Here is a 144,179-nt window from a genome sequence, read left to right on the forward strand (position 1 = left end):
AATGAAGCCAGATCGGGATCGCGGGTAAGGACCTAAAAAGTCGATATATATTTTCTGGAAAAATCTATTAGTTTCGGATGTTTTACCCATTGGTGGCCGCAATGTCTGGTTAGGATGTTTTGTAGTTTTACACATCTCACAATTATTCACGTAGTCCTTGACATCAACTGCTAAACTCGGCCAGAAATAATATTTCCTTATTTTGAACAACGTCTTGTTTATACCGCCATGGGATGACAATGGATCATCATGAGCTCGCCTTAACACTTCAGGAACCATCTCTCGAGGAATCCATAATTTCCATGATAAGTCATCATGAAGTTGTTCACCAGAAGCATGCTCTGTCCGTCTGTATAGGTATCCGTCTATTATTTTTAAGTCGGGCATTTTATCTAAATTTTTCCCGATTTTGTCAAGTCGTTGTCGGTACTCGTCCGATTGAAAATGTGTAGATTTGAGATCTACGAAAATCCCACAGTCTCCTTCCAATGCGGACAGACAATTCGGACCTAGAGCGGACATGTCGTCAGTATTGGCCCTAGAAAGTGTGTCAGGAACCACATTAAGACTACCACGCCGATGTTCAATTTTAAATTTAAATCCTTGCAACTTTAAGGCCCATCTAGCTAAGCGAGTGCTTAAATCTGTTTGGGACATGAGCCACTTCAAAGACGCATGGTCGGTGATAACTGTGAACTCATGTCCTTCCACATAAGCCCTAAATTTTTTAATACTCAGCATTGCTGCCAAGCATTCCTGTTCGGTAACCGAATAGTTACGTTGGGCTTGATTGAGCTTCTTCGACATAAAGGCGATAGGAACCTCTTCACCCTCCGCATCTTTCTGAACCAAAACTCCTCCTATACCAGTCTTACTAGCGTCACAATGAATAAAAAATGGTTTTGTGAAATCTGGGCTATGTAAAACTGGAGCAGTGCATAGATGGGTCTTAAGAGCATCAAAAGCTATTTGAGCTTCATTAGTCCAGACAAATTTTTGCTTTGTTTTAGTTAAATCTGTTAAAGGCGTGGCAATAGAAGCGTAGTCCCTGATAAATTTTCGGTACCACCCTGTCATTCCGAGAAATCTTCGAACTTGTTTAACGGATCGCGGTTCTGGAAAGTCGGTAATTGCAGACACTTTATCGGGATCCGTTCGAATAACCCCGTCACCAACCAAATGACCAAGATATTTTACCTCAGAGACACAAAAATTGCTTTTTCCAACGTTAATCGTCAAACCAGATTCTTTCAATTTCCGCGCTACCAGCTTAAGAACTTCAAGATGCTTTTCAAAAGTGTCAGATATAATTAGCAAATCATCAAGATATATAAAAACTTCTGTCCTGAGAGACGGCGGAATGACCTTATCCATTAACCTGGACATGGTCTGGGGAGCATTACAAAGCCCAAAGGGCATCACAGTGTAATGATAAAGTGGTCTCCCAGGAACAGTAAAAGCTGTCTTTTCTCTAGATTGCAGATCTAAAGGGATCTGCCAAAAAGCATCTTTAAGATCTAAAGCTGTTATGAATTCGGCTTTCGGTAACCTGCTGAGGATACCATCTATATGCGGTAGCGGATACGCATCTCCAACTGTGACCGAATTTAGCTTGCGGCTGTCCAAGCAAAGTCTGTTCTTTCCAGGCTTCCGATGAAGAACTACTGGCGAAGACCACGCGCTATTGGATTCCTCAATAACTCCTAACTCGAGCATCCTGTCTAGCTCGTCATAAATCAATTTTTCCACTGCTGGAGAGACAGGGAAATGACGCTGTTTAATGGGTTTCGCAGTGCCTGTATCAATAACGTGTTCTAAGACATTAGTTCGCCCTAATCCCTCCTTGGCAAATGAAGGAAACAAGCTGATTACTTGATCCAACTTCATTCTCTGCACGTCCGATAGTGAAATTTGAGGTGCAATTTCCGAAATCCAAGACTGAGTATCAGAGGAACAATCAACGTTTACTAGACCCGGTGGCATAAGATCAAATAATTCCCAAAAATCAACCCCTAGGAACAAATCTTTATCGAGGCTTGGAACTATAAAAATCGTAATCGGTTTTTCTACACCCTTGAAAATAATGGAACTATCCACAAATCCTACAACCTGTTGACCACTTCCATCAGCAGTTTTGACTGATGACTTCAATTTCTTAAATGGTTGGCCAGAAGCTAAATACTCCTCTGCTGCCTTAGCTCCAATGCAGCTCAATGATGCACCAGTATCCAAAAGACCTAAAATTTTTTTCCCAAAAAGTAAAACCTCAGCATACGGCCTGACGTCACACGGTTTATTTAACACTGAGCAAATAAATTTCTTCTTAAAACCTCGTACTTTCTTCCAAAAAGAGCGCATTCGGGCTGTTGATCTACTAGTCTTAGGGGATTCCCCGAAGATTCTCTCTCTAGCTTCCTCATATTCCTGGAGTCGTACATGGAATGGCTTAAAAGGATCTAATCCTCGAGGCATATTATCCTGTCTTAAAACATCATGTCCTGGCAAAGCATTGTCACATTCGGTTAAATTACTGTCACATTCGGTTAAGGAATCGTCACTTCCTGTTACAATTTTGTCACTTCCTGTTACAATTTTGTCACTTCCTGTTAGTGAATAATCGCTTTTAGTTTCATTTGTTCTTTTAAGTACATCTAGTCGAGTTCGGTTTGTCTCTGTGCACTCTTCAGTGCACTCGGTCGACCGTTTTTTGAATTGCACTTCTTGCAACTTGGCTTGTATGTGTCAGGGGTTCCGCAACCATAACAAAAGATTGTCCTGTCCGCTAAACAATCCTGATATCTGTGTCCTGGTTTCTGACAATTCCAACAGCATAGACTTATTGCAGAAACTGCCTCCCCTTCTTCCTCAAATTGTGTGCTAAAATTATCCTCAACACAGTCATTACCTAGCTCCGATATCCTTCTCGGCATAGTGGTCGGCTTGGAAAAGGACGAACCGTGCTTTCGTCGAATGTCCTGCATAAAAAATTCCCGCCTTCGACAGATATCCCTAAGTTCCTGAATCGAATGAATTCTCACATTTAGAATTTCGTGTTGAATCTCCGGAAGTAGATTCCGTCTTAAAATCTCAACTAATGTGTCATCACTCAGAGGCTGTTTCAGACGATCAGTTAGCTCAACTACTGACTCAAAGAAGCTGTCAAAATTCTCGCCATTCTTCTGTTTCCGATCTCTAATTAATTCCCTGATGTCCACATCAGTCCGGGAATCGCCGTACTGCTGTCTGAGGGCCCTACAAAGATCACGCCAAGAGACACTGGAAACGGATCTATGGTACCGCCAAAACCAATCTGCTGCTTTACCCTCAAAAAGAGAGCTGGCATTTCGGCACAGTAAATCGTAATCGCCCTGAAGAGTTTGAATGGTGAGGGCTTCAACCCTGTATATAAAACTCTCAACGGACAGACTGTTAAAATTTCCGGAAAATTTCAATCGCCAATTCGCTATTATGTGCAACACCTTATCTGGACGAGACGCCAGGTCTGATAGCGATGAGTGGGTAAAGGCAGCACCGGTTGCAGCTGAATTCATGGGGCCTGAATTAATAGGATTCTGAACGTTATTAGGATCACTGCTACCCAAAGAAAGACCGAAGATTTGTTGGAACGTCTGATTCTCAACAGCTGGCAAAGTTTGCATCCGTGGTGGTGGAACGATTCGACCTTGAGAGGGAGGTGTATACTGGGGATGCACATGACTAGTAGAAGGTGTATTTGGCCTTGCATTTAAATTTAAACGAGAAAGACTGACTTCTATATTGGTTTGAATCAATTTGGACATTTGGTCGCTAAGAGAGGAAAACAGTTGAGACTGCTGTGCTGAAACAACCGATGTTACCATTTCCTTAAGTGCATCAGGATTTACAGCGGTGGAACTATCTGTAGCAGCACCACCGTTTCCAACAGCCGCGCTAGTAGAAGCCTGTTCATTGCCTTGTTCGTTCGAAGCCTGATTACCCGTATTCTTCTTCTGCGATCGAGTCTTAACCCCTGCTGAACCTACACCCTGACCATCACCGTGTAATCTAGCATTACAGACCGGACAATATGGCCTCATTTTTGCACAACTGGCGAGACAAGTTTTGTGAAATGTATGACCGCAAGAAGCAAGTTGGAATTGCAACTCAGACGTTATTAAACTGGCACATGCATTGCAAACAGGACGAGCTTCGCCTTCAGCATCTGTGACGATATTTTCCCTACTTAAGTTGAGCGACATTTTCTTTTTTTTTCCTTTTTTTTTTTTTTACTGTATGGGGGACGATATCCTCTTATAAAAAATAAGTCAAGAACCGTTTGGAAAGAATTATTAAAATCTAATAACAACAGATAAATTCCCAAAACGGAAAAAAAAATTGTTATGTTGGACAAAAGCTAATGAAAAATAAAAATTTACATAAGGGCTTAAGGTCAATTAAATTATTATTATTTAAAAAAAAAATTAATAAATAGACAAATGAATAAAAATAAAATAAAATACAAAAATAATTTCAAAAAAAGAAATTCAACGAAATTGAAAAGGAAGTTTTAGGATTTAGTTGTGAATAAAAAAAAAAAATAATAAAGAGAATTTTAATTGTAGAAAATAAATATATTTTATTTTGAATAAATTTAGATTAGAGATAAAGTTAAAAAAAAAACAAAAATAAAAAAAAAATTCCGGACTACCAAAAATTCAATTTATCATTTATTTCTGTTTGATTTCTTACTGCAGAGGCTTGCAAGTGGTTACCATTTGATATCACGAAAAGGAAACATAAAGGACAGTATGGAAGGAGGAAAAAAAAAATATTTGGTGGTTTAGAGACTTAAACTCCAAACATTCACACAAATAAATGTTAGGCTGAGAATGTTAACCCGCTCTGGGCCGTGGTCAGGTCTAGCTTAAAGAATTATCCAGACACTGCAATCCAATCGACAATGAACCGAACTTTAACACAAACAGAGAGTATGGTTTAGTATAGCATTCTTTATAAGTAGTCGAGAATGGATTAAAGTTCTTGACCATCAGCGAAATCTGACTTATAAAGGGGTACTATAGGAAGTAAAAGTTATAGAGAAAAGTAAAAGCAAAAGAAAGGAAAAAATGAAGATTTTGAAAGGAGCCGAAGGAGTTATATCAGTTTTTCATAAAGGATAAAAAAAAGGTGGAATTAAGGATATATTAACCCATTCGGGCCCCACGTTGGGCGCCATTTATATTTATAATGTAACATATAACATTTAAAGAAGTCGGAAGATGGTGGTAGCTAACTTGTGGAGGCAATGCACGCTTTCCACCGGCCTTATTGCTCGTCGGAATGGGGGGGTTAGAAACTCCACTATAGTTATTTCCGCTCATTGTTACTCACAAATACATTCAGTATTGCGTGCATCAGACTATTTTGTGTGCTGTGCGTATCTCTTGGCTGGACAGCAAAAGAAAGAAACCAACAGATACAAAAGTAGCGGACAGATACAGCGAAGAAAGAGGAAGATAGTTTAGACAGCAAATGGTTTATAGCAACATGATGTTCTGTTGCCAGAGATGCCCACCCAACCATGATCATAATGCGAAAATACGTCCATAAGAGAAGGGTTGTCATTATGATCCCAAGCCCACACCAGCAAGCCCTACTGCTAAATGTTTGAAATCAACCAGAAATATTTAAAATTTAAGCACAATTCATATTGATTTTATTTACAAAAAAAATCGTAAAAATACGAACTTTTTAGGACAATTTAGAAATTCAAAATATATAATTGAAAAACAAAAGAAATAAAGAAAAAGATATAAAACAAACTTAAAGCAAATTAAGAAAAAAAAATTAATATTAATGTAGTAAAGAAATAAAAATAATAATGAAAATCAACCTGTTCATGCAAGGTATGGTACTGATCCTTATTTGCATACATGAGAAAAAAAAAGTAAATACGCAAGTGTAGAGAAAAAAACTAAATAAAAGTACACTCGTATTTTTAGTTTTATCCCCGGACTGGTGTGCGGTAATTTTTAGCAAAATTGTTATATAAAAAAAATTGTTTTATTTTCTGTATTAATAATCTTATTTTCCTTTTTAGTTATTTTTAAATTTTTGCCTTGTGTTTTTCTTTTCGTTTTTTTTTGAAAATGAATAAAAAAATTCAAAACTTGAACAAACCGGCAGTAAAAAAAAAAAAAAAAATAAATGTAATGCAAAATTGATCACCCTTTTACTAGATCAGCAGCATTTGTTTTTATCCCAAAAAAAAAAAAAATAATGATATCAAAGCAACATAGAAAAGATCAATGACTTACTTTGTTCTCTTCTTTATAATCGGGTCCATCGTTGAAAGGCCTTTCTCAGAACTGGATCTAGGAGAGTATCAATGTTGACGACAGCTTGAGAAATGTTGCTGGGATGGCTGAAATGGTGCTGTGTACAAAAGGTGATTGAATGCCTAAAGTTGCGAGAGAGAAATGTTGCTTTCGTGTTTGTCCGCTCTTTTTGTTTTATGTTGATCGAAGATCTTGCATGTAATTAAACATTGTGTTGCGAGAGAAATTGTTGCGTTGTAATGGTTTAAAATGATCAGTACTCATAGCGACATGTTGCGAGAGAAATATATCGCAACATGGTTTGTTTCCAACGATGTTTATAAACACCACGCATACTTATAAACGCAAAGCACAAGAACACATTGTTTCTGCAACATTATGAACTTTAGTCAACATGGTCTGTAAATAACAGTCTTGACAAAAAGTATAGCTATACAAATGTAATGTTGATTGTGTATCAACCTGTGCTCTTTGGCAACAAACAAACGGGATCACTGTAATCATGCCAAAAAAAAAATGTTTTCGCAAATCTTTGCTATGCTTTTAGAATTTTGCGCAACAATAAATTGCAGGTAAAATAACACTTTATGGAAGGGAATGAAATGAACAAAATTTCGGCAAAAACTAATGAAAAAAAAAACCTTATGAAATAAAAAAAATAGGAGAAAAAAAAAAAAAAAAGGACAAGAATTGCCAACAAAATTTTTCTCTCACAACTCTAATTATTTAAATTCTATGTTTTCAGATTTTTTCCCTTTCTTTTTTTTTTTTTTGCAAATTTTGCAATATTTCTTGTTCACTTTTTTCCCGTTTTAAAACCTATTAGAAAAATCACACCAACTCCGAGCAAAATTAGCACATACTAAAGAAAAACTATTTTATAATTTTGTCTCACAAAATGAAAAGTAATATAAAAATTTAAAAAGAAATATATAATACTATGTGTTGGATGGGCAGAAAAATAATTCCAGGCAGTTATTAGATGTTAAGTTTTGTTCACAGTAATTATCACGAAACAATCGTACGTTTTTCTGTTGTTCGATTACGGACAGGGGGTTAATTGGCAGGCTTTCTATGTCGAAACTATACCACTTTTCATTGATTCTCGGGCTTCCAGGCCATAAAACTACACACTTTCATCGAATCTCACATATTATCCGGTCTAATTTCTTCGTCGGGCAACGAACCCCTGTGTTTAGAGACGATATGTAGGATGCAGCGACAATAGAAGACTGAATTCTCCAGTGTTTCCAGTGTAAGCAAACCACAATAAAATTTTGCTGAGAAGCAAGAAAAAGGGAACTGAGCCGAGGACAGGTTTCAATCGGTGGTTTTCTTTTCTGCGGTGCTCGACAGTGCCGTGAATATACAATATGTAGAAACCTATGTAAAAATTGAATTTTTTTTTTTTTTTGCTATCAAAAGGGAGCCTTTTATTTGATTATGTTAGGGAAAGTATTACCTCATAAAGGTGGCAAGAAAAAGGCAAAAAATCCTGTGGGCTTAGGCAGCCCTGAGGAAAGCCTCCAAAGCTCTTCTATGGGACCCAATGGTCCAAAAATGGTAGGAATTTTTAAGAGGAGGCACTGATCGGAAAAAAAAAGAAAGAAACGAAAAAAATTGTTCTCATAACGAGAGAGTGAAACGAGAACAAAAAAAAAACTCACCAAGTGTCTTGTTCGTAAGCAACACAAAAAAAATAAAAACCAATGTGGATAAAAAAAAAAACGTCAATTCACTTTAAAAAAAAACTTTCACCAAGTTACTAAATTGAACTTTTACACTCGCGATTTACCACGATAGCTTTAGAAAACCAAATGAAGGAGTCCAAAGTTTGCTACCAGTATTAAACCTCGGTAACGTTCTTGGATAACGTTTTCCTTCCAATTTCTGGTAAAATCCAAAAAAACAAATGAGGGGAAAAATGTCAACTATATGATAAATACTATTAGCCAATCCTACTCATATCCACATGAAGATGGCGTTGAATCAGAAAATCATATTCAAATTCAAAATAACGACCTATTTCAAAAAGAAAAATTTCAACCTGCAAGCGCCATTACACACACTACAGACTTTAATGATTAATGGGTCGATTATCGATTGCAACGCAACTTCAGCTGAGTTGCCTACGGCCAAATATGTTATAGAAATTTGCATTTCTGTATTTAATTGCATATGACTTTTACAATTTGGATGAAACTGAGAAAAATGTCAAAATTTGTACTAATTTTTTTATGGTTTTATTTTCTGGCAACGCAACTTAGATGCTCGACCATCCATAATCGACTCATAAGACATTGGGCTGAAACTTCGATTTAAAAATTTTTTTCCTAGGCGGGCCAAGTTGTTACTTGGGATATATGGGCCATTATCTTGATATACGCATATATAGACCGATCTCCCGATTTAAGGTCCATGGTCAATAGAAGCCGCGTTTATTGCCCTATTTTGCTGATTTTGACACAGCGAGTTACGTTGGCCCTATCTTCAAATTTAATTATTGTTTCTTAAGTAACAACATATTGTTTTTAAAATATATGTTCGTTTCCTTCATTCTTTATGAACAGTGGTAGAACATTATATATCCATAGGCCTTTGTAGTACAGTGATTTTTGTAACGATGACGTATGCACTCTTTGAATTCTGAAGTCTCCTCTATTTCTAAGGTTAAAAGGTTGCACTTCGCCTGCACATTCTAGATTTTCTCGTAAATAGTCTGGTGCTTCGCCTATTTTTATATTCACCACCATAGGATGGGGTTATACTAATCTAGTCTATCCGTTTGTAGCACCTCGAAATATTTATCTACGACCACATAAAGTATATATATTCTGGATGATCTTTTTTCAAAAACGTTGAGGGCTAGATGTCTATTATTTTTTTCGTGGCTGAAGCAGTTCCAAATAAAAAATAATAATCGTATCAATTAATTTCGTGATTGAAACCGATTTTTATTTTTCTTTTCTGTATGCTGAAGGGTACATATGATTCGTTCCGGCCAAACTTGTTGGCAAAATACATTTTCACATTAATCGGTCTTCTTTCTGTTTGTTTTGCTCTCCAACATAGAACCACATTACGGTTCTCTGCGAAACTACACACTACTACAAAAGTATTTGAATCCAAGATGTGATGTGGATGGAGATATAAGGATAATACATATAACCAATCAAAAGCAAGAAAATGAATTTCACCCTCTACTGGACGTACATAGGTTTTAATTTTTTTTTTAATTTTAATAAACAATAAATTGACATTTTTTAGTGTAAATTTTATTGACAAAACTTATAGAACTATCGAAGGTTTATTCGATAGTTCTATAACGAAAATCTGTCAACAAAACCCATTGCAAATCAAGTCTCATTGATTCCGTATCACGTTCTGTCTCCATCAGCGATCCGGCCCATAAAAATGCCCTTGTCTCTTTTCAATTCCTTTAAAAAAAACTAAAAATTTGTTGAGCACTTAGTTGTTCATGATACGTCTTTATTTTTTATTTTTCCCCGTTTTCGGTGAAATTGATGTACAATGAGTTCTAAAGGGCGAGTTTTTTGCTATTACTTATTGGCAACACTGGTTTAAACAGCTCACGCACGTTTCGTGTTTTGTTTCACTGTCAAACATCTTCAATTTAGTCTATAATTTAACCATTGAGGTCTCCATACCAAAACGGTATCTGATGATGGCCTCCTTTACCAAGAGTCCAACCTGGAACAGCAGTACTTTTTTGCTATAATAATAAACTTTTTCTGCTATTTTCATGTGGTAAAAAGATAAAAAAATTGAAAAAAAATTTGAGAAATTTATATATTCAATATTATCTTCAAATTTTACTAGCACAGAAAGTCAAATTTTTCCAATTTACTAATTTTTGGACGAATTTTAACAACAGCAGAAATGCGGGAAGTTGAGACGTCTTTCCAACTGAAGGAGTACGCAATGGCGGCCCTCTCGAATATTGAGAGGGCATTTAACAACGAGGATATGAGTCGACAGTCACCGCCCTGAGCTGTATGGGGGACAGAATACGGCCAAGATTCCCTTCTGGAAACTATGGATGCGGTGGGCAGACTGAGGAGGGTTTCAGGAGACAGGGACTGGGTTGGGGCTATTCCAAGACAAATTTAACAACAACAACAAATTGAGTGCACATCTGTTAAAATCAGTGCTAAGTGCAACTCTGATTTTAAGTATGTTACTAGTTCCCGCCATTTTTCTTTGCTTGTGTGTGCTATGTTTCTTAACTATAAAGCACACACACCACCGAACGTTATGAAATCTCGTTGACAGATAGTGTACTCCGCGAGAAAAAATTGTACTCAGCTGTTTGCTGAGTCGAATTTATCCAGTCTACCTGAATAAATTTGTCTTGGGCTATACTACGGCACATACAACCTTTCAGGCAGAGCTACATATGTGCCATAACGATAGACGCAAAAGAAATTCTGGGAAGGGATTCACAGTTTTCGAAATCAGTGGTTGTTGCTGATGTTATTAAAAGGCGCCAATAGTTAGCCTTGTCACACCGAGTATCACAGGCACTCAGTATTTAAGCAAAAGCCGTTGCCGCCCGGCTTCTCACGGAGACTCTCCCTTCGATACCGCTGATTGTCCGCGACTTCAATTGCAGCTACTCCGTATACGAAGCCTTTCACTAACCGCAACCTGTGGACTCGCCCGGTAGCTATCGGCTGAGTTTCTCGAAATGCCAAAGTAATTGGAATTCAGAGTTTCAGTTGATGTGGTGCTTATAATCATCCCGTGCCCGGTCTAAATCAGTATGTGTGTATATGGCAGCCCTCAAGGCCCCGGGCTCTAGTATAGTGAGGTCGAAGTGCCTAACGAAATGTGTGGAATCCCTGAATAGACCTCAGTTTCACGACATAATGCTAACATGGATCAAACCAAAATCAAAAGTGGACCGATAAGTTCAGTATGGGTATCCAAAGGTAATTCTCGGCCCACTACCACCATGTCGGCAATATATGTACATATACATTGCATTTAGCCTTATGGTGCTGGCTTTACACGATATAACTTCTGTCCGTATATGGCAAAATATATTGAAATCCCTACAACTAGAATCAGGAAAAGAGGCAATATTTGCATGTCATGGAAATGTTCAATCGGAATTAATATATCACTTGAAAGAAATGAACAACGAAGTCGCAAAGGCTACAAAAACTTCCATGGTCACAAGAAAAATCAAGTTTAGAAAACAACCTGGGGAATTTGTTGAAGACTTAGAGGAGGTGTAGATTGTCCTTATCACATACCTTACAACTTTTTAAATTATAATAGAACCGCAAGCACCTGTTTCTCGAAAAAAAATTAAATAAAAATGTTTAAAAATCAATAGAAATTGAAAACACATCAACAAACCACTTTTGTTTTTCCCTTCAAAATCTTTCTAATTTCTTAAACAATCATGTCTGGTCTTATTTCAAAATTATCTGTCATCAACTCGGCCTTAAAAAGATTGACTTTCAAGTTGTGGACCAACTCTGCTGTCAATATGAGAACCAAATTCTCCACCACCCAAGCATTGGTCAGCAAATCTTTCGCATCCAAATGTAGGCCATGTTCGGAAAAGCCACAACATTCATGCGATACTTCCATTGTGGAAAAATGTGGTCATATTGACATCCCACATGGCAATAGCAAACCATATCGCATATTATCCTTTTGCATGTTTCCTCTCATCATGGCCTTGGCCTACCATGTTTTAACTTCTCCGCACGAGGAACTTCATCCACAGTACGTGCCTTATGAATATATGTATAGACGCTCAAAACGCTTTCCATGGGCAGATGGCCGCCATTCATATTTTCATGGCCCTTACAATTTAATACCGGGGGAGGAGACACATCATCCTGATATGGTATCAAATGCTGAGGATGGAGATTTAAAACGTCGAAAGGCATTGCGGGATCAACATGCCAAAGAAGAGCTAGAAAAGAGGCGAAAGAGACGAGAGCGTAACCTCTAAAAGAATGCGATTTTATAGAACAACATATTGAACTTTCATTTAAGTCCCAAATTGTCCCGGTGTACCTGCGTGTCAGTTTTGGGGCTTTTTTTATGAAAGACTTGGTGTTTAAAATTTATATCAGATTCGTACTCTACTACCAATGACCTTTTATTTGAGCCCCATATTTGCTGTTTTATTTTAGTCCTATCCAGTGCAATTCAAATGTTCAAAGTTGTTTGGTAAGTTATCGATAACGTGCAATAAGTGATAAGAGGAACCGATTAATCGTGATTTGCACTATATAGAGTGAAGGGTGAAAATTCAGAAAAATGCATGAAATCTTTATTTGAATCGATGGTTTGCCTTCCAAAGACTTCTTTGCTGGAGCATCTTAATCCATTTTGAAAACATGACCTAGCCAACGCAGCCGTTGCATTTTGAGGCGGTAACTTTGCTGTCGCCGTCATACAGCTCATACAGGTCACGGTTCAAATGACGCCTATATTCTCCATTAACGCAAACTGGTCCTTATATTTTTACGAAGAATCTTTCTCTCAAATTGAAATCTGGTGCTACTAAGTACGATGTTTTTTGCCGCGGCGAAATCTATCAGCCTCAACCCATTACTGGACTTTATCTCGTGGAGGCTAAACTTTTCGACTATTGGACCAAAAATGTCTTCCTTCCCTATCTTCGCATTTAAATCTCCCAGAACGATTTTAATATCACGGGCGGGGCAGTGGTCAAATTCTCTCTCTAGGCAAATGCAAACTTTTGCCCATGAACATTCCACTAAGGAACAGGGCAAACTTCTCACATATCAATGAGCGCAGTCCGATTCAAGTTTAAGCTCAATGTTTCTGATGGTTTCGCCAGGATTTGAACCCATGCGTTCAGCGTCATAGACGGACTCGTAGAAAATATCCTTCGTCTGCTCGTCGTTGTCTTCCGTCAGGGCATGAGCACAAATAAGGCTAATGTTGAAGAATTTGGCTTTTATGCGGATTGTGTCTCTAGCCTCTTATCCACCGGAGTAAAGCTGGAGACAAGGTGTTTCAGTCTCCGTCTAACCACAAATCCACAGCCAAATTCATGCCTCGTTCGTCACCGTTTGGTGCTGTTGTGACGCCATTCCCAGTCCATCGCACTTACTGTATGGTCGGCCTTGTACTTCTCTAATACATCTGCCAGTATAATGCACCTTGTCTATAGAGAGTGCAGACATTCCAGGTGCAGATCTACAAATCATGGTCCTTTTTTCGTTTGAATGGGTCGTCAACGTTGGGGGATCCGTTGTTACTATTCCTTTGTGTCCCATAGTAGTTCTCATACATTTCCTAGGGCGGGTTACTGGCGCAGCGCCCCAACCGCATGGGTTTTGTGGTATTGCACATGTATCCCTCTTTGTGGCGAGCAGCTTGGAGCTTTCCACCATCCGCAACCTGTGGACGCGCCCGGTAACTTTCAGCTAAGTTTCCCGTGGTAACAATGGACATCACACAAGTCGGAGCTCAAAGTTCCAGCCTGTGTGGTGGTCATAGTTACCCCGTGTCGGCCGGGCATGTACAACTCTACGTGCGCTAAATTTGACATACCGTTTAATAGAGCCTTAAGAGCTACATCAGGTTATGAACCGATGGTTTTTCTTCCCCGAACCCCCGTCCTTTGGCGATATGATACTCGTCTTCCAAACGCCTTTCCTTGAACTCAGCTTCAAAGTGTAACTACGATTTTATGTCAGCCACCCTTTGGCAAAAATTTACTTAAAACTAACTCCGCGATATTGGAAATTTTGCCATGAACATTCCATTAAGGAACACGAGTAAACTTCTTTCATATCACTGAGTGCTGTCCGATTCAAGATAAAGCTCAATAAATAGGGACCTCCTTTTTATAGCCGAGTCTGAACGGCGTGCCGCAGAGCGACACCCCTTTGGGGAGAAGTTTTTACATGACAAAATACCTCACAAATGTTGCTAGCATTAGGAGGGGATTAACCACCGCTGAAAAATTGTTTCTGATGTTCGTGCCAGAATTCGAACCCAGGTGTTCAGCGTCATACGCGGACATGCAAAACCTCTGCTGTCCGATTCAAGATTACGGTGGACACTATCTCCGCGATACAGCCTTTTAGAAAATTTATTGAAAGAGAAGGACAAAATGGCAAAATCTTTATTTATTATCCGATTTCGGTTTTTTAAATAACCGACAGTCGTTTATTTAAATCTTCCCGAAATCTGACCTAAATATGGTTCAGATCGAACTATATTTAGATATAGCTGTCATATAGACCGATCTCCCGATTAAAAGTCTGAAGCCCATAAAAGCTTTATTTTTTAGCCGATTTTAGTTTTAGGCCACCCGCCATCCCAACTAAATATGATAGAGATCGGACTGTATTTAGAAATAGCTGTCATATAGACCGATCTGCCGATAAAGGGTCTGAAGCCCATAAAAGCTTTATTTATTACCCAATTTCGCTGAAATTTAAAATACAAAATTCAAAAGTGACTTATATTTATTAGACCTCTCAATGTCCCTGCCGAATTTGGGTGCATACGTTATCAAATTTTCACCGGATTGTGACGAAAGGGGGTTTACCCGAGGTGGTGGGTATCCAAAGTTCGGCCCGGCCGAATTTAATTTCTTTTTACTTGTTTTAATTGGCTAAAATAATTTTGAAACAATACCTTAAAATTGTTTTTAAAATAAAGCATATTTTATATCTTTTACACAATTGCAGAGCTTGGTGCTAGAAATTTTCAAATCCCACGTTTCGATTTATTTGTCAAAAAAAACCCACAAAAATTCAAAATGTTAAATTTCAAATTCTTAATAGCAAATGCCCAGTGCTACATTTTAAGATGTTGTTCAAACGCCGCAATAACTTCAGAGCCAATAAAGATCGCCCAAAGGAAACTGGAGAATCAAACTAAATTAACGGATGCATTTTTCAATAAAATTAATCTGCAATTAGTGAATAAAACGTCCACCAACAACGCTGGATCTACTGGGGCTCCTGGTAATAAAAAGAGTGATCACAGCTTCAAAAAGCCTATCTCCGAATGCAACTCAACGTTTATAGTGAACAAATGTGACATCTACAAAAAGCCAAAGGCTAATAGTGAACCTTTTCGCATACTATCATATTTACATTATCCTGGTCTATTCCAATTATATCTTGACGCAGCATGAGGAGGAAGAAAAAGAACAATTCTTTGTGCCCTATGAATATATGTACAAACGTCTGAAGCGTTTTGCTTGGGGAGAAGGACGCAAAAGCTTCTTCCATGGCCCCAATAATTTCATACCCGAGGAAGAACAGCATGTAAAACGGCTTAATAAATGGGATATTGAAAAAGAAATGCGAAAAGCCTTAAGGGATCAACATGCCAAAGAAGAGTTGCTCAAACGACAATTAAGACATAGAAGTGAAGCAAATAAGTTACAGCTTATAAGAAATGAAGAATGAAAAGAGGAAGTTAGGCCATTGTGAAAAAATCTTCTCACTCGTCTAAAAAAATTTACAAAATTGTTGTAATACTGAGTCGTGATATATTTTTCAATAATATATGCCATTTTTTGTAAATGTATGTTGGTTTTATAAAATAAATGCGCTGCCAACTTTTTAACACTTCTTGACATCCATCTTTGCACTTGCCGCTAATTCGGGTTTCTTTTGTAAATCTACCGGAGGGCACTCTATGACATTGACATTATTTTTCGGTGTATTTGCCACAAGTCCATCAATATTTTCTCTACGTTGACTATGATTACTGCGGGCGCTGGCTCTTTCCTCCATATTAGCGGATTTGGATTTAGGCGAGGATATTTTTAAATCATTGATGTCCGGTAGGGCACTGAATGCTCCCGATGAAATATCCTGGAATTAAGAAAGACAAATTTAGCATAGCTCTCTTAGAAAGATACTTTTGACATACGCCTGGGATATCCCAAATAATGATACAGCCATCGGAACAACCTGTTACGAAGAATCTGCCACAAGGACTGAAGGCCACACTTTTGACGGCTGCTGCATGTTCGTTACCCTGAGCCACAACTACGCCACGATTATATTCCCAAAGCTGAGGAAGAAACAATGAAAAAAAAAAAAACATTTTAATGGATACATCATCTCATTTCAAAGAAAACGAGGCATTGCAAACAATATTATAAAAATCGAGTTTTCTTTGAATTTCGATGAAAACTGGGTTTTCATAGATAATTCCATAAAAATGCAGTTCATGGTTAATTTCAAAAAATACATTTTCAGTGACTTGGCCTCTAAAGTATATACCATATTCGTGTTTTACTCTAAAGTACCTCTTATTTGAGCCCCATATTGCCTTAAGGGATCAACATGTCAGCAAATACTTCCTATATGGGGGTTGGGTGGCTCCATATACACTTTGTCCCGAATTTTGATATCAAATTTGTGCTATACTCCCAAAGACCTTTGATTTGAGCCCCATATTGCTATGGTAGTAAATTTGCCCTCTTTGGGCGATGTTTTTGGGGATATCAGATTCGTATTTTACACTCAAATTGCTTTTATTTAAGCCCCATATTGCCATGGTCTGTAAATAAGTCATGTTTGGGGAGAAGGGGTAGACCCCCAGAAACTTGAGCCCACATTTGGATATCAAATTAGTATTCTACTCGTAAATACCTTTCATTAAAGATAAGTTTCCTAATCTTAAATACCTTTCATTTGAATCCCATATTGCCGTGATTGCTCTATATATATATATATATATATATATACGAGATCTGGGGTTTCTGAAAATTAGGGTAAGGGGGAGGGACCGCTCACACACAAACAAACACAAATTGATTTTTATATATAAGATTCAATGAAATCATAGAAAACTCCATGAAAATCACGTTTTCATTAAAAATTCAATAAAATAAATCTTCATCAAATTTTCTATTAAGACTCGATTTTCTTCGACATTTCTGTGAAAACTCGGTTTTCACCAAATTTTCTATGAAAACTCGATTTTCATCGAATTTACCATGAAAAATCGATTTTTATCGAGTTTTCTATGAAAACTCGATTTTCATCGAATTTTCTATGAAAGCTCGGTTTTTATCGACTATTCTGTGAAAACTCGATTTTTTTCGATATTCTATGAAAACTCGATATAAACCAAGATATATTCATTTACAGGTAGTAGCAGTTGCCCAACAACAAAATATTGAGTGCACTATCTGTTACTAGTTCGCCCCATTTTTCGATGTTTGTGTATGTTATCGTTCTTAACTATAATAAACACACACAACCAAAACTCATTGACAGACAGTGTACTTCGCGAGAAAAAATTTTACTCAGCTATTAACGGTACACTACCTGGTAATAATGTCATGATGTAAACCGAGATTTCATAGAATATCGAAAAAATAGAGTTTTCACAGAAAAGTCGATAAAAATCGAGCTTTCATAGAAAAGTCGATGAAAATCGTGTTTTCAAAAAAATTCGATGAAAATGGAGTTTTCATAGAAAATTCGATGAAAATCGATTTTTCTTAAAAAATTCAACGCAAATCGAGTTTTCATACAAAATTCGATGAAAATCGAGGGAAAATAATATTCGGCTCTGCCGAACCTATCCTGTTATTACTTGTCTCTTTTATCCTTACCTTCACCAATTGATCACTGCCTACCGATACAAAATAATCACCAGATCCATTTATATCTATGTGATTGACCGATGACTTTAAAGAACCTTGAATTTCACGTATTAAACTTCCATTATAGACAGCCCAATAGCTAATGCGACCATCAGTGCCGCAGGTAAGAATTTGAACACCAGTGGGAAAATATTTAGCAGTCATAAATTGAGTGTTAGCAGTTATAACATTTTTTCGGGTTAAACGCCTGAAATAAAAAGAAACTTTTAAGAAAATTATATATAAATTTGAGACAAATGTTCTCACTTGACATCCCATATGACACATGAACCATCACTGCTGGCCGAAATAACCTCCGTATCCATATTGTTAAAGTCCAAAGATGTTATGGGACCCGAATGATCCTTTAAAATTCCTAGCAAACTTTGCCGATAGGGTTCGATCTTCCATACTCTGACTTGACCCTCAATGCCACCGGTGACAATTATACGGCCGCTAGATGAAACAGCCAAAGCACTACAACCTTAGTAAAGGGATGGATGAAAAAACCAAAATAAAGGTTTAAAATTCTTTGGAAGAATTTTGATCCATGTCCTACCTTTGTTGTGAGCGTTCGGTATGGCATACATCAATCTACCAGTTATTGGTGTAAATGTCCTTATAACACCATCATTCCAGACGGATACCAAACTGCTGCCATCGCTGGTAAATTTTAAATCGGCACATTGGAAATTATAGATCATAATGCGCAATAGCTCCTGCAAACGTTTAGTGGACCAAATGCGTATGGTTTCATAGCCAGCAGTGGCAAAAACTGATGAAAGATTTCTGAAAGGCAACTCAAATATAACGTTAACTTAATTTCCTATATCTATACCCCTTAAACTGCCAGAAACTTACTTAGGGAAAACAATATTATTGACTGTCTCCTTGTGGGAAGTCTTCAATAGCTTCAGGGTAAACAATTTAATGTTCAATAAATAAACCTCATTGGCCTCGGTGGCTATATAATATTCAATAGCTGATATCTGAACCATAGAAGTTACAGCCCCATTGACTTTGGTTTTTTTCAACTGCAGCATTATAAAATCAAAATTCCAATTATCAATCAGAAAAAAAGTCAATATTTTTTATTACCGTCTGCAGCATGGGCCACGTGGGACTGGGATACGTTTTAAAGGCCACCTCCTTAACATCCCTACGCTCTTCTACCAGCTCAATTGTGCCATCACCAGCCCCCACCAACAGCAGTCCATCATCGACAATGTAAACAACTCGAACACCATTCACATAACGTTTACAATCTTTACCATATGGTTTACGCGGATTGTAAGTTCCAAAGGCACCAACCATTGATGAAAAATGCCCCGATTTTGTAACATTCACCGTATCACAACAGTTGAGCACAATTTTGACCACATCTCCACTATAGGTTCCCAAATAAACGTATTCATCACGCCGATCTATGCTAATGCTGGAGTAACGCCTTTGATGTTTTCCAACATAGACATCCTGCACATGGGCTTTATTCATTTCTCGTTCTATACTCCATATACGAAGATGACCTGCAATTAAAAAAACAAGAACAAGTGAAATCGCGGAAAGTTCGGCAGAACATAGTTAACCCCGCATCGCGTTCTCCTAGTTCTCCAGATGAGACTCATTAACAGCATACATAATATATAGCGGTGAAAATCAGAGCAGAAGTCTCTTACAAATGCCCAACAATTTTGATTACGAACTGCGCTCTTTGCTTGCTTCGGAACTCAAATTGGTAGATCCGAAACTCAATGGGAGCCACACCAGATTGTCCAACGATTTGAAGCATGTAGTGGTTGTGAGGGACTTCACCATGGTTCTAGCTAAATCGAATAAAAAATATGTGCTCTAGATGCTAGTGCAACTTGGTGCACCTTATGGCCTTACCTCAAATTTCAAAAAAAAAACTCAGAGAAGTCGAAAATTGGTGCAAGAGCTTAAGCAACTCCTTTTTCGGGCCGAATATAAGTCCAAAATCACTACTCTGTGAACCATATTTGCGGAAAGTTTCTGGGGGGAACGATCTCTAAGAAGACATACAAAGCAGATGCCACAACATGAGACTGGGAATTGAAATGCACATTTTGAGGACATATATTCAGGGACCATCCTGTCCCCAAAACCACACCCAGGCAGACATTTATTTAGTCAGATAGAACAAGTAAAAAGGCGTTAAGTTCGGCCGGGGCGAACTTGGAATACCCACCACCTCAGGTACATATGTAAACCACCTTTCGTCAGAATCCGGTGAAAAATGCAGACCGTATGTCCCGTAGCAGCTATATCGAAGTATGTTCCGATTTGGACCAAATACTAATAAGTACAATTGTGTATAACAAAATATTGGTCTTTTAAGTAGCTATATCTAAAAAAACCGACCTGAACCATATGCGACAGGGATGTCGAAAAGCCGAACATAAGTCACTGTGTCAAATTTCAGTGAAATCGGATTATAAATGCGCCTTTTATGGGATCAAGACTTTAAATCAAGATATCGCTCTATATGGCGGCTATCCAACTCTGGACCGATTTGGGCCAAGTTGCAGAAAAATGAAAAATCGGACAAGAATTGCGCCCTCTAGAGGCTCAAGAAGTCAAGACCCAAGATCGGTTTATATGGCAGCTATATCAAAACATGGACCAATTTGGTCCATTTACAATCCCAACCAAAATTTCAAGCGGCTAGCTTTACTCCTTCGAAAGTTACCGTCCTTTCGACAGACAGACGGACAGACATGGCTAGATCGACTTAAAATGGCATGACGATCAAGAATATATATACTTTATAGGGTCTTAGACGCCTATTTCGAGGTGGTACAAATAGAATGACGAAATTAGTATAACTTCATTCTATGGTGGAGGGTATAAAAAAATTTCGGCGGTGGTTATCCTCTCCTGATGCTGGGGCATTTGTGAAGTACTATGCCATGTAAAAACTTCCCCATAAAGAGGTGTCACACCGCGGCACCCTGTTTGGGTTTGGCTATAAAAAGCACTATCGGACAACACTGATTGATATATGAGAAGTTTGCCCCTGTTCCATAATGGAATAGTCATGGCGAAAATTGCAATATCTAGGCCCGTTCGCAAACGGCAGATTTGTTATTAGTTTTTATCGATTCCATCCCACTGTGTGACACAGGTTTGTTGGAGGTTTTTTGCCAACAGATATTTGCAGTTTCTTCCAAAAATTTCCAAAAAAGTGAGTAAATTATGTGTTTACTCTCCTGTAAATTTGAATGGTACTGGCTACTCCAATTTCCAAAAAAATGAAGAGACACGGGCCCTCTTTGAAAAATTTGTTTTTGCTCCCTTACACAATTGAATCTATTCAAATTTGGAGACAAATAACCTTGAGGAATGTCCCAGTTAATGGAATCTTACATCAACACAAACACCCCAAGCGGATTTGTGTACCGATAAGAACTATTGCATTTTTAATAAAACTTAGAATGAACTTGAAAAATCCGCAATTACTTTTTGGGCAACCCAATATAAAAGACATTCGAGACTAAATTATGAGTTTACAACAACTATAGGTGTAACTGCGGAGAGGGCCTACATCTGGTCAAAATATAATATTTAGTAACTTACGATCTCCAGCCGATAAAAAGAATGAAGGGTTGTTGCGTAAAGCTCGAACTACAGTGGCATTTCCATTTATAGACCTGGCAGCCACTGATCTACATATTGGAGCACTATATAAAAAAGAAAAATTTATATTAAAACAAGGTCAGCTATTATTTCTAGGTTCTTTCACTTACAATGTTTGCAAATCAAAAACAATCACCGAACCATCGTCTCGTCCCCCCACAGAGACCAAATACTTGTCATGGGCTGTAAAACAGACAGATTGCACACGGACCTATAAAAAAATTGGTTTTCAAATGTTGGCTGTTTATTTCATTTTAAATGCGCTTCTAGTCGCCGTAATACAAACCTTATGCAAATTATGTCTGGTCAGTTCCTTGCGCTTATCAAAATCCCATAAAATTACAAAGCCTGGAAATCCCATGTGATTTATTTGACCCGAGGCCATATAGCGTCCACTAATAAAATGAATTTTCTTTTCAAATCGAACTTACAATCATAGCCTACAATGACCTACCTTCGACTTAGATCCAAACAGGATACATTGCTTGTATGCCCAGCCAAAAATTCTTGTTTGCTTGTTGTGGTATCATCGATGGCAATTTTGGTTCCCAATGGATATACTATGTGCCGTTTATCGGGGTGCAAATGCAATCCAAATTCCACCTTGCCATTTATGCCAAATATGGCTCGTGGTTGCAAACGTTTTGTCTCCATCAGTTCTTCAGATGACAATAATTATTTAATTTTTTTCTTCAACTTATTTTTTATGTGGTTAGAGTTATTGTTTTTGTTTCACAAAAATATGATGTGTAACCGCCGGTCTTGAAGTTTTCTTTACAAGTTGTTGTTTAATTCAAATTTAAACAAACGGTTACCCTTGGAAACCGGATGTACAATTAAATGGAACCGGTGTTTTTTGCTGATGTGTAAGTGACGCTGACAAAACAATCGGTTACTATGGTTTAGAATATGCACCTGGATCAAGTTGACAACGAAGCACATGTGAACTGTTGAAATTCCCTATAAAAGAACCAAGGCGGATTGCACCACATGATTTGTGGTTGTTGTACAAATGAGACCACCTGTAATTGTTTCGAATTGCGCCCTCTAGAGGCTCAAGAAATCAAATTGAGAGGTTGTTTTATGTGGGAGCTATATCAGGTTTTGGGCCGATTTGAACCATACATAAGTTCGCTAAATCGGATAGGAATTGTGACCCCTAGAAGCTTAAGAAGTAAAATCTGGAGATCGTGGTACATGGAAGCTATATCTTAATATGGACCGATATGGCCCTTTAAGAATCCCAACCGACCTACACTAATAGGAATATTTGTGCAAAATTTCAACCGCCTAGCTTTACTCCTTCGAAAGTTAGAGTGCTTTCCACAGACAGACTGACGGACATTGCTAGATCGATTTAAAATGTTATGACGACCAAGAATATGTATACTTTTGGGATCTTGGATCAATATTTCAAAGTGTTACAACAGGAATAGCGAAGTTAGTATACCCCCGTCCTATGGTGTAGGATATAACAAAATCAGTGTAAATGAGCCTGAAAGTAAATAAAGGTAAGGCAAAGTAGATGGTATAAATTCTCGAAGTATCCTTTTAATTGCAACTTTGCCCATTCACATTCTATTGGGTTGTCCAAAAAGTAATTGCGGATTTTTTAAAAGAAAGTAAATGCATTTTTAATAAAGCTTAGAATGAACTTTAATCAAATATACTTTTTTTACACTTTTTTTCTAAAGCAAGCTAAAAGTAACAGGTGATAACTGACAGAAGAAAGAATGAAATTACAGAGTCACAAGCTGTAAAAAAATTTGTCAACGCCGACTATATGAAAAATCCGCAATTACTTTTTGGGCAACCCAATATTAAGGAACATATCAACGCCTGTCCGATTCAATTTAAGCTCAATGATAAGGGACCTTCTTTTTATAGCCGAGTCCGAACGTCGTGCTGCAGTTCGACACCTCTTAGGAGAGAAGTTTATACATGGGAAATGTCGCCCAGCGTTAGGAGGAGATAACCGCCGCAGAAAAAATTTATATTCTTGCAAAATTTCTAACGCAATAAAATAAATAAATAAAAAGAGTCTCTGTTCAATGTTAAGTGGGAGCTATATTCAAATATGGTCCGATCTGGACGATATTCAACAAAAAGGTTTAAAATGGAACCGGAACTCGCGGTGTCAAATTTTATCGAAATAGGAAGAAAAATACTCCTTTTATAGGCTCATTACGCAATATTGGGAGATCGGTATACATGGCAGCCACATCCAAATATGGTCCGATCTGTACCACATTTGACAGGAATGGGTAGGGGTCTACCAGAACACACTGCGCCAAATTTCATCGACATCGGATAAAAATTACCAATTTATTGCCTCAAGACTTTTAGTCTGGAGATCGGTCTGTATAGCGGCTATATACATATAACTAAAATCCTATTTTATGAGATCAGGAAGTCAGGTATAAATACAACGAATACGAAATCATCTAAAATTGTTTGGAAAATGTTTTTATCCAAGATATCTGCAAAAGTATAAATAACAAAAAAAGGTATTTAATGGGTAAATGCCCATGGCGAAGCAATTAAAGGTGGTCTCATTTGTACAATAACCAAAAATCATATGCAGAATATGGGAGAAAGAAGACAACAATAAAGAGAATGCAAACAAAAATCTTACATCTTAATACCGTCAAACCTGGCCGGCTGTTTACAGCTGTTCGCGTAAGACCACCTTGCTAAATCCGCCTTGATAAATACCAAAGCGTTGGAAATTTACCCGGTAGAAACCAATCCCTAAAAATCAGTGATTAGTACAACTCTGAATTTCGTTAGTTGTGTGTGTGGTTCATAACTATAATGCACACACACAACAAAAAATCGTTGACAGATAGTGCACTTAGCGAGAAAACAATTGTAGTCAATTGTTTGCGCACATAGATCAGTTCGCGTACCTTTCCATTAAAAATTTGCGGGGTAGTAAGAACTATTTTACCGTCTTTAAAAAATTTGCAGAACAAGAGTTTATTTTTGTTTTGATTGTTTTTTTTTTATTTGCTTGCTTAGGAAAACAATAGCAAATTTCTGCTGACAAAAAAACCCAGTAGAAATTTTCAGGTTCTCTATTTTCGAACTCTCAAAATTGGCTCTCTCTCGCGCTCTCTTCTGCTGGCAAATATAGTACGCGAACGAGTTTGAGTAAAAATTTGTGCAAATTTGCACAAATTTTTAAGTACCCGAACGCAGCTAGAACCAGCCTGAGGATGCATAAGGTGAGGTCATGCGAACAGCTGAGTACAATTTTTAATTTTTGTTTTTATTTAGCAATAAATCTAAATGTCAAATGTTTGTAAACAATGATGTTGTGATTTTTTTCGTTCCGATATTCCACACATAAACAACCGTGTTATTATAATGAAAATTCAATTTTAAAGCATATTTGAAGGAAATAAATTGTAAAACAATTAAAAATTTAATATGATCAATGGATTTTGAAATAAATATGCAACTTTTACGATTGAATCGAGCTTTTATTTCATCGAACACACATGTAAGTAGATACATGTTTATAATAAAAAGTACAATACATATGAGAACACATGCCGATTACAGCGCGTTCTATTCGTATTCGACGTACATAAGGCAGAAAGAAAGTGACAGTTCATATGACAGAAAGTGACAGCTCATGTAACATGTCTTATCGTCCAACAGCATCTTAATAGAGCTGGCAAAATATCGATTGCACTATCGATATTTTATTTTTTTGTCTGAATATCGATTTATATTGTTCTTTTCGATACTATTGGTAAAGTTAAATTTTTGGCAATTTTTAAAATAAAAAGCGATCCGACACTGAATGTATCGTATAAGATACATTGCACCCATAGAGGGCGCAATTTTTATCCGATTAGGCTAAAATTTGTTCAATTATTTTGTACAATATTTCTCTCATGACTTCCAACTGACTTTATAGAATTTAGTTTTATTATGTCTGTGCATTCATATTGCTTCTATAAAAATCGATCTCCTAAGTGCCACTTCTCATTTTCGTTTGAAATATAGGTGACGAGAAATAACCGATAGTATCGATATTTATTATTAGAAATATCGCATGTTGCGGCTATCAATAGTTTGCCAACTCCACAGCTTAAGTGTCATACGTCAAATTGAAGACAATGACCTGCTCTTGTTTGTATGATATCTATTCCCGGCCTCCAGGCAAAAAATTGTGTTTTTACAAGCAATGCCAAAACTGAATCTGAAAGCATTTGTTCGGTACTTGGTGTGTCCCGGACTCAAGTCATACACCAAATTATTGGTATAATATTCCTTTATCAAATTACGTTACGTAGCTACCATTGTGTACGAAGTCTCGTTCTGACCTCCAGGGTGGAAGTCGTTGGCAGTCCTTTACAGACTCATTTAAGACAATTTTAAGTCCATTGTGATACCACAGTAGCGACAGACCAAGGCTTCTGGCAGGAATCGAACCCCCGACCCATGCACTGGTAATCCAAGCACGCTACCAACTCGCCTACCGGGGCGCCCAAATCATTGTACAATTGCTAGAATTCTAATTTTCTGCCATTGCTAGCGCCGCTGATAATATTCGAACTTTTCGATCTTTTTTTGTTACTTTGTGTCACCCTGTGATTTATGAAAATCTATGTTATCGAAAGTTAGCTACGTCGCCAACTTTACGCAGGTTGACTAATCGATTAGTTGACAATTGACTTTTAGATCACTAGTTTCCATCGTTCATTTTGTATTGTTAATTTGCTTCTTAAAACGGTCAACGGTAGAACTCAGTTCACCGGCAAACTCACTCACTTCATACACAATTGTTATTTGGAGTTTCATACATAATTCAAATTCGTATATATTAGAAATTCGGTTTATTGCAGTATTTTGCTTTATCGCATACTAAAGACCCCCTACCCTTTTCACACAACCATATACAACAACGAAGAGGCAGCCAATGCAAAAGAACTACGATAGCCTATTTCCTGCTTTTAAAGAATTAAAATTTAAAAAGATAACAAAAGTGTTTCAATTAGAGAAAAGAGTCTAAGATACCACATAGTGATATAACAAAGAAACAAACAAAAACACGGGGAATTCCGAATACCAACACATTGTCTGTAAAATTAAAGTACAATAATACAACTCCACCATGAGTGCTATGAAAGTTTGTTGTATTGGTGCGGGCTATGTTGGTGGACCCACTTGCTCGGTAATGGCTTTGAAATGTCCCGACATAACAGTGACGGTTGTGGATAAGAGCTCTGAGCGTATAGCTCAATGGAACTCTGATAAATTGCCCATATATGAGGTAAGTGTTTAAGTGTACTTCCAGTCATCATAGTGTCTGTTTGTCGTATTATCTATCTGCCCATGGGCCGCCTTGGGGCATAAATCATCATTGTGGTTGTGATAACAGATAGCAAGTAATGTAGTAATGGGAATTTTTGTTAGTCCAATTCAAAGAGCGGGAGGTGTATGGGGCGGCTATCGACACCTGTAGTAAACAGGTTTTTTTTTGCCAAAAAATAACTTTTGGTATGGCATGCTGGGAGGGAGCAAGTGGGACCAAGAAATAACAAACATGCCGAAATTCCTATCTTCATTGCTGGTTTGTTATTATTTTGCGTTCGTTGACATTGTATGTATGGTAGATGTAAATGATGTGTTTTTATCCTCGAATCATCTTCCACAGCCATTACTTCTTTCTAATATCGTTTGGTGTAGTAGGAATTTTCAATGCCTGAATTGTTTGAAGTGCCAAACCTTCATAACTTTTTTTTAAGCTTAAAATTTAAGCGAATTTTCTGCTGTGTGTGAAGTGTCCAGCGTCAATGTGGATGCACATGGCTTCCGCAAAAACGTTGTTTGTTTGGTTTTCACATACATTTGTACATGCTAAGTGTATTGTGCTGTGCAAGGTCAATGTAATCTAAGAGTGCTTTTGTGGCCTCAAATGACACGTTAACAATAAAAAATACATATTTTGTTGAATTACTTGAACAGAATTGTTATATTTATGGTTGTTTAATAAATTGAAATAAAGACATCTATCGAGGTAGTCGGTGTCAAACCTATTGGAAAATGAGGAGGTGATATGGAATATGGAAAAAAAAATTCGCAATGAACTAGAAAAACCAGAGACACCTAGAAACCAAGGCAGCGGTTTTTAAATTAAAGAATTTACCCAGAGAAGTCGGGTTTTAGTTAACTTTCTCAGGCTATGAGTTAAGACACGGCAGTCCAGTTTAATACAACCTAGATTAGGGTAGAGTCAGAGTATATTTTCATATTCAACACAACTTTTTCTAAACAGACACACTCAACTATATAAGCCATATCGGCCCATCCCTTCTTGGATATTGACATCTTGAGTTTTTTCACCGATTTGGCTGAAGCTTTGCATGAAGCGTTTTGTTTTGACTTCTTACAACTGTGTCAAGTGTAGTTTAAATCGGTTCATAACCTGATATAGTTGCCATATAAACCGATCTTCAGATTTGACTTCTTGAACCTCTACAAGGCACAATTACCACTCAACTTGGTTGAAATTTCGCACGTAAAGTTTTTTTCCTTGCCAAGTGTGGTCCAAAACGGTTCATAACTTAATATAGCTATCATATAAACCATATAATTATCCTACACTGCTACATCAAATCATTGACTTTCTGGCGCACTGGGGATACGTGTGATTAGTGCAGACTATGCGAGGTTGAGAAGGAAGTAAAGAACATTGAGTATATTCTGTCCGGTACTGGCTTGACGCAAACACAGATTGCTGGGGCTTTTTCAATTCGGTTTCAAGGATCTTAGAGTACACTTAGAAATGACAAAGGTGCTAAGGCAGAGAATAAAGTGGCTAGAGCATACCCTAGGATGGGAAATGATGGATGGAATAAAGAAATATAATATAGACCCGGGCTGAATAACACTCACACAACTTGGATCATATCGTTTCCGTTACCTATTCTAACATAAATTACTGTAAAATGTATAATTTTTTTGTTACCCTAAAATCTTGATTTTCGGATTACTATTGGGTTGCCCAAAAAGTAATTGCGGATTTTTTAAAAGAAAGTAAATGCATTTTTAATAAAACTTAGAATGAACTTTAATCAAATATACTTTTTTTACACCTTTTTTTCTAAAGCAAGCTAAAAGTAACAGCTGATAACTGACAGAAGAAAGAATGCAATTACAGAGTCACAAGCTGTGAAAAAATTTGTCAACGCCGACTATATGAAAAATCCGCAATTACTTTTTGGGCAACCCAATATATAATAGAATCCTTTCGGACTTTCATAAGTTTTGGTTGAAGCTCAATCATAAAGTCCTTTCTCCGAGAGAGGAAAGATTCGACATAAATTGACCTTTACAATGAATATCACCAGAATGAAGGAATTTTTCTGATTCTAGATCGTTCAGGGACAACACGCAATTCGCAACACTTTTTACAGCTTGCAGTCGATTTTCAGTACAATAGTGTTTTTGCTGAACCCCTGTCTATTTGGTCTACAATTCATAGCCTATGGCTGGTACTATGTTCACTATGAGACAAAGATCCTACCAGTGCGAAGACATGACTACATGCTGTCTAAGCAATACTTTTTAGGCTGTTATCGCAGAGACCATCCAAATCATCATCTTGTGGATAGATATCCACCACCCAGAAGCCTAAAGATAGATCTACATGATCTAGAGCGTGAGATTCAGCACAACAAGAGATAACCTCTAGATCAAGCGGCACATCAAGCAGGTCTAGACAACATTCATGCAGATGCGGTAAATAAATAATGAGGATGGGAAAGAAATCAGCAAGTTTTTTTCTTGAAAATATATTGTCTCAAAAAAGTAATCGGCGAAAAATATCACAAACAAGTAAAAAGGCATTAAGTACGGTCGGGTCGAACTTTGGATAGCCACCACCTCGGGTATATATGTAAACGCCATTTCGTCACAATCCGGTGAAAATTGGATAGCAAAAGCACCCCAATTCGGCATTGGAGTGGTCTAGTCTATATAAGTCACTGTTCAATTTTGTAGAACAAAATATTGATCCTTTTGGCAGCTATATCCAAATATAAACCGATCTAACCATATTAAGGTTGAATATCGTGAGACTCAGAAAAATTCAGTTTCAAATTTCAGCCAAATCGGGTAATAAATAAATCTTTATGAACTTCAGTCCCCTTATCGCCAGATCGGTCTATATGGCAGCTATATCTAAATAAAGTCCGATCAGAAACATATATAGGTCGCATGTGGGGAGGCTTAAAACTGCGCACTATTCCCAATCGGCGAAATCGGATAAAAAATAAAGCTTTTATGGCTTTAGGCCCTTTATCGGGAGATCGGACTATATGGTAGCTATATCTAAATATAGTCCGATCTGAACCATATTTATGTCAGGTGTTGGGAGGCTTAAAATAACCCACTATTGCAAATTTCAGTGAAATCGGGTATTATATAAAACTTTTATGGTCTTTAGACGCTTTATCGGGAATTCGGTCTATATGGCAGCTATATCTAAATATGGACCGATCTAATCCATATTTATGTCAGATGTCGAGAGGCTTAAAATAACCCACTGTTGCAAATTTCAGTGAAATCGGGTTATATATAAAGCTTTTATGGTCTTTAGACCCTTTATCGGAAAATCGGTCTATATGGTAGCTATATCTAAATATAGTACGATCTGAACCATATTTAGGTCAGTTGTCGGAAAACCTTAAACTACTCACTATTTTAAATTTCAGCAGAATCGGATGAAAAATAAAATTTTTATGGACATTATACCCTTTATCGGAAAATCGGTCTATATAGCAGCTATATCTGTGCCAAATTTCAGCTCGTTATCTAAATTTTTGAAGGTTCTAGAGCGATTACAACAGACGGAAGGACAGACACACGGACATGGTAAAATCGTCTTAGAATTTTACGACGATATATATACTTTGTAGGGTCGGAAATTAATATTTCGATGTGTTGCAAATGGAATGACTAAATGAATATACCCCCTATCCTACGATGGTGGGTTTAAAAACGAATATAGTACCAGCCTTTATGAATTCATTTCCCGGCAACCAAGAGTAGTTCTGGCTAGATGCAGCCTTCTCTACTCCTACAGAGTTTGGATTGAAGCCAACGTGCTAAATGTGTGTCCCGATTACGACGTCAACTGTTTAACTGCCCAGCCAAAGCTACTCGACTCAGATCCAGATCTCCCTGGATGCTGCCCGCCTTAGTCGCAGAGTTGCTGAATCTGGATATTCTGCAGAACGAAGCAGACGAAAGATAGAACCCAACACACTGCTACAGCAACAACGACAAGTAGTTGTTCTAAATAGTTTCACAAAACAAACTGCGACCTATTTTATTAGTCAGAATTGTAATATGTAGCCTTAAGCATAACATATTGCATATGTGACATTAGAATGTTAAAAATAACATTAAGACAAAACATGTATTGAACTATTTCCAAGAATTTCTGTAAATACGTGATTTGCCTGCAAATTGTCAGTAAGACGACACATTCTTTAACCAAAATCTACACTACGTTTATTAGAATAGACGACATTTATATATTACTACCACATACAGACAACACCTGGATATTAAATCAAAAGTAAGAAAATCAGTAAGGCCCTTATCTTCAACTACTGCTTGGTCAATTTCAGGGTGTTTCCGTTTCATAAATTTATAGAAAAAAATCCAATCTCACAAATAAAATTAAAAGTATGTTCACTCATCTACCACCCTTTTATTTCGATCTACTAAATAATCATGAGCTTCATAGGCGTTCAAACATTTTTCTATGAACGAAAATTAGTTCAGTTCCCTTAGTTTTCTACAAAAGTATGTATGTATGTACGTACGTCTGTATCCATACAATATGTGCGTATTGAAATGGACATACATACATATCTTGACAACGATAACAATTGCAGCACTTTGCTATTGCTCCTGCATACCAACTTGCACGCACGTACGTACATACACATAATGTCTGAGAAATTGTTTTAAATTTTTTTTTTATAAATTCTAAAGAAAGCAAGAAACACATGTGCCACCAAAGCACCAAATGTAGCGTCATAGGAAATTGATTTTGTTTTTTTTTGTTCTCTTTTTTATCAAAGTCTTGTTTAAACAAAAAAGTCTTGTGTTCTAGGCAATTGTGTGTTTGGTTTTTGCAGAACTTGAAGGTGTCAAGTGACATAAGGCTAAACATATACAGTGGCACAGAAAAGTCTACATACCTCACTCATAATACTCTTTTTTATAAAACGATATTTATAGTTGTTGTTGTTATATATTTAAAGTTTTTCCACCAAACATCAAATATTACAAAAATTGTTCTCCATGGCCACCACTGTTATTATTAACAAAAATTTATGGTGTTATTTCATATCCTCAATACTTGGCTGTCAGTTTACGAAGCTTCCAATGAAAATGTATGTAGACTTATCGATGCCACTGTAGGTATTACTATGTATGAAGTATTATAGCTTTGAACATTTCATCATAACACTAACATGGAGAGAAGGCAGTTTCCTAATTCAGTGTTCCGAAAATCTTCATAGAAATTAAATTTTCATAGAAGTGGCACAGAAAAGTCTACATACCCCACTCATAATACTCTTTTTTTATAAAACGATATTTATAGTTGTTGTTGTTAAATATTTAAAGTTTTTCCACCAAATATCAAATATTACGAAAATTGTTCTCCATGGCCACCACTGTTATTATTAACAAAAATGTATGGTGTTATATCATATCCTCAATATATGGCTGTCAGTTTATTATTGATGCCACTGTAGGTATTACTATGATATGTATGAAGTATTATATTGGGTTGCCCAAAAAGTAATTGCGGATTTTTAAAAAGAAAGTAAATGCTTTTTTAATAAAACTTAGAATGAACTTTAATCAAATATACTTTTTTTACACTATTTTTCTAAAGCAAGCTAAAAGTAACAGCTGATAACTGACAGAAGAAAGAATGCAATTACAGAGTCACAAGCTGTAAAAAAATTTTTGGGCAACCCAATAGCTTTGAACATTTCATCATAACACTAACATGGAGAGAAGACAGTGTCCTAATTCAGTGTTCCGAAAATCTTCATCGAAAATCAATTTTCATAGGCTAAATGACACCGGTACTTAGGTGGGGACACAATACCAGACATGAACCAACTTAGGAAGTGCTATGGAAAACAATTAAGGATTTTGTAAAACAATGGAAAACAATTAAGGATTTTGTAAAAATGTAAAAATTTTCTTTTCCGAGATTACTTTTTAAACTGATTACTTGTATATGTCCATAGTGGTATTAATTGTCCGCACCATATTTTTAACCTAACCTAGACCATAGATTTTCGGCCATCCTTATACTGACACATAGTTGAGGTTGGTTTGGATCTTTATGATCATAAAAATCGAACGAATGAGACCTTCGAGACGGCTTAACGACCCAGCACGAGGCAGCTGTGAGCAGCACTTAGACTGTGACATTGGGGTTCGATCCGATCTGTGTGGTGTCCATTGCTGTTACGTAAAGCTTAGCTACGAGCTACAGGGCACGTCCACAAGTTGCGGATAGTGGAATTATTCATACGGAGAGGCTGCAACGGCAGTCACAGACAATGAGAGATATTTAGCGGAGAGTCTCAGTGAGAGGCCTGAGTGCCTATGATGCTCGATAAGACAAGACAATGTTGAGTGTGCCTGTTGTAATCACTCTACAGCCTTCAAAAATTGAGATATTGAGCTGAAATTTGGCACAGATACGTCTTTTTGATGCACGCTGATCCGAACGGCGTGCCGCAGTGCGACACCTCTTTGGAGAGAAATTTTACATGGCATAGTACCTTACAAATGTTGCCAGCATTAGGAGGGGAAAACCTCCGCTGAAATTTTTTTCTGATAGTCTCGCCAGGAACCCAGGCGTTCAGCGTCATAGGCGGACATGCTAACCTCTGCGCTACGGTGGTAGTATTTGGTCCAAATCGGAAAATATTTCGATATAGCTGCTATGGGGCGTAAGGTATGCATATTTCACCGGATTTTGACGAAAGGTGGTTTTCGTATATACCCGAGGTGGTGGATATCCAAAGTTCAACCCGACCGAACTTAACGCCTTTTTACTTGTTGTATTACGAAAACTTGAAAATTTTTAAATCTATCAATGTAAAGCCCGGGTGCGCGATGTTAATAAAAAAATTAATGAAGAAGCATTTAATCTAATAATCCAAAAATACAAATAAATCGCAGACAACAGATTTATCAAAGATGAATTTTCCTTCTCTCAAAAATATGGCAACCACAAACAACAATTAGAAATCTGACGTTTTCTATTGTTTCAATCTTAAGAGTCAACTAAGAGAGAAGAAAAAGGAATTTGGAGAAACTAAAAAGTGCAAAAAAACACAAAAACACATGCAAATTAACAAAAAGAAGCTAACAAGAAAGTAAAAAGTGTTTTGTAAAACTAATTTAAAGTTTAAAAGCAAATAAAGAGTCCACAATCGACTGAAAACAAGCTAAATCATATTCGTTGATCATTCACAGTTTCTCTTCAAATTTTCTTTTCTCTTAATTTTTTTCGTTTATTTCTAATCTTTGTACTAGGTGCCTCTTAAAAGGCTGGTTTAAAAAAGTTTTATCTAGTATTCATTTTCTGTCTGTAAAATAAATGTACATAGTCATAGACATGGGGAAAATATCCCCTGTATTCTTTTAAGGAATCTTTGGTGGCCAATGTACACTTACGTTATATACGAGCAGTCTGACCTGCACTCAGTTCTTTTTAGATGTAAATTATCCCCATGGTTATCACTTTGAATGACATTAGTTTAAGTCATGTGAGGAAGTTATGACCGCATAGAGTTGGTTCGGTTAGGTTGAAAAGAGGGTGTAAATAGTAATCTGCCTTATGCCACTATAGACATACACCTAAGCCGGCAATCGGCTTGTTGTGCGCTCTAAAAACTAAAAAGTAACTTCGAAAAAGATAAGCCGCGAAAGCCGGGAAATGACATAGAAAATGCTCCAACGTGTCGTCATCTTCCCCATATGCCATCACTTGCCGAACCGATTTTGCATAAGTGAGCTCATAGTCCTATGTGTACGGGACACATATGACACCGCATAAAAAAAAAATTATTTCCATTGGTTACAAAATGTACCTTTTAGTTTATTTTTAATATCAATTTACCAACCTCATTTATCATCCCTGTTTAAAGGGCTGTAGCTTGACTACAACGGAGGACAGACAGACACGCGGACATTGCTCAACAGACATAGACTTGACCTCGGATTTGCATATGGAGCGATACATATACACACACCATAGCGCAGAGGGGCGTTGAACGCCCGGGTTCGAATCCTGGCGAGACCATCAGAAAAAATTTCAGCGGTGGTTTCCCCTTCCAATGCTGGCAACATTTGTGAGGTACTATGCCATGTAAAAACTACTCTTCAAAGAGGTGTCGCACTGCAGCACGCCGTTCGTAAAAAGGAGGTCCCTTATCATTGAGTTTTAATTTGAATCGGACTGCACTCATTGATATGTGAGAAATTTGCCCCTGTTGCTTAGTGGAATGTTAATGAGCAAATTTTGCACAGCATTCCCTTGCAAATTAGTCAGTCCATGCTATGATTTTCCAGCATCAAAACAACTTGTATGCATTGTACAAACTTTTCGCCGTCGGATTTCCAATGTGGATCACTGTGCACGAGCTTAAATGAAATGTTGTAATTATTGCTGTTATTGTCAACGCTTCATTTCGCTGTCAACAAATCAATAAAAAGTCTTATTAATTTGCTGTTCTTAAGAACCAGTTGGTTTGACTAACAGCTTAGGGCAGCTGATATATGACCGATAAAGAGGTTTCATGGAATGACTGTTGTAATTTTCCAAAACAAATTGCTCCTTCAAATTGGCAGACTTAATTAATTAAAAGCTAACGAGTTTTTGTTGCCATTGAAAACATTGCGTACTCGATTATCATACCTTAGTTGATAATGATAACTAGAGAGCGGATATATATGTACTTTTTGTTTATGGACCGATTTTGACCAAAATTTGTATTTAGGCATTATTTGGTGTAAGAAAACGAATTTTGACGTCATATCTGATATATGCAGAAATATGCAAAATGCACGAGCCAAAATAGATACGTTCAGAGCCTTAAATGATTTAATGGTTTGGGTTCTAAGTACTTTTGTGTGTATAAATGTCCTCTTTAAATCCATTTTCCTCTAATTGTATCCTAAGAACCTACTAAGTCCAAATTAGATCCGGTCTACCGATTTAGGGTCTTAAGCCACATTTATTATCCGATTTGGCTGAAATTTGGCACAACGAATTGTGTTAAATTCTTAAATATCTGTGCCGAATATGGTCCAGATCGGTCTTTATCTTAGCATAGCTCCCATAAAGGCCGATTTCCCTATTTAAGGTTTTAAGCCCATAAAAGCCGTATTTATTACCCGAATTGGCTGAAATTTGGCACAACGAGTTGTGTTTAGATCTTTGATATCTGTGCCGAATATGGTTCAGATCGGTCTATATCTTAGCATAGCATATAGACCGATCTCACGATTTAAGGTTTTAAGCCCATAAAAGCCGTTTTTATTACCCGATTTGGCTGATTTGGCACAACGTGTTGTGTTTAAATCTTTGATATCTGTGCCGAATATGGTTCAGATCGTTCTATATGTTAGTATAGTTCCCATATAGACTGATCTTATTATTTAAGTTGATTAGATTTTAAAAAAATTGCCTTCCGCATTTTCAATATATTGGGGTTTTGCAAAAAAAAAGAAGCCGTTTCTTTAATACACCTTGGTGTTTAACGCTAGAAAGACCATGATTTTTTATATATGTACCTACTTGGACCAAACCGGTTTAAATAGTTTTTTGACAAAATTTACAAACAGTGGTACTATTCTATACCGGTAAGTCTATTTAGGTATACCGTATAAGCATTTCCGTTAAAGAAAGTTTTACAAATAAAATAATGTGTTTAACTTAAAGTTTACATCGATTTAATAAAAAGCTACATACATTTTTGAACAAAAAACAAATTATTTATATGACCTGTTGGTCTATCTAGTGCTAAGTAATATCTTAGTATTCTATAGACCCCTAATTTTATATACCCATCGGTCGAGTCTAGATGACATGTGTCCAAATATCTTACATTTGAATCAGATATTGTCCTAATCTACCAAAGTCCTTTTGGGTCAGGCGGTTCACCGAATAGCTTGACCCCAAACTTAACACCAGATTCGTATTTTTGAGTTATTATAAGGGTGCATACAAAAATAAGCTTACATCGGATAAGCCAGGTAACTGGTATTTTTTAGTCAACAAATATGTAAAAGAAAAAAACAAGTAAGAGCGTGCTAAGTTCGGCCGGGCCGAATCTTATATACCCTCCACCATGGATCGCATTTGTCGAGTTCTTTTCCCGGCATCTCTTTTTAGGCAAAACAGGATATAAGAAGAGATTTGCTCTGCTATTAGAGCGATATCAAGATGTAGTCCGATTTGGACCACAATTAAATTATATGTTGGAGACCTGTGTAAAATGCCAATTCGAATAAGAATTGTGCCCTTTGGGGGCTCAAGAAATAAAATAGAGAGATCGATTTATATGGGAGCTGTATCGGGCTATACACCGATTCAGACCATATTAAACACGTATGTTGATGATCATGGGAGGATCCGTCGTACAAAATTTCAGGCAAATCGGATAATAATTGCGACCTCTAGATGATCAAGAAGTCAAGATCCCAGATCTATTTATATGACAGCTATATCAGGTTATGAACCGATTTGAACCGTACTTGGCACAGTTGTTGGATATCATAACAAAACACGTGGTGCAAAATTTCATTCTAATCGGATAAGAATTGCGCACTCTAGAGGCTCAAGAAGTCAAGACCCAAGATCGGTTTATATGGCAGCTATATCAGGTTATGGACCGATTTAAACTATACTTGGCACAGTTGTTGGATATCATAACAAAACACTTCGTGTAAAATTTCATTCCAATCGGATAAGAATTGCGCACTCTAGAGGCTCAAGAAGTCAAGACCCAAGATCGGTTTATATGGCAGCTATATCAGGTTATGGACCGATTTGAACCATACTTGGCACAGTTGTTGAATATCATAACAAAACACGTCGTGCAAAATTTCATCCCAATCGGATAAGAATTGCGCACTCTAGAAGCTCAAGAAGTCAAGACCCAAGATCGGTTTATATGGCAGCTATATCAAAACATGGACCGATATGGCCCATTTACAATACCAACCGACCTACACTAATAAGAAGTGTTTGTGCAAAATTTCAAGCGGCTATCTTTACTCCTTCGGAAGTTAGCGTGCTTTCGACAGACAGACGGACGGACTGACATGGCTAGATCGACATAAAATTTCGCGACTATCAAGAATATATATACTTTATGGGGTCTCAGACGAATATTTCGAGTAGTCACAAACAGAATGACGAAATTAGTATACCCCCCATCCTATGGTGGAGGGTATAAAAATATATCCAAAATATATGCAAAAAATATGCAAAAAATATGCAAAATATGCAAATATAAGCAAACATATGCAGTTTGCATGAAATATGCAAAAATTTCTTATCGTTTTCTAAACCTAGTTTCAATGAAACGAATTTCTGTGTTTTCAATTTTTTTTTTTTCGATGCTCCTAAAAATATATGCATTTGCATATATATCCGATCTCTAATGACAACAAGTTTCATCGAACTTCCTTCAAGTGGTATCAATATAATAAATAAATAAAAGATTTTTAGTTCGAAAATATTAGTTCTTAGTGCTTATAGTGGAGGCCACCGTAGCTCAGAGATTAGTACGTCCGACTCTGACGCTGAACGCTTGGTTTCATCAGCGGTGGTTTCTTCTCCTAGTGCTGGTGACACTTGTGAGCCGTTTACCTTTGGTAATCAGCCGTGTAAACTTCTCTACTAAGGGGTGTCTCTCTGCGGCAAGCCGTTCGGACTCAGCAATAACAAGAAATTTGAAATTTCCATCGAACCCAAAAATGAGCGAGGAAAAAGGATAACCATTATCCGCGTCCTGGGTCTTTAAGCCGACGATCGGGAAATTTTCACCTAACTTATCTTGACATTTACAAAGATGCTGCCGTATTGTTGAAAAATCTTTTTTGCAAGACAATAGGCGGGCCAGTGGTAAACTATGTAACTCCAATGAAGCTATTATTTTTTTAATAATCAATTTAAAATCTTTACTTAAACTGCCTTCAACGATTTCATAGAGATGACGCCTCAACTTCAACCTTGATTTAGCATAATTTTTCAAGTTTTTCGTTCGTTTGAGTACTTAGACACTTACGTAGTTTATATCTTTTTCTTCGTTTTCTTCCTTCCATTTTGTAACATCAATCACCATAAATCTTTATTTTGAGTTTATTAATAGAATTCGTTAAAGTAAAGAATACGTGATGTCTAAAAATGATTGAAAAAACATTAGCATTGAAAATAATTAGCAATTGAACATGGCTGCTGGCTGGTTGCTTGGCTATACGTTTTAGCGTTAAAGATTTCTTGATTGCCTATAGGGGAAGAAAATTAGTTTTCAAATAAACATGGAATTTATGCGAAGAAGATATCGCATCTACAATTAATTTATATGACACATACTCGTTTATCTAATGAATGAGTTAGTGAGTGATGTACGAATATGTAGGTATGTTTGTTTTATCTTAAACAAACTCACCTTTAGATTGTAGGTACAGTTGGTAAAAGTTATTACCTTGAGTTGAGAATTAAGAATCACTTTGGGTTTTGAAAAGCACATATTTTTATTCTCTTTCATAATGCTTTATTGGGTGATAAGATTTTTATAAGTCTAAAGACATACCAAGGATTTAGAGGTTTTCAAGGTTCGAGATATTTAATGTTGCTTACAAACAGCGGGACTCGTAAACTAGCATAATGATATTTATTGGAATAACCTTAAGAACCTAGAATCAGTGAAATCGATTAAATGGTTAGAGTTTCTGAAGCATTCTATCCCTACACCTTATTCACTTTTACGCATAAAGGATAATAAGTTGCCACTCCAGTGAGCTTGCCAAGAGTGACCTTTGATAATTTTATCAAAGACTGACCATTCGATTTCTAGCAGCGGGACTCGCAACCTAGCATGACGATTTGGCGATTAGTTTAGCTGGACCAACCTAATGAACCTAGAACTTGAGAAGTCGTAAAACAACGTTGAATTAATGACCAGAACTCCTGAACATTGGACCTTGCTCCCGTTTTATTGACATACTGCAACTGATTAAAAGATATGTGCAAAGGATTTCAAATGCAATTTTATTGAGCATCCCAAGACTGAGGGAGCTTGACGTTTTATCCTAGATCTAAACCTGGCCTGAAATTTCTGCTTTGATGTTGGATGTACGGAGATATTCCAGTAGCCAATCAAGGCTTAGAATGAAGGGAATTCGTGTAGACATATTTCTCTACCTTCGCCAGTAACCAAAACACTTAAAAAACCATTCCTACCAAAAAAAGCTTAGCTGCGAGCTAGCGGGCGCGTCCACAGGTTGCGGATAGTGGAATGCTCCACATGGAGTATCTGCAACGGTAGTCGCAGACAATCAGGGAGGAGAGTCTCAGTGAGAGGCCGAGTGGCATCGACTCCTACTCAAATACGAAGTGCCTATGATGCTCCATTGACAAGGCGAGTAATTGGCGCCTTTAAATAACCAATGACCATAATGTTCCTGAGGCGACCAGTCCCTATGGACCGCAACGAGCTTGCTTGCCTTCAGGAGTCTGGCGAGCATTGCCACCTCTACATGCAAATGTGACTACAATAACAACCACACACAACCGTCGCAGTCTGAATGCGAAACGACCTCATAAACGTACTGTTCTTGTGGCCCTCGTCTTGTCGAACCCTCGACAACTGCCTCTCAATGTCGGCCCACCCTACTACAACCTGCAAAAAGGCGAAGAACACGAGAAGAGTCCTCAAATCTTTGGCCGGCAGCACCTGGGGTGTGGATAAGGAAAACTTGTATACGACTTATAAAGCAATCGGGTGACCGGTGATAAACTATGCGGCCCCGGTATGGACCGCGAGTTGTGCGAAACACACTAGCTAAACCTACAAACCGGTCATAATGCGGCACTAAGGACCATCACAAACTCTCACCTTCTCCTTGGAGAACGATTGCCTCCCATTGCACCTGAAAAAATTGACCTACCACGGCAAACTAGAGTAGTTCTGACTCAATTACGTTCCGACAAATGCAGCCGCCTCAACTCCTACAGAGCAAGGAATGATGCAGACGTGCAAGATGTATGTCCCGATTGTAACCAGGGACCACACGATACACGTCACCTGTTTAACTGCCCAGCCAGACCCAGATCCCTGTGAACGCACCCCATCTTAGTCGCAGAGTTCCTGGGCATCTTGACACTTAACAGAATCAAGCAGAAATACAGCACACAACAAACTGCTACAACAACAACAAACTCTCACCAAATGGCGAGCACCGTCCATTTACACAAGGAGACTAAAATTCAGTTTCTCTGTAGCTCCCATCGAGAGAACCACCCGAACTTCAGACTAAAAATTGTTTTCTTTACCCTCCACCATAGGATGAGGGTATACTAATTTCGTCATTTTGTTTGTAACACCGTCATCTATGACCCCATAAAGTATATATATTCTTGATCGTCATGACATTTTAAGTTGACCTAGCCATGTCCGTCTTGGGATTGTAAACGGGCTAAATCGCTCCATGTTTTGTTATAGCTATCATATTAACCGATCTTGGCTCTTGACTTCTTGAGCTTCTAGAGGGCGCATTTCTTATCCGATTTGCATGAAATTTTGCACGTGGTAATTTGGTATGACTTCCAACAATTGTGCCAGAAATGGTTCAAATCAATTAATAACCTGATATAGCTCCCATATAAACCGTTCTTCCGATTGGACTTCTTGAGCCTCTAGAGGGCTCAATTCTTATCCGATTTGCCCAAAAATTTTCACACATTATTTTGATATGACTTCCAATAACTGTGACAAGTATCAGTTCATAACCTGGTATAGCTCGCATATAAACCGATCATCCGATTAGACTTCTTGAGCTTCTAGGGGCGCATTTCTTATCCGATTTACCTGAAATGTTGCACACATTGTCCAATAACTGTGCAAAGTATGGTCTACATCATCCATAACATTATATAGCTCCCATATAAAGCAATCTCCCGATTAGGCTTCTTGAGCATCTGAAATTTTGCATGTATTTTGCATAAATCGGTTCATAACCTGATATAGCCCATATCAAACGATCTTCCAATTTTATTTTCTGAGCCTCTGAAGAGTGCAATTATCCAATTTAGCTGAAATTTAGCATATGTCGTTTTGATATGAATTCCAACAACTGTCAACTGGTCTAAATCGGTTCATTATATAATATAGCTGCCATATGAACCGATCTCCAAATTTGACTATCTGAGCCTCTGGAGGGCGCAATTATTACTCAATTTGCCTGATATTTTGGAGGTGGTATTTTTCTATGACTTTTAACAGCCATGACAAGAACGGCCCATATCGGTCTTGACACAGCTCATACATATTTAAAAAGGCATTCAAACAACTTCACAAATGCGATCCATGGTGGAAGGTATGTAAGATCGGCCCGCAGAACTTAGCAGGCTATTACTTGTTTTAATTTCTCTCATGTGTCGACTTTTCTAAAAAAAATTTTTCTAAAAAATTGAGCGATATTTTCCTGTATGTACATTTTACAAAAGGGGGTTACTATATCCCGGGATAACTTTGAGCATTACACAGGCTGGAACTTTGAGGTGCAATCGGTGTGGTGTTCTTCGTTAACACGAGAAACTTAGCTGGGAACTAACGGGCGTTTCCACAGGTTGCGGATAGTGGATTACTCCATGCGGAGTAGCTGCAACTGCAGTCGCGGAAAATCAGCGGTATCGAGTGGGGAGTCTCAATGGCGCCGGCTCTTTCCTAAATACTGAGTGCCTATGATATTTGATATGACAAGGCGAGTAATTGGCGTCTTTAAATAACCAATGGCCATCATGTTCTAGCGGCGATCGGTCATATAGACCGGAACGAGCTTGACGGGGATCGCCACCTCCTCATGCAAATGTGGCTACAACACCAACTATATCGAGTTCTACGCAAAATGTTCTTTAATTTGAATAACGCATTACCTATATTCCGCACATTTTTATTTGGGTGGGGAAAAAGGCCCGTTTTGGGGCCCATTTATTCGGTGTACCAAAAATTAAATTTTTTGACATTTTCCCTGTATACTGCCCTTTTGTCACAACATCAACCCTAGTACTATTTTTGAGACAATTTGTGTTCAAATGATTCCCAAGCTTTATCCTGAAATTTAAAGTTGGAGTTATATGACATATGGAATGGAATTCCCTCCCGTGCAATGCCTACTTCATGAAGCATTATCATTATTTCATCTCTGTTCCTTGTCCAATATCCCATGAGTTCAAAGTAATCGTAACCGAGTCATGATATACGATGTTTTCTAAGCATTTCATTCCTTCTTTAGACTTTTTTTAAGTAGTTAAACGTAGTTTTCTTAAAAATTAAGAATTTCTAGAATTTTTAATCAAAAACTAAATCATTTAAGACTAAATTTACCTATTCTCTTCTTAACTTTTAGCCCGGTTTAGACGATGTCGTCAAAAAATGTCGCAACGTGAACTTGTACTTTTCAACGGACATAGAGACGGCCATAAAAGAAGCCGACTTAATATTCATATCCGTCAACACTCCCACAAAAACTTTTGGAAATGGCAAAGGTAGGAGTATCTTATTCACAATTTTTGACCATAGTTATCTGACTGAAGATTTTCTCTTGAAACAGGTCGTGCTGCCGATTTGAAATATGTGGAGAGTGCTGCTCGTATGATAGCCGAAATTGCTCAATCCAATAAAATTGTAGTGGAGAAAAGTACAGTTCCTGTACGTGCTGCCGAAAGTATTATGCACATCTTACATGCAAATCAAAAACCAGGCATACGTTATGATATTCTCTCGAATCCGGAATTTTTGGCCGAAGGCACTGCCATTGAAGATCTGTTACATGCCGATCGTGTGCTAATTGGGGGTGAGGAAACTCCCGAAGGTCATAAAGCAATAGAAAAGTTATCATGGATTTATGAACATTGGATTCCCAAAGACAATATATTGACCACAAATACTTGGAGTTCAGAATTATCCAAATTGGCGGCAAATGCATTTTTGGCTCAAAGAATTTCCAGCATTAACTCTCTCTCAGCTGTGTGTGAGGCTACCGGGGGCGATGTTTCAGAAGTGGCTCGTGCCATTGGTCTGGATTCTCGCATTGGTTCGAAATTTCTGCAGGCTTCCGTTGGTTTTGGTGGTAGCTGTTTCCAAAAAGACATTTTGAATTTGGTCTATATTTGCGAAGGACTCAATTTACCTGAAGTGGCTGCCTATTGGCAACAAGTTATCGATATGAACGAATACCAAAAATCAAGATTTTCACAAAAAATTATCGAATGCCTATTTAATACGGTCTCGAATAAGCACATTTCGATACTGGGCTTTGCCTTCAAGAAGAACACTGGTGATACCAGAGAAACTCCGGCAATTACCGTTTGCAAGACACTGCTGGAAGAGGGAGCCAAATTGGATATTTACGATCCCAAGGTAGAGCCTGAACAAATCATTGACGATTTAACGCATCCTAGTGTAACAGAATCACCTGAAACGGTCAAGCGGGCGGTTCAAATTCATAGTGATCCCTACAGTGCGGTGAGGGGAACACATGCCATTGTTTTGTGCACCGAATGGGATGAATTTGTGGTATGTTGGAATGCTAGTATTGTGATGGTTTCACCAGAGTTATATTTTTTTGTTGTTATTTTCTCCCTTCAGACACTCGACTACCAACGCATTTATCAATCCATGATGAAGCCAGCCTACATTTTTGATGGCCGCAAGATTTTAGATCACGAACGTTTGCAACAGATCGGTTTTCATGTCCAGACAATCGGCAAGAAGTACTCACGTTCCGGCCTTATGCGTTCTTGGGGTAGTGTTCAACAATTGTAGGCCTATCAACCGAAGAAAGTAAAACTTGCCAACGGTTTTACGCCACTAGATTAAGTCCAAACTTTTCCAACGGTTTTATATGCTCTTGTGTCGTGTCAGTTTTTTACAATGCACCCATTTATTATTGTTCTCTAACTTTTGAAAAGACTTTAATGCACACAGTATTTTTTTCGTCTTCTTAAGAAATCCACATAAGTCAATCCTATTTACATGTAAATAATTACGTACCATTTATTAACAACCAAAATCAATATTCAATTAGGCAAATTGAATTTATCAACCAGCAAAGCAAGCAAACAATAAATATATATATTACGAAAGCGGCAATATACATATATAATATTTTTGTAAGTGAAATGTTTTAAATGTTTTACTTTGTATTATTATAGATTATTCCATACAGACATACATACATACTGTCGATTTATCTATATATTTACCTAATAGATATATATAAAGTTATTATTATTATTCTCTTTTTTGGAAATGCCTCACAGCAAGCAGTCCTTCCAACCTTTCTCAATGCAAAAACGAAATTTTGTATTCAATTTTATGCATAATTTATAATTTGAATTTTATTTAGCATATCATACATGAATACATACTTCTCGTATGTAATTGAAACAATAATAATGATTTGAAAAAAAAACAAAAAACAAACATACAATTAGTTTAACTAAACGAAAAAAAATATATAAGCAAACGAATGATAATACGCTTTGTGGGTTTTTCTATTTCATTTAAAATTTCAAAAAGGTTTCCTTTTCAAAATCGTACGATACCATAGAAAAGCGGTGGCTAACGATAAACTGTACCAGGTAATTAGATATGAAAGGTGATCATTGCGTAGAGTAATACGCGTCTGCCCTCCTATGGGCCCACCAGGCACCGAGGACTGATAGGAAGCATCAAGAAATACGGGCTGGGCTCCGGTCATAGCACACATTTTGGGCAAATCTCTGTAAACAAAAAGGGTTTTTATTTTAATATTTGGTCTGTAGAGTTTTAGCCTGTCGAGATTCTAAGAAAGTGTTGAGATTGCACTGCAGGATATTGTCCTGTCCTATACTATTCTTTGAATAGACCATAGAACGGACAATATTCTGCAATGGAATCTCAATGGGATTTTAAGACCGAAAAAAGAAAGCGCAAACAGACATTTTAAGAAAGCTTCAATATACTTGGCCAAACTGCAAACCTTGGAAAAATCCAACTTAACCGGGTAAACAAATAAAAAAGCGGTGTTTAGGGCCGATTATTGGAACCCATCCCAATGGAGAGATACCTCTCTTGACAATAAATGCAGTCTAGCGCAAGTTTTTAACTTAGGGAACCTATTACTAACAGCTAAAGCAGAACTGCGAACTGCCCGCAGGTTGAAGCCACTAGTACATAGAAAAAAAAATTAATGATAATTTTTCCAATTAAAAATTTAATTGAAAATAGAAATGTTTTGAATTAAAACATTTTTGATACAATCATTTCGCAATTGAATCTTATATTGTTTTCAATTGAAAATGCGATTGAAAGTTTTACCTTTTTGAAACAAAAATAAATTGATTAAACAATTTTTTTTTCAAAATATATAAATTTTCTATAATTTTTCAACTGGATCAAATAAAACAAGTAAAAATGCATTAAATTCGGCTTGATTAAAAAATTTTTTTTTCAAAATTTATAAATTTTCTATAATTTTTCAACTGGATCAAATAAAACAAGTAAAAAGGCATTAAATTCCGCAAGGCCGAACTTTGGAGCCCCGCCACAATCCCCTTTCGTCACAATCCGGTGAAAATTGGATAACCTACGCACCCAAATTCGGCACGGACATTGAGTGATCTAATAAATATAAGTCACTGTTGAATTTTGTATTTCAAATTTCAACAAAATTGGGTAATAAATAAATCTTTTTTGAGCTTCAGAGTCCTAGTCGGCATATCGGTCTATATGGCAACTATATCTAAATACCATCCGATCTTTACCATATTTGGGTCAGATGGCGGATGGAATAAAAATACTTACTGTTTGAATTTTCAGCGAAATCGGATAAAAAATAAAGCTTTTATGGGCTTCATACTCTTTATCAGGAGATCGTTCTGTATGGCAGCTATATCTAAATATAGTCCGATGCGAACCATATTTGGGACGAAGACCTAAAAATACTCACTGTTTCACATTTCAGCGAAATCGGATAAAAAATAAAGCTTTTATGGGCTTCATACTCTTTATCAGGAGATCGTTCTGTATGGCAGCTATATCTAAATATAGTCCGATGCGAACCATATTTGGGACGAAGACCTAAAAATACCCACTGTTTCACATTTCAGCGAAATCGGATAAAAAATAAAGCTTTTTTGGGCTTCAGACCCTTTACCGGCAGATCGGCTTATATCCCAGCCATATCTAAATATAGTCCGACTTCAACCATTATTAAGCTTGGATATCGGGAGGCTCAAAACAACTCATTGTTTCAAATTTCAGCAAAATCGGATACTAAATACATTTTTTGTGGGCTTCAGATCCTTTATCGGCAGATCGGTCTATATGGCAACTATATCTGAATATAGTCCGATCTTGACCATATTTTGGTGAGATGTCGGGAGGCCTTAAACTACTCACTGATTCAAATTTAAGCGAAATCAGGTAAACAATAAATCATTTATGGGCATTAGACCCTTTATCGTCAGATCGGTCTATATAGCAGTCATATCCAAATATGGTCCGATTTGGCCAGTGCGAGAACTTAACCAGCGTGCATCAAAAAGACGTACCTGTGCCAAATTTCAGCTCAATATCTCAAATTTTGAAGTCTGTAGAGTGATTACAACAGACGGACGGACAGACACACGGACATCGTTAAATCGTCTTATTGTTTTACGACGATCCAAAATATATATACTTTGCAGGTTCGGAAATTGATATTTCGATGTGTTGCAAACGGAATGACTAAATGAATCTACCCCATATACTACGGTGGTGGGTATAAAAATTTATTGACATTTTCAAAAATTTCAGACGTTTTAATCCCCTATACAATAGGATGGGGGTTTACTAATTTAGTCATTCCGCTTGCAACACCTCGAAATATTCGTCGTATGACCCCATACAGCATATATATTCTTGATCGTCATGACATTTTATGTCGATCTAGTCATGTCCGTCTGTTTGTCAAAAACTCGCTGACTTTCGAAGAAGTAAAATAAGGCGCTTGAAATTTTGCACAAAAACTTCACTAATACGTGAAGGTCGGTTGGGATTGTAAATGGTTCATGTCGGTCCACGTTTGATATAGCTGCCATTGGATAATAATTGAGCCTCTAGAGGGCCCAATTATTATCCGATTAAGCTGAAATTTTGCATGAAGTGTTTTATTTTGAATCCTAATAACAATGCCCACTATTGTCTAAATCGGTTCATAACCTAATATAGCTCCCATATAAACCGATCTCCTGATTGAATTGCTTAAGCCACTAGAGGGCACAATTCTTATCCGATTTGAAATTGTGTACAATGACTTCTGCTATTGCCTCCAACAGTCAATTCAATCGGACCATAACTTGATATAGCTCCAATAGTATGGGGATTCTTATATTCAGATTTTTAGATTCAAATGCTATCCATGGTGGAGAGTATGTAAGATTTGACGCGTCCGAATTTAGCACGTTTTTACTTGTTTAATTGAATCTCCAATTTCTTCAATTGCAATTTTTTCAATCAAATAAATTTGCAAATTTTGCCCATGAACATTCCACTAAGGAACAGGGGCAAATTTCTCACATATCAATGAGTGCAGTCTGACTCAAGTTTAAGCTCAATGATAAAGATCTTCCTTTTTATGACCGCTTCCGAACGACGTGCTGCAGTGCGTCTCCTCTTTGGAGAGAAGTTTTACATGGCATACTTCCTCACAAATGTTGCATTAGGAGCTGAAAACCACCGCTGAAAATTTTTTTCTGATGGTCTCGCCAGGATTCGAACCCAGACGTTCAACGTCATAGGCGGACATGCTAACCTCTGCGCTACGGTGGCCTCCAATCACCTATACCAATAACTTTGATATTCTGGTGTGTTCAGGATTCACCTTCACTTTCCCCCTCAAATCCATTTATTATCACGCAAAAAAAAGCCCAAATTAACTATTTCTTGCAAGATCCTTTTTTGGTTTTATCTAAGAAATTTCATGAAATTTGAGAAATTTTTAAACTTTATTAACATGATAATAAGCAGTTCATTTTAGGGAAAAGTGAAACCCAGAATACACACGATTGCGTTGTTGTTTTTGTAGGTACATTTGCATGTTGAGGTGGCGATCCTCGTCAAGCTTGTTCCAGTACAAAGGACCAATCGCTGCGGTGACTATTTTTATTAAATATGCGGTGACTATTTTTATTGAAATATCGAGCATCATAGGCACTCAGTATTTATGCAAGAGCCGGTGCTGCCCGGCCTCTGATTGCCCGCAGCTGCCGTTGCAGCTGCTGCGAATGAAGCATTTCACCATCCGAAACCTTTGGACGCGCCCGATAGCTTGCAGCTAAGCTTCTCGTGGCAGCGATGAACACCACACAGATCGGATCTCAAAGTGATATTAAAAAATGGGTCACCTTTTGGTCTGGGGGCCGTCCCAGACCAAAAGGTACCGCCAAAAATCAAAAGTGGACCGATCGGGATAATATGGAAAATATAAGTAATATATTCGAGAGAAGAGTAGGAAAATGTCAAAAAATTGGTCCAAATAGCTAGGGCCCGTCCCAAACCCAAAAACGTCCCAAATGGACATATTAGACGATCACGCCAATATGGGACGCAAATGAAAGGTATTCGGAAGTGGATAAGCAATATGGTATTAAAAATGATAGGGTGTCGTCCACCCTTCAAAACATAGGTTCAATAAAAGGTATTTGCTATTAGATAAACAAATTGTACTCGGGAGATACATATATATGGAAGTAAGTAAGAAACATATTTTTGGCGTGGTGCTAATAATAAAAAAAATAAATACTCATTAATACAGCATCCGATTTTATTAGTTTTATCGTATATGGATCGAGCCTGTTTCAACCAATCATCTTAAAATCATCTGAATTCACATAGCCGAACTATGAAACGAATCTACACATCAATGTAATATAATAGTAAATGGAATAGGATAATCAATAAGTCAAATGGTCACTTATGGCTAGAACACCTGAAGAAATGTACCATAAATGCCGGTATTGGTAAGTTGTAGTCCATTGTCAAGTCATTCTTGAATCCCTAACAATGAATTGAAAGGAAGTCAACACCTTCTGGTGGCATAGCAGTGGCAGACGTAAAGATATGCGCAAGGTGGTTTAATAAAGTTGGTCTCACGCGAGCAGCTGTAAACAGCCGGCTAGTTTGGTTGTGCTGAGAACAATTACAATTTCGAAATAACATCTTGATGACGAGATGGCAGATATGATTTGTGGTTTTTGTACAAATGCGACCACCTTTAATTGTTTCGTTATGAGAAATGCGCTTTGTTTTAGAATGGCACTTCAAGAGTGGCCGAGTGCAATGCATTCGTTGTATCGATGGTTACCAAGCCGATGGATTTAAGTCTTCCAAGGCGTTTGGACCCAACGAAATCTACGGATTTAAGTGGAATCGATGTCTTCACAAACTCCATAATTTTTATTTCTAAGTTTTTAAAATGCGATTTTCTCTCGCCAATATCCATGAAACTTTATACGGTTACCGTTCTTGAAGGAAGGACTTGCCTACAGGAGCTAGACAAGGATCGCCATATCCACATGCATATGTGGCTACAAAAACAACAACCACACTTCACCAATTTATCTGTCTAGCCAATTCTTCTAAATTTGCAGGAATTTTAACAGACACTTATGTAACAATTTTTAAACAGAGACTCAACACATTGCTATAGCAACCTAGAATTAACACCAAGAATTTGCAGTTCATTTGTCGACTCTTATTTATAGTCTTAAGCGATTTTGTAAAACAAATACATACCTATAAAGAAACATATCACCCTTATGATCTGGAGTAAACTGTGGCCGTTGCTCTCCCTTACGCACCACACAAGTCAATTCAATTTCTTTAGTAATTTGTCCAGCTTGACGTGTTTCGGGATTTAAATTTTTTCTTGGTATCCAACCACGATTTATAAGGATAGTATCACTAAAATTAGGCAATAACAATAAATAGATTTACCAAGAAAACAAAAAATTTTACTTACTCCCTGTCATTTAGCTTAAATGGAGTTATTATCCAATAACCATTTCCCCCATCACGTTGTGAAAACAATCCACCTTGTGTTTCAGCTCCATCGGGACGTATAAAACCTCTAGGGCCCATTACCAACTCCTTCTCGTGTATGAAATGGCCTTTAACTTTTACGGCACGATATTCCATGTTCTTTAAAGTATCTAAACTGAATATCAAATCTTACTGTTAGGGCCAGCGAAAAGCAACTTTAGTAAATTTTATAAAATCTTACTCATCTGGTAAATCCACTGGTGGCATTTTGGTTAATGTTTCAATGTCTTTAATAAGTTGCTCTTTCCATACCTTGCGTTTTGTTTGCCAGACTCCTAAACCGAATGTTGTTATTGGAATAAGCTGAAAATGTTTGAACAAAATTACAATTCAAATGATTAGCGAAGCAAAAAAGTAAGCTTTAGGAGAGATCTTGAGTTTAGCTGAGTCCGTAGCGAGCTCGGAATACCAATGCTCGGTCATGGGTTTGGTTGTTGTTGTAGCAGTGTTATACACCGAGGCGGCAGCCCTTGCCGACGAAGAACTTCATCGGGTCAATCCGGTACGTACAACCGGCTGCCATGGGATTGATGGGTTTGGTTTTCACCACAGGCTTCAATCTTTTGCTACTGTTTTGGGTTAGGTAAGAGTGGCAGTCCTTTACAGACTCACTTAGACAATTTTTAGTCCATTGTAAAACCACAGTGGCAATAGACCAAGGCTTCTGGTGGGATCAAACCCACTATCCCCGCACGCTACCAACTCGGCTGCCGGGGCGCCTTGCTACTGTGTTATCACAATCAATAATTGTCTAAGTCCTATTGCAGACTGCCACTATAACCTAGCCCAACTTAGGAGAGATCTCCTGTTCAACATTATATTAAATTAAAATTGTATCATTGATGAATATAGATAAGCCTTTTTATATATCAAGTGCCGTACGATATCCTCGCCACGACGCGAGCCCAGAAGGTTAGCCTTGTAGCCGAGCTTGCACATTATATCAACGCCAAATATTATTTGAATGACCCCATATCGCTATTGGACCTTCCACATTCCATTTATTGACATATTTTCAATCTGCTCACCAATAAATTACCATCCATACTGCATAGCCAAAGGATAAAGTCTATTCGACTATCCCATGGCAGCCGGTTGTACGTACCGGATTGATCCGATGGATTCCTTCATCGGCAAAGGCTGCCGCGTCAGTATACAAAACACTGCTACAACAACAACATCTAGTCTATTGCCACTACAGACTAACATCAAGGGCAACAGGCACTTTACCCATATCGACATTGGCCATATGACAGTTTTTAATTTGTTTTTTTTTTAACTTCTTTGGTGTATTTATGTTTCTACAAACTTACCAATAGAAACCATCCCAATGGTGTAACTTTTTCCTCTTTTCCCGCAATTGAAACGCCAAGTCCACCGGTATTATAATTTGGACGCTGAGAAAAATAGCGCTTCTGTGGGGATTTGTGTATTATTTGAAGATAATTCACGTGAGTTTTAAATGCAACAGTAGCCAAAGGTTTCGCATGTCGTGTTAATAGTTGGCCACATAATCGTAACATTTTTTATTTTATTCAGTTGAAATAAAAGTTGGTAAGTTTTTAAGTTTTCCCGATTGTTATGAAGGACCACAACAAAAAACATATGTTCTAACCTTAAAAAAGGCAGAACAACATAGCTAGGGTTGCCAATGCTAGAAATACGAAACACCGGCATTACCTAAACCAAAACGTTAAATACCATAAACTCACATCACAACTAAAAATCTAGATTTTTGAGGAAAATATTTGTTCTATGGGGTTGGACAATGCGAAACTAATAAAGGAGGTCTCATTTGTACAACAACCACATATCATATGGTGCATTCCGCCATCTTGTCATCGAGCTGATTGGCATTTTGCCAATTTTGAAGTGTTGCAAATGGAATCGTAAAATGGCCAACTCTTTGGTGGTGGGTATAAAAACATATACCGCATTCTTGGCTTGCATGTCATTTGGTAGGTTTTAATCGGATTTGGTAGGATTTTTCTCAAATTTTGGTAGGAAATAATTTTCTTGAGTGGCAACACTGATGGTTGCATGTGACCACTGTTGGAAAAAAGGAAAATACGCACTTCACACTATGGAATGACCCATACGTCAACTGATTCAATGCAAAAGACCAAACCAAAAGGCATTAAACTGAATCTGATTCCGAATTAAAATGCGTTTATTAATATTATACGGAAGTCAAACGGGTACAGCTCAAGATGTTGCAGAACAGCTTTGGCGCAGCTCCAAGTCATATGGTTTTGAGGGACCAGTTCTACCCATGGATGACTATCCCGTACATAAATTAGTCGAGGAATCCTTAGTGCTATTTGTTGTAGCCACCACAGGCGATGGAGATGAGCCCGAAAATATGCGTAATTTTTGGAAATTCCTACTAAGGCGCAGTTTACCTACAAATTCTTTGGAAAATCTACAATATGCCTGTCTGGGACTTGGAGATTCGACTTATGCCAAATTCAATTATGCCGCAAAGAAGCTTAACAAACGACTGCAACAGTTGGGTGGTAAACAAATCATCCCCTTGGGTTTATGTGATGATCAGCATGATCATGGATTTGGAGCAGTATCATTGCCCTGGATGGATCAACTATGGCAGGAGATGGAAAAACGTTTGGGAATTCGTGCTGACTGCAGGGAAGCAAGTGGAAAAGTGTTTAAATGGCAATGCAAAGTTTTAAACAATACCACCATCGACTACAAGGATAATGATCACATTCAGTGGCCTCATAAAGACGAAGCACAAAAGTTCACTCTCCTTGCGAATGAGCGTACCACAGATCCTAAACATTTCCAAGATGTTCGCCTGTTGCAGTTCGAGTCGAATAATGAAAGATGGTTTCCAGGGGACATTTTCCAAGTTCAACCCCACAATTCTGAGCAACAAGTAGATGAATTCTTTTCTTGGGTCCAGGAACATCAATTGGATTTTGGTCCCGACACTGTGGTAGAAGTTACCAGCAATTTCGTTGATATGCCTTTGCCAAAATGTTTTAGTAAACCTTTATCGTTAAGACAAATGGCGACCTACTTATGGGACCTGAGCCATAGGCCCAGGCAAAGGGCTTTTGAACTTTTGGCGCTGCAGTGTGAAGATGAATTGGAAAAAGAAAAGCTTATGGAATTCACTACCACCGAGGGTTTGGATAGCCTTATTAGTTATATAAATCGACCACGACGTACTATTCTAGAGGTGCTGCAGGACTTTCGGCAAGCCTCTTCTAAACTAACGCTAAATGTTTTAATAGAATTATTTAGTTTTATTCAACCTCGAAGTTTTTCTATAGCAAGTTGTATGGACTCCAGCAAGTTGGATCTTTTGGTAGCTGTAGTAGAGTATAAAACGAAGCTTTCAAAACCCCGTTTGGGTTTGTGCTCAAATTGGTTAAAATCCTTGGTTGTGGGTAAACAAATATTTGGTTGCATAAAAATGGGTACAATGAAACTACCCAAAGATGCCGAAACTCCCATTATAATGGTAGGGCCCGGAACTGGGGTGGCACCCTTTCGTAGCGTTATACAAAGCCGACACTATCAACTCAAGGAGCTCCCAAATAAAAGAGACCCCTTATTGGTTTTGTACTTTGGTTGTCGCAATAAAAACAAAGATTATCACTTTCAGCATGATCTGGAGTTTTGGTCTAAAGAAGGAATTCTATCTCTACATTGCGCCTTTTCCCGCGATCAAGAAAGTAAGATATATGTGCAGCATTTAATAGAGAAAAATGCTGAGCAATTGCAACATTTCATACTAGAGCAGCGGGCTGTTATACTGGTAGCTGGTTCTTCCAAAAACATGCCTAAATCGGTGAAGGAAGCCTTTATCAAAGTGCTTAATGGCCAAGAGGACTTAATCGAGCAGATGATAAAACAAAAAAGGTATCAAGAAGAAACATGGTCCTAGAAGTAGTAAAACATTCTTTATTTTTTTTTATAAAAAAACGACACATTTAGAAAAATAAATAAATAAATAATTTACACTATTAATTTTAGTTTTGTTAATACTCTTCGAATAGTTTGTCAGATACCGTGCGACAAAAAGGGCAAAATCCTTTTTGCAAAACTTGCAATTCGAAGTCTTCGGCATAGAAAACCTGTAAAAAGGAAAAGATTGCCATGATTGGATATATTTTTTTAAGCATTGCATAAAAAAACCTACCAACAGACATTCGGGGCAATAGGTAATCTGGAGATCAGGCAATATATTGCGGTAGAATATAAATTTACTATTAGGTTGTGCACGGCGTTTTAAAATCAGCACATGATTGGGATCTATAGCTCGTAAGGCACTACGATCTAAACTTAGAGGTAAGGCACTTGCAGTATCCTTAAATTATTTGAAAAACAAAAAAATTTATATAATAATGCTTTAAAGGTTTAAAATTTATAAATTTATATGACAAACCTCATTAAAAGGATCTTGGTCCTCGTTTGATTTGGGTGGCGCCAACAACAATCGTTCGGCTTCACTATCCGTTATATCCATTTCAGGATAAAATTGAACTAGGGGTAAAATTTCTGTAAAACAAAAAATTCTTAAGCTCATAACACAAAGGGAAGAACTATGTGCAGACAATTAGACACAGAAATCAGACGCAGGGGTTTATAGGGTTTGAGCTCCAATCTGTGTGGCGTCCTTCGTTATCGAGAAGCTTAGCTGAAAGCTACCGGGCGTCCACAGGTTGCGAATAGTGGAACTCTTCAAACGGAGAAGCTTCAACTACAGTCGTGGACAATCTGCGGCAGCCGGTTGTATGCACCGGATTGAACCGATTGAATCCTTCATCGGCAAAGGCTTCCGCCTCAGTGTGCGTGGTCGTCCTTTTTGTCATCATGGTAGAGGCACATCCCGTAGTGCCTTCTCCACACGATTCTGGTTCGTGACGGGATTGAAAAGATCCCTGGACCCTTGTTCTGTTAGGTTTGCCAGTGAGGTGTAACCGGTGCATGGAATGTGTGCATTTGTGGTCTACTGTTAAGCCACTCTCGAACCGCGGTAGACGGGATGACAGAACCCCAGTCACTTTTGGCGACGTGACTGATCCGAAGAGATGCGCCAGGTTATTCGACCGCCAATTTATTGTGCATCCCAAGAGTGACAGGACTAGAAGGAGAGCCAATCGTCGTATCCTAGGTCTACGAGCCGAAGGACAACCATCACAATTTATCGTGGAGAAAGTTAAGAATGTAATCCGTTAATCCCAAGGCAGCCAGTTGTACGTACCGAATTGACCCGATGAAGTCCTTCATCGGCAAGGCCGCCCCAGTGTGTAATACACTGTTACAGCAACAACAATGTCATCCGTGGTGCCAAGTCATCCAACGCGTTGGGCCCCGACGGAATCTCTATACTGATGCGAAAGAATCTGGATCTACCTGTAGTCGAGTACTTTACAACTATCCTGATCCTGTATGTCTGGAAGGTGGACAGAGTGATCCCACTACTGAAGTGTGTAAAGGACCCTAGTAAGGGGAGTCGTACTGACCGACCTCTCTTCTCTCATCATTAGCAAAGACGCTTGAGGCACTCCTCCCGAGTCTCGTAGGAGAATTTCTATTCGCCGAGCATCAACATGGATTTCGAAGACTGCATAGCACAACAACTGCTTTGCATGCCAGCACCGCACACATTTGCCGTGGCTTCAATCAGACCAGGTCATGTGATGGGAAGGTCTTCGTGGCACTGATTGTATTCAAGGCGTTCGACACTGTCAGCCATGGCAAACTATTTGATGATACGTCTCTCCAGCCAGGCCTGAAATGCTGGGTCGCGAATTGTCTGTGTGGTCGACAGTCATTTGTGGAATTTAGGGATAAGAAGTCGAAGCACTGTAGTGTGAAACAGGGAGCTTCCCAAGGTGGGGTGATATCCCCGGCAATATGTAATCTCTATCTATCTTCGGCATAGAGATCGTATCATATGCGGATGATTGCACGATCATGGCATCAGGACTCCCACCCATAGATGACATCTGCGATAGGTCGAACTTGCCTCTTATTTAGCTACAAGAAATCTGAAGATATCTGCCATCAAATCTTCAGCCACATTGTTCACTACAAATACGCGGGAGGTGAATAAAGAGCTGGATGTGATGGTAAATGGAAAAATCATTCCGACCATTAAGTGTCCCAAAATACTGGGCGTCAAATTTGACAGCACGTACACATTTTCCCCACTTGCCACAGCAACATGCGATAAAATCAAAAGTAGAAACAAGGTTCTCAAGTCACTTGCCGGCAGCAAGTGTTTTGACAAAGAAACCTTCAATCCCATGGCAGCCAGTTGTACATACCGGATTGACCCGATGGAGTTCTTCATCGGCAAGGGTTGCCGCCTCAGTATGTAACACACTACTACAACAGCAACAACAAAGAAAACTTATTGACCATGTACAAAGCAATTGGCCGGTCTGTGGTAAGTTATGCAGCGCCAGTGTGGTCTCGTCAGCTCTGTAACACGCAGTGGAATAATATTCAGATCTATCAGAATGCCACCCTAAAAACTGCGACGGGCTGTCTCCTCAGTTCTCATGTGGACATCAGGAGACAAAGATCCTACCAGTTTACCTTTTGGGCTGTTATCGCAGAGACCAGCCAAATCATCATCTTGTGGTTAGATATCCACCGCCCAGAAGCCTTAAGGTAGATCTACATGATCTAGAGCGTGAGGTTCAGTTCTACAAGGACAAGTTCAAGCGGCATACCAAGCGGGTCTAGACAACATTCATGCAGACACGGTAGCAGAGGCGACAGCCCTTGCCCATAAAGGGCATCATGGGATCTACCCAGTACGTACATATTTAGGAAAAACACAATGGACCTACGGTATACGAGTGAAACAATTGTTTGACACGCGTCCTCCAATCTAATCTATGTCAAAAATACCCCAAACATTTTATCCCCGACTATAATGAGATTCCAATAGAGTGGGTTGTGACTGTGGCTTAAAGTTTTATCGCAAATCATGGCATTAGTAAAGGCATAACTACAGTTTTTTATGGTCACAAGCACAGAACAAACTAGCGGTTGTAGTGGGTGAACTTAAATAAAATTTTTTAATCAAGATCTTGCGATTATCTTACCGAATGATATAAAAGAGAAAATATAATCCTGTCTACAGGTGGGGCAAGCATTTGCATTCAAATGTTGACTGTAATTTGAGCATTTATAGCACAAGGGTAAGGTCTCTTCGGGGTCATTGAAGCCACTTTTACATGCTTTGCTGTTTAAATAGTTGATCTGAAAGAAAAACCCAAGAGTTTTGTATAACAATATTTTTCTAAACGTATCCATAAAAATACTTGCATCAATTTGTTCTTGAACTCCAGCTGGTGGTTTAAGGGATTGCAGCCTCTTATTGACCACCAGACACAATTTGTTCGCCTGCAAAAATTTCGATTGCTTGGCCAAAGTAAAGAGAACAGCACTATGAATGATAAGTAAAAACAAATTAAATTTCTTCTCTCTGGATTTTTTGATTAACTACAAATAAAAATACTTACAACATACTAACGCCTTTTGGGGCTCCTTTGTACTCCACCTCATTGAGTATAAATCTGGATACATTAAATAAACTCACAGGCGAATATGTTGTAAAAGGTTCTTTCATATAATTATAAACCACACTGTAAGCGTAGTAAATTTTAGCTATTCGTAAATGTGCATGATATTCCTTCAAATGAAAATCGATGGGATTTTGAGATCTGAGTACAAAAAAGGGAATGGTAAGCAACATAAAACAACAATGAACTAAGACTTACTCCTTCTCATAATATATATCCAAATACTGCTTGGAGAGTAACCAGTAAAAGTAACTGGCATCCGAAAAACGTTCCTCTTCTATTGCTGAATTGCTCAAATGCTTTAGCAGTCTATTGGCATCCTTAATACGACCCGCTTTTAAATAGGCTAAAAAAAAAACAAAAAGGAGATATGGTTGTGTACATCAAAAAAAGTCAAAAATGTTTACCCTCGTGGGCTTCTATAAATTTATCGTTTTCTGCTAACCACTGGGCATGCTGGTAGTGAACAATCGGCAAGAGCTCTGGCATATCCGCAGCCAATAAAAAAGCCTCTGACCAATCATGAGCCTCTACGTGCAACTGAACGACTTCTGCTTCGTTGCCTAGTTTTTTGAATACTTCAGCGGCAAGTGGCAATGCTTTCAGCCGTTTTAAGTTATAAGCAACCAATTCCAATGATTCCTTATCACTTTGACTTAAGCGTCGTCCAATATCGTACAAGCTGGAAAAACAATATTAATATCGATGGTTATTTGTTTTTGTTTTTTTTTCTCAAAGTGCTGCATATATGTATTTTGTATATTGCTTTTCAATAACTATAGTTTCTTTCTCTGGGAAGGATTTGTGATATAACTGGCACGCTTTTTATAGTCCTACTTACACATCTGCCCATCCCTGCTCTGAGACAATTTCAATGGCCTTTTGATGTTCTCCCACGCTTAGCAATAACTCGGCTGCTGCTCTGGGTTCTTTAACAGAATATGCCCATTCTGCACGCTTGCGTACCAGGGCTTTCTTCTCTTCGGCACTGCCATCTCGTATAAAATCTTGGGCCAAATCAAACATTCTCAAGTCGGTGTACATTTCCAAAGCCTTTTGGCCCATATTGCATTTTTCAAAAAATCTAGCAGCCTCTTTGTGTTTACCCGAAAATGCACATATCTCTGCTTGCAATACCTCTTTGGGTAATTGACCACGTTTTTGCTTCTCCATTAGATCGGCTATAACCTGCAGCCAAGGCAAATTACGTATTTTAACATATGCATCTCGAGCAATATTCAAATGTAAGGCTTCCAATGCCGATTTGGCTAAGCCTTCCCAATCGGCAGCAGTAATACCCAGACAGGCTACTTGGTAGGCTTCGCTGAAAAAAGAAAAAAAAAAACAAAATATAAGCAAAAATGGGACATAGGAGATTCAAGGCAGCTTTGAGACTTACTCAAACAGACCAGCTTCTATGAATTGCCACATAGTGGCTCCTAAGGCTAATGGCACATTATGCATAACATTGCCGCGCAAACAAAATGCAGTTGCGCCACAAAGGCCCACCACTACACCAAGCATTTGTTGTGGTGCTCTTGGTGGTAAATTTCCAACTCGTACCTATTGCATAAAAATCCATTGTTATTTTAACGAAATTTGTGGTAAACCTCAGATTTAACATACCGATAACCCGCCTGTGGTGTGAGTATAACACAACATTGAATCCAAATGGGTATTCCAAGTTACCGAATTAACACCGCTGTCTTGATACAGCAGAACATCGTTATTGATGTCGCGTACCACCAAACGCCCACCGTCATCAACTACAGCTATTTTGGAACGATTTGCATTAACATCCAGACAGCGGACTGCTGAAACTGCTGATGTAATTAACAATGGCAGGGAGTTATCCAAAAAAATACGAAAGACCTACAGCAAATAGTAATGTAAACTTTTCTCCGTCCTATTTTTTCATATTTTCTCTACAATTACCTTTCCATTTTTTAGTCCAACCATTAAACCTTCTCTACCAGCTGGACCTCCAATAACTTTAATGTAACGTATAAATGAATCCATTAGCCATTCTCTTTGCAAAGTACCATTGAAATCCAAACATTGTAGTCTTCGATCTTGACACAAAACAATATGACGTGCACACACAACTAAGAGGCTGCAATCGAATTTCTTTTGTATCTTCTCTTTCACCTTATAATGCATGGGCTGTTCAGAGGATGAACTCAATTCATAAAGGACAACTCTTTCTGGTAACTGCACTGCCAGCTTTTCACGATATATTGCAATTTTTTGAACCAAATCACGACATTTTATTCGTACCTTTTGACCCGATATTAAATGCTGTATTATAACATCGCACATATGCTCCCGAAAAGCATAGCGTTCGCGATACAAAGCGTGCACAGTTGAGTATGTTATGGTGTAGGTAGCCAAGGTACCATTTTGACAACCTATGGTATAAGTTTGACCATTTGGATGTACATCCACCGACCAAATCCACGAAATGTCCAAGTTATCACCAAGAGTACCCAGTCGAACTCCTTCTCGTGTAAAACAATGTACGCTTGCAGTACAGCCTGACAACAGGCAGTACTCTCCATTGGGTAGGTAGGTTAGACATAAAGCATCGAATCCTATGGATCTCTCCTTGCCCACCATTTGCCCACTCAGAGTGTGGAATGATAAAGTTTGACTCCAATCTGCTACAGCTATGATATCGGAATTTGGTTCCGCGGTTGCAGGACAACATTTTACCCCATATACTGCACTTGAGTTACCACCAGGACGATCAATACGTCCTTTTTCTTCACCAGATTTATTGCGTATCGTAATGGAGCCATTAGCAAGACCCATAATAAGATATTGTCCATCATTGGTCCAACAACAAGCATTTACGCGGGAATGTATCTTGTACTTTTGAACAGCTTTTTGATCCGACGACCAAAAGGCAAAATCCGAGATGGAACAAGAGGCTAAATGGTGGGATATGGGGTTGAAGCTCATGCACTGAACGGAATCGCCATGACTGCATCAATCAATAGGCAAAGATTTATAGATTAAAAAGATTTTAAAAGAAGGTACATATGTAACTTACGAATATTTAAGTAAACCCTCCAGTTCGGGCGACCAAACGATAACCTGTAAAATTTGAATTACAGCAGATTATAAAGGACATTTATAACAACATTACCGTCTTATCAGCCGCTCCGCTAGCAAATTTTTTCCCATCTCTGGCATATGATAAACAATTTACTACATCCTTATGAGCTTTTAAGGTATTTAGCAGCGTTCCATCTTGAGGATCATAAACCAGAACTCTCTCTCTTGCTGCAACTATTAGCTGAGAACCATCTGGACTATAGCACACACTATGTACACTAAAAATGTAAAGATATATGTAAGTAGTACATAAAAAATTGGATTACTAAACTGGGTCAATGTGTCATTGAGCAGTAGGCCTAATTAAATCCTGTTTGAGAGAAGACTTTAAGGCCACGACCAGTTGATTATACGTTTTTATTTCCATTTATATTTTCAAGGAAAGATATATTGTTATATTACGACCGATAAGAAGATTTTTTATATGCGTCGTTAGACCACCAAATATCCTTTCTTGTTTCGTTTTCCTTTTACCTGATGTCTTCATTCTTCACATTGGGGAATTCAACTTTATCTATCCACTTTAATATGCCGCGCATAGTTCTTGTTGGTTTTCTCAACTAAAATTCACTTAATTTTACATTTTTTCTTGGAAAATATAAATATTTTCCGGTTTTCTGGATTTTATTAGTAATCAATGGATAAAGGATCAGGTTTCTTGTATGTTTACATATTCGTTGTTGTTATAGTGATTAGAGATGCCAACTTCGAATTTGACCGGTAATCTTTTGGTAGTGTGCTAGGCAAATTTAACTAGGCAAACAGGCACGAGATGACTGTGGGCAACCCACAGGCTGCATTTTTGAGCTCAGATCTGGAATGTGTTTATTGTTACTACGAGAAGCTTAGCTGCGAGCAATGGCGAAAGATTTAAAGGTGGTCTCATTTGTACAACAACCACAAATTATTTGGCACAATCCGCCGAAACGAAATGTAAAAAACTTTTGAAATCCAAGGAAAGTATTTTACGTTGTAGTGCAATTTGCTTACAACTGTGAAATAGGAGTATTCCATAATAAAGCCTAAAGCTTCCAAAGTTAATAAAAAATTAACTTTGGAAGGCTTCATTTTGTTTGAAAATTATTTGTTAATTTTGATTCAAATTTATCTGTCAACGAGTTTATATTGTGTGTGTATTATAGTTGAGAACTATACACACACAAACAACGAAAAATGGCGCGAACTATTAGATATATTCATTTACAGGTAGTGGCAGCTGCCCAACAACAAAATGTTGTGTGCACTATCTGTCAAAATCAGTGATTAGTACAACTCTGATTTTGAGTATGTTACTCGTTATCGTTCTTAATTATAATACACACACAGAACAGAAACTTCGTGACAGATAGTGCACTTCGCGAGGAAAAATTGTACTCAGCTGTTTACGATACACTACCTGGTAATGGTTGTACTAATCACTAATTTTGACAGATAATGCACTCAATATTTTGTTGTTGGGTAATTGTCACTACCTGTAAATGAATATATTTTGCATTCAGTGTCCGATTGCTTATTTTTGTTTAGTTTTGCAAAATGTTTAACTTTCGGGATAGTATTCATCGGAAAAATACCAATCAATATTCAGTCAAAAAATTAAATATCGATATTGTCATCGATATTTTGCCACCTCTATTAAACTGCCCTGGTAGCACCCTAACTGGTACTAGATTCGTTTTTCACAGTTGAAAACACTTTTTTTGCGATTACTTTATTGAAATACTACGAAAATCTCAATGATAACGTGATACTTTTTTTAAAATTATTTCATATGTTATGCGTTGAAATCTCTTCTCTAAAAAATACCATATTTCGCGAAAATCGTACAGAGTACTAGCCTTAAACGGGTTTTAATAAACTTAAAGGGACGGGCACTAAGCGACAATTGATATTTCGTAATAGCAAGGGGTAAATGTGACGCAACATGTAAAACACTTCAATAGAATAACAACATAGCGAAAGACAGAGGTAGCGCTATGTTCTGTTTGAAAGATTAGAGAGAGTTAGTTAGTAGTATGCCGCTCAACAACAAGATAACAAGTACCATATAAAACGTATTTGAATATTTGAATGTAAATACAAATAATTAATAAAGGTTACAATACAATTGTTGTGGGAATTATGAAATCTATTGTTATATGCCATAGTAAAAATGTGTTATAAGTCTTAAAATAAAAAAATAATACCAAATTCAAAAACAATAATAAAAATTATAAGAAAATTTTTGTGGCAAATAACTAAAGGTTCATCCGTGCCCAAGGACATAACCGTGTAATATAGTTTTTCTACATATGTATAATGCCTTGTCAAATCATGGGTATGAACGAGTACAATCCTTAAAAAAGTGCATGCGGGTCCCTTTTGTGGTCCACTTAAATATAAAGAATATTTGTCATTGAAAAAGCCAATGATGACTAACTTAATAAGCCATAGTGCAAAAAGTAACTGCTAGACGGACTGAAGTTGTCTCAAAATAAGATTTTGGAAACTATTTATTGAAAAGAATGTTGGAATATCCTGAATTGCAAAATCGATTGATAATTTTGTTGAAAATATCACTAACCAATTTGTACCATACATATACATAGTTGAAATATTGATTTGTGGTTTTCCATGGACTCGACAAAATGCCACAATATTAAAAAAAGTTTCCTAAAATAGTTTCTGTTGTGTTTTTTGTCTTCCACCTTTTTCTCAAATATTTCTTTCAATACCTACCTCAACTTCCTAAAAGTGATATGATTGGGTTTTCACATGTGCTGCAATATCCAATAACAAAAGAATTTTTCGGCTCTTGGCATCCCTCAACACGACCGGCAAATGCTACCTACACTGGGGCATGGTATAATGACAGTGCCAGAGAGAGATGGCTATATAAACGATGTTTCGTCAATTTAATCAAAATGGCGACAACATTTTCACGACAAATTTTGGCATTCGTACAGTTAGCGGGCTGACTGACTAGTAGTGTGCGTTGAACATATTTTTCCGCTGCTAAACGCTGTGAATCTGTGAATCGTGGTAGGTGGCTAAACAAAAAGAAAAAACGAAGAAAAGAAAAAAGCATTAGAAATAAAACAAAGTTGCAGTTGTGAAACACCAATAATTTTTTGTCGAAATGACCATATCGAGATTGAATACAAGTTAAATTTAGTATTCATACATGCCATAATATATCATATCATTTGTGTGAACTGACAATTTGGAAATTTGGAGGTAAATTTCTTTTTCATGCAAATCATTTTAAGACCGACGTTTCGTTAAGTTGGGTCTAGCACTGTACTTCGAAAAACAATTGAGAAATAAAACAAAATAATTTACCAAGAACAAGCTCCTCGTAATGTGTGCTTAATTAATAGAAGAATTCAGTGTTGGCATGTCATACAAAATTTGTGAATTAACATTTATTGGGAAATAATTTTTTTCTTCCCATCGAATTGCTGCATTGTTTACATTTTTGGTGTGTTGACGATTATAAAAAGGTTCAAAGTGTGATTAAATTTCATCTTTTTTTTGGCGCGTTATTAAATAACTTGCATTCCTGAAATAAAGTCTGAATTGTTTTAATAAATGTTATGCTTGCATTCTTTGCAATTATCAGACAAAAATGTGTTTGTGTGTGTGTGTGTACGCTGAACGCGCTTGCATGTTTGTGATCTGTGAATAAACTCCTGTGACTCTTATTGCCAAGAATCTAGTTTCATTCCTTTTCGAGAAAACGTCTAGTTATGGTCGCACGCAACAACATGTAATGTAATTGTTTAAAACTAGTGGCCTGTTCCCGCTCCCTGCTGAGCTGGTGTAAGAAGCAGCATCATTTAAGTGATAAAACTGGGGACAATTAACTACATTGAGTTTCTTTGTTTTGGCCATACAGTAAATTTGTGGGAATCCTAAAACAAATTATTGTTTTTTTTAAATTAAGTTACAACGGTTTAATGCCCCATCAAAAGTGCTTAACATTTTTTATTGGTGATTCCAAAGTATACGGGCCAGCGCCATATCTCAGCGAGGCAAGAACAACGTCACTCTTTTTTTTGTGCAGTGTTGTTGTCCTCTCTCATTTGTTCATCATCCATTGTTCTTCGTGTTGTATTTTCCTAGTTTTGCAAATTCTTTTTTTATTTTATTTTTCATTTGACGATGAAGCTCATGCAAAACCCATACATATGCATACAATAACAGCCAATTGTCATTACTTAAACCTAACGAAATGAACCATTGGATTTATCGAAGAACGAAAAAGAACACCCGGTCACTTTTTTCTGAACACAAGCAACCACATGAACGCACATATAGCTATGCTTGTCAAGCTGTTCAAATAAGGGTTGCCAATACTTTTTTTGAGATAATTTGTAGTGTTATTCCGTAGCTAAATGAAATCTTGGTAGGTTTAATATTTTGTAAACAAACCCAAAATGTGACAAATTAAGGGTAGTGTAGGAAGAAGGATGTATTTCATCAAGTTGTGAAAAGCACTTCATCATCGAGTGTCTAGACTTCAAATTGGAAAATAGAGAATAAATAAACCAACCACACATTTTCAACAAACATTTGTCAGAATCATTATAAAAAAGTGAATCCAGGTGATACAAACTGTTCTATCTACAGTCCAAGCGCCACTACAACTGAGTTGGCAGCTAGCCCGGACGTAGTGGGTTCGATCCCCAACAGACAGTTTGTTGGTCGGCAACCAGAGTCTGTAACGAATTGCCACTTTAGCCTAACCCAGGGCATACGCAAAGCAAGGAAAGTATACGACGTATTCATCTTAGGCAGGATTATAGATTTCGCCAAAACTTCTGACGTCAAGTAGATGTTTTTCCTTATGCCTCTAATAACAAATAGTTGACTCTCTTTTATCACCCCCCATATACATTGCTCATTAAATCCGGAGTTAAGGCTCTCGTCAACAGATTTTATAAAGGGGAAAACAGGATCGAGCCATTAAATCCGGATTTTAATAGCGGTGTAAACGGGGTTTTATCATGCCTGGTGTTTAAACCTTCTTACCACGACTGTATGTTTTCAACCAGGACCTACGTAATCGGCATCTTCATAGAACTCTAATGGTCTGTTATAACCCAAAACTGCCTCGCGAAAACCATGCTTCAAACTTTCAACAGACTATCTGCTTTGCATCACTACATATATTATTTGGACTTACTTGTAAGGATCATTTAAACCAATTTTTAAAAGCATTGTTAGGCCGTACTTTGTAATTTGTAATTTGGGGCGTAGCTTTGATAATTTCAATACGTTCTATTGGCACATATTAATTTTTTATTAAATTTCATAATTCGAAGCCACCACCAAATTAAAAAATTACAATATAACTACACGTTTATATTAGACTACTACTAACTTTCCCATTTTAGTAGGAACGGGATACTTCGCTCGTATCAATGAGTGCAGTCCGATTTAAGTTTAAAGCTCAATGATAAGGGGCCTCCTTTTTTATGCCTAGTCCGAACGGCATGCCGCATAGCGACACCACTTGGTAGTAGAGAAGTTTTAACATGGCAGGATACCTTACAAATGTTGCCAGCATTAGTAAGGCCATAACCATCGCTGAACATTTTGTTGATGTTCACGTCAGAATTTGAACCCAACCGTTCGGCGTCATAGGCGGGCATGCCAACCTCTGCACAACGGTGGCCTCCCTACATGAGACTACTCTCTACATTTATCCATCAAAGAGCTTAAGTTTCTTAACCAGCTGAAATATGCGGTCAATTTTTATAAGAAGACTAGTGGTCATTTTCCAAACTAATGTCTTCGTGGCATATCATTATGCCATTATAATTTTAAGAACAGTACTAATTGCACTTATAGGCAACGAGCAGATCTCGTTGGGCATACTTAAATCCAATAGAAGTATACCTAGAATGGAACGTACAAGAGAAAAACTTGAACAAATGGTCTGTAAGAAATGAACTGGAATCAGGCAGTAAGATCAGGAATGAACAATCTCAAGACAGCCGGCTAAATGCAAAGCATTGACACTCTGGTAACTACTTGACTAGGGTCTGCCGTCTCAGTGTTACGTTTCTTCCAAAAATTTTTTTTTCCCACATTGCCTGTTTATCCGTGACGAATTAGACACGCTACGTTTGAATCAGACACGCAGTGCAGGAGGTTGGTTGACTTTCGTCCCCCACCATTTCTTATGCGTTAATATGTGATGATAGCAGTGAAACCTCGAATTGTTGGGGTCGATCTTTACAACAAGGAGTATTTACCGTCATTGTCCCTGAGTCGTTGACCAATCATCGCAATTTTCTGTGAGCAAAACTTTAAAATTCCTTTACAGCGTAAAATCGCCCAATGAATGTTGAATATTTTGGATGTATTGCGATGCTGATCATCAACCTGTCTGGATTCTTATATATCCGGATGTGTGAAAATTGGCTTTAGTTAACTCGCTACTAAAGCCTGGAAAGGATTTCGGCACTATCAACTATGCCACGCTTCTAGGAAATCCCCAACACGGCCCTTTAGTCAGTGTGGCATATATCCTCCTGTGTTTTAACATCTTATCTTCTTTGCCATTTTTGGGTAAAAGATGGAATCTCAAATAAGTTTTAACAAAAAAAAAAAATCGGCAGAACCCAGCCGGTATTCGAACCTGGGCCTACGTAGCAACGGCGAGAGACGTTGCCGTTGTCTGGCGTTCGAAGCCATCAATATAACATCCAACAGATGCACAGAATCATGTGTACCATGGAAGTAGTGTAATTGTCGCAGAAAAAAAAATCTGTCATTACACAAAAAACATATGCATTGGGAAAAGTACAGCTCATAGAGGAGTTTTCGCAATAAACACGATACAAATGAAGGTATCATCCCCTTGAAGCCATTACACCTAATATGGTGTTCTAACCAAAGACGAAATACGTCCCATAGTGGTTGGTGTTTTGCGATCTCTGGCTTTCCTTTTCCATTTGCAAAGAAAAATCTCTGATCATTGAGCTCGCCTTCATCGGCAAGGGCTGCTGCCTCAGTTTACAACACACTCTTACAATAACAAGTGAGGTTCAGCGTTACAAGAAAGAACTTGTAGATCAAGCGGCATTTCATGCGGGTGTAGACAACATTCATGCAGACACGGTAGTAGATGCGGTAAATAGTAGATACCGGGTGAATGTCGTCCTTGACGAACGACCGCCTCCAGTTGCACCCGAAGAAATCACTAGCGCGTGGATAGGCCCACCACAAAAGACGCTTAATTGAACTTTATGATCTAGACCGAATGGTTCAGTGTTACAAAGGAGAGCGTCAATGTTGTTGTAGCTAAATTTTTATGTGAAGGGAGCGATTTTCAGTACTCATAGCTATCCCGTGCCGGGGGAGAGCTTCTAGTTCAAGCAACGTATGGGACAGGTCGAAACATGGTCTTGCAAACTATCCACGGCGCACGAAGTTAATCTCTCACAATGAACCAGAGCAGTTCTGGCTCATCTATGTTCCAGTATCTACGCTTAAATCGTCCACATAAATATATGAGAAGAAAAATATTACCAAACACATAAAACGATTAATCGGCTAATAGATTAATCGGCAACACCTTTCAATCTTGTTCGATTAATCGTTGAACCTTTTCAAATAAAGAATTAATCGAACAATCCAAAAATACAAATATATATACACTCTAGTTGTAGGCGCAATTGCATGTGGAGTTGGCGAGCTCTTGTAGGAGCGCAAGCTTTTCCGGTCTATACGACCGATTGCCGCGGGAATATGATGTTCATTGATTATTTACAGGCGCCAATAACTCGCCTTTTCAAAACGAGCATCATAGGCACTCACGTCCTCTTACCGATGTTCTCCATTCGATATCGCTTATTGTCCGCGACTGCAGTTGCAGCTACTCCGTATGAAGCATTCCACTATTCGCAACTAGTTCCCATGTAAGGTTCTTGTGGTAACGAAAACACCACACAGATTTGAGTTCAAAGTTTTGGCCTAACTTTGCTGTAAAAACCTGTTCAAATGGCTTTATTATCTATAAATTATGGTTTTTTTTAATACCCTCCACCATAGGATGGGGGTATACTAATTTCGTCATTCTGTTTGTAACTCCTCGAAATATGCTTCTAAGACCCCATAGAGTATATATATTCTTGATCGTCATGCCATTTTAAGTCGATGTAGCCATGTCCGTCCATCCGTCTGTCTGTCGATAGCACGCTAACTTTTGAAGGAGTGAAGCTATCCGCTTGGAATTTCGTACAAATACTTCTTATTAGTGTCGGTCGGTTGGAATTGCAAATGGGTTATATCGTTCCATGTTTTGATATAGCTGCCATATAAACCGATCTGGGATCTTGACTTCTTGAGCCATTAGAGGACGCAATTCTTATCCGATTTGGCTGAAATTTTGCACGAGGTGTTTTGTTATGATTTTCCAATTGTACCAATTATGGTTTGAATTGGTCCATATCCTGATATAGCTGCCATATAAACCGATCTTTAATCTTGACCCACTAGAGGGCGCAATTCCTAACCGATTTGGCTGAAAATTTGCATGACGTGTTTTGCTATGACTTCCAACAACTGTGCCAAGTATGGTTCAAATCGATCCATTTAAACCGATCTGGGATCTTGACTTCTTGAGCTTCAAGAGGACGTAATTATTATCCGATTTCTCCCATGACCTCCAACATACGTGTCAAATATGGTCTGAATCGGTCTTTAGCCTGATACAGCTCCCATATAAACCGACCTCCCTATTTTACTTCTTTTTCTTAATTGGCTATGACAGAATATTTGTTCCATCAGCCGAACGTCGAATAGCGCTCCAAGCGCCTCGATCTTCTTCTTGAGCCTTTAGAAGGAAAATTCTTATTCGATTTGGCTGAAATTTTACACATATACTTCTACTGTGGTCTCCAACATTCAATTCTATTAGCATAACAATTCTTCTCTTTTATCCTTTGTTTGTCTAAAAAGAGATACCGGAAAAGAACTCGACAAATGCGATCCATGGTGGATGTTTTTTTTTTTTTTGAAAATGGTGTTTGAGTTATTATCTGTATCTCCTACAGATTATATTTTGAATATAAACTTCTAGGTTTTTGGTTGCATTTCAGCTTTAAAGGTTCGATTACAGTAAAGTAAAATCAACAACAAAATTTGGTGTAAAAACATAAGCCCATCACATGCAAAATCCTGCATCCTCTTCCCTACTTCTTTAAACTGTCCACCAACTATTTCGTTCATTGAGTGCTATCTTTTAAATTCTCACTTCTATGCTTAAATACAATAAGTGGCACCCACCCACGCACTATATTTGATACATTAATTATAATTTTTTTCTCTTATTGCACAGGCTCGCAATAGATATACAAACAACAATTAATGTCAACCACGTCAAAGCCAAGCCTTGAGCATTCACACCCCCACAAAACCCTCACCTGAAAAGTGATATTCTTTCTCTGACACATTTATTAGGTGCTTCTCTTTCTTTCACTTATCTCATGTTCTCACAATATGGCAATGCATTCACACAATTTACTGATGCTTTATAAAAACACAACAATTTGATGTTTCTTCTTTTGTTCTTTAAGGAAGTTTAATTTTTGTATATATTCTGCACATGTCTGGAAAAATATGTCTCGATTATGTACCACAAACTCGCCCCTATAAAACCCTTGCCCGTTTATTTAAATACAATAAGTGAGACTCATCAAACAACGCCAAAGGCGAGTCTTAACATATTAGCTGACTTACATGTCAAGTAGGTCCACACACAACACACGCCCACAATATACTCACCAAAAAAGTGATACTCTTTCTCTCGCACATCTAACAGTTGCTTCTCTTACTCTCACCACTAACACTCCCACCTGTGGCTTTGCATTCACACCCGTATGCTTTAGAAAAAAACAACAACAATTTGCTGTGTTTATGCTTCTTCTTCTTTTATTTGAAATTAATTCCTTTTTTTCATGGCTTTTCCTTAATGAGAATTAATTTTCATATATACTCTTATATACCTTTCGTTTCATGCCAATTTCAATTGAATCCATTAAGTAGTTTGACCACAAATTTCCCTTTATAAAACCCTTGGCCGTTCAATAATATCCCCCGTTTTTTTATTTCAGATTAATGCCATCAATATTTTTTAGAATTGATCGAATGTCTTAAACGGAATAAAGAGACCACTGATAGAGAGTAAGGAGACAAAGGCAGATTGGAGCAAATAAAAAGAAACATAGTATCCTATTTCCAAGGACGTACACCCTGTACAACACTGCTGCATCATGAATAATCAAATGAATAGTGCGGTGCGGAAAATACATAATCTGCTTTCGAGTGGAGCTGTAACGGTCACTGGGCCAAATCAACCACGTATTTTGAAGCAAAAAATTGTCGGTTCTGGCACGACCGTTGTATCATCTGGTCTAACCAATAATATACAACAGCAACAACAAATCGGAACAAGCAGCAATCGCTGTTATGTGTGCGACGATGCTCTGGGCGCCAATTCGGCTCAACACCCTTTGACCGAAATGCAAACAACGCATACGACGACAAAATTTCCCAATAAAATTGGCCAATTGGTCGGCGATGCATTTATGGTTATTGTCAGTGTGGAGGATGTGGTGTGTTCCCGTTGCACGAATTTGATCAATTATTTGGATCGCCTGGAGAACGATGTGGAGCGTGTCAAGACAAATTTGATGAATTTGTTGCACAAGAAATACGGACTGAATGATGATAGTGGTGGTGGGGCAGGAAATACCACAGCGACTGTAGCTGGAGGCGGTGTTTCGACGGTGACAAGTGTGACCACAAATAATATATCATCGCAGCAGACACCGCCAACTAAATTGCAAAAGCTAAATAGTGGAGCAGCAGGTAAGCCAAACGAGAACATTTGAAAAAATTATTGAAAAAGTTTAAATGTTTTCCATCTTTGTATTTGTAGTGAGCGCTGTGCAACAAATGAAGATCTCCACACCATCGACCACATCGATACAGCACCAATCGGCTGGCACCCAAACTCTTCAGCGCAAGACCACCAAAATCTACAAGTGTCTGTCGTGCGAGTACAAGACCTCGGACATGCGCCTCTTTAACACCCACTACGAGACATGCAAACATCAGAATTTCCAATGCAAAAATTGCAAAAAGATCTTCCCCAATTTCGGTGCCATGAAACAGCACATGGTGCGAGAGCACAACACCCCCATGGATAACACGTGCGCAGTGTGCCACATAAACTTTGTCAGCGAGCAGGCTTTGCGCAAGCACATGGAGATCAATCACAGCACCAGTGTGGTGGTTACGAGCACAACAACACTGCCTGTCTCACAAGTGGCCGCAGCACCAGCCGCAGATTCCATTACATCGGCAGTGAATGCCCAATCTGGCGCGGGCACCACTACAGCCCTTTACACTTGCAATCACTGTCAATTCAAATCCACGGACAAGGTGTTGTTTGACGAGCACATGCGCAAACACATGGCCGGCATAAAATCGAAACCATTCAAATGTCGCTTGTGCGCCCAACGCTTTGAGACCCGTGAAGCCGCCACCACTCATGCCAAACAACATCAGGGCAATGTATTCAAGTGTGGCACTTGTTCCATGTCCTTCCCCAAGAGGGAGATGCTGGTGAAGCATTTCGAAGAACATCAGCATCAACAGCAGCAGCAACAACAGCAGGTTCAGGTACAGCAACAGCAAATGATAACGATCAAGCAACAGCCTGCACAAACTCAGAATTCGCTTACGACCCAGAAACTTCTGCAAGAAACTATCGATGAAGCCTTGAGCGATAGCACAACGCCGGTCTCTGCATCGGGGGCTGGTGATGTGGCCGCCAGTGCGGCCAATAACATAAGATTCTTTTCGTGTCACATATGTTCTCTGACCTTCATACAGGAGAACTACTATAACCAACACATGGAGACCCATAGGCGAGATTCGAGTGTTCACAAAAAATCTACGGCTGGTGGAAACAACTTGTCTACCCTCAATGCTGCTGCTCTGTTGAGCGAAGCGGCCCAGCAGGAAGCAAATGAAATGTCACATCAAGATTTGAATGTTCATCATTCACAGCAACAACAGCAGGCCAATGCCTTGGGCACCACTGGAGGAGCCACCTTTTCCGAAGCCGACATTGAGAGTATTTTTGAAAAAATGCACTCGGACAAAGGCGACAATGGCAACGTTGTTACCACCACAACATCTGCTTCTGGTAACAGCGATCAAGTGGTTATAACTTCACAAGCCGGTACTGGCGGCGGTATTACGTTCAACATCACTTTGCCCGGGCAAGAAACTGCAGCAGTCACTACCAGCGTAGATGATCAGATGAAAAATACCCCCACTACCACTACCGCTCCTGTTTCTGTCAGTATAGATATGCCCATGTTGGATCAACCAGATGAATCAACACACTCTGCTGCCAGCAATGCGACTCCACCCAGCGCATCTTCGAGTGGTGATTTGAAAGATGACACTGAAACGAATAAGCCAACAGCCAGTGGCCCAGTTAGTATGCCCAGCTTAGACGACGATAATGAGGAACCGCCTGCTGATCCAACAACAGCTTCTTCATCAGGGGATACAGCCGCCCCCTTGGCGTCTGGCAATGAGGATTCCACGACTAAAGAAACGGAGCCACAACAAAGCACAGAAGAGAACGCAAAACCTGCCACAGAAGAAGCGGAAATGAAATCGTCAGAAGCGGTAGCAACAGAAGGCGGCTCTTCAAGTAGTTCAAGTGAAAATCCTGATTCAGCTGAGCAAACAACTGCCGAAACAACGGCACCAACATCCTCCGCGGAATCTTCACAAGAAACTGCAGCAGCCGCCGGAGCTACAGATGAACATCAAGAGCAACAGGGAAGTGGTGAAGCAACTGCCGAGGATAGCGAAAACCAAACACATGAGCAACAGTTAGCTGCCGCCGAAGCTGCTGCAGCATCCGAAGCCGGCGGTGAGCAGCATGTGGCTATGGAGTTGGATGAGGCTTCTATGCAAGCCCAAGTGGATGGAGGACAAATAAAATTCATCCTCAATGAAAGCGGCCAATTGTTGCAGTTGGACAACCACATTATCACTGATGCCGATGGCAATCAAATTCTCGTCCAAGATCCCGAGCAGATTCAACAGCTATTGCAATCAGTTGGTGTTTTGCAATCAGGCGAAGGTCTCGATGGCGAAACTTTACAAATGATGACCGATGGCAATGGACAAATGGTCCTTGTGCAGGGTGAAAACAATGAGACCCAATTAATTGATGCATCTCTACTGAATTCGGAGGGTCAATTGGTTATACAACAATCGCAGGATGGCGAAGGTGGCGCACATGTCATTGGTGAAGATGGTACACGCATTCCCGTCTCAGTGTCATATACAGAAGATGGACAACCAATTGTACAGGTACAACAGCAAGTGTTGGAAGCAGCGAGTGCCGACAGTGAAAGTGGTATGGAGAAGGATGCTTCAGAGGGTAAGAGCTATTTTACTCGCCTCGGTTGATGAAGAAGGTCATTTTCAATTGTTCGATTTAATTATTTTCTCCTTTTTTAGTTTCTGAAGCGACGGGTAATGCCGAAAAAATGGCGATGGGTACGGATTAGGAGTGGTTGCTTTAAATTACGAGCATCAAAATATATATTTGAGTCTCATGTTTTACGTCAGAAGCACGTTGATGTGAGCTGGATCAAGAATAGGAATTCAGGTGAGTAAATTTTTTCTTGTACTCTGAAAATGGAAAAAAAGATTACATAATTTTTTTTTCTAAAATTTTGTGGACCCTATAAGTTATTTCCTATTCCTAATTACTTCCTCCTATAGGAATAGATTTTTATCACTTTGGAACGATTCTTTGCCCACTATAGAGTAGGTAATGTTGTTTAGTTTAGTTTTTAGTTGTGTGTTTTGGTTTCGTCTATAATTCTTTAGCTATGTTTCTATAACATTTCAGACACAACAAACATAGAAACCAGAGTGGGATTGGATAAGCAATCACCACCAGAGACATACGCCTGGATCTTCTTGATATTGAGCGAGCGGTTCAGCCACACAAAAAAGCAGCCTCTATAAAAAACAACGTATCGAAGAGGTTTTAATACACTAACGGGCATGCTGCAACCGAAGCAGTGAACAGGTGCAGAGTGAAAGATCTATATAAAACGATGGTGTTAACCTCCTAGAACAGAACAGAGTTATTCTCCTTTATGTATTTAGGAACTGATGATGCCAACTGTCCAATTCCTTTTGGTTTAACCCTTTCCTTGGGGTATGAGTAACTAAAAGTTCCCTTTCCCCAGGGAATGAGTACTAAAGGAGCCTTTTCGCCAGGAAATGAGTATTAAAAGTACGCTTTCCCTAAGGAATGGGTGCTAATAGTACCCTTTACCTAGAGAATGAGTACTAAAGGTATCCTTTCCCTAGGGGATGAGTACCAAAAGTATCCTTACCCAAGGGAATGAGTACTAAATGTACCCATTTCTCAGGGAATGAGTACTAAAAGGACCCTAGGCAAAGAGTAATAAAAGTACCCTTTCCCTAGGGAAGGAGGAGTACTAAAAGTAAACTTTTATGGAATGAGTTCTAAAAGTACCCTTTCCCCAGGGAATGAGTACTCAAAGTATCCTTTCCCTAAGAAATTAGTACTAGAACTACCCTTTCCCTAAGAAATGAGTAATTAAAGTTTCCTTTCCCTAGGGGATGACTTCTAAAATTAACCCCTCCCAGGGAATGAGCGCTATATGTACGCTTTTCCTGGGAAATTAGTACTAAAAGTACCCTTTCCACAGGTGAGGAGAACTAGTAAACTTTTCTTAAGGGATGAGTACTAAAAGTACCCTTTTCCTAGGGATTGAGTACTAAAAGTACCCTATCCCTGGGGAATGAGTGCTAATAGTAGCTTTTCCCCGGGGAATAAGTACTAAAAGTATCCTTTCCCTAGGGATTAAGTACAAAAAGTCTGGCAATGAGCACAATGACAATAATGGCTATGACAGAACTTTTGTTCCACTAAACAAACGTAGAACCGATCCGCTGATAACAGCCACATTTATTATCCGATTTTGCTGAAATTTGGGACAGTGAGTTGTGTTAGGCCGTTCGACATCCTTCTTCAATTTGGCCCAGATCGGTCCAGACTTGGATATAGCTGCCATATAGATCGATCCACCGATTTAGGGTCTTAGGCCCATAAAAGCCACATCCAGGCCCCTCGACATCTTTCTGCAATTTGGCCCAGATCGGTCCTGATACTGGATATAGCTGTCATATAGACCGATCTCTCCATTTAAGGACTTGCGCCCATTAATGGTGCATTTATTATCCGATTTTGCTGAAATTTTGGACAGTGAATTGCGTTAGGCCCCTTGACATCTTTCCACATTTTGACCTAGATCGGACCAGATGAAGACATATCTGCCATATGACCGATCTCTCGATTTAAGGTTTTGGGCCCATAAAAGGCGCATTTTTTGTCCGATATCATGCCTTCGACATACTTCTGCAATATGACACAGATCGGTCCAGATTTGAGGGGTGAGGTATGCATTTTTCACCGGATTTTTAAGAAGGGTGGTTTACATGCATACCCAAACTGGTGGGTATCCAAAGTTCGGCCCGGCCGAACTTAACGCCTTTTTACTTGTTCTTTTTGTGGAATAGACGTTTCTCCTCTCTCCTTTTCTCCCGATACCCCTCCTTCATCTGGCGCGATGCTACTGATTTCAGGGTTGCTCTATACGCCACATTCTTGGCTTCAGTAGCATCTCCACACTCTTGGTCGTGCCATGGGTTTCTTGGGGGAACAAGGAATAAGTAGTGCTTTCATCAAGCAGTTGGGTCAGTCGAGTGGAGTATGCCGTTGCTATCTGTAGTGTTTGCAGCTTTTCAATATCCAACTTCCGTGCAGTGTTGCAGAAAAAGTGCGAACGTTTGGGGCAACACTGCAGCCGAATCTATATTCGCTTCGAATCTATATTCGCTTCGAATCTGTATTCGCTCCTCGGATCGATCGTTTATGAGAGTGTTAGGTGAGATAAACATGTCTAAGTCATATCAGTATTCAACAGCAGAAAGATGCAACCCACAGCGTCCTCTATATGATGACATGCAACACCATCTCCACATTCAACTAAAACTATTACTTTCGTCAAATGGCATCATGGAAGTGTGAGCAGTCCTCTTCTAATTGCCATTATACACCTGTACCGTCCGTCCGTCTATCACCACAATAAAGTTAATGTTAAAAGTTTTAATTTTGTGTGTTTCTTTTCTAGTTTTTTAAGTTTTTCCATGCTGGGATAGGCAATGAAAATGACATTCAAACCGTTCTCTGCTAGGTATCTGTACGAGTATGACTAGAAAGCCAAGATGATAAATATGATATACACTTAGTAGGGCCACTGATTGTTATTTCGAGTTTCAAGTCGATACACTCCCTGCTTTTTTATATGCACTGGTTAAAATAAAAACATTGTTGGACATATGTCTAAATCTATTTTTTACTTTTATTTTTTCTCTTTGTTTGTAATTTGTCTTCTCTTTTTTTGTAGAATTCATGGAAATATTTGATGAAATCCGAGCTCATTCAATTGGCATAAAATATCTTGGAACCCAATCGAAATACATTAACGCTTATAAGGTAAAGTGTGGCTCCGCCCCAATTTGAATAACAGAAATATTACCACAAACAGCAACAAAAGAAAGTAAACTGGCGTCTACGAACACGCTTATCTATTATGTATTGACTTAGGTTTTTCGTAGTCATTTAAGTTGTAACATATGCATAAAAATGTCTTAAATATTTTTAAAAATAATGATTTTTTTTTATTATTTTTAATCTAATGTCTAAAATTACACTAGCTGTAAGAAAAAAAAAATAATACGAGAAAAACAAAAACAAAAATCAGACGAAAATTAAATATCCAATAACTTGCAAAACACCTTAACCATTTACCCCAACTTCCATAAAAGATGCAAAAAATAAAAGCCCCCCAAAAAACTCCCTCATATATAAGACACGCCAAGCACAGTCATAAGAACTCATTTTGAAACAAAAACTTTTACATGTAAGACGATCTACATTAGTTACACACCCCACCCAACCAACACTATCCCTCACATATTTTGCAAAGAGAAGAATAAATGCTGCTGCATCATTATTCCTTTTACAACTATCTTAGCTTTTGTGTCTGCATTACATTTTCTTTCCTCCCCCCTACCCTCCTCTACAAAATGAGTAGTTTGTAAAGATGGGAATGAGCAAAGAGAAGAAGAAATGATACAAGAAAAAAAATATTTAAGTCTAATGAACGTTTTGTCGTCGTTAAACTACTTAGGCTACAAATTCAAACACACACACACACACACGCATACATACATGCCCTCTCTTTTGAAAGGAATAAATTAAAAAAAAAAAGAAAGAAACATGAGAGATATAACATTTAGAGTAACAAGTGTAATTTTAAAATAAAAACACAAAATAAAAACATACATTTGTTTATTATTCATTATATATACATATATTATTATTATAATTATTATTTGGAGAAATTAGTTATAATAAATAATTATGCAAAAAGAAACAAAATAAAGTCTTTAAAACAAAATAAAACAACAACCAAGCTAAAACATAAATTATAAAAACAAATATAATATAAGACGCAAAAAGTAAGCGGGAATGATTTCAAGAAATAAGCCCACACATACATAGACAAACACATTAAAAATGCCTAAACCATCCACTTACCGTGAATGTTTTCCATCTCTAATGACCCAACCCAGGCAGTACTACACCCAATATTGGAAATTGCTGCTTTCCATACGTTTCGGCCCTCTCAAACTTCTGGCCAAACTTGCAGAAGTAAATGAAAAACAAACTTATTTTTAAATAAAAACATGTATAGTTACAGGTAAAGCCTTCTTCTTTATAATGTAAAACAAGAAAAACACACCCACACACATACACATTTTAACATTTGTTCTTTTAAACTGTCTGCCTCATTGGCATCTCTACTTCATTCTTTTTTTGTTTGTTTTTAAACCGCGAGATCAACAGTGAAATTTCGTTTTTTGTATTAAATGCTAACTCTAATATATATGATATATGAACAGTAGTTACTTTTTTTTTTAAGTAAAAAAAAATGCAAAACACTGTAATTATGGTTTTCTATGATTAAGCGCAAAAACAAAAAGGCAAATACACACACACACACACCCAACTCCTCCCTATGACTAAAAACACACTTATAGCTACAAACTACAAAAAGGGAAAAACATAATGAAATGAGACAGAATTGTAAGGATTATTCAAATATTCAAAATGAAGAAGAAATGGAACATTAAAATAAATGTAAAAATTGAAAATAAAACTTGAAACTGATTTGTGTTTTTATTGATTTAATTGTTTATTTTATTGTGTTACCCAACACAGAAATGGGAAAAGAAAGAAAGCCAAGAAAGGCTTCTCTTCTGCGGACGAATCGTTCGCAAATCTCGCATACTTTTCATTTGTCCAATCATTTGTCCAATTCATCAAAAATCCATCAAAACTCGAAATTTCACTTTGAAAACTTAAAAAAAGAAAAAAAAGAAATGAGAAAACTTTAAAATGGCTGTATCTCCTAAACGATGCGTCCTAGGGGGAAATGGGCCATAATTGGTGACTTCACCGAAATTTAAAATTTTTGCATAAAAACTTTAAAATTGCTGTATCTCTTTAACTATGCGTCCAAGAGGGAAATGGGCCTTAATTCGTGACTCCACCGAAAATTTCAAATTTTCGCATGAAAACTTTAAAATGGCTGTATCTCCTAAACTATGCGTCCTAGAGGGAAATGGGCCTTAATTCGTGACTCCACTGAAAATTTCAAATTTTCGCATGAAATCTTTAAAATGGCTGTATCTCCTAAACTATGCGTCCTAGAGGGAAAAGGCCTTAATTCGTGACTCCACCGAAAATTTCAAATTTTCTTATGAAATCTTTAAAATGGCTGTATCTCCTAAACTATGCGTCGTGACTCCACCGAAAATTTAAAATATTCACTACGAAAACTTTAACAGTCCAATTCAGAAAACTCCCTGGGAATAAACTCCCAGGGAATTAATTTCTCTCTCGAATAAAATTCTCCTATTCTGATTGAATAGGGAGAGAAAAATTTTGGGAGAGGCAATTTCGAATTTTCGAAATTTGCTTCAGCTGTTTTATTTTGGCTAAACATTTGACTGTTATTTTTTGAAAAAAAAGGAACATAAAAAATAAGCAAAAAGAAGTTATAAAGGTTACTAAAAAATTTTACAAACATGTTTAGTATTGCTTTTTTAATGTTCGTTTTAATTTTTGTATTTTAATAGTGCACAATTGTGGCCTACAGCTTGTCACCAGCTCGTCCGTGTTGTGAAAACAACTTTCCGTGTTCATCCAACAATCGTTGGCTAAATTAGATGCTTCCAGAGTGGTCTGGTGGACAGAAAAATAGATTAATTGTGTCGTGCTGTCCCTGGTTACATGCGGGGCACATATCCTGAATGTTGGCGTTTTTCCTTGCCACAAGGAGTTAAGGGGGCTTAATTGTAATATAGAGGTTTGCTTCTTCTCGTCGTCATAAATGCTTTGGTGGTCTGCCTGATACGCCGCTTTATCTAAAGGCCTACTTTTATGGGGCTATAACTTGAAGATCTAATCGACATTTCCGGGCGACGGTTGGCACGGCTGCTGGACATAGTGCTGCCGAAAAGCGATTAATGGATTTATTCCTACTCCAGTGGAGTAAACGTTGCCAAATGTGGCGCCAAGCATATTTGAATAATTGCCCACGAACATTCCATTATGGAACAGGCAGAAGACTTTTTGCACATCATTGAGTGCCGCCCGATTCTACTTTGAGCTCATTGATGAGGGACATCCTTTTAGTATCCGACTCGGAACGGAGTGCTAATAAAATTAAAAAACTTAAGAAAATCTTCTATGGTGGCTATATGACATATTTAAACCGTGAGAACCTAACAACAATAAAATTCAAAATGTTTTGTCCTAACTCCCTTTTATTTGTTTGGGGGAATTTTTCCCAAGTTTATCGTCACATTCTAACTTTTATATCGATTCAGAATAGCTACTTTTTTCCCTGGGAGATGTTTTCCTTTTTCGAAGTTTGTTTAGAATTGTTATTCAGAAAAGGGGAAAAGGGAATAAACTCCCAAGGAATTGTTATTCAGAATAGGGCTGTAAAATGCCTGAATCTCCTAAACTATGCGTCCTAGAGGGAAATGGGTCATAATTCGTCACTCCACTGAAAATTTCAAATTTTCGCATGAAAACTTTAAAATGGCTGTATATCCTTAACTATGCGTGACTCCACCGAAAATTTCAAATTTTCAATATGAAAACTTTAAATGGCTGTATCTCCTAAACTGCGTCCTAGAGGGAAATGGGCCTTAATTCGTGACAACACCGAAAATTTCCAATTTTCGCATGAAAGTTTTAAAATGGCTGTATCTCCTTAACTATGCGTCCTAGAGTGAAATGGGCTTTAATTCGTGGCTCCACCGAAAATTTCAAATTTTCGCATGAAAATTTTAAAATGGCTGTATCTCTTAAACTATGTGTCCTAGAGGGAAATGGGCCTTAATTCGTGACTCCACGGAAAATTTAAAATTTTCGCATGAAATCTTTGAAATGGCTGTATCTCCTATAACTATGCGTCCTAGAGGGAAATGGGCCTTAAATCGTGACTCCACCGAAAATTTAAAATTTTCTCTATGAAAAGTTTAAAATGGCTGTATCTCTTAAACTATGCGTCCTAGAGGGAAATGGGCCGAAATTTAAAATTTTCTTATGAAAACTTTAAAATGCGTCATAGAGGGAAATGGGCGTTAATTCGTGACTCCACCGAAAATTTCAAATTTTCGCATGAAATCTTTAAAATGGCTGTATCTCCTAAACTATTCGTCCTAGAGGGAAATGGGCCTTAATTCGTGACACCACCGAAAATTTAAAATTTTCGCATGAAATCTTTAAAATGGCTGTATCTCCTAAACTATGCGTCCTAGAGGGAAATGGGCCTTAATTCGTGACTCCACCGAAAATTTCAAATTTTCGCATGAAATCTTTAAAATGGCTGTATCTCCTAAACTATGCGTCCTAGAGGGAAATGGGCCTTAATTCGTGACTCCACCCAAAATTTCAAATTTTCGCATGAAATCTTTAAAATGGCTGTATCTCCCTAACTATGCGTCCTAGAGGGAAATGGACCTGAATTTGTGACTCCACCGTAAAATTCAAATTTCGCATGAAAACTTTAAAATGGGTGTATCTCTTAACCAAGCGTCCTAGAGGGAAATGGGCCTTAATTTGTGACTCCACCGAAAATTTCAAATTTTCTTATGAAATCTATGGACCTTAATTCGTGGCTCCACCGAAAATTTAAAATTTTCGAATGAAATCATTAAAATGCCAGTATGGCCTAAACTATGCGTCCTAAAGGGAAATGGGCCTTAATTCGTGACTCCACCGAAAATTTAAAATTTTCTCTATGAAAAGTTTTAAATGGCTGTATCTCCTAAACTATGCGTGCTAGACGGAAAAGGGCCTTAGTTCGTGACTCCACCGAAAATTTAAAATTTTCGCATGAAAACTTTGAAATGGCTGTATTTCCTAAACTATGCGTCCTAGAGGGAAATGGGCCTTAATTCGTGACTCCCCCGAAAATTTCAAATTTTCGCATGAAAAGTTTTAAATGGCTGTATCTCCTAAACTATGCGTGCTAGAGGGAAATGGGCCTTAATTCGTGACTCCACCGAAAATTTAAAATTTTCGCATGAAATCTTTAATATGGCTGTATCTCCTAAACTATGCGTCCTAGAGGGAAATGGGCCTTAATTCGTGACTCCACCGAAAATTTCAAATTTTCTCTATGAAAAGTTTCAAATGGCTGTATCTCCTAAACTATGCGTGACTGCACCGAAAATTTAAAATTTTCTCTATGAAGGGTTTTAAATGGCTGTATCTCCTAAACTATGCGTGCTAGAGGGAAAAGGGCCTTAGTTCGTGACTCCACCGAAAATTTAAAATTTTCGCATGAAATCTTTAAAATGGCTGTATCTCCTAAACTATGTGTCCTAGAGCGAAATGGGCCTTAATTCGTGACTCCCCCGAAAATTTCAAATTTTCTCTATGAAAAGTTTTAAATGGCTGTATATCCTAAACTATGCGTGCTAGAGGGAAATGGGCCTTAATTCGTGACTCCACCGAAAATTTCAAATTTTCGCATGAAAAATTTAAAATGGCTGTATCTCCTAAACTATGCGTCCTAGAGGGAAATGGGCCTTAATTCGTGACTCCACCGAAAATTTCAAATTTTCGCATGAAAATTTTAAAATGGCTGTATCTCCTAAACTATGCGTCCAAGAGGGAAATGGGCCTTAATTCGCATCAAATCTTTAAAATGGCTGTATCTCCTAAACTATGCGTCCTAGAGGGAAATGGGCCTTAAGTCGTGACTTCACCGAAAATTTCAAATTTTCGCATGAAATCTTGAAAATGGCTGTATCTCCTAAACTATGCGTCCTAGAGGGAAATGGGCCTTAATTCGTGACTCCACCGAAAATTTCAAATTTTCGCATGAAATCTTTAAAATGGCTGTATCTCCTAAATTATGCGTCCTAAAGAGAAATGGGCCTTAATTCGTGACTCCACTGAAAATTTCAAATTTTCGCATGAAAACTTTAAAATGGCTGTATCTCTTAACTATGCGTCCTAGAGGGAAAAGGGCCTTAATTCGTGACTCCACCGAAAATTTAAAATTTTCGCATGGAATCTTTAGGGAAATCTTTAGGGAAATCTAGGGGGAAATGGACCTTAATTCGTGACTCCACCGAAAATTTCAAATTTTCGCATGAAATCTTTAAAATGGCTGTATCTCCTAAACTATGCGTCCTAGAGGGAAATGGGACCTTAATTCGTGACTCCACCGAATATTTAAAATTTTCTCTATGAAAAGTTTCAAATGGCTGTATCTCCTTAACAATGCCTCCTAGAGGGAAATGGGCCTTAATTCGTGACTCCACAGAAAATTTCAAATTTTCGCATGAATATTTTAAAATGGCTGTATCTCCTAAACTATGCGTCCAAGAGGGAAATGGGCCTTAATTCGCATCAAATCTTTAAAATGGCTGTATCTCCTAAACTATGCGTCCTAGAGGGAAATGGGCCTTAATTCGTGACTCCACGGAAAATTTAAAATTTTCGAATGAAATCTTTAAAATGGCTGTATCTCTTAACTATGTGTCCTAGAGGGAAAAGGGCTTAATTCGTGACTCCACCGAAAATTTCAAATTTTCGCATGAAATCTTTAGGGAAATCTAGAGGGAAATGGACCTTAATTCGTGACTCCACCGAAAATTTAAAATTTTCGCATGAAACCTTTAAAATGGCTGTATCTCCTAAACTATGCGTCCTAGAGGGAAATGGGCCTTAATTCGTGACTCCACCGAAAATTTCAAATTTTCGCATGAAATCTTGAAAATGGCTGTATCTCCTAAACTATGCGTCCTAGAGGGAAATGGGCCTGAATTTGTGACTCCACCGAAAATTTCAAATTTTCGCATGAAAATTTTAAAATGGCTGTATCTCCTAAACTATGCGTCCTAGAGGGAAAGGGACCTTAATTCGTGACTCCACCGAAAATTTCAAATTTTCTCTATGAAAAGTTTCAAATGGCTGTATCTCCTTAACAATGCCTCCTAGAGGGAAATGGACCTTAATTCGTGACTCCACAGAAAATTTCAAATTTTCGCATGAATATTTTAAAATGACTGTATCTCCTAAACTATGCGTCCAAGAGGGAAATGGGCCTTAATTCGCATTAAATCTTTAAAATGGCTGTATCTCCTAAATTATGCGTCCTAGAGAGAAATGGGCCTTAATTCGTGACTCCATCGAAAATTTCAAATTTTCGCTTCAAATCTTTAAAATGGCTGTATCTCCTAAACTATGCGTCCTAGAGGGAAATGGGCCTTAATTCGTGACTCCACCGAAAATTTCAAATTTTCGAATGAAATCTTTAAAATGGCTGTATCTCCTAAATTATGCGTCCTAGAGAGAAAAGGGCCTTAATTCGTGACTCCATCGAAAATTTCAAATTTTCGCATCAAAACTTTAAAATGGCTGTATCTCTTAACTATGCGTCCTAGAGGGAAATGGGCCTTAATTCGTGACTCCACCGAAAATTTCAAATTTTCGAATGAAATCTTTAAAATGGCTGTATCTCCTAAATTATGCGTCCTAGAGAGAAAAGGGCCTTAATTCGTGACTCCATCGAAAATTTCAAATTTTCGCATCAAAACTTTAAAATGGCTGTATCTCTTAACTATGCGTCCTAGAGGGAAAAGGGCCTTAATTCGTGACTCCACCGAAAATTTCAAATTTTTCGCATGAAATCTTTAGGGAAATCAAGAGGGAAATGGACCTTAATTCGTGACTCCACCGAAAACTTAAAATTTTCGCATGAAATCTCTAAAATGGCTGTATCTCCTAAACAATGCGTCCTAGAGGGAAATGGGCCTTAATTCGTGACTCCTCCGAAAATTTCAAATTTTCGCATGAAAACTTTAAAATGGCTGTATCTCTTAAAGTATGCGTCCTAGAGAGAAATGGGCATTAATTCGTGACTTCACCGAAAATTTCAAATTTTCGCATGAAAACTTTAAAATGGCTGCATCTCCTAAACTATGCATCCTAGAGGGAAATGGGCCTTAATTCGTGTCTCCACTGAAAATTTAAAATTTTCGCATGAAATCTTTAAAATGGCTGTATCTCCTAAACTATGCGTCCTAGAGGAAAATGGGCCTTAATTCGTGACTCCACCGAAAATTTAAAATTTTCGCATGAATACTTTAAAATGGCTGTATCTCCTAAACTATGCGTCCTAGAGGGAAAAGGGCCTTAATTCGTGACTCCACCGAAAATTTCAAATTTTCGCATGAAAACTTTAAAATGGCTGTATCTCCTAAACTATGCGTCCTAGAGGGAAAAGGGCCTTAATTCGTGTCTCCACCGAAAATTTCAAATTTTCGCATGAAATCTTTAAAATGGCTGTATCTCCTAAACTATGCGTCCTAGAGGAAAATGGGCCTTAATTCGTGACTCCACCGAAAATTGCAAATTTTTGCATGAAAACTTTAAAATGGCTGTATCTCCTAAACTATGCGTCCTAGAGGGAAATGGGCCTAAATTCGTGACTCCACCGAAAATTTCAAATTTTCGCATGAAATCTTTAAAATGGCTGTATCTCCCTAACTATGCGTCCTAGAGGGAAATGGGCCTTAATTCGTGACTCCACCGAAAATTTCAAATTTTCGCATGAAAACTTTAAAATGGCTGTATCTCCTAAACTATGCGTCCTAGAGGGAAATGGGCCTCAATTCGTGACTCCACCGAAAATTTAAAATTTTCGCATGAAATCTTTAAAATGGCTGTATCTCCCTAACTATGCGTCCTAGATGGAAAAGGGCCTTAATTCGCATCAAATCTTTAAAATGGCTGTATCTCCTAAACACTGCGTCCTAGAGGGAAATGAAATCTTTAAAATGGCTGAAAATTTAAAATTTTCGCATGAAAACTTTAAAATGGCTGTATCTCTTAGCTATGCGTCCTAGAGGGAAAAGGGCCTTAATTCGTGACTCCACCGAAAATTTCAAATTTTCGCATGAAATCTTTAGGGAAATCAAGAGGGAAATGGACCTTAATTCGTGACTCCACCGAAAACTTAAAATTTTCGCATGAAATCTCTAAAATGGCTGTATCTCCTAAACAATGCGTCCTAGAGGGAAATGGGCCTTAATTCGTGACTCCTCCGAAAATTTCAAATTTTCGCATGAAAACTTTAAAATGGCTGTATCTCTTAAAGTATGCGTCCTAGAGAGAAATGGGCATTAATTCGTGACTTCACCGAAAATTTCAAATTTTCGCATGAAAACTTTAAAATGGCTGCATCTCCTAAACTATGCATCCTAGAGGGAAATGGGCCTTAATTCGTGTCTCCACTGAAAATTTAAAATTTTCGCATGAAATCTTTAAAATGGCTGTATCTCCTAAACTATGCGTCCTAGAGGAAAATGGGCCTTAATTCGTGACTCCACCGAAAATTTCAAATTTTCGCATGAAAACTTTAAAATGGCTGTATCTCCTAAACTATGCGTCCTAGAGGGAAAAGGGCCTTAATTCGTGACTCCACCGAAAATTTCAAATTTTCGCATGAAAACTTTAAAATGGCTGTATCTCCTAAACTATGCGTCCTAGAGGGAAAAGGGCCTTAATTCGTGTCTCCACCGAAAATTTCAAATTTTCGCATGAAATCTTTAAAATGGCTGTATCTCCTAAACTATGCGTCCTAGAGGAAAATGGGCCTTAATTCGTGACTCCACCGAAAATTGCAAATTTTTGCATGAAAACTTTAAAATGGCTGTATCTCCTAAACTATGCGTCCTAGAGGGAAATGGGCCTAAATTCGTGACTCCACCGAAAATTTCAAATTTTCGCATGAAATCTTTAAAATGGCTGTATCTCCCTAACTATGCGTCCTAGAGGGAAATGGGCCTTAATTCGTGACTCCACCGAAAATTTCAAATTTTCGCATGAAAACTTTAAAATGGCTGTATCTCCTAAACTATGCGTCCTAGAGGGAAATGGGCCTCAATTCGTGACTCCACCGAAAATTTAAAATTTTCGCATGAAATCTTTAAAATGGCTGTATCTCCCTAACTATGCGTCCTAGAGGGAAAAGGGCCTTAATTCGTGTCTCCACCGAAAATTTCAAATTTTCGCATGAAATCTTTAAAATGGCTGTATCTCCTAAACTATGCGTCCTAGAGGAAAATGGGCCTTAATTTGAGACTCCACCGAAAATTTCAAATTTTCTTATGAAATCTATGGGCCTTAATTTGTGGCTCCACCGAAAATTTAAATTAAATGGCTGTATGGCCTAAACTATGCGTCCTAGAGGAAAATGGGCCTTAATTCGTGACTCCACCGAAAATTGCAAATTTTTGCATGAAAACTTTAAAATGGCTGTATCTCCTAAACTATGCGTCCTAGAGGGAAATGGGCCTAAATTCGTGACTCCACCGAAAATTTCAAATTTTCGCATGAAATCTTTAAAATGGCTGTATCTCCCTAACTATGCGTCCTAGAGGGAAATGGGCCTTAATTCGTGACTCCACCGAAAATTTCAAATTTTCGCATGAAATCTTTAAAATGGCTGTATCTCCCTAACTATGCGTCCTAGAGGGAAATGGGCCTTAATTCGAGACTCCACCGAAAATTTCAAATTTTCGCATGAAAACTTTAAAATGGCTGTATCTCCTAAACTATGCGTCCTAGAGGGAAAAGGGCCTTAATTCGTGTCTCCACCGAAAATTTCAAATTTTCGCATGAAATCTTTAAAATTGCTGTATCTCCTAAACTATGCGTCCTAGAGGAAAATGGGCCTTAATTCGTGACTCCACCGAAAATTGCAAATTTTTGCATGAAAACTTTAAAATGGCTGTATCTCCTAAACTATGCGTCCTAGAGGGAAATGGGCCTTAATTCGTGACTCCACCGAAAATTTCAAATTTTCGCATGAAAACTTTAAAATGGCTGTATCTCCTAAACTATGCGTTCAAGAGGGAAATGGGCCTTAATTCGCATCAAATCTTTAAAATGGCTGTATCTCCTAAACTATGCGTCCTAGAGAGAAATGGGCATTAATTCGTGACTTCACCGAAAATTTCAAATTTTCGCATGAAATCTTTAAAATGGCTGCATCTCCTAAACTATGCGTCCTAGAGGGAAAAGGGCCTTAATTCGTGTCTCCACCGAAAATTTCAAATTTTCGCATGAAAACTTTAAAATGGCTGTATCTCCTAAAGTATGCGTCCTAGAAGAAAAAGGGCCTTAATTCGTGACTCCACCGAAAATTTAAAATTTTCGCATGAAAACTTTAAAATATCTGTATCTCCTAAACTATGCGTCCTAGAGGGAAATGGGCCTTAATTCGTGACTCCACCGAAAATTTCAAATTTTCTCATGAGATCTTTAAAATGGCTGTATCTCCTTAACTATGTGTCCTAGAGGGACAGGATTCACTGAATAAGGTTAAGCCAAGCGATCAGCCGATATACTTTTTTTTTTAATATTTGGCAGTACTTGGCATTGAGGATGTCAACTTGTTCTCTTTTTACATTCATTCTTTGTTTACGTTTTCTCCTATATGATGACATTTTCAATCGTCAGATTTGACATCCTTAATGATGTTTATGGGGCCTATCCACTTTGTGTTTTTGCATGTGACCTAACCTTCTATTAGTGAATCCTGCTAGAGGGAAATGGGGCTTAATTCGTGACTCCACCGAAAATTTCAAATTTTCGCATAAAAACTTTAAAATGGCTGTATCTCCTAAACTATGCGTCCTAGAGGGAAATGGGCCTTAATTCGTGACTACACTGAAAATTTAAAATTTTTGCATGAAAACTTTAACATGGCTGTATCTCTCAGCTATGCGTCCTAGAGGGGAAAGGCCCTTTTCGTGACTCCACCGAAAATTTCAAATTTTCGCATGGAATCTTTAGGGAAATCTAGAGGGAAATGGACCATAATTCGTGACTCCACCGAAAACTTAAAATTTTCGCATGAAATCTTTAAAATGGCTGTATCTCCTAAACTATGCATCCTAGAGGGAAAAGGGCCTAAATTTTCGCACGAAATCTTTAAAATGGCTGTATCTCCTAAACTATGTGTCCAAGGGGGAAATGGGCCTTAATTCGCATCAAATCTTTAAAATGGCTGTATCTCCTAGAGGGAAATGGGCCTTAATTCGTGACTCCACCGAAAATTTAAAATTTTCTCTATGAAAAGTTTCAAATGGCTGTATCTCCTAAACTATGTGTGCTAGAGGGAAATGGGCCTTAATTCGTGACTGCACCGAAAATTTAAAATTTTCTCTATGAAAAGTTTTAAATGGCTGTATCTCCTAAACTATGCGTGCTAGAGGGAAAAGGGCCTTAGTTCGTGACTCCACCGAAAATTTCAAATTTTCGCATGAAATCTTTAGGGAAATCTTTAGGGAAATCTAGGGGGAAATGGACCTTAATTCGTGACTCCACCGAAAATTTCAAATTTCGCATGAAATCTTTAGGGAAATCTTTAGGGAAATCTAGGGGGAAATGGACCTTAATTCGTGACTCACCGCAAATTTCAAATTTCGCATGAAATCTTTAAAATGGCTGTATCTCCTAAACTATGCGTCCTAGAGGGAAATGGGCCTTAATTCGTGACTCCACCGAAAATTTCAAATTTTCGCATGAAATTTTTAAAATGGCTGTATCTCCTAAACTATGCGTCCTGGAGGGAAATGGGCCTTCATTCGTGACACCACCGAAAATTTCAAATTTTTCCATCAAAAATTTAAAATGGCTATATCTCCTTAACTATTCGTCCTAGAGGAAAATGGGCCTTATTTCGTGACTCCACCGAAAATATCAAATTTTCGCGTGAAATCTTTAAAATGGCGGTATCTCCTAAACTATGCGTCCCAGAGTGAAATGGGCCTTAATTCGTTACTCCACCGAAAATTTCAAATTTTCTCTATGAAAAGTTTTAAATGGCTGTATCTCCTAAACTATGCGTGCTAGAGGGAAATGAGCCTTAATTCGTAACTCCACCAAAATTTCAAATTTTCGCATGAAAAATTTGAAATGACTGTATCTCTTAAACTATGCGTCCTGGAGGGAGATGGGCCTTAATTCGTGACTCCACCGAAAATTTCAAATTTTTGCATGAAATCTTTAAAATGGCTGTATCTCCTAAACTATACGTTCTAGAGGGAAAAGGGCATTAATTCGTGACTCACCGAACATTTTAAATTTGCGCATGAAAACTTTAAAATGGCTGCATCTCCTAAACTATGCGTCCTAGAGGGAAATGGGCCTTAATTCGTGACTCCACCGAAAATTTCAAATTTTCGCATGAAATCTTTAAAATGGCTGTATCTCCTAAACTATGCGTCCTAGAGGGAAATGGGCCTTAACTCGTGACTCCATCGAAAATTTCAAATTTTCGCATGAAATCTTTAAAATGGCTGTATCTCCTAAACTATGCGTCCTAGAGGGAAATGGGCCATAATTCGTGACTCCACCGAACATTTTAAATTTGCGCATGAAAACTTTAAAATGGCTGTATCTCCTAAACTATGCGTCCTAGAGGGAAATGGGCCATAATTCGTGACTCCACCGAAAATTTAAAATTTTCGCATGGTAACTTTAAAATGGCTGTATCTCCTAAATTATGTATCCTAGAGGGAAATGGGCCTTAATTCGTGACTTCATCGAAAATTTCAAATTTTCGCATAAAAACTTTAAAATGGCTGTATCTCCTAAGCTATGCGTCCTAGAGGGAAATGGGCCTTAATTCGTGACACCACCGAAAATTTCAAGTTTTCGCATGAAAACTTCAAAATGGCTGTATCTCCTAAACTATGCGTTCTAGAGGAAAAAGGGCCTTAATTCGTGACAACACCGAAAATTCTACTGAAAATTTCAAATTTTCTCATGAGATCTTTAAAATGGCTGTATCTCCTTAACTATGTGTCCTAGAGGGAAATGGGGCTTAATTCGTGACTCCACCGAAAATTTCAAATTTCGCATAAAAACTTTAAAATGGCTGTATCTCCTAAACTATGCGTCCTAGAGGGAAATGGGCCTTAATTCGTGACTACACTGAAAATTTAAAATTTTTGCATGAAAACTTTAAAATGACTGTATCTCCTAAACTATGCGTTCTAGAGGAAAAGGGCCTTAATTCGTGACAACACCGAAAATTCCACTGAAAATTTCAAATTTTCTCATGAAATCTTTAAAATGGCTGTATCTCCTTAACTATGTGTCCTAGAGGGAAATGGGCCTTAATTCGTGACTCCACCGAAAATTTAAAATTTTCGCATGAAATCTTGAAAATGGCTGTATCTCCTAAACTATGTGCCTAGAGTTAAATGGGCCTTATTTCGTGACTTCATCGTAAAATTTAAAATTTTCGCATAAAAACTTTAAAATGCCTGTATCTCCTTATCTATGCGTCCTAGAGGGAAAAGGGCCTTAGTTCGTGACTCCACCGAAAATTTAAAATTTTCGCATGAAATCTTTAAAATGGCTGTATCTCCTAAACTATGTGTCCTAGAGGGAAATGGGCCTTAATTCGTGACTCCACCGAAAATTTCAAATTTTCTCTATGAAAAGATAAAAATGGCTGTATCTCCTAAACTATGCGTCCTAGAGGGAAAATGGCCTTAATTCGTGACTCCACCGAAAATTTTAAATATTCGCATTAAATCTTTAAAATGGCTGTATCTCCTAAACTATGTGTCCTAGAGGGAAATGGGCCTTAATTCGTGACTCCACCGAAAATTTCAAATTTTCTCTATGAAAAGATAAAAATGGCTGTATCTCCTAAACTATGCGTCCTAGAGGGAAAATGGCCTTAATTCGTGACTCCACCGAAAATTTTAAATATTCGCATAAAAACTTTAAAATGGCTGTATCTCCTAAACTATGCGTCCTAGAGAGAAATGGGCCTTAATTCGTGACTCCACCGAAAATTTCAAGTTTTCGCATGAAAACTTTAAAATGGCTGTATCTCCTAAACTATGCGTCCTAGAGGGAAATGGGCCTTAATTCGAAACAACACCGAAAATTCCACTGAAAATTTCAAATTTTCTCATGAAATCTTTAAAATGCCTGTATCTCCTAAACTATGTGTCCTAGAGGGAAATGGGCCTTAATTCGTGACTCCACCGAAAATTTAAAATTCTCGCATGAAATCTTGAAAATGGCTGTATCTCCTAAACTATGCGTCCTAGAGGGAAATGGGCCTTAATTCATGACTCCACCGAAAATTTCAAATTTTCGCATGAAATCTTTAAAATGCCTGTATCTCCTAAACTATGCGTCCTAGAGGGAAATGGGCCTTAGTTCGTGACTCCACCGAAAACTATGCGTCCTAGAGGGAAATAGGCCTTAATTTTGCATGAAAACTGTAAAATGGCTGTATCTCCTAAACTATGCGTTCTAGAGAGAAATAGGCCTTAATTTCGCATGAAAACTGTAAAATGGCTGTATCTCCTAAACTATGCGTCCTAGAGGGAAATGGGCCTTAATTCGTGACTCTGCCGAAAATTTCAAATTTTCGCATGAAATCTTTAAAATGGCTGTATCTCCTAAACTATGCGTCCTAGAGGGAAATGGGCCTTAATTCGTGATTCCACCAAAAATTTGAAATTTTCGCATGAAATCTTTAAAATGGTTGTATCTCCTTAACTATGCGTGCTAGAGGGAAATGGGCCTTAATTCGTGACTCCATCGAAAATTTAAAATTTTTGCATGAAATCTTTAAAATGGCTGTATCTCCTAAACTATGCGTTCTAGAGGGAAATGGACCTTAATTCGTGACTCCATCGAAAATTTAAAATTTTCTCTATGAAAAGTTTCATGAAATATTTAAAATGGCTGTATCTCCTAAACTATGCGTTCTAGATGGAAATGGGCCTTGATTCGTGACTCCACCGAAAATTTCAAATTTTCTCTATGACAAGTTTCAAATGGCTGTATCTTTTAAACTATGCGTCCTAGAGGGAAATGGGTCTTAATTCGTGACTCCACTGCAAATTTCAAATTTTCGCATGAAAACTTTAAAATGGCTGTATCTCCTAAACTATGCGTCCTAGAGGGAAATGGGCCTTAATTCGTGACTCCACCGAAAATTTAAAATTTTTGCATGAAATCTTTAAAATGGCTGTATCTCCTAAACTATGCGTCCTAGTGGGAAATGGGCCTTAATTCGTGACTCCGCCGATAATTTCAAATTTTCGCATGAAAACTTTAAAATGACTGTATCTCCTAAACTATGCGTCCTAGAGGGAAATCGGCCTTAATTCGTGACTCCACTGACTCCACAAAATTTCAAATTTTCGCACGAAAACTTTAAAATTGCTATATCTCCTAAACTATGCGTCCTAGAGAGAAATGGGCCTTAATTCGTGACTCCACCGAAAATTTCAAATTTTCGCATGAAATCTTTAAAATGGCTGTATCTCCTAAACTATGCGTTCTAGAGGGAAATGGGCCTTAATTCGTGACTCCATTGGAAATTTCAAATTTTCGCATGAAATCTTTAAAATGGCTGTAACTCCTAAACTATGCGTCCTAGAGGAAAATCGGCCTTAATTCGTGACTCCACTGAAAATTTCAAATTTTCGCGTGAAAACTTTAAAATGGCTGTATCTCCTAAACTATGCGTCCTAGAGGGAAATGGGCCTTAATTCGTGACTCCACCGAAAATTTCAAATTTTCACTTGAAATCTTTAAAATGGCTATTTCTCCTAAACTATGCGTCCTAGAGGGAAATGGGCCTTAATTCGTGACTCCTCTGAAAATTTCAAATTTTCGCATGAAATCTTTAAAATGGCTGTATCTCCTAAACTATGCGTGCTAGAGGGAAATGGGCCTCAATTCGTGACTCCACCGAAAATTTCAAATTTTCGCATTAAAACTTTAAAATAGCTGTATCTCTTTAACTATGCGTCCTAGAGGGAAATTGTCAAAATTTCACTCTGAAAATTTTAAAATGGCAGTATCGCCTAAACTATGCGTCCTAAAGGGAAATGGGTTATAATTCGTGACTCCATCAGAAAATTTAAAAATTTGTCTCTTGATTTTTAAATTAAATAGGAACCCTGCATTATTAAAAAAAAACAAGAATGTCCTTTCACGTCCTTGATCCCTGCTAATGATCCTAGACTGCTACCCGGGTACGTAAGCTCTTAAACAGTTTGAATGTTCTTTGTCTTCATATTAGAACCATTATTTCGATGCGATCCGTTGTTAAAATTAACAAAATGTGATGAGGTACATAGAGATTTATTTTATAGCCATTCAGTGTTTATTTACGGTAATTATGCCACTTTGTACAATACCATTTGACCTATCCATTTATAGTCGGTCTTAATTAACACATGTTGAAGTGTTGTCTGATGGAAGAATTTGAAACAAGTTCGAGGTATAAATAACAATTAAGCTAAGAAATATATGCGAAAATGTTTTAAAATGAAGCCCTCCGCTACCAGATTCGAAAAGACGACTAAACACGAGCTGGAGAATCGAACAATTTAAGATTGGGTATGGATGCAATGAAGAGAGGACTAATCTCCTCATTTCCTCGTGACAAGCTTAGTTAGGAAGTGACAAAGCCAATTTTTCACTTAATTTAAGATTTAGCAAAGCCATTATAATAATTAATAACAATTACTTAATAATTCTTTAATCTTGCCTGTTTTATGAATGTGGTTTTGTTTATTTGGAACGAAATATTCATTCCAAAAGATACCGCGCCAAATCATTTAATGTGCTTTTGAAACGACCCGTATTAGGTGTTACTTCTATAAGAACATAACCGATTGAAAACCCACATTCAGGTGTTTCTATTGACACTTTTTTGACAGCATCTCATTTCAAATATGAGCTCTGGTATGGTGAAATACTGCAGTTAAGGGGACCGGTATAATGGAGTACGGGATGATCCAAAGCCTGGCCTGCATCAGACTTGAGTGGGCTCTGGCGGTTTGTATAATTACATGGAGAATATGTGACCATAGGTTGAAACAACAACATCGTCATGGTAATGGGAGTGGAACATTGTAACGGACCGACAGGATTTAATGTGGACTACGAGCAAGAAGACGTTGAACGTCTGGGTTTGAGTCAGAAAAAATTTTAAGCGGTGGTTATCCCCTCTTAATGCTGGCTACATTTGTGAGGTACTGCCATGCCATGTAAAAACTTCTGCCCAAAGAGGTGTCGCACTGCGGCACGCCGTTTAAACTCGGCCTTGAAAAGGAGAACCCTTATCATTGAGCTTAAACTTGAAAATCGGACAAAATCGCAAAATCGGACAGAAGTTTTCCCCTGGTCATTTATGGAATGTTCATGTGCACATTTGCATTTGAATCTTGCGAGCTAGGAATAGCTTTTAATTTTGTGGGAATTATTTTAGGGTTGCAAAGGAGAGTGATGATTTTGTTGGCAGTTTTGTACCTTCCTGAACTTGGACATGTGCTGCGAAAACTGTTTCATTCTAGGCAATTGGGGCAACAATGTTTAAGAATACAACCATTTGATTTTTTTCAGGAGTTATAAAAGGATACTGACTTGGTGAGGATGACGAGGAGATGATCGACTACTTGCTTGGTTCATGGTCGGATCTCACACAGACTTTCGTTGAAACGTATCTTTCAACAAGTTAAAAGGCGTTAAGTTCAGCCGGGACGATCTTTGGATACCCATCACCACATGTAAACCACCTTTCGTCATAATCCGGTGAAAAATGGATAATTTATGCCCCCCCATAGCAGCTATATCAATATATGGCCCGATTTGCACCAAATTCGACACGGACATTGAGTGGTCTAATAAGTCATTAATCAATTTTGTAGAACCAATATTAATTTTTTGGGAGCCATATCCAAATATAGACAGATCTGAACCATATACGATACGGACGTCTAAAAGTCCAAAACCTTAAATCGCGAGATCGGTCTATATGGCATCTATATCCAAATCTGAACCGATCTGAACCAAATTGCATAGATATGGTCTTACATAACTCACTATCCCAAATTTTGGCAAAATCGGTCAATAAATGCGCCTTAATGGGCCCAAAACCTTAAATCGAGAGATCCGTCTATATGGCAGCTATATCCAAATCTGGACCGATCTGGGTTAAATTGAAGGATGTCGACACAACTCACTGTCCCAAATTTCAGCAAAATCGGATAATAAATGTGGCTTTTATGGGCCTAAGACCCTAACTCGGAGGATCGGTCTATATGGCAGCTATATCCAAATCTTGACCGATCTGGGCCAAATTGAAGAAGCATGTCGAAGGGGCTAACACAACTCAATGTAACAAATTTCAGCAAAATCGGATAATAAATGTGGCTTTTATGGGCCTAACACACTAAATCGGCGAATCGGTCTATATGGTAGCTATATCGAAATCTTGACCGATCTGGGCCCAATTAAAGAAGGATGTCGAAGGGCCTTACTCAACTCACTGTCCCAAATTTCAGCAAAATCGGATAATAAATGTGGCTTTTATAGGCCTAAGACCCTAAATCGTAGGATCGGTCTATATGGGGGCTATATCAAGATAAAGTTCGATATAGCCCATCTTCGAACTTAACCTGCTTATGGACAAAAAAAGAATCTGTGCAAAGTTTCAGCACAATATCTATATTTTTAAAGACTGTACCGTGATTTCAACGGACAGACGGACGGACATGGCTAGATTTTTACGCTGATCAATAATATATATACTTTATAGGATCGGAAATGGATATTTCGATGTGTGGCAAATGGAACAACAAAATGAATATATCCCCATCCTTCGGTGGTGGGTATAATAATTATACAAGACGGGACAGGTTAGCACCACACGGACTTTAAGGTCTGATTTGTGCGTTGTTGATCGCTGTCACGAGAAGCTGTGAACTACCGGGCGCGTCGACAGGTTGCGGATAGTGGAATGCTCCATATGGAGTGCCTGCAAACGGCAGTCGCGATCAATCAGCGGTATTGAGCGGAGAGTCTCAGTGAGAGTTCGGGCGGCACCGGCTCCTGCACAAATACTGAGTGGCAATGATGATCGATACGACAAGGCGAGTTGTTGGCAACTTTAAATAACCATTGGCCATGATGTTTCCGCGGTGATCGGTCCCTTGGACCGGAAACAGCTTGATCACCGTTAAGAGCTAGATGAGGATCGCCACCTCCACATATAGACATATGTGAAGGTGGCGAGCGGAGAGTCTCAGTGAGAGGCCGGGCGGCACCAGCTCTTGGACAAATACTGAATGCCTAAGATGCTCTATAGAACAAGGCCAGTTAATGGCGGCTTAAGTAACCAATGGTGATCATGTTTCAGCAGCTGTCGGTGGTATAGACTGGAACGAGCTTGCTCTCCTATAAGAGCTTGACGAGGATCGCCACCTCCACATGAAAATGTGGCTACAACAACAGCAACAACTGGTTCTGCCTGCCTTGAGTTCATCACTACCTCCAGCAGATCATAAACATGGATTACCGTAGTCACTATACATAAATGCAATTTTGTCCATGAACATTCCATTAGGGAACAGAGGCTAACTTCTCACATATCAATAAGTGCTGTCCGATTCAAATTTTAGATCAATGATAAGTGACCTTCGTTTTATAACCGAGTCCGAATGGCGGGTCGCAGTGCTACACCTATTTGAAGAAAAGTTTTTACATGGTTTCTATGCATGGGCATTGTGCCCTACACATATCACAAGCATGAGGAGGGGAAACCACCGCTAAAAATTTTTTTCTGATGTTTTCGTCCGGACATTCCTTAATGGAATGTTTATGATAAAATTTGCATTTATGTGTAGTGACTACGGTAAGTGCTGCTGTTCTTGTGCTTCATATCTTACGGAATCCAAAATTTCGGTCAAATCGGATGAAAATTGCGCCCTATTAAGGCTCAAGAAGTCAAGACCCAAGATCGGTTTTAGCGTGCTTTCGACAGACGGCCGGACGGGCGGACATACGGACGGCCTGACAGACAGACGGACGGACATGGCCAGATCGAATTAGAATGTCATGACGATCATGAATATATATACTTTATGGGGTCTTAGATGCATATTTTGACGTGTTGCAAACAGAATGACGAAATTAGTAAACCCCATCCTATGGTGGAGGGTATAAATCTGAGGCATATATAAGCACGAATGTCGAAAGCCTAACATAAGTCTTTGTGTCCGATTTCAGCCAAATCGCATAATAAATTTAAATTTAAATTAAAGAAAAATGTTGAGGGGCCTAACACAACTCACTGTTCCAAATTTCGGCGAAGTCGGACAATAAATGCGCCTCTTATGGGCCCAAAACCTTAAATCAAGAAATCGGTTTATATGGCAGCTATATCCAAATCTGGACCGATCTGGGCCAATTTAAAAAAAATATGTCGCCGGGCATAATTCAACTCATTGTCCCAAATGTCAGCGCTATCGGACAATAAATGCGCCTCTTATGGGCCCAAAACCTTAAATCAAGAGATCGGTCTATGTGGCAGTTATACCCAAATCTGGACCGATCTGGGCCAAATTAAAAAAAATATGTCGCCGGGCCTAATTCCCAAATGTCAGCGCTATCGGGCAATATGTGCGCTTTTTATGGGCCCAAAACCTTAAATCAAGAGATCGTTCTATATGGCAGCTATATCCAAATCTGAACCGATCTGAGCTAAATTATAGAAAAATGTTGAGGGGCCTAACACAACTCACTGTCGCAAATTTCGGCGAAGTCGGACAATAAATGCGCCTCTTATGGGCCCAAAACCTTAAATCAAGAGATCGGTCTATGTGGCAGTTATATCCAAATCTGAACCGATCTGAACCAAATTGCAGAAATATGGTGAAGGGCCTTACATAACTCACTGTCCCAAATTTTGGCAAAACCGGTCAATAAATGCGCCTTAATCGGCCCAAAACCTTAAATCGAGAGATCCGTCTATATGGCAGCCATATCCAAATCTTGACCGATCTGGGCCAAATTGAAGAAGCATGTCGAAGGGGCTAACACAACTCAATGTAACAAATTTCAGCAAAATCGTATAATAAATGTGGATTTTATGGGCCTAACACACGAAATCGGCGAATCGGTCTATATGGCAGCTATATCCAAATCTGGACCGATCTGAGCCAAATTGAAGAAGGATATCGAAGGGCCTAACACAACTCACTGTACCAAATTTCAACAAAAACGGATAATAAATGTGGCTCTTATGGGCCTAAGACCCTAAATCGGCAGATCGGTCTATATGGGGGCTATATCAAGATATTGTCCGATATAGCCCATCTTCGAACGTAACCTGCCTATGGACAAAAAAAGAATCTGTGCAAGGTTTCAGCTCAATATCTTGATTTTTGAAGACTGTAACGTGATTGCAGCAGATAGACAGAAGTCTATCTAACTTCTTACGACGATAAAGAGTGTATGTAAAGAGTGATTTTTTAGCCATTATCTTTTTGGCAACACTCGTTTAAACAACTGATTCACGTGTCGTGTTTTGTTTCACTGTCAAACATCTTCAGTTTGGTCTATAATTTAACCATGAATCGTCTTACAAACGAACAACGCTTGCAAATTATTGAATTTTATTATCAAAATGCGTGTTCCGTTAAGAAAATTCATCGCGCGCTTCTTCTTCTTCAGCGACGAAGCTCATTTTTGGCTCAATGGGAGGTAAATAAGCAGAATTGTCAATTTTGGAGTGAAGATCAGCCGGAAGCATTGCAAGAGCTACCAATGCGTTCAGAATAAGTCACTGTTTGGTGCGGTTTATGGGCTGGTGGCATCATTGGACCGTACTTCTTCAAAGATGATGCGAATCGTAACGTAACTGTGAATGGTAGATGATATCCAACTTTTTTTTTTGCCCAAAATGCAAGATCTTGACTTGCATGACATGTGATTTCAACAAGACGGTGCCACATAGCACACCTAACAATGGGCCTATTTAGAGGCGAGTTCGATGAACATTTTATTTTACATTGGCCGCTTAGATAGTGCAATTTAACGCTTTAGACTATTTTTTGTGGGGCTATGCTAAAGCTCATGTCTATACAGACTAGCCCGCTTCAATTGACGCATTGGAAGACAACATTGAAGCATTTATTCGTGAGATACCGGCCGATATGTTGGAAAGAGTATGCCAAAATTGGACTAAGCGGATGGACCATTTGAGGCGCAGTCAACATTTGCATGAAATAAACTTCAAACATTAAATTACATGGACCGTACTATCAATTCAAATAAAGATTTCTTGCATTTTTCTGAATTTCATGTATTTTTTTGTAAAATCTTTCCTATAGCTCTGAAAAAATCACCCTCTACTTTATGAGGTCTTAGATCAATCTTTCGATGTGTTGCAAACCCTTCGGTGGTGGGTTTTTAAAAAACTCTTAAAGACTTCGGTTTGCCCTAATTATGCCCATTACTGTTATAATCCCTCCATTTAAGCAGCACACACATCTCCCTCCATAAAGCCAACCGGCATTTCTTCAGTTCATTGATAATCGTTCGAGTGGAGAGACGAACGAACTTATGTCAATAATCAAGATCGGAATAGTGAGTGTAAAATGGACACAAGAAAAAACAAAAGCATCATCGAATGGGATGCTGATAAGCAAGTGTCGTTCATGACATTTCTTATCAGCTGGCTCCGGGCCCCCTTCCCCTGTTGCTAGTTTTGTTTTTGTTGCTTTTTTCTGAGTGTTTCCAACCAGAGACCACATAAAAAACCACACCACTTTAAATGATCGGGAGGAAAGTAATCTACTGTTGCGGCTTACCACCTCAGTAGTAGGCCATAGTTTGAAAGGAACACAACAAATTAACAATCGGTAGGAAATTTTGTGCCCATATCGAGTGGAAATGATAAGAACGGCTCTCGCGCAACACCTTGGCAGATCTGCGACACTTCTTCCTTCATGTGTGGGAGGGGCGCGACTATTTGCCTCTGCTGGCTCGGCAGGCGAACGTACCGCCTTGTACGACTTCCATGTGAAGCATGGAGGCAAAATTGTTAATTTCGGTGGTTATTCTCTGCCAGTGCAGTATGCCGATCAGGGCATTGCCGCCTCGCATGTACACACCCGCAAATTCGCCTCTATATTCGATGTTTCCCACATGCTACAAACTTACATACGTGGCAAGGATGCCATCGAGTGCATGGAATCGGTGTGCACGGCTGATATTCGGGGTGCCGGCAATGGCACTGGCTCTCTGACCGTTTTCACCAATGACCAAGGCTGTATTTTGGACGATTTGATTGTGACGCGGGTTCAGGATGATTTGCTCTATGTGGTCTCAAATGCTGCCATGAAGCAACAGGATATGGGTATAATGGAAGCTGCCGTTAATAGTTTCAAGGGCAAAGGCAAGGATGTGAGCATTGAGTTCCTGCGTTCCGATGACCAATCGCTGATAGCCTTGCAAGGACCCACCGCTGTGGCCGCTCTGTCTCAGGTGGCCGCTGGAGATTTGTCCAAATTACACTTCATGAACACCATGGTTACGGAGGTGGCCGGAGTCAAAGATGTTAGGATCACACGTTGCGGCTATACCGGTGAAGATGGCGTCGAGATTTCCGTAACCTCCAGCCAAGTGGAAACCGTCACCGAGGTGCTGCTGTCACAGACCAAGCAGCAGGTAAAAATGGCCGGTTTGGGAGCTCGTGACTCTTTGCGCCTTGAGGCTGGTCTCTGTCTGTATGGCAGTGACATTGACAACAAGACCTCACCCATTGAGGCAGCCCTTGCTTGGTTGGTGGCCAAGAGACGCAGAGCCGAAGAGAATTTCCCCGGGGCCAATATTGTCAATCAGCACCTAAAGCAAGGCGTACAACGTCGACGCATTGGCTTGACCATGAGTGCCTCCGCTAAGCCACCGCCAGCCCGTGCCGGAGTTGAGATCTACAAGGATTCCCAGAAAGTGGGTCACATTACCAGTGGCTGTCCCAGTCCTTCGTTGGGTTTCAACATTGCCATGGGCTACATCAAGGAGGAGTTGAAGAAACCCGGCTGCGCGGTCCAATTGAAGATACGCGACAAATTCTACGATGCCCAAACTGCCAAAATGCCATTTGTTAAGACTAATTATTATGTTAAGCCAAAACAATAGCCCCGGCTTTGCGACAGCCTCAACGACGGCTTTTAATTGAATGTGAAATATTTAACGGCAATAAAGAAGAAAACGATATCACGATAACAGAGCTGTCAGTGTCTCACTTTAATTGAATTTATCTTGATGGTAGGCTGCAATTTATCTCAATCGCTTAGTTGGGTGGTTGAGTCGTGGTGTCGAAAGGGAGGGGCGAAAGGGCAAATGGTGATTAATCACTGGAGTGTAGCAGGTGATAATTGTAACATTGATCAGTGGTGATTTATATCTCGCAAAATTAACTTTGACACTTATTGATGTGTGTTTCGGGAACAAGAAATGATGGAATTTTCGTTGTTAGATATTCCGAATAATGTGAACATTTTTTATTGTCTCTATGGGCGAGAGGCAACTACGTATATTCCAAAGTCTATAAAGTCAATATCTAGAAAAGTTTAGATTTGGATGGATAAATGTGACCGATTTTAGCAAAACCTTTGGTGGATGAGAACACGCCTATGATACAATGACGGAAAGTCCCAAAAGAGATTTTTGAAAATGACCAAGTTTGAACGATAATGTTTACAAAAAAGACTATTTGGCAAAATTTGTCATTGAGTTAGTTTTCCTTAAATTTGAAACTCAAATTTGCGTATAAGCTGCAATTCATTTATTGGCATATAAACTCAGTGCCTGCATAGAAGAAACCGATTTCTTTGGATTTACCCATTTGGACAGTTTTTGTTATTTAAACAACAACAATGGACCATACTTGTTCTGATTGTATTCAATAAATTTGCTGTTAAGCATGCTTAAATATTTTTTTATTTTCGAAAATGTCTTGCAAATCATCAAACGAGTTGTAAAATGAATAGAATTCTGAACAGCCGTATTAATCGTACCAACAACAGCCAAATTGGTCAGATGTTTAATTTAAAATTACGCCTATTAGTGTCAATATTATATGATGGACACAATTGTCAAACAGAAGTCTAAAGCAAACAGAAGTCTTTAGAAAATAAAAGACAATACCAATTTTTGATTTCTGGGCTCGGGGAGATGAGAATATTTGTTAAAAAATGGCTAAAAAAAGTTACGGCAATTCTTTTTTAAAATGCTATTGCATTTAATATAATAAAATTAACAAGTAAGAGCGTGCTAAGTTCGGCCGGGCCCAATCTTATATACCCTTCACCATGGATGCATTTGGCAAGTGCTTTGAACGACATCTTTTTATAGACAAACAAAGGATAATGGATAAGGAATTGCTATGCTATTTGAGCTATACCAAGTTATGAACCAATTGAGGCCATACTTGGCTTGGCTGTTGGACATCAATGTAGGATTCATTGTGTAAAATATCAACCGAATCTTATAATAGTTGCGCCCTCTATCGGCTCAAGAAGTCAAGATTCGAAATCGGTTTATATGGGAGCTATGTCAGGTTATGAACAGATTTAAACTCTTCTTGGTACAGTTGTTGCTGGTCATACCAAAACACTTCATGCAAAATTTCAGCCAAATCGGATAATAATTACCCCCTCTTTCGGCTCAAGAAGTCAAGTTCCGAAATCGATTTATATCGTAGCTATATCAGGTTATGAACCGATTTGAGCCATACTTGACACAGCTGTTAATGATCAAATCAAAATACTTCGTTCAAAATTTCAGCCAAATCGGATAAGAATTGGGCCTTAAAGTGGCGCAAGAAATAAAATTGAGAGATCTGTTTATAAAAGAGGCCACATTTAACACATATGCCAAAGGCTATACAAGAAGTCGTTGTGCAAAATTTTAGTGAAATCGGATAGGAATTGCTCCATCTAGAGGCTCAAGAAGTATTATCGGAGATATGTTTATTGTTGGAAGTTAGAACAAAACACTTCATGCAAAATTTCAGATAAGTCAAATAATAATAATTGCGCCCTCTAGCGGCTTAAAAAGTCAAGATCCGAAATCGGTTTATATGGAAGCTTTTAACAGATTATGCACCGATTTAAAACATACTTGGCACAGCTTGGTGATGGTCAAATCAAAACACTTAGTGCAACATTTCAGCCAAATCGGATAATAAATGCGCCCTCTAGCGGCTAAAGAATTCAAGATACGAAATCGGTTTATATAAGTGCTATATCAGATTATGCACCGATTTAAAACATACTTGGCACAGTTGTTGATAGTCATACCAATATTCAATATTTCAGTCAAATCGGCTTCTAGTGGCTTAAGAAGTTAAGATCCCAAATCGGTTTATATGGGAGCTATACCAGATTATGCACCGATTTAAAACATACTTGGCACAGTTGTTGGTAGTCATACCAAAACACTTCACGCACAATTTCACCCAAAACGGATAAGAATTGCGCCCTCCGGCGGCTCAAGAAGTCAAGATCCGAAATCGGTTTATAAGGGAGCTATATCAGGTTATGAACCGATTTGAGTCTTTGGTGATCACTTCACGCAAAATTTCATCTAAATCGGATAATAGTGTCGCCCTCTAGAGGCTCAAGCAGTCAAAACCTTTGATCGACGCCATATGCAAAGTTTCAGTCATATCGGGTGATAATTGCGTTTTCCAAAGGCTCAAAAAGACAAATCATAAGATCTGTTTATATGGCAACTATATCAGGCTCAGGACCGATGTGAACCATACTTGGTACAGTTGTTGGAAGTTATAACAAAACGCAAAGTGTAAAATTTTAGCTAACTCGGTTAATAATTACGCCTTCTAGAAGCTTAAGGAGTCAAATCGGGAAATCGGTTTAAATGACAGCTTTATCAAAACATGGACCGATTTGACCCATTTACAATCCCAAGCAATCTTATATATAAAAATCAATTTGAGTTTGTTTGTAGGTTTGTGTGTTCCTTATAGACTCAGAAACGGCTGAACCGATTCACTTGAAATTTTCACAAATGGTGCATAATGACCCTGTGGTGAAAATAGGGTACTAAATTTTTTTAAATATCTGAAGGGGGGGGGGGGGGGGGGCGGACACTCCCCCTTACCTTAATTCTCAGAGATTGCTGGTGCGATTTAAGCGAAATTTTGTGTGCTCTCATATAGAACCCTAAAAATAAAAATTTGGTATGCAAATTTCGGATGGGGTACCTAGGGGGGCTGCCTTACCCTAAAACCTACCAAACATATATTTAGACCAATCACGACAATATATGACTCAAATGAAAGGTATTTAGAATAAGAAAACATATCTGATATCCAATTGTAGGACCAAGTGCTAGGTTGACCACCCCAAGCCCCAAAACACCCCTAAATCGGACATATTTACCGACCATGCCAATATGGGACTCAAATGAAAGGTATTTGCAAGTTGAATAAGAAACTGATATCCAAATGTGGGATCAGGTTTCTGGCGGTCCACCCCTTTCCCAAAACACCCCCAAAGCAGGATTTATTTACTGACCATGGGAATATGGGGCTTAAATAAAAGATATTTGAATGTAGAATACGAATCTGATATCCAAATATGGGACCAAGTGTTTGGGGGGGGGGCCGCCTCTCACCAAAAACATCCCTCAAAGGGGAAAAATTTACGACCATAGCAATATGGGGCTCAAATGAAAGGTTTTTGGGAGTAAAGCGCGAATTTGATATCAATATTGCGGAAAAGTGTCTATGGGGCCACCCCACCCCCACAACACCTACCAACTATTTTTACTTTTAGGGCAACCCAATTGTAAGTATTGTACTTTCTGACTATTGCAATATGAGGCTCAAATAAGAGGGTTTTTAAAGTGGAACACGAATCCGATATATATTTTCAAGGCCAACTCACTGAGTGGCCGCCCATCCCCCAAAACACCCCCCAAGCTGGTCATGTTTACCGACTATGGAAAAATGGGGCTCAAATTAAAGGTAAGTGGGAGTAGACTGATATCAACATTAGGGGGCAACAGTCTAGCGGACGTCCCACCACCATAACAACCCCCAAATAGGACGTATTTGCTCACCAAGACAATTTGGGTCTTAAAGAGAGTGGAACTAAATATTCATAGTTTTTAGCGCCAATACCCCAAACCGGACATATTTGCTGACTTTTGCAATAAGGAGTTTATATGAGATTGGAAAACGAATTTTATATCCAATTTTGAGGGCAATGGCAATATGGGGTTCAACTATTGTAAATGATGTATGGGAATATAGCACGTTGCTGATATATTTTCCTAGCTTAGTGTTTCCCCCAATTCGGGCATATTTACCGACCATGTCAATGTGGAGCTTAAATGAAAGGTATTGGGGGGTAGAGCAAGAATTGATACCCATTTTCGGGACCAATTTTCTGGGGGACTTCCCCTTTCCCAAAATACCCCCAAAGGGAATAGATTTTTCGACCATGTCAATATGTGGCTCAAATGAAAGGTATTTGAGATTAGAAAACGAATTTGATAACCTATTTTGGGGCCATGTATTTGGGGAACGCCTCATCCTGTAAACTCCTCTTAAGCCAATGCCAATTTGGGGTTTAAATAAATGGTATTTGAGAGAAGAGCACGATGCTGATATTTTTTCAGGGCCAAGTATCTGGGGGACCACCTCTCCCCCGAAAACACCATTAAATCATACATCATGAGAATATCGGGCTGAAATGAAGTATTTTAAGAATGGAGTACACCTTACATCCAAACTAAAATTCGTAGACCAATAAAGATCATGTGGAATTCAGATAAAGGAACTTATATTGTCAAACTGTTAGTCAAGTTAGTATGGAATTTCACTACAAGATCTTTAATTGTCGAAAATAAATATTCCAAGGAAACTTTTGTTCCATATAAAGTAAAAGAAGGCGCAGCGGAGCGGGCCCGGGTCAGCTAGTCTACACTAATAAAAAGTATTTGTGCAATATACACGAATAAGAAGTATTGTACCTAACTAAACTCCTTCGAAAATTGGCGTGCTTTCGGCAGACGTACGGATGGACGGACATGGCTAGATCAACTTAAAATGTCATAACGATCATAATGACCCATAAAGTTTAGGGGGCATTATACGAATATTTCGAGGTGTTGCAAACGGAGTGACGAAATTAGTATACCCCCCTCTTATGGTGGACGGTATAAAAATGATCAAAAATTTTAATATTTTAGCCTTACATAATATTATTATATAAAATATTATATTATATACCATGGTTTTAATTTGTAAGACCAATTTAGCGATGAAATTTATATTCAGGCCAAACCAAAAATGCACCGCTTAATAATTTTACTTTGCTTGAATTACTGGAATTTTGGTGTAGTAGTAGTAAATACCCAATAATTGTTAAATTTTTGAAAATGTTTAGCAATAAGAACAGGCTGTAAAAACAACAAAAGCAAAATTCCGGTTGCTATCATTAAGTGGAACGTTTTGTTATAAATTTTGAAAGCGGCTCAGTTAATGGCCTATTAAAGTCTGATTCATAGCAACAAAAAATTATTGATAATTTAATGTTTTTTTAAAGACTTAATTTAAATTTGGTTAAAAAATGTCTATGATATTAGGTTTTTGTATAAGACTGGCCAAATCCACACCCACAGACCGAGTCTGCTGGGACTACCTTCATAAAACCAGAACATAATTCTTGTATAATTTTGTACTATTTAATAGCTTTCATTGAAGTATCAATCTTCTTATATATAAAATTCAATCTGTATTTGCTTGTCGGTTTGTTCCGTATAGACTCAAAAACGGCTGATCCAATTGCCTTGAAATTAGCACAGATTGTGTAGGTTGGTCTTGAAGAAAACATAGGCTGTATAATCTTTTGATATCGGAAGGGGGGCGGACCCTCCCCCTTACCCCAAAAGTACTACCTAAAAATAAAAGTGTACCGATCAGGACAATATGGGACTCAAATGAAAGGTATTCAGGAGTAGAGTAGGAATTTCATATAAACAAGTTCGGCCGGGCCGAATCTTATGTACCCTCCACCATGGATCGCATTTGTCGAGATCTTTTCCCGGCATCTCTTCTTAGGCAAAAAAGGATATAAGAAAAGATTTGCTCTGGTGTTAGAACGATATCAAGATATGGTCCGGTTTGGACCACAATTAAATTATACAATATGTTGGAGACCAGCGTAAAATGTCAGCCAATTGGAATAAGAATTGCGCCCTTTGGGGCTCAAGAAGTAAAATAGAGAGATCGATTTATATGGGAGCTGTATCAGGCTATAGACCGATTCAAACCATAATAAACACGTATCTTGATGGTCATGAGAGAATCAGTCGTACAAAATTTCAGGCAAATCGGATAATAATTGCGACCTCTAGAGGCTCAAGAAGTCAAGATCCCAGATCGGTTTATATGGCAGCTATATTAGGTTATGAACCAATGTATACCTTATTGGGCGCAGTTGTTGGATATCATAACAAAATACTTCGTGCAAAAATTCATTCAAATCGGATAAGAATTGCGCCCTATAGAGGCTCAAGAAGTCAAGACCCAAGATCGGTTTATATGGCAGCTATATCAGGTTATGAACTGATTTGAACCATACTTAGCACAGTTGTTGGATATCATAACAAAATACGTCGTGCAAAAATTCATTCAAATCGGATAAGAATTGCGCCCTATAGAGGTTCAAGAAGTCAAGACCCAAGATCGGTTTATATGGCAGCTATATCAGGTTATGAACTGATTTGAACCATACTTAGCACAGTTATTGGATATCATAACAAAATACTTCGTGCAAAAATTCATTCAAATCGGATAAGAATTGCGCACTCTAAAGGCTCAAGAAGTCAAGACCCTAGATCGGTTTATATGACAGCTATATCAGGTTATGAACCGATTTGAACTATACTTAACACAGTTATTGGATATAATAAAAAAATACGTTGTGCAAAATTTCATTCCAATCGGATAAGAATTGCGCACTCTAGAGGCTCAAGAAGTCAAGACCCTAGATCGGTTTATATGACAGCTATATCAGGTTATGAACTGATTTGAACCATACTTAGCACAGTTGTTGGATATCATAACAAAATACTTCGTGCAAAAATTCATTCAAATCGGATAAGAATTGCGCACTCTAGAGGCTCAAGAAGTCAAGACCCTAGATCGGTTTATATGACAGCTATATCAGGTTATAGACCGATTTGAACCATACTTGGCAAAGTTATTGGATATCATAACAAAATACTTCGTGCAAAAATTCATTCAAATCGGATAAGAATTGCGCCCTATAGAAACTCAAGAAGTCAAGACCCAAGATCGGTTTATATGGCAGCTATATCAGGTTATGAACCGATTTGAACTATACTTAACACAGTTATTGGATATCATAAAAAAACACGTTGTGCAAAATTTCATTCTAATCGGATAAGAATCGGATAAGTAACTGGGGGGCCGCCCCAACCCCATAACACCCCAAAATAGATTTATTGGACGAACATGATAATATGGGACTCAAATGAACGGTATTCTGGAGTAGATTACGAATATAGTCAGGATAGACTTTGTTGGTATTAGATGGGGGCGGACCCTCCCCCGTTACCCCAAAAACACCACCTAAAATCAAAAGTGGACCGATTGGGACAATATGGATATCAAATAAACGGTATTGAGGAGTAGAATACGAATATGGTATTAGAAATTGAGTCCATGTACCAAGAAAGTTACCCTTAACCCCAAACTTATAAAATCAGACAAATTGAACTTCCATATCAATTTGGGTCTCAACTAACATGTATTCCGGAGTAGATTATAAATCTGGCATACAAAATCTGATCGAAGTGTAGGGGGTCACCGCACCCCCTAAAAAGGCCCAAATGGGCATATGACCCATCATGATTATATGAGACTCGGATTGTTTGTTTGCTCCGCAGAATCAAAAACGGCTGAACCGATTTTGTAGGTTTTTATGGAAGGTTAGGTTATATAATTTTTCGATATCGTATGAGGGGCGCACCTTCCCCCTTATCCCAAAAATACCACACAAAATCAAAAGTGGACCGATTGGAACAACATGGGCATCTAATGAAAGGTATTGGAAAGTAGAATACGAATATGAAAGATTTTTGGGAGTAAAGAACGCATTAGATACCTATTTTTAGGGCAAAATTGCGGAGTGCCAGTGCAGCCCCAAAAACCCTTCCAACCCATACATATTAATCAACCATGGTAATTTTGGGCTTAAGTAAGCTATTTGGGAGTAGAGCACGAATGTAAAAATGCGAAATGTCTGAGATACCATCCCTACGTCAAAAAGAACATCACGCAAATGGATATATAGACCAATCACGACAATATAGGGCTCAAATGAAGTTTTTGAGAGAATAGCACGAAACTTATATTTAATTTAATTGCCAAGTATCTGAGTGGTCAGTTCACTCTCAAAATACATCCCAAATCCGACATATTCAGCCACTACAATAAAGGAGTCCAAAGGAAAGTATAAGGGAGTAGAACAGACCTTCAATGATACGAAGTCGATATCCACAGTTGTGTAATTGATAAGAAAGTTGTATTTCATATGGTGTAAAAGAAGGCGCAGCGGAGCGGGCCGGGTTCAGCTAGTCAAGAATAAAAATTAAAAATAAAAGCGTGCCAAGCTATACCAGTTTATAGAACGATTTGGCACAGTTGTTGGAATTCGTAACAGAACACAATGTGCAAATGTTTATATGGGAGCTATATCAGGTTATGGACCGATTTGGACTGTAATAGGCATAGTTGTTGGTAGTCATAACAGAACACTATGTGCAAAATTTCAGTCAAATTCCAGCTTGTAAGGGTTCAAGAAGTCAAATCGGGAGATGGGTTTATATGGGAACTATATTAGGTTTCGGACAAAAATTGCGGCTTCCAGGGGCTCAAAAAATCAAATCGGAACATCGATTTATATGGAAGATATATCAGATTCTTGACCGATTTAGACGATACTCGGCACAGTTACTGTAAATCATATCACATGCTTTTCAGCCAAATCGGATAAAAAGTGAGGCTTCCAGGGGCTCAAGAAGTCAAATCGGATTATCGGTTTTTATGGGAGCTATATCAGGTTCTTGACCGATTTGGACCCTACATAGCACAGTTGTTGGAAGCCATAACAAAACATTACAGGCAAAATTTCAGCCAAATCGGACAAAAATTGCGGCTTGCAAGGGCTCATGAAGTTAAATTGGAAGATGGGTTTGTAAGAGAGAGTTTGACCGCTATTATGATTTCGACAGACGGACGGACATGGCAAGATCGACCCATAATGTCGAGACGATCCAGAATATATATAATTTATAGGGTCTTAGGTCAATATTTCGAGGTGATACAAACGGAATGACTAGATGAGTATATCCCCATCCAATGGTGGTGGGTTTAAAAACAGGTAAAGGCGTGCTAATTTCGTCCAGGCGAAATCTTATATACCCTCCACCATGGATTGTATTTCTCAAGTTCTTTGCCCGATATCTTTTTATAGGCAAATAAAGGTTAATGGATAAGAATTGCTATCGGAGCTATATCAGGTTATGAATCGATTCGAACAATACTTAGTTTGGATGATGGAACCCATAGTAGAAGTTATTGTGCAAAAATCGGATACGAACTGAAGATTGGTTTATATGGGAGCTATATCACGTTATGAACCGATTTAGCTCATACTTGACATAATTGTTGGAAGTTAAAACAGGAGACTTTGTAAAAAACTTCAGCTAAATCGGATAATAATAGCGCAATTTAGAGGCTCAAGAAGTCAAGATACCAGATCAGTTTATATGGCAACTAAATCAAGTTAGACCATTCTCGGCACAGTTGTTTGAAGTCATTACAAGACACTTCATTTACAATTTCAGCCTCATTGGATGGGAATTACGCACTCTAGAGGCTCAAGAAGTCAAGTCCCGATATCGGTTTATATGGCAACTATAGCAAAACATGGACTGATTAGGCCCATTTATAATCCCAATCGACCTGCACTAATAAAAAGTATTTGTGCAAAATTTCAAGCACCTAGCTTTACTCCTTCGAAAGTAAGAGTGCTTTCGACATACAGACGAACGGACGGACGGATATTGCCAAATCGACGCGAAACATCAAGACGATAAAGAACATATGTACTTTATGGGGTCTCAGACGAATATTTCGACGTGTTTCAAAAGGAGTGGCAAAATTATTTAGTATACCCCCATCCTATGGTGGAGGGTATAACAAGGGTATAACAAGTGTGGGTATAACAAGTGTGGGGCCGAGCCGAACTTTGGTTACCCATTACCTCGTATATACATTCTAAAGGTGAGCAAAGTTACAACTGTTAGTACCAGTTTGGTCATTTTTCAAGTGAGTACAGATAAGTACAGTTTCTGTTACAAGTTGGTATGATTGTTTTCCACGAGGTCAAGTGTGAGAGAGTAAAGTAGCGATGCCCAGCCAGGGATGGAAAAGTCAGTACTATAGTACTTTATTCAGTACGTTTTCGACCCCGTAGTAACTCCGCTACCGATTTAGAACCTTTTCAAATTTTTATACCCACCACCGAAGGATGGTGGGTATCGATCCCATTTCCGACCCTATGAAGTATATATACTCTTGATCAGCGTAAAAATCTAAGACGATCTAACCAAATCGGTCCGTCCGTCTGTCTGTTGAAATCGCGCTACAGTCTTTAAAAATAGAGATATTGAGATGAAACTTTGCACAGATTCGTTTTTTGCCCATAAACAGGTTAATTTCGAAGATAGGCTATATCGGACTATATCTTGATATAGCCACCATATAGACCGATCGGCCGAATTAGGTCTTAGGCCCATAAAAGCCACATTTATTATCCGATTTTGCTGAAATTTGGGACAGTGAGTTGTGTTGAGCCCTTTGACATCCTTCTTCCAATTTGGCCCAGATCGGTTCAGATTTGGATATAGCTGCCATATAGACCGATCTATCAATTTAAGGTCTTAGGCCCATAAAAGACGCATTTATTGTCCGATTTCGCTAAAAATTGAGATAATGAGTTGTGTTGGGCCCGTCGACATCTTTCTGAAATTTGGCCAAGATCAGCCCAGATTTGGATATAGCTGCCATATTGATCGATCTCTCGATTTAAGTTCTTGGGCCCATAAAAGGCGCATTTATTATCCGATTTCGCCATAATTTGAGACAATGAGTTGTGTTAGGCCCTTCGACATATTTCTGCAATTCGGATAAGATCGGTCCAGATTTGTATATAGCTGCCGTATTGACCGATTTCTCGATTTAGGGTCTTGCACCAATAAAAGCGGCATTTATTATCCGATTTCGCCAAAATTTGGGACGGTGAGTTGTGTTAGGCCCGTCGACATCCTTCTTCAATTTGGCTCAGATCAGTTCAGATTGTGATATAGCTGCCATATAGACCGAGCTCTCTATTTAAGGTCTTGGGCCCATAAAAGGCGCATTAATTATCCGATTTTGCCAAAATTTTTGACAGTGAGTTGGCATCCTTCTGCAACCTGACCCAAATCAGTTCAGATTTGGATATAGTTGCCATATACATCGATTACTCGATTTATGGTTTTGGACCCATAAAAAGCACATTTATAATACGATTTCGCCGAAATTCGGGACAGTGACTTATGTTAGGCTTTTCGATATCCGTGACGTATATGGTTTAGATCGGCCTATATTTGATTATAGCTACCAAAAAACAAATATTTTGTTCTACAAAATTGAACAATGACTTGTACTTATTAGACCACTCAATGTCCGTGCCGAATTCGGTCCAAATTAGATCATATTTCGATATAGCTGCTTTGGTGGCATATTTTTCACAGGATTATGACGAAATGTGGTTTACATATATATCCGAGGTGGTGAGTATCCAAAGTTCGCAGCGGCCGAACTTAACGCCTTTTTACTTGTATAACGAGTTTTGATGTAATTTGAGCCCTTTTTATGCCAACCCCAACAGGGTATTGCAAATGGGCCATATCGGTTCAGATTTAAATACAGCTCCCATAAAAAACCGATCTCCCTATATGAATTCTTTAGCCCACAGGAAGCTAAAACTTTCGGCCGATTTGGCTAAAACTTTGCGCATAATGTTGTGTTACGACTTCCAACCATTGGGTCAAGTACGGTCCAAATCGGTCTATAACCTGAAATAGGTCGATCTCCGGATTTGAGGCCCTTACAAGCCTCAATTTTTTACCGATTTGGCTGAAGTTGACTGTGTAGTGTTCAGTTATGGCTTCCAACAACTGTTTTAAATACGGTTCTAATAGGTCTTTAACCTGGTATAGCTTCCACATAATCCGATCTCCCGATGTGACTTCTAAAACTCTTTAAAGCCACAATTTTTGTCCGATTTTGATGAAATGACATGCGGTGTTCTGTTACTACTTTCAACAACTGTGCCAAGTACGGCGAAAATCAGTCTATAACCCGATATAGCTCCCATATAAAGCGGTATCTCGATCATCCTTGTTTTGCTGGTTTGACAGAAGTTTGGTATGTAGAATAAAATGATGCCCTTCAACTAAATTCAGTTTGTATAAACTTTTAGCGGAGGCCACCGTAGCGCAGAGGTCCACCTATGAAGCTGAACGCCTAGGTTCGAATCCTGGCGAGACCATCAGAACAAATTTTCAGCGGTGGTTTTCCCCTCCTAATGCTGGCAACATTTGTGAGATGCCATGTAAATTTCTCACCAAAGAGGTGTCGCCCTGCGGCACGCCGTTCGAACTCGGCTACACAAAGGAGGCCCCTTATCATTGAGCTTGAACTTGAATCGGACTGCACTCATTGATATGTGAGAAGTTTCCCCCTGTTCCTTAGTGGAATGTGCATAATTTGCATTTTGCATAAATTATTGGCAGAAACTATGGTGGTGAGTTCCCAAGATTCGGTCCGGCCGAACTTAGTACGCTTTTGCTTGATATATATAAGATATTATAGAAGTTTTGTTTTAAGATTTGCCGAGAAAATTTGAATAGAAATTTGTCTCTAAACAAAGTCGTAAACATGTTGTCTTTAGACAGAATTTCATTAAAAAGTTGATGGACATTTGCTGAAAGTTCAGCTTACTTCAATGGGCATCAAATCATTCTACCTAATGTCTTTCTCAAGTTTTAGTGTTCAACACCATTGAAAAAAGTTTTTTTTTTTTAGATATTCGTGTATTTAACAAATTTGGTGTTCTCTAAGACAAAAATTACAATAAATAAATTACTCATACATATTTGAACAAGTAAAAGCGTGCTAAGTTCGGCCGGGCCGAATCTTAGGAACCCACCACCATGGATTCTGCTAAAATTTGGGAGCTATATCTAGTTATAGACCGAATTGGACCGTACTTGGCGCAGTTGTTGAGAGTCATAACAGCACACTATAAGCAAAATTTCAGCCAAGAAGTCAAATTGGGAGATCAGTTTATATGAGAGATATATCATGTTCTTCACCGATTTGAACCGTACTTGGCACAGTTGTTGGGAGTCATAACAGAACTCGATGTACAAAATTTCAGCCACATCGGATGAAAATTGTGGCTTCCAGGTGTTCAAGAATTCATATCGGGAGATTGGTTTATATGGGAGCTATATCATGTTCTTGACCGATTTGAATCGTACTTGGCACAGAATACTATGTGCAAAATTTCAGCCAAATCGTACAAAAATTGTGGCTTCCATGGGCTCTAGAAGTCAAATCGGGAGATCGGTTTATACGGCATCTATATCCAAATCTGAACCGATATGGCCTATTTGCAATCCCCAACGACCAATATTCATAACAAGTATTTTGCAAAATTTCAAGCGGCTAGCTCTACACGTTCGGCCGCTGTCGTGATTTCGACAGACCGACGGACGGACATGGTTAGTTTGAATCAGAATGTCGAGACGATCAAGTATATATATACTTTATGGGATCCTAGATCAATATTACGTGGTTTTACAAACGGAACGACTAGATTAATACACCACCATTCTATAGTGGTGGGTATGACAAGCTTTTCCGGTACTTTAAAACATTGTTTATGTTTTAATACCCTCCACCATAGGATGGGAGTATACCAATTTGGTCATTCTGTTTGTAACAACTCGAAATATTCGTCGAAGACCCCATAAAGTATATATATTCTTGATTATCGTGGCATTTTATGTCGATCTAGCCATGTCCGTCCGTCTGACCGTCCGTCCGTCTGTCTGTCGAATGTACGCTAACTTCCGAAGGAGTAAAGCTAGCCGCTTAAAATTTTGCACAAATACTTCTTATAAGTGTAGTTCAGTTGGGATTGTAAATGGGCCAAAACAGTCCATGTTCTGATATAGCTGCCATATACAGCGATCTTGGATCTTGACTTCTTAAGCCTCTAGAGGGCGCAATTCTTATCCGATTGAAACAAAATTTTTTTTGTTATAATATCCAATAACTGTGCCTAGTATGGTTGAAATCGGTTCAGAACCTGATATAGCTGCCATATAAACCGATCTGGGGTCTTGACTTCTTGAGCCTCTAGAGGGCGCAATTCTTATCCGATTGGAATGAAATTTTTCACGACGTGTTTCGCTATGACTTCCATCATCTGTGCTAAGCTAGGTTTAAATCGGTCAATAAACTGATATAGGTACCATATAAACCGACCTTGATTCATGACTTCTTGAGCCACTAGAGGGCGCAATTCTTATCCTATTGGAATGAAGTTTTGCAAAACGTGTTTCGTTATTATATCCAACAACTGTAATAATAATGGTTCAAATCGGTCCATAACCTTATGTAGCTGTCATGTAAGGCGATCTTGGGTCTTGACTTCTTGAGCCTCTAGAGGGCGCAATTTCTATTCCATTTGGCTGAAATTTTGCATGACGTGTTTCGCTATGATTCTCAACAACTGAGTTAAGTACAGTCTGAATCGGTCTATAACCTGGTATAGCTGCCATATGAACCGATCTTGAATCTTGACTTCTTGAGCCACTAGAGGTCACAGTTCCTATCCTATTTGGCTGAAATTTTGCATGAGGTGTTTTGTTATGATTTCTAACAACTGTGATAAGTATGGTTCAAATCAGTTCATAACCTGATATAGCTGTCATATAAACAGATCTGGGGTCTTGACTTCTGGAGCCTCTAGAGGGCGCAATTCCTATCCGATTTGGCTGAAATTTTGCATGACGTATTTAATTATGACTTTCAACAACTGTGCCAAATAGGGTTCAAATCGGTTCATAACCTGATATAGCTGCCATATAAACCGATCTGGGATCATGACTTCTTCAGCCTCTAGGTGTCGCAATTATTATCCGACTTGCTTGAAATTTTGTACGACGGATCCTCTCATGACCATCAACATACGTGTTTATTATGGTCTGAATCGATCTATAGCCTGATACAGCTCCAATATAAATCGATCTCTTTATTTTACTTCTTGATCCCCCAAAAGGCCCAATTCTTTTTCGAATTGGCTAACATTTTACACAGGTCTCCAAAATTAATTTAATTGTGGTCCGAACCGGCCCATATCTTGATATCGCTTTAGTAGCAGCAAATCTTTTCTTATATCCTTTTTTGCCTAAGATGAAATGCCGGGAAAATAACTTGACAAATGCGATTCATGGTGAAGGGTATATAAAATTCGCCCCGGCCGAACTTAGCACGCTTTTACTTGTTATTATGTTCCTAAGCTCTTCTTTACATTTGTATGTATTCATCATACATTTTGTTTCTTTATTTCTCCTACGATCCATGGTGGAGGGTATATAAGATTCGGCCCGACCACTTGTAGTTGTTTTGGTTTACTTACATTTAGCACAAAAATGAATTTAAAGTACCGTGCAGATATTGCACATTAAATCAAAATGATTTATAGTCGCGGTTTGTTATTTGTAAAATAAAGATTATCTCAGATTCGTATGTTGTAAGTACGCGAATTTGAAATTTTTATAATCTTTATTAATATCCATACATAACTCAAATTATTATTAGTATTTTCTCTTTGAAATAATAAACATAATTATAATCTTGCCTAGAATACAATGCACTTTGATTTATATCTCCATTAGCACTTGTGCGCTTAAAACAAGTTGTAAAATTCTGCTCTAATATCTCGCCACCAATAAAGATTCAAATCATGAACAATTGGTCATAAAATTAATTTGATGCAATTAACCAGCAATTATCGTTTAATTTTATGACGAAGATAATTGTTTATGGCACCAACAAAAGGATCTTATGGCAATACCGCTTGCTGGATTGAATGTCTATTTGACTTTTTTACCAAAAGCGATAATGATAGCACTCACTGATCAATGTGCTAAAAAATCAATCCTAGTCCTGGTAAGATTACGACTTAATACTAATAATCACAAATGTTGTTTACACCCGCCATTATATGACTTAGAAAGTTGTGCCAATAAATCGAATAATGGAACTGAAAAGTTTACTCTTTAGCACCAGGCAGTACAATGGAGTGTTATCGGGACAAACAAGATAAGAATGTTCTAATATGTCCATTGGCAGGCTGAGGGTAGAAGTCCTGTGTGATTGGAACGGACCTCGGCGAAGTTATTTTCTTCAATTTCAAATACTAAGTTTTGATATGCTTTTTATATGGGGTTTGACAGTTGTTCACGTGAAAATCCGAATAGAGTACCAACTCTAAGCTAAGCGACCGTCGATTTAATTAAGTGGCAAAAAACTGATGTCTTTACTTGCCCTTCAACTGGTTTGAAGTCAAGCACAAAGAAGTCCGCGGAAAAGGCAACAACAATAACACAGTTCCGTTACCTATGGTTAAGGTTCATAGGTGATAGAGATGAGTGTGTTATTGTTGTTGTTATGATCATTGCGTGTCGTACTATTGGGCAAACCAGGATTCACTAATATTGGGTTGCCTAAAAAGTAATTGCGGATTTTTTAAAAGAAAGTAAATGCATTTTTAATAAAACTTAGAATGAACTTTAATCAAATATATAATTGCCATTTTGTTCGATAACCTTTTGCCATCTTCCTGGCAAATTTAGTATTCCACGCTCATAGAACTTCTGGCCTTTATCTGCAAAAAAACTGAACCAAGTGCGATTTTATAGCCTCATCATTGCCGAAAGTTTTACCATTTAAGGAGTTCTGCAAAGACCGAAATAAATGGTAGTCTGATGGTGCAAGGTCAGGGCTATATGGTGGATGCATCAAAAGTTCCCAGCTAAGCTCACTCAGTTTTTGGGGAGTGACCAAAGATGTGTGCGGTCTAGCGTAAAAAAAGAATGAATGTAAAAAGAGAACAAGTTGACATCCTGCATGTCAAGTACTGCCAAAGATTAAAAAAACATTTATGCCGGCTGATCGCTTGGCTTAACCGTATTCAGTCAATCCTGTGGCGAACCTGTGATGCAAAAACGGAAACAAATAGAAAGGGGTCGACGACAATCTGATGCATATATTGGGTTGCCCAAAAAGTAATTGCGGATTTTTTAAAGGAAAGTAAATGCATTTTTAATAAAACTTAGAATGAACTTTAATCAAATATACTTTTTTTACACTTTTTTTCTAAAGCAAGCTAAAAGTAACATCTGATAACTGACAGAAGAAAGAATGCAATTACAGAGTCACTAGCTGTGAAAAAATTTGTCAACGCCGACTATATGAAAAATCGGCAATTACTTTTTGGGCAACCCAATAGATTGATTAATGTATTTTTATGTTCATAAACATATGTTCGCAAATAGGATATGGTTCATTCCATATCATAAATAAATAAAGAAACAAAATGTATGATGAATACATACAAATGTAAAGAAGAGCTAATGAACATAATAAAAAGTAACAAGTTAAAGCGTGCTAAGTTCGGCCGGGCCGAATCTTATATACCCCCCACCATAGATCGTATTTGTCGAGTTCTATTCCCGATATCTCTTTTTATGTAAACAAAGGATAAAAGAAAAGAATTGCTATAATATTGGAGCTATATCAAGTAATGGTCCGATTCGAACCATAATTGATTTGAATATTGGAGACCATAGTAGAAGTCATTGTCTAAAATTTCAGCCAATTTAAGTAAGAATTGCTCCCTTAAGGGGCTTAAGCAGGAAAATATAGAGATCGGTTTATATGGGAGCTGTATCGGGTTATAGACCGATTCGGATAATATTTAACACGAATGTTAAAGGTCATGGGAGAAGCAGTTGAAGAAAATGTCAGCCAAATCGGATAATAATTACGCCCTCTGGAGGCTCAAGAAGTCAAGATCCGAGATTGGTTTATATGGCGGCAATATCAGGTTATGGATCGATTTGCGCCATACTTCACACAGTTGTTGGAAGCCATAACATAACACCTCACATATTTGGCACAATTATTAAAAGTCACAACAAACACAAACACGTCGTGCGAAATTTCAGCCAAATCGGATAAAAATTGCGGTCTCTAGACGATCAAAAAGTCAAGACCCCAGATCAGTTTATATGACAGCTATATCCGATTTCGTACTCAGCACAGTTGTTGGAAGTCATAAAAAAACACCCCATGCAAAATTTCAGCGAAATCGTATAAGAGTTTTTTCCTCTAGTGGCTTAAGAAGTCAAGATCCAAGATCTGTTTATATAGCAGCTATATCAGGTTATGTACCGATTTGTACCGATCACACAGTTATTGGAAGCCATAACATAACACCTCATGTAAAATGTCAGCCAAATCGGATAAAAATTGCGGCCTCTTGACGATCAAAAAGTCAAGACTCCAGATAGGTTTATATAAAAGCTATATCCGTAAATGAAACGATTTCATACTCGGCACAGTTGTTGGAAGTCATAATAAAACACTTTATGGAAAATTTCAGCCAAATCGGATAAGAATTGTGCCCTCTAGTGGGTCAAGAAGTCAAGATCCCAGATCGGTTTATATGTTAGCTATATCAAAACATGGACCGATATGGCTCATTTACAGTCCCAAGTAATTGTTCAAAATTTTTAAGCGGCTAGCTTTACTCCTTCGAAAGTTTGCGTGCTTTCGACAGACAGATGGGCGGACATGGCGAAATCGATCATGACGATCAAGAATATGTATACTTTATGGGGTCTTAGACGAATATTTCGAGGAGTTACAAACAGATGGTGGAGGTGGTAAAAGGCATTATGGTGGAGGGTATAAAAAGGCATTATGTTCGGCCGGGTGGAACTTTGGATACCCACCACCTCGGGCATATATGAAAACCCCATTTCGGCACAATCCGGTGAAAATTGCATAACTTATGCACCCGGATTCGGCACGGACATTGAGTGGTCTAATAAATATAGGTCCTATGGTGGAGGGCATTATGTTCGGCAGGGCCGAACTTTGGATACCCACCACCTCGGGCATTTATAAAAACCCCTTTTCGTCACAATCCGTTGAAAATTTCATAACTTATGCACCCAAATTCGGCACGGACATTGAGTGGTCTAATAAATATAAGTCACTGTTGAATTTTGTATTTTAAATTTCAACAAAATCGGGTAATGAATGCAGATTTTATGAGCTTAAGATTCTTAATCGGCATATCGGTCTATATGGCAGCTATATCTAAAAATAGTCCGATTTGGACCATATTGATGTGAGAAGTTTACCCCTCTTCCTTGGTGGAATGTTCATGGGCAAAATTTGTTGCGTTTTTTGTCAATCGCCCAAAGCACTATATTTGGGTGGACAGTTCCTGGTGGCTGTCAATACTAGTGCAAGGGGCCGACATGTCGAAGCCAGTTCAACAAAACTATACTTAGTTATCCTAATCGCAACATGGACTACATTTACCTGAATTACATTGAATTGAATCTTTAATATAAAGGTGTGCCAAAATTGAATTGAATCTTTAAAATAATTTGTAGTATCTTTAACTTTCTTTCTCATGGATTTATTGGTTGCCCAAAAAGTAATTGCGGATTTTTCATATAGTCGGCGTTGACAAATTTTTTCACAGCTTGTGACTCTGTAATTGTATTTTTTCTTCTTTCAGTTATCAGCTGTTACTTTTAGCTTGCTTTAGAAAAAAAGTGTAAAAAAGTATATTTGATTAAAGTTCATTCTAAGTTTTATTAAAAATGCATTTACTTCCTTTTAAAAAATCCGCAATTACATTTTGGGCAAACCAATACTTATTTCGGTCAACTTGGCAACTCTTTATCCATTCTATGCAAAGGGGGCCAAAAGCTTACACTCAAATGGATAAAGGGCGGCCATGTTGACCAAGTTTCCGATTCGCCTCTTTCACCACCGTCATTAAATCACTTGCGCAGCATCAACTTACGAAGACGATAAGGTCTGTTGCCTTTTATTTAATCTGTTCTTTTTCCATACTTTACAATTTGGCAGCGTCATTAATATCTACAGTCCACTTCCAGCTACTTGCTACCCAACTTGTACACTCTTAATACCACTAAAGTAATGCCGTTTTGATTTATACCAACAGACAGTTTCAATGCAATCAAGATGTGATAGAATTACTTTCTTTCAATGGATATTAAAGTTCTGATAGCAAAAATTAGCATACATTTAGCTTGGGTACTACAAACTTGCATTTAAAAGAAACCTGCTTTTAAAAGAACCGGGCACATAACGTTGCTATCCAAGTAAGCACAAGCAGACTAAGCATATACTTTGGTCCATTGTTGAGGAATATTTGATGTTATTCACACCTCAATACCTCCAGACCATATTAGTAATTTACATGTTTTATGTATTGATGAAATTTAGATGTTGACGGAGCCTTTAAAGATTACTTCAAAAAATGGATTGATCTTGCTGGTTCGGTACCACCTGTTTTTTGAATAACGGAGTACATATACAAACATGAACAAAAACCTGCACCTGTTTGCTCGTTATGATGGGTTTTGTCTTTTTTTTCTCTTTAAATTCAATGTCAGAATGGTAATAATAATTTTTTGCAATACATAGTTGTTTCTTTATTCAAAAAATTGCATATTTGCATTGGTCTGGTTCGTTAATTTTGGAATCAGATTTAAATATATCACATATTTAGAATTCTGGGCAAGATTATAACAACTTATGGCACTGATATTAAGATATTGGAATGCCAGTCCATAGATTTAATAACGGGAGCATATTTATTGGCCATGTCTCGCCTGTCTTTATTTAAACATCTTGAAAACTCTTTCTTTCTACACGTTTTAGTACGTGAAGAAGAAATCACATTGTTATTGAAGAAGAAGAAGATATAACAGAATTAAAAATTAAATCTAATTTTATACAAATTTGAAACAAATTTTATACAAAAATATCATTTGATTTCCTTGAAAATTTGAACAACTATACATTTGCAAGATATGTATATTTTAATAGTTATTCATCATATGTTGAGGGAAGACTGTAATTCTTTAATATAAACTCAAAATGTTTCGATGCTTCGATGTAGTGTCTAATGAATTTAACGCATCACTAAGCATCTTTTTAATCATTTAGAATGCTCATAAACTAATGAAAAACAAATACAGGACCGATAGCATAAAGGTTGACAAGCATAACATTTCTGGTAAATGTGCTTTGTTAGCAACATAACAAAACAATTTACACTAATAACAAACTAAAAGTAATAGATAATAGAATCGACACAGACAATCAAAATGCCTTATTTGATTAAAGAATTTTGGGGGAAAGAGGTCCACAGACTTTATAACAGAGCACGTCGTAAAAAAGCATAAGATTATTGGGATGTGTATTACACACGGCTCAAGGACTACAATAATATTACCAGAGCTGCAAAACGTGCCTCCAGGATGCTTTTCTGCGAACATGATGTCTATAGCGTTAATGATGCCGACAAGATGAAAAAGTTTCTCTCAAAAACCCATGTCCAAACTGAAACGTTAGTAGATGACGAAGGAGTGAGAGCAGAGACAAAGGAGGACATGTTGCAGCTTTTGATGAAAACGCAATTTCCACAGTATACGACGGAACTCACGGAGACACCGGAATCTTAGTATAATGAGGTCAATCGAAGACTTATCATTACGGAATTTATGGTAAAGCCTTGACTTGAGGAGCTTGATGGGACCGAATCTTGAGAAACCACCATCATGGATACTGCTGTAAATTTTTACAAAATAAATTTAGTTGGAGGGCATTATTATATTCTACATACGAAACTTCTCTAAGAAGCGAACAAGCATGATCGAGAGACCGGTTTACATGGGAGTAATATCAGTTTATAGACTGTTTTGGACCGTATTTGGCGCAGTTGTTGGAGGTTGTAACAGAACATCGTATGCAAAATTTCAGCCAAATCGGACAAAAATTGCGGCTTGCAGGGGCTCAAAAAGCCAAATCGGGAGTATTAACGGATTCTAGGGGCTAAAGAGTCAAATCGGGAGATCGGTTTATATGGGAGCTATATCAGGTTATAGACCGATTTAGACCGTACATGGCACAGTTGCAGGAAAACATAATAGAACACCACACGCAAAATTTCAGCCAAATCGAACAAAAATTTCGGCTTCAATGGGCTTAAGTATTTAAATCGGGAGATCGGTATATATGGGAGCTATATCTAAAACTGAACCAATATGAACCATTTACAATCCCCATCGACCTACATTAATATTATGTATCTGTGCAAATTTTCAAGGAGCTAGCTTTACGCGTTCGACCGCTATCGAGATTGAGTGGTCTAATAAATACTGGACAATTTTGGTTCAATATTGGTCTATTTGGCAGCTATATGTAAATATATACCGATCTGAGCCATTTAGGATACGGATGTCGAAAAGCCTAACATAAGTCACTGTATCAAATTTCGCCGAAATCGGACAAAAAATTCGACTTTCATGGGTCCAAAACTTTGAATTTAGAGATCGGTCTATATGACAGCTACATTCAAATCTGGACCGATCAGAGCCAAATTGAATAAGGACATTAAAGAGCCTAACACAGTTCACTGTCCCAAATTTTAACGAAATCGTACAATAAATGCGCCTTTTATGGGCCCAAGACCATAAATCGAGAGTTTGGTCTATATGACAGATATATCAAAATATGGATCAATCTAGACAAAATAGAGGAAAGGATGTCGAGTGGTCTAACATAACTCACAGACCCGATATTTAGCAAAATCGGATAATAAATGTGGCTTTTATGGACCCAAGACCTTAAGTCGGCAGATCGGTCTATATGGGTGCTATATCAAGATATTGTCCGATGTAGCCCATTTTTGAACTTAACCTGCCTAGAAGAAACAAGTTAAAGCGTTCTAAGTTCGGCTGGGCCGAATCTTACATTCCCTCCACCATAGATCGCATATGTCGAGTTTTTTTCCCGATATCTCTTTTTAGGCAAACAAAGGATAAAAGAAAAGAATTGCCATAATATTGTTGGAGACCATAGTAGAAGTCATTGTGTAAAATTTCATCCAATTCTCAAGAAATAAAATAGGGAGATCGGTTTATATTGCTGCTGTTTCAGACTAAAGACCGATGCAGACCACATTTGACACGTATGTTGAAGGTCATGGGAGAAACCGTTATACAAATATCAGCCAAATCGGAGAAAAATTGCGCTCTTTAGAGGCTCAAGAAGTCAAGATCCAAGATCGGTTTTAAATGGCAGCTATATGAAAACATGGGCTGATATGGCCCATTTACAATCCCAATCGACCTACACTAATATAAAGTATTTGAGCAAAATATAAAGCGGCTAGTTTTACTCCTTCGAAAGTTAGCGTGCTTTCGACAGACAGAAGGATGGACGGACAGACGGACGGACATGGCTAGATCGACTTTAAATGTTATATCGATCAAGAATATATGTACTTTATGGGGTCTTAGAGGAATATGTCGAGGAGTTAAAAACAGTATACTTCCTGTGTAAAATCTCAGCTCAATAGCTCTATTTTTAAAGAATATAGCGTGAATTTAACAGACAGACTGACTAAATCTTCTTAGATTTTTACGACGATCAAGACTATACAGTAAAGTACTGGGTTGAAAATGGATATTTCGATGTATTGTAAAGGGAGTGACAAAATGAATATACCCGCATCCTTCGGTGGTTTGTATAAAAAATTATTGAATTATATAATTTTTTTTTATTGAAAATGGCAAAAATTTATATCATGACGTAATAGAAAAAAGTGCAGATTCAATCAAAAAATTTATTGAATCAATTAAGTTTATAATTGAAAATTTCCTAAATTTCAATTACGATCGTAATTGAACGAAAATCCGGATTCAATTACAAATGATTGATTAAATTAATATTTTAATTGAAAACATTTTTATTTTCAATTAAATTTTGATTGAAAACATTTTCATGAAGGCGTTTACTTTAACGTACTACTCTATCTACAGTAGAATTTCCCGAACAGCGAACAGTTTTGCAGAATATTGTGATATGATACAGTTACATTTTAAATGTGCTTCTAACCCTCTTTCGAAAAAGGGATCGATAATTTATTTTTTTCAAAATAATCCGAATTATGTAAATGATGGAAGTTTGCGCAGCTGAAATTTATATTTTTAGGTTCAGGACACTTCATTGAACAACACTGAAAAAGAATTAAAGTGGCCCAAGTTGGACTTTCTTAGATCAGAGGTGACCAAATTAAAAATGAGATTGTATGTGTGAATTACTCTCTTAAAATGTTTATACCCTACACAACCACTGTGACACAGAGTTTTATATTTAACTTAGTGCATTTGATTGTTACACCCAGAAGGTAGAGAGATAGACCCATTGATAAGTATACCGATCGACACAGAATCACTCGCTAATTCGACTTATTAATGCCCGTCTGTCTGTCCATCCATGTTAATTTGTGTACACCGTACAGGTCGCAATTTTGGTGCGATCGTCGTAAAGGTTTGTTTTTCGGTACAGTTGTTTTTGTACAGGTTTGTTTTTCGTCCTAGGGATGAAGCCTATTGAAAATCGATTCAGATTTGGGTATAGCTCCCTTATATATATTTGTCCGATTCGGACTAATATTGCAATAATGTGGTCATTTGTTAACTGATTCTCTCGAAGTTTGGCAGAAAGGATTTTCTGATTCTTAATATTACTGACGAATTTCATAGGAATCGGTCCAGATTTAGATATCGCTGCCACATATGTATATCGTTTGATTTTCACTTTTAGAGCCACTGCAAGCGCATTTATTGACCAATCTTTCCTCGGCGACCACACAATATCTGCGAAGTTTGCTCAAAATCAGTTCAGACTTACATATATTGTAGCTTCCATACTATTTTCGTCAGATTTTGGGTAATTTGCAATAATGTTGTCATTTGTCAACCATAATTATTACAGTTTGAACATATTTACTCGAAGTTTGATAGGGATTGTTTAAAAACCTATATGAAAACATCAGCCTAGGTCCATCAAAGTTGGTTCAGAATAAGATAATGGCTCCTACTTTGTACTTGTGGGGAAGATGTAGGGTATTATTCAGTCCGCACCGCCCGACTTTTGCCTTTTCTTAATGGTCTGATAAAGATAGCTTCCTTAACATAATAAACATATTTTTATGTACACAAATCGTATTAAAACCATTTTATACCCTCCACCATAGGATGGGGGTATACTACTTTCGTCATTATGTTTGTAACTCCTCGAAATATTACTCTGACACCCTATGTCATGATCGTCATGTCATTTTAAGTCGATCTAGCCATGTCCGTCCGTCTGTCTGTCGAAAGAACGCTAACTTTTGAAGGAGTGAAGCTAGCCGCTTGAAATTTTGCACTTATTATTTGTCTTATAGGTCGGTTGGGATTGTAAATGGGCTATATTGGTCCATGTGTTGATATAGCTGCCATATAAACCGATCTTGGATCTAGACTTCTTGAGTAACTAGAGGGCGCATTTCTTATCCGATTTGGCTGAAATTTTGCATGTCATATTTTATTATGATTTTCAATAACTGTCTTAAGTGTGGTTTAAATCCATCTGTAACCTGATATAGCTGTCATATCAACCGATCTGGGGTCTTGACTTCTTCAGACACTAGAGGGCGCTATTCCTTCCCGATTTGGCTGAAATTTTGCATGAGGTGTTTTCTTATGATTTCCAACAACGGCGTTTTGTATGGTTTAAATCGGTCGATAACCTTATATAGCTGCCATATCATAATATATATGCCGATCTTGAATATTTACTTCTTGAGCCACTAGAGACCGCCATTCTTATCCGATTTGGCTGAAATTTTTTAAGAAGTGTTTTGTTATGACTTCTAACAACTGTGTCAAATATGGTCTTAGTTGGTCCATAACCTGATATAGTTGCCATATAAACCGATCTGGGATCTTGACTTCTTGAGCCTCTAGAAGTCGCAATTATTATACGATTTGGTCCAAATTTTGTGCAACGACTTCTCTCATGACAATTATGGTCTGAATCGGTCTACAGCCTGATACATCTCCCATATAAACCGATCCCTCTATTTTACTTCTTGAGCCCCTAAAGGGCGTAATTTTTATTCGAATTGACTGAAACACAACGACTTCTACTGTGGTCTTCAACATTCAGTTTAATTATGGTCCGAATCGGACGATAAAATGTTTTTAATTACAACAATTATTTTATAAGCGCGTCAATATTTTAAGTTCAAATCTGGACAACACTTTTGCCGCTATGAAAAGCATACAAATCCGACGCCGTCAATTCTTAATAGCCTCCTCTGTCTGGTATTAAAGTGATACCAAATGGTATTAAAAATTTCTGCCGATAACACGAATAACAAATTTTCGTCCTTTTTCTTTCAGTGTAGAGAAGTTTGTTATAGAGTAGTTCGGCTGTATTTGATAGATACGGAATTTTTTTAATTATCCATCTTCACCTCTGCTGAAGGCCATCAACATGGGTTCAGAATTAGATAAATATCGATATAGTGATAAAGCCACATTTATTCTTATGGGATAGGTGACAAGTTATGCAACACCAAAGGCCTACAGACTCATAAACCTTACGTCCTTTCTACTCAAAACCATTAAACGTATTGTCGACACCATGATAAAGAGTATGACATCCAGCGAACTGCTCAAATACAAACAGCATGCCTATGTCAAGGGAAGGTCGGTAGAGACTGCCCTGTACGAGGTTGTGCATAACATAGAAGAATCCTTCGATGCCAAAACCTACGCACAGGCGGTATGCATTAACATCGATGGGGCTTTTAACAATGTGCGGACCGACAGACTGATCCAATCTTTAGACCAGTACCGGTTGGACCCGGTCCTTAGAGGCTGGATAAACCATATGCTAAGGAACAGATGGATACATTGTGTGTCCCATGGCATAAATATAAGAGAGAAAGTGGCGTAGGGCACGCAACTGGGCAGTATTTTATCGCCACTCCTATGGGTGACCACCATAAATGACCTAATACGGATGCTGTCTGAGGAGGGATTTGAACCCGATGTTATAATACTTCTAAGGGGTAAGAATCCGAACGAGCTATGCAAAATCGCCGAAAGGGTTTTGCATATGGCATATGACTGGGCTAGACCCAGAGGTATCAATGTTAACCCAGAGAAAACTGAAATATGCCTGTTCACGAGGAAGACGAAGGTGGGCCAATTTCACGCACCACGTTTGCTCAATAAGACGATTTCGATATCTGACAAAATCAAATACTTGCACCTTAGTGCAATTTCTTGGACAGGAAACTGAATTGGAAGTGTCACATTCAGGGGAGCGTACTGAAAAGGCTCACAGATGTTGGGCACTATGTAGACGGGCCGTAGACTCGAAATGGGGCCTGAATCCGAGGATAGTCCACTGGCTCTACAGGAGCGTGATTAGACCAATACTTATTTATGCCTGGAGGCTTACATTGAGAACCCAGGGACTGAGATCTGTTTTAGACTGCCTGACCATAATATGGTCCTGCAGGCGGAGATCCGGGCGATCACGGAATGCGTGAAATGTGGTGCTAACATCCTTACCGATAATAAAATTGCCATGAGAGCAATAACAACCAGGAGGGTAAGGTCACGAACTGTCTTGCAGTGTAAGAAGGAGATTAATGCCTTCTCTAAGGATGGGAAAATCAGCATCGTTTGGGTGCCGGGCCATAACGGAGTAAGGGGAAAAGAAAGGGCAGACGATTTGGCGGTGAAGGCCAGAGGACTGCCGTCAATAAACTTGGTTAACCCGAAGCCTTTCGGGTCGACGCAGTCCGAGTTAAAGGTGCATGCAACATTGTGGAACAGCGAAACGGTCAGTGAAAATCCTATGGGGGGATCCAGATGGTGAGAAGACAAGGCTATTACTGAAAGGAAGTAAGAAGGAGGTCAGTATAGCTATTGGTATTATAACGGGACATATAGGACTACGAGCTCACTTATGTAAAATCGGTGTGGCAAGTGATAGCATGTGTAGGGCATGCGGGGAAGATGATGAGACGTTGGAGCATTTCCTTTGTCATTGCCCGGCTTTCGCGTCCAACAGATACCGATGCTTAAGTGGAGACACAATATCGGACATGAACCAACTTAGGGGACTGGTATTGAAAACAATAAAAATTTTCTTAAAATTTTCTTTTTAGGGGTTACTTTATAGTTTTTAGATTGTACAGCAAGCCGATTACTGGCTTAGGTGTATGTCCATAGTGGCATGGGGCGGATTAACAATATCTGCACCCTCTTTTCAACCTAACCTATAGGGTTAGTTGGGCGGGTTACCGCCCAACTTTGTCTTTCCTTACATGTTTAAATGTAATAAAATTCAAACTCATGGATTTTTAACTTTTTAGTTTGGTAACAAAAATGGTGTTTTTTTTTATTAATCAATGATTATAATATAATAAAAAATTATTTTGAACAGTTGCGGGATCCAAGTCCCTTCCAAATGAGCAAAGTTCACTACATTTAGCCCTTTCAGTAAAGGAGTATGAACACATAAATTTCCCATTTTAGAGCTATTTCTTCAATAAATAGAAATTTTTGTTGATTTCCAATACTGGTGATCAAGCCTTAAGTACCCTGGGTATGTAAAAGAAATTCCTGTGTGATCACAAACAATAATCGTTTAATATAAAAGGACATTTTCGCATCGTTAGCTTAATGGGGCTCCTCCTAACTATTACTATTTCAATACATCATTAAACTAATACTACTATTACTACAATATATACAAATTGTACACAAATGGGGGGAAGATTCAGAGAGATGGGATGATCATGGTGAGTACTGATACAGATCACAGACTGCGAGACTTCTTTTCATCGACTGTGGGATGGGTGCGTATGTACTCCAAGGCTTTCTCCACATACTCTGGTCTAATTGGTATGTGTTCTCCTTCTGGATGATAGCCCTCGCTGTCAGCCACATATGTCCAGGTAATGGGCAAACCTTCCGGCGAAACATATTGGACAACACCAACCGCACCATTGGCATTACCCGCTCCCTTAACTGTAATGCCATTTGATGTTTGAAAGTCGTATTTGTAGTCACCTTCTTTGTTCGCTGGCTTATTGTTGTAGTAGATGGTGTAGGCATTACGGTCAAGAGATGTGGTAGCGGCCGAGCTGGACACAATAAAATACATCACAAATAAGGGTATCGCCACAGAAACCTGAAACAGTTATCGAAGAGAATAGAAGAACAAAGAAAACATTTAAAATTAGCAAACATCAATAAATATTTTTTAGTACAACTTGTATGCTTATAAATTAGAACGTTTGAGTTTTTTCATATAATTTTTTTTTTTTTTGGATTCTGTAGTCTTGCATCAACTGGTTCATAGAGATACGGGTAATATGGCCAGAACACCAACATGGTAACTTGTTCAAATTAACACTTCTGGCATTGTCGTGCGGGGGGTGCTAAGTAATAAAAATAATTTCATATTTTTCAAAACATAAACAAATAAGAAAACATTATCTCTGCCATAAATGAGCCTACAATTATACGGTATATGTAATTTATTAAATATTTGATTTGAAATTTGTGTTTTTATTGATGGAATCCAGAAAATGACATTTTTATTAAAGCTTCATACTGTGGTGGACAGGTGACATGTTAATTAAAAATAGAACAGCGACACAATTAAGCCATTTATTTTGTTTTGGATTTTCCAGTAGATGATGACAAACCGTTTTAAGTGACCATTTTGGCAAAAGTCGGACGTTGCCGACTGATAATACCCTTCACTTACCCTATAAGTACAAAGTGACTGCTAAACCTAATTCTGAATCAACTTTGATGGACCTCGGCGGATGTTTTCAGATGGATTATTAAACAATCCGTTTCAAATTTCGAGCAAATATGTTTAAACTGCAATAACTACGTTTGAACAGGAACATGTATATATGGGAGCTATATCTGAATCTGAACCGATTAAAAGCAAACTTCTCCGATATTGTGGTAGTTGTCGAGAAAAGCATTGTGCAAAATTTTGACAAGATTGGTCAATAAATGCGCTTGCAGTGGCTCTAGAAGTAAAATTCGGACGATATACATATATGGCAGCCATATCTAAATCTGAACCGATTTCTGTGAAACTCACCACTAATATCGAGAGTCATAAGAAGATCTTTCCTGCCAAATTTCGAGAGAATCCGCACTTTATTGCAATATTTCTCAAAATCGGACTAACATATATATGGGAGCTATATCTAAATCTGAACCGATTTCTATGAAATTCGCCAGTAATGCCGAGCGTCCAGAGAAAACCCTTTCTGCCAAATTTCAATATATTCGGTTAATAAATGACCACGTTATTGAAATATTAGTCAAAATCGGACGAACATATATATGGGAGCTTTATTTAAATCTGAACCGATTTCGACCAAACTTCTTGATTATTGTGGTAGTTGTCGAGGAAAGCGTTGTGCATAATTTTGACAAAATTGGTCAATAAATGCGCTTGCAGTGGCTCTAGAAGTGAAAATCGGGCGATATACATATATTGCAGCTATATCTAAATCTGAACCGATTTCTATGAAACTCATCAGTATAATCGAGAGTCATACGAAAATGTTTTCTGCCAAATTTCGAGAGAATCCGTGGACAAATGACCACGTTATTGCAATATAAGTCCAAATCGGACGAACATACATATGGGAGCTATATCCAAATCTGAACCGATTTTTTTCCAATTTCAATAGGCTTCGTCTGTAGGCCGAAAAACATGCCTTTGCCAAATTTAGAAACGATCGAACGAAAATTGCGATCTGTAGTTTTTATACAAATTAACATGGGCAGTCAGACAGGGAGACTGACAGACAGGCAGACAGAAAGACGGACTTAGCTATATCGAATCAGAAAGTGATTCTGAGCCGATCGGTATACTTATCAATGGGTCTATCTCTTTAGCTTCTGGGTGTTACAAACAAATGCACAAAGTTATAATACCCTGTACCACAGTAGTGTAGCAGGGTATAACAAAATATTTAAAGAACTGCGCTGCATTAAGCTTTTCGAACTATATACACTTGGAGGCCATCGCAGCGCAGAGGTTAGTATGACCGCCTATGACGCTGAACGTCTGGGTTTGAATCATGGGTTCGAATCAGCGGTCGTTTTCCCTTCCTAATGCTGGCAACATTTGTGATGTAAAACTTCTCTCCAAAGAGGTGTGGCACTGCGGCACGCCGTTCGGACTCGGCTATAAAAAGGAGGCCCCTTATCATTGAGCTTTAATTTGAATCGGACTGCACTCATTGATATGTGAGAAGTTTGCCCCTGCTCCTTAGTGGAATGTTCATGGGCAAAATTTGCATTTGCAACTATATACACTTTCCTGCCTCAATGACGTTAAAGGAGGAACAAGTTAAAATGGTTAAGTTAGGTCGAACCATGGATTTTAAACAAGACATTGCTTGATTACTTATTCATAGGAATAATTTACTAATTTAGTCATTCCGTTTGTAACACACCGAAATATTGATCTATGAACCCATAAAGGGTTTATATTCTTGATCGTCTAAAAATTCTGATTCGAACTACCCATGCCCGTCCATCCGTCTGTCGAAATCACGATAGCGGTTGAACACATAGAGTTAGCCACTTGACATTTTACACAGATACCTTATATTGATGTAGGTCGTTGGGGATTGCAAATATCGGTTCAGAATTGGTTATAGCCTCCATATAAACCAATCTTCCGATCTGACTTCTTGAGCCCATGGAATCCACAATTCTCGTCCGATTTGATTGAAATTGCACATAGTGTTCTGTTATGACTTCCAACAACTGTGCTAAATACGGTCCAAATAGGTCAAGATCCTGATATAGCTTCCATATAAACCGATCGCACGATTTGACTTCTTGACCACATGGAACCCACAATATCTGTCCGATTTGGCCGAAATATTACACATAGTGTTCTATTTTGATATCAACTGTGCCAAATACGGTTTTAATCTGTGTATAACCTGATATAGAACCCATAAAACCCATTTCGCGATTTGACATCTTGAGCACATGGAAGCCAAAATTTTTGTCCGATTTGGCTGAAATTTTGCACATAGTGTTATGTTATGACTGCCAACAACTAAAATTGTGGCTTCTACCGCTTTAAAAGGGTATATCGGAAGAAAGATATATATGGGAGATATATCTTAAGCTGGACCGATTTTTTTCAAAATCAATAGCGTTCGTCCTTGGGCAAAACGGTAGCTTGTGCAAAATTATAATGACAGTTGAACAACAAATAGGACCTGTACCTTGGTCACAAGAATACAAGGACAGACGGAGAGATCAACATAGCTTAATCGAATTAGGAAGTGATTCTAAGCCGATCGGTATACTTATGGGTCAAGCTTTTCTCCTTCTAAGCGTTGCTAACAAATGCACAAAGTTTTAATACCACAGTGGTGGTGTTGGATATAATAGCAGTGGTAGGGTCACCCAGCAAGTCAAGTTGGTAACGTGCTCGGATTATCAATGGGGCGTTCCACAGAGGGAGAAAATCGAAAAAAAAACTTATGTTGTGTAAGAACGAGTAGGGATATCTCTTTGAAATTTGGAATGGTGTTCAAAATATTAAGGCTTTATCTTGTCCGGGCACCTTTTAAATTGTTCACCACGGTATTTCGGGCTGCCAAATCTTCATTTGTGGTACAATTTTCATAATGTTCTGAAAATTTTCCAAGTGGAGGATCTGGGCTTTGGAAATGTTGGGTTTTTTCAATTTTTATACCCACCACCATAGAATGGGGGTATACTAATCTAGTCGATATTTCGAGGTGTTACAATTCAGTTTGTATATTGATCTGCGACCCCATAAAGTATATATACATATATTCTGGATCATCTCGACATTCTGGGTCTATCTCGCCATGTCCGTCTGTCGGTCGAACGCGTAAAGCTTGCTGCTTGATTGGGGATTGCAAATGGGCCATATCGTTTCAGATTTGGATTTAGCCCCCATATAAACCGATCCCCTGATTTGACTCCTTGAGCCCCTAGAAGCCCCAACTTGCATCCTATTTGGCTGAAATTTGGAACAGAGACTTGAGTTATGGCTTTCAACATCCATGCCAAGTATGATCTGAATCGGTCTATAAACAGATATAGCCCCCATATAAACCGATCCCAGGATTTGACTTTTTGAAACCTTGGAAGATTCAATTTTCATCCGATATGAAATTTGTCCCAAAACCCCAACTTATGATTTTCAACATCCATACCAAGTTTTATTTGAATCGGTCAATATGATGATATAGGCCCTACTTTGTACCGATATCCCAATATGACTTCTTGAGACCAAAATAATTAAAATACAAACTCACTTAATAAGGCTACATTTTTAGCGGAGCCCATTGTGGTGGGCCCCTAAGATACGGCTCGGCCGAACTAAGCACGCTTTAACTTGTTGTTAGTATTGGCCTACTAATGTGTAAATGACTGGTGTGGCTTTTTCGTTCTAAATTTAAAGAAAAAAGATTATGGAGAGTATACATTCAGTGGTGATTATAAACATCCACTGAGACACACATTTACATTTGTATTTTATTTTTACAGCCTCCACCATGAGATGGGGGGTATACTAATTTAGTCATTCCGTTTGTAACACCTCGAAATATGCGTGTAAGACCTCATAAAGTATATATTTCCTGATCGTCAAGACATTTTAAGTTAATTTAGCCATGTCTGTCCGTCTGTCCATCTATCCGTCCGTCTGTCTATCTACCCGGACGTTTGTCCGTCTGTCTGTCGAAAGCACGTTAACAGGAGTAAAGTTGAAGGAGTAAAGCCAGACGCTTGAAATTTTACACAAATACTTCTTATTAGTGTAGGTCAGTTGGGATTGTAAATGTGCCAAATAGGTCCATATTTTGATATAGCTGTCATATAAACCGATCTTGGGTCTTGACTTTTGCCCCTATAGTGAGCAATTTTTTGCTCTACTATATCTTCCCTTGGACTACTATATTCTAGTGGGTAAATATGTTCGGTTTGGGGTGCATTTTGGGAGTGAGGTGGCCACCCACACACTTGGCTCTTAAAGTAAATATAAGATTGGTGCTATACTCTGAAATACTTTTTATATGAGCCTCATGCTACCATAGTGTGTTTGCTTTATATATCCATTGAAGCTAAGTGCTTCATAGGGGTGAGATGGTACCTCAGACATTGTTACCAATTATAGATGTCAAATTCGTGCTCTACTCCTTTCATCTAAGCCCAAAATTGGCACTTTGCCCTAAAAATAGGTAACAAATTAGTTCTTTGCTCCCAAAAAACTTTCATTTGAACCCCGTATTGTTATGTTGGGGAAATAAGTTCAGTTTAGGGGTGCTTTGGGTCTTACCCACCAACACTTAACTCCAAATATGGATTCTTTCTACTCTCAAATGCCTTCCATTGGAGTCCCATATTGTCATGATGGGTCAAATAACATATTTGCGGTGTTTTAAGATGGTTTAGCATCACCTAGATACTTTAGTACCAATTTCAATGAAATTTCCTAATCTACTCCAAATTGCTTTGGGGGATTTGGGAGTGGGGACACCTCCCATTACATGTATTTAATTCTTTTGCCATATTCGTAATCTACTCCCGAATACCTTTCATTTAAGTCCCATAGTGACATGAACATCCAATATGTCTTTTTGGGGAAGATTTGGGGTTAGGACGGCCCTTTGGGTTTTAGACTCACATTTTAATACCATATTCGAATTATACTCTCCATTACTATTCATTTGATATCCATATTGTTCCGATCGGTCTACTCTTGATTTTGGGTGGTGTTTTTGGGGTAGGGGGAGGGTCCGCCCCCTACTGATATCAAAAAATTATATAGGCTATGTTTTCTTCGAGACCAACCTATATAATCTGTGAAAATTTCAAGGTAATCGGTTCAGCCGTTTTTGAGTCTATACGGAACAAACAAACCGACTCCCATATGGTCGTGGCTAGCTAATATGCCTATTTGGGTGGTTTTGGGAGGTGGGGTGAGCCCCTATACTTTAACCTGATTTTGTATGCCAGATTCGTAAACTACTCCCGAATATCTTTGATTTGAGCCCCATTTTGATATGACCACTCAATTTGTCTGCTTGGAGGAGTTTTGGGGTTAGGGCGACTTTCTGGGTACTTGAACCCAATTTTGAATGTCATATTCGTATTCTACTCTTCAATACTCTTCATTTGATGCAAATATTGTCCAGATCAGTCCACTTTTGATTTTGGTTGGGGTTTTTGGTGTAACGGGGGAGAGTCCGCCCCCAACAAATATCAACATACTACAAAGCCTATTCCTCCTTTCTGACCATATTTATATATCAAAATTCTTTTTGGGGCAACTTTTGGTACGCATTGTTTAATAACAGACGAAGTCCATCAAATTCAGTTCACAACATGATATAGCGTCCATAAAAGGATATAGACCATCTCACTACTAAACCGTATATGCTACTAACTGGTCTAGCAGATCAATCTGCTGGTATCACTTAGAGTTTAGGTTATACTTGGCATATTTCAACGAGTTTTCATGGATAACACCTTGGCATTTCGTTTCCCATTGAAAATGCAGCCCAACAGCTGTGTGTGACGTGAATCTGCAGATATCGGACTAAACTACCATTTTAATAAATCAAAGGCCGTTAAACAAAATCTATTGACTGGCTGATCCATACATAACCAATCTACCCCAAAACTAAGATCAAGTTTAAATTCTAAATGCCAAAAACTCTGGCGGAACATTTAATAGCCTACAGCAGGTTTTTTAAAACCAAATTTGAGGGGACAATTGATGAGCAACTATTTTGCATAAATTTTTTTAAACTTAAACAATTTTTGTGCAGCATGCATGAAAAAAACTTCGAGAGTGGGATGCATACATTATTTTACTTTTTATTAGGGAATAAAAGTTCACATCAAAACGGGAGCTCGGTTTATATGGCAGCTATATCAGGGAATAGGCCGATTTGAATCGTATTTGGCACAGTTGTTGAAAGTTATAATGAAACTCCTCAAGCAAACTTTCGGATAAGAATTGCGCTCTCTAGAGGGACAAGATCTCAAAGCGGAATATCGGTTTATGTCGGAGCTATACACTAAAAAAAAACATTAAGAAAAGATCACCTGAATCAAGCGCAAAATTCTCGAATTAAAATTTCTGGATTTTAGAGTAATTTAATTTTTATATACTCCACCATAGCATGGGGGGTGTACTAATTTCGTCATTCCGTTTGTAACACCTCGAAATATGCGTCTAAGACCCCATAAAGAAGTATATATATTTTTGATCGTCATGACATTTTAAGTTGAACTAGCAATGTCCTTCCGTCTGTCCGTCTGTCGAAGGCACGCTAACTTTCGCAGGAGTAAAGCTAGGCGCTTGAAATTTTGCACAAATACTTCTAATTAGTGTAGGTCAGTAGGGATTGTAAATACGCCAAATCGGTCCACTTTTTGATATAGCCGCCATATAAACCGATCTTGGGTCTTGACTTCGTAAGCTTCTAGAGTGCGCAATTCTTATCCGATTTGGCTTTGAATTTTTAAGTTTTCTACTATAACTCCCAACAACTGTGCAAAGTAAAGTCTTAATCAGTCCATAACCTGATATAGCTGCCATATAAACCAAACTCCCGATTAAACTTCTTTAGCCTCTAGAGGACGCAATTCCTATCCGATTTGCTTGAAATTTTGCGTGACGTGTTTCGTTACAATTTCCAACAACTGTGTTAAACATGGTACAAATCAGTCAATAACCTGATATAGCTGCCATATAAACCGATCTTGGGTCTTGACATCTTGAGCTTTTAGAGGGCGTAATTTCCATTCGATTTGGCTGAAATTTTGCATGAAGTGTTCTGGCATGACTTCCAATATTTGTGCCAAGTTCAGTCTATATCAGTCCATAACCTGATATAGCCGCCATATAAACCGATCTTCCGAATAGACTTATTGAGCCGCTAGAGGGTGCAATTCTTATCCGATATGACCAACATTTTGTATGAAGTGTTTTTTTTTTAAATCAAAACACTGTGGTAAGTATGGTCTAAATCAGTCTATATCGTTATATAGCCGCCATATAAACCGATCTTCCGATTAGACTTCTTGGGCTTCTAGAGGGCGAAATTCTTATCCGATTTGACTAATATTTTGCATGTGGTGTTTTGGTATGATTTCCAACAACTGTTCTAAGCATGGTCTAAATCGGTCCATAACCTGATATAGCTGCCATATAAACCCATCTCTCAGTTTGACTTTTTGAGCCTCAAGAGGGTGCATTTATTATTCGATTTGCCTGAATTTTTGGAGGTGGTGTTTTTCTATTCGAAAAAGTCATTTAAAGAACTCGTTTTTATACCCTACACCACCACTGTGGCGCAGGGTATTATTGATTTGTGCATTTGTTTGCAACGCTAACAAGGAGAATAGTTAGACCCATTGATAAGTATACCGATCGACTCAGAACTCACTTTCTGATTCAATTTAGCCATGTCCGTCTGAGTCCATGTATCCTTGTTATCAAAGTGCAGGTCGTATTTGTTGTCCAATCATCACGAAATTTTGCATATATCATTTTGGTTCAGATTTAGATATAGCTTCCATATATATGTAACGCCCGATTTGCACTTAAATAGCCGTAGTAAAATCGGTTCAGATTAAAATATAGCTCCCATATATATACATCGCCTGATTTGCACTTAAATAGGCGTAGATTTAGATATAGCACACATATGTATGTATGGCCCGATTTGGACTTAAATGGCCGTAGTAGCTAAAATTTATTTTCAACCAATCTGCACAAAATTGCTTTGGATGTAGGGTCCATACATATTTATCGCCGGTTTTGCACTTATATGGCCGTAGTAACAACAAATTTCAAACGATCTGTTTGAAAGTCGGTTCAGATTTAGATATAGCTCTCATACACATATATATTTATATATTGCCCGAATTTATAATAGTAGGGTAGGTGTAGGGTCTTATATAGTCGACTCCGCCCAACTTTTGCCCTTCCTTACTGGTTTTATTTTGGGCTTTGTTTTTTATTTTTTGGGGGAATACTAATCTAGTCATATTAGTCGAAATATTGGTCTAAGACCCCATATGGTATATATATATATACTTGATCGTTTCGTCGTTCTGATTCGATCCAGCCATGACCGTCCATCTGACCGTCCGTCCGTCTGTCTGTCAAAATCACGATAGATGTCGAACGCATAGAGCTAGCCGTTTGAAATTTTGCACAGATACTTAATATCATAATAGATCGTTGGGGATTGCAAATGGGCCATATCGTATCAGATTTAGATATAGCTCCCATATAAACCAATCTCTAGATTAGACCCCTTGAGCCCCTGGTATCTGGAATTCTTGTCCGATTTGGCTGAAATTTTGCATGCAGTATTACGTTACGGCTTCCAACAACTGTGCCAAGTACTGTCTAAATCGGTCAAGAACCTGATATAGCTCCCATATAAACTGATTTCCCGATTTGACTTCTTGAGTCCCTGGTAGTCGAAATTTTTGTGCGATTTGGCTGAAATTTTGCATGTAGCGTTCTGTTACGACTTCCAACAACTTAGTACGGTCTAAATCTAAATCTATAACCTGATATAACTCCCATATAAACCGATCGCCCGATTTGACTTCTTCAGCCCTTACAAGCCGCAATTTTTATTCGATATGACTTAAATTTTGCATGTACTGTTTTGTTATGACTTCCAACAACATTGCCAAGTACGACGAAAATCAGTCAATAACCCGATATAGCTCCCATATAAGTAGTAGGTTAGGTTAGGTTGAAAAGAGGGTGCAGATATTAGTCCGCCCCATGCCACTATGGACAAAAATCTAAGCCAATAATAGGCTTTTTGTATGCTCTTAAAACTATAAAGTAACCTCTAAAAAGAAAATTGTAAGTTAGGAATTCCGTGCTACTTACAAAATCCTTAATTATTTTCAATACCACTCCCCTATGTTGGTTCATGTCTGATATTGTGTCTCCACCTAAGTACCGGTATCTGTTGGACGCGAAAGCCGGGCAATGACAAAGGAAATGCTCCAACGTCTCATCATCTTCGCAGCATGCCCTACACATGCTATCACTTGCCGCATCGATTTTACATAAGTGTTCCGTTATGATACCAATAGCTATAATGACCTCCTTCCTGCTTCCTTTCAGTAATAGCCTCGTCTTTTCACGATCTAGATCCCCCCAGAGGATTTTCGCCGTCCTACCGACCATTTCATGTTCGTCGCCCACTCCCTTAACTCGGTCTGCGTTGACCCGAATGGCTTCGGGTTAACCAAGTTTATTGACGGCAGTCCTCTGGCCTTCACCGCCAAATCGTCTGCCCTTTCATTTCCCCTTACTCCGTTATGGACCGGCACCAAAACGATGCTGATTTTGCCATCCTCAAAGAAGGCGTTTATCTCCTTCTTATACTGCAAGGCTGTTCGGGACCTTACCGTCCTGGTTGTTATTGCTCTTATGGCAATTTTACTGTCGGTAAAGATGTTCACACTCGACGTCCTCGCGTTAGCACCATACCACTTCACGCATTCCGTGATCGCCCGGCTCCGCCTGCAGGACCGTATTATGGTCAGACAGTCTAAAACAGATCTCAGTGCCCCATTTGCAACCCCCAACGACCTACATCAAATAAAAGTGTCTATGCCAAATATAAAGGGGACGTCTTTATTCGTACGACAGGTATCGAGATTATGATAGACGCGCAGACGATTGAGTATATATATACTCTATAGGATCATAGTTAATTATGTTCAAGTGTTCCAAAAGTAATGTTCCAAAATTAATGCACAATATCTTTGGCTTATATTGAAAACTTCGCTTAAACGACAAACCTTGAAAAACTTTAACATTTTTGCATTCCAAAATATTCACCAAATTTTGTGTGTTAATATCCAATTTAGTATGATGTTAGAATTTTGTGAATTCCTTTTTTTTAATTGTTTATATTGTTTGTCACTTTTTTCCGCATACATTTCCAGATATATAATCAAAATATTTTTTTTCTTTTGGTTTGTTTTTTGCAATAAATCAATATAGAGATAAAATCACATTATGTCAGAATTGCATTAAGAAAGAGGCAAAACTGATGCCAAGTTAAACCAGTTTTAAGAATTTGTGGGTTTTTTAATATAAATATTTAAATTTTTAGACAAATGCAATTTAATTCCTAAATTTAAAATTTCTTTTTGGCTTTTCATCACTCACACACACACATAAAAATACACCAACCTTAAAGCATTGCCGTGTTATAAATTTTTTAAACATTTTATCAAATTTCAATTTAAGACCAAAATCTACTTTCACTCTTATATTTCGCTTTTAAATTCGTCCAGGCAGTTAATTTAAGTTTTTAAATTCTCGCGACCGTTTCG

The 144,179-nt window shown here is 38.1% G+C and overlaps 8 protein-coding genes and 1 long non-coding RNA gene across 11 annotated transcripts in view; 4 read left to right on the forward strand and 5 right to left on the reverse strand.

Moving 5' to 3' along the window:
- Nucleotides 1-6,983: 6,983 nt before the first annotated feature.
- LOC131998510 (uncharacterized) lies at nt 6,984-8,150 on the reverse strand. The gene is made up of 3 exons (XR_009398752.1): nt 7,985-8,150; nt 7,780-7,903; nt 6,984-7,700 (listed from the first exon to the last, which is right to left on the reverse strand). It is a non-coding gene; the product is annotated as an uncharacterized LOC131998510 (long non-coding RNA).
- A 7,673-nt stretch (nt 8,151-15,823) lies between these two features.
- LOC106092310 (cilia- and flagella-associated protein 52) lies at nt 15,824-22,554 on the reverse strand. The gene is made up of 11 exons (XM_013259134.2): nt 22,070-22,554; nt 21,902-22,010; nt 21,726-21,826; nt 21,556-21,659; nt 19,060-19,487; nt 18,823-18,995; nt 18,521-18,750; nt 18,229-18,445; nt 17,932-18,169; nt 16,233-16,376; nt 15,824-16,174 (listed from the first exon to the last, which is right to left on the reverse strand). Exons 1-11 carry the CDS (start codon nt 22,267-22,269, stop codon nt 15,920-15,922), a joined length of 2,199 nt encoding a protein of 732 aa, XP_013114588.2. The 5' UTR covers nt 22,270-22,554; the 3' UTR covers nt 15,824-15,919.
- A 3,750-nt stretch (nt 22,555-26,304) lies between these two features.
- Nucleotides 26,305-45,084, forward strand: LOC106092317 (UDP-glucose 6-dehydrogenase). Its single transcript, XM_013259145.2, has 4 exons — nt 26,305-26,902; nt 43,327-43,465; nt 43,531-44,495; nt 44,568-45,084. The coding sequence occupies exons 1-4, from the start codon at nt 26,744-26,746 to the stop codon at nt 44,742-44,744; spliced, it is 1,440 nt and encodes a 479-aa protein (XP_013114599.1). The 5' UTR covers nt 26,305-26,743; the 3' UTR covers nt 44,745-45,084.
- A 318-nt stretch (nt 45,085-45,402) lies between these two features.
- Nucleotides 45,403-52,649, reverse strand: LOC106092318 (SURF1-like protein). Its single transcript, XM_013259146.2, has 5 exons — nt 52,358-52,649; nt 51,226-51,347; nt 50,965-51,159; nt 50,739-50,906; nt 45,403-45,703 (listed from the first exon to the last, which is right to left on the reverse strand). The coding sequence occupies exons 1-5, from the start codon at nt 52,565-52,567 to the stop codon at nt 45,493-45,495; spliced, it is 906 nt and encodes a 301-aa protein (XP_013114600.2). The 5' UTR covers nt 52,568-52,649; the 3' UTR covers nt 45,403-45,492.
- A 499-nt stretch (nt 52,650-53,148) lies between these two features.
- Nucleotides 53,149-55,040, forward strand: LOC106092316 (NADPH-dependent diflavin oxidoreductase 1). Its single transcript, XM_013259144.2, has one exon. It carries the CDS (start codon nt 53,209-53,211, stop codon nt 54,955-54,957), a length of 1,749 nt encoding a protein of 582 aa, XP_013114598.2. The 5' UTR covers nt 53,149-53,208; the 3' UTR covers nt 54,958-55,040.
- Nucleotides 54,955-62,426, reverse strand: LOC106092315 (intraflagellar transport protein 122 homolog). Its single transcript, XM_013259143.2, has 15 exons — nt 62,207-62,426; nt 61,764-61,950; nt 61,668-61,711; nt 60,551-61,598; nt 60,242-60,487; nt 60,015-60,178; nt 59,457-59,939; nt 59,023-59,297; nt 58,814-58,961; nt 58,556-58,756; nt 58,359-58,479; nt 58,136-58,292; nt 55,459-55,571; nt 55,213-55,380; nt 54,955-55,147 (listed from the first exon to the last, which is right to left on the reverse strand). The coding sequence occupies exons 1-15, from the start codon at nt 62,269-62,271 to the stop codon at nt 55,052-55,054; spliced, it is 3,516 nt and encodes a 1,171-aa protein (XP_013114597.2). The 5' UTR covers nt 62,272-62,426; the 3' UTR covers nt 54,955-55,051.
- Nucleotides 62,427-64,649: 2,223 nt separating this feature from the next.
- On the forward strand, nt 64,650-80,099 carry LOC106092314 (putative uncharacterized protein DDB_G0271606). Of its 2 annotated transcripts, none has more exons than XM_013259142.2 (5): nt 64,650-64,750; nt 71,836-72,592; nt 72,663-75,197; nt 75,278-75,428; nt 78,271-80,099. In XM_013259142.2, the coding sequence occupies exons 2-4, from the start codon at nt 71,995-71,997 to the stop codon at nt 75,325-75,327; spliced, it is 3,183 nt and encodes a 1,060-aa protein (XP_013114596.2). In that variant the 5' UTR covers nt 64,650-64,750; nt 71,836-71,994; the 3' UTR covers nt 75,328-75,428; nt 78,271-80,099. The 2 variants fall into 2 exon arrangements, with proteins under 2 accessions (XP_013114596.2, XP_013114595.2); XM_013259141.2 differs by having other exon boundaries at nt 64,689-64,945.
- A 22,047-nt stretch (nt 80,100-102,146) lies between these two features.
- LOC106094984 (aminomethyltransferase, mitochondrial) lies at nt 102,147-103,596 on the forward strand. Its single transcript, XM_059361041.1, has one exon. It carries the CDS (start codon nt 102,258-102,260, stop codon nt 103,503-103,505), a length of 1,248 nt encoding a protein of 415 aa, XP_059217024.1. The 5' UTR covers nt 102,147-102,257; the 3' UTR covers nt 103,506-103,596.
- Nucleotides 103,597-132,194: 28,598 nt separating this feature from the next.
- The window catches only part of LOC106095167 (pupal cuticle protein Edg-78E), a 12,034-nt gene continuing 49 nt past the window's right edge, over nt 132,195-144,179 (reverse strand). Inside the window, exons 1-2 of one of the 2 annotated variants that reach the window (XM_013262412.2) lie at nt 144,037-144,179; nt 132,195-132,939 (exon numbers count right to left, since the gene is read on the reverse strand). The exon at nt 144,037-144,179 is cut by the window's right edge and continues 49 nt beyond it. In XM_013262412.2, the coding sequence (XP_013117866.1) occupies nt 132,565-132,939; nt 144,037-144,072 (411 nt within the window). In that variant the 5' untranslated portion in view covers nt 144,073-144,179 and the 3' untranslated portion in view covers nt 132,195-132,564. Of the gene's footprint in view, nt 132,940-143,639; nt 143,727-144,036 lie in introns of those variants that run through there. The other variant, XM_059360276.1, reaches the window with a different exon arrangement.

The sequence above is a fragment of the Stomoxys calcitrans genome, chromosome 1 (genome assembly GCF_963082655.1).
Source record: "Stomoxys calcitrans chromosome 1, idStoCalc2.1, whole genome shotgun sequence".
Classification (NCBI taxonomy): domain Eukaryota; kingdom Metazoa; phylum Arthropoda; class Insecta; order Diptera; family Muscidae; genus Stomoxys; species Stomoxys calcitrans.

Bases quoted from the DNA above. Each gene is read 5' to 3' on its own strand.
- LOC106092310 (XM_013259134.2), bottom strand. From the start codon at position 22,269: ATGGAGACAAAACGTTTGCAACCACGAGCCATATTTGGCATAAATGGC. The intron at 21,660-21,725 runs GTAAGTGAAAGA...TTTTTTATATAG, and splicing joins GTTTTTGATTTGCAAACATT to TGCTCCAATATGTAGATCAG. The intron at 18,170-18,228 runs GTGAGAACATTT...TTTTTATTTCAG, and splicing joins TGTGTCATATGGGATGTCAA to GCGTTTAACCCGAAAAAATG.
- LOC106092317 (XM_013259145.2), top strand. From the start codon at position 26,744: ATGAGTGCTATGAAAGTTTGTTGTATTGGTGCGGGCTATGTTGGTGGA. The intron at 26,903-43,326 runs GTAAGTGTTTAA...CTTAACTTTTAG, and splicing joins ATAAATTGCCCATATATGAG to CCCGGTTTAGACGATGTCGT. The intron at 43,466-43,530 runs GTAGGAGTATCT...CTCTTGAAACAG, and splicing joins AACTTTTGGAAATGGCAAAG to GTCGTGCTGCCGATTTGAAA.
- LOC106092318 (XM_013259146.2), bottom strand. From the start codon at position 52,567: ATGTTACGATTATGTGGCCAACTATTAACACGACATGCGAAACCTTTG. The intron at 51,348-52,357 runs GTAAGTTTGTAG...AAACATTTTCAG, and splicing joins CATTGGGATGGTTTCTATTG to CTTATTCCAATAACAACATT. The intron at 51,160-51,225 runs GTAAGATTTTAT...TTTGATATTCAG, and splicing joins CCAGTGGATTTACCAGATGA to TTTAGATACTTTAAAGAACA.
- LOC106092316 (XM_013259144.2), top strand. From the start codon at position 53,209: ATGCGTTTATTAATATTATACGGAAGTCAAACGGGTACAGCTCAAGAT.
- LOC106092315 (XM_013259143.2), bottom strand. From the start codon at position 62,271: ATGCGCGGCATATTAAAGTGGATAGATAAAGTTGAATTCCCCAATGTG. The intron at 59,940-60,014 runs GTAAGTCTCAAA...TTCTTTTTTCAG, and splicing joins ATAGAAGCTGGTCTGTTTGA to CGAAGCCTACCAAGTAGCCT. The intron at 55,381-55,458 runs GTTTGTCATATA...AAATAATTTAAG, and splicing joins ACCAAGATCCTTTTAATGAG to GATACTGCAAGTGCCTTACC.
- LOC106092314 (XM_013259142.2), top strand. From the start codon at position 71,995: ATGAATAATCAAATGAATAGTGCGGTGCGGAAAATACATAATCTGCTT. The intron at 72,593-72,662 runs GTAAGCCAAACG...TTGTATTTGTAG, and splicing joins GCTAAATAGTGGAGCAGCAG to TGAGCGCTGTGCAACAAATG. The intron at 75,198-75,277 runs GTAAGAGCTATT...CTCCTTTTTTAG, and splicing joins GGAGAAGGATGCTTCAGAGG to TTTCTGAAGCGACGGGTAAT.
- LOC106094984 (XM_059361041.1), top strand. From the start codon at position 102,258: ATGATAAGAACGGCTCTCGCGCAACACCTTGGCAGATCTGCGACACTT.